A 107,047-nucleotide genomic window follows, 5' to 3' on the forward strand; every position below is an offset into this window, starting at 1 on the left:
CGGCGCTTCCCCAGCGCAGCTGGAGCCCGGGAGGGGAAGCGCCCAGCCTGGGGCGCAGGGTCTGGAGGCTGCCCGGCAAACCTGTGAAGCCAGTAGCGCTCGGGCTTTGGGCAGCCCCTATGCCTCCGGACCCTGCGCCCCCGGCCGGGCACTTTCCCTCCCGGGCTCCAGCTGCTCTGCTCCTCCCCTGACTCTTCGGCTCTGTTTAAGAGCCAAGCTGCCCGAGCCAGCGCTACCGGCTTTGGGCAGCCCCCTTGCCTCCAGACCCTGCGCCGCTGGAGCAGAGCAGCTGGAGCCCGGGAAGGGAAGTGCCCGGCCGGCGGCTCGGGGTCCGGAGGCACGGGGGCTGCCCGAAGCCGGTAGCGCTGGCTCGGGCAGCTTGGCTCTTAAACAGAGCCGAACAGTCAGGGGAGGATCAGAGCAGCTGGAGCCCGGGAGGGGAAGTGCCCGGCCGGGGGCGCAGGGTCTGGAGGCTGCCCGGCAAACCATGAAGCCGGTAGCGCTCGGGCTTCGGGCAGCCCCTATGCCTCCGGACCCTGCGCCCCCGGCCGGGCACTTCCCCTCCCAGGCTCCAGCTGCTGTGCTCCTCCCCTGACTCTTCGGCTCTGTTTAAGAGCCGAGCTGTCCGAGCGCTCCGACTTCGGCAGCCCCCATGCCTCCGGACCCCAGCCGCCGGCCGGGCACTTCTCCTCCCCAGCTCCAGCTGCTCTGCTCCTCCCCTGACTCAGACTTCGACTCTGTTTAAGAGCCAAGCTGCCCGAGCCAGCGCTACCGGCTTCGGGCAGCCCCCATGCCTCCGGACCCCAGCCGCCGGAGCACGGGGGCTGCCCGAAGCCGGTAGCGCTGGCTCGGGCAGCTTGGCTCTTAAACAGAGCCGAAGAGTCAGGGGAGGAGCAGAGCAGCTGGAGCCGGGGAGGAGAAGTGCCTGGCTGGCGGCTGGGGTCCGGAGGCAAGGGGGCTGCCCGAAGCCGGTAGCGCTGGCTTGGGCAGCTTGGCTCTTAAACACAGCCGAAGTCTGAGTCAGGGGAGGAGCAGAGCAGCCGCGGGAGAGGAAGTGCCCGTCCGGTATTTTTCCCGGACATGTTCGGCTTTTTGGCAATTCCCCCCGGACGGGGGTTTGATTGCGGAAAAGCCGGACATGTCCGGGAAAAACTGGACATATGGTAACCCTACGTGACTGGTGCCCGGGGCCGGGGGCGCAGCTCCAGCCCCAGGGGGACGCAAATCCGGACAGTGACGGCTCCCCGCAACGCGCTGGCGTCCACAACCCCCCCGAGGGCGCCCCCCAGCCCTGCGATGGCTGCCGAGCGGCGCCCAGAGACACCCCCCACCCAAAGGACAGGGGCCCGCGCCCCCCCTTCCCCGACGGCTTGCTGCCTCACAGGGGCAGGTTGGTCGCGTCGCAGGGGCCGCTGGGAGTTGTAGTTCTCGGCCGCTCCCCTCTCCCGGCTCTCCCTGGAGCATGAGGCCCGGCCAGACTACAGCCCCCAGCATGCCCTGGGCAGGAGCCGAGTGTCGCACCGAGATGATGTCACAGCGGGCGACCCACACACACAAATTCGGAGATCCTAGCTTCCCTATTTCCCCGGACATGTCCGGCTTTTTGGCAATTCCCCCCGGACGGGGATTTGGGGACCAAAAAGCCGGACATGTCCGGGGAAATCCGGACGTATGGTAACCCTATGGTAGAATGTCAACTTTAAGGAAAGCTGTTTTTTCAGGGGGCTGTAACTAGGGAATTCCTTGATCACATGACCCCAAATTTAGATAACTAACCATACTGTGCACTTCTATGCTGCACATTTCAAAGCAATTCAAGTAACTGTGAAGATTTTAGATCACTTAGAAACTGGTTTTATCTTATCTATACCAGACCTAGCAGTCTGACATAATATATTTTTTTAATTAAGAGGAAGGATAGGTGGGGCAGCTAACAAATTTCAAAGACATTTTAATGCTTAGCATAAAGCAGTTTCCTGGTAGATAGCCTAGATATAAGGTCCTAAACCTGATGTATGCATCAGTCACAAGCTGTGTCTCCCTTACTTTGCCCCATCTCAGGCCAGTCCAATACAATCAGGGTAGTACCACTTATTTGCTTTCACAGGCAATTCAGTTCATTTTTCACTACCCTACAAATGTGTAATGTGCTTCAGATTTTACTACTGAAAACGCATGGCTGCATTGTAGAAATTGTTGGGGGAAATGGGAGGTCTTTCTCTGCTGGGGAGGAGACCACTCTGGTTTTTAGGACCCAGGAGAAAAAGAGGAGTTTGTTTTGTTTTTGGCAACTTAAGCTTTTAATCAACAGAGGTTTTCCTTCCACTTTTTGGGCAATCAGAGATGAGTTTAAATTTCAAGGACAGGGATTTGAACATCTCATTTCCCACTGAACCAAAACTCAAAGGCAACTACCTGTCCCACTGCACTTCTTAATTATTACTATTATATCTATCCAAAAAAGAGAAGCTCATTAGATGGATGTTCCTGCTAAATGATAACAGGACCCTCAGTATTTCCCCTGTATTGTAACAAATGCCCTTGTTTGACTCTTACCATCCTCCTGCATTACAATGAGATAATGTCATCTTTGTAAATAGGTACATAAAAATATAACAACATTTTAACATTATCCACCACACTGCAATTAATATCCATGTTGGACCCTTATATCTCCATGTCTTTCAGTCACTTACATAAGCACTTAGCAATGTTGAGATTTAAAATATTATCATTAGGCTCCAATGTTAACGCCCCATTGAGATGAATGGCTTATATAGACAGATGTCATTGCACACAAGTCAGGTTTTGAGGGTTTAATTTGCAATCATGAGAATTAGACTGGGGGTGTGAGGATGGGAGGAAGAGTTAAAAGATTCTCAGATATCTAGAGCATTGTTATTCAGCATATTCCAACACAAAGACAATTATGTGGTAATTTATGCACCTACACAGTTGCACTATACACTGGGCACTGCCCATCCATCATCATGAACACATAGAACTTACCCTGTGATGTCATGATATTCTGTCACCTTGGATACACACAACTTTCAAGAGAGTCCAATCACACCAGTGTGTTCAACTGTTCACTGTGTGGCAAAGTCCACACAGCTGTTAACAGCCTTTAGGGGCCAGCTGTCAGAAGTTACTATCCTACTAGTTCCTGGGAGTTCAGTGACAGAGAAACTACCTGAAGGTTTATTAAGAGCTCAGGAGTGGGAGAGAAGGTAGGACAATTGAGGTCAGAGATTTTCAGACATATGCTTCAGACCTTTGGGGGCTCCCTTGGAACTCTGGATCCTGGGGCCTTACTTCCTTCACATGCCTGGAAGCATTCTAGTTCTCAGTGACTCCCTTCCTTTCCACACACAGGGAATTTGACCCTTACAGTCTTTCATCTATCCTCCCACACTCACACAGTTCTGCCAAAGTCCCTCAGTCCCAGCCTACAGGACCCCCTGCTGTTCCAGCCCTGGGTTCCCTATCATGCTGCTCAGTCTATGCCCCTCTGTTATTCCAGTCACACTCTCCCCAAGTCACATCTCTCCTGATATCTCTCAGTACTGCTATTCTAGTCCTGGCTAAACACTCCCTGCCCCTCCCCCAGCCCCTCCGCCCCAAATTCATCCTGAATAAGAGACCAAGCATGAAAAATTCCAGGCCAACATTTCAATCAATTAAAAACAGGAGGTTTATGACTAGAAGGGTTAGCCAACCTTAAAATATGTGTTCGTAGTTCTTCATCTACAATATATAACCTCCCATGCTGTTGTATTTTGCTAGTACCCCTGGCATCCCAGCATTGAACATGGCATCCAAAAAAAAGAAGCCAGAACAAACAGCTAAAGATTTTGGAAAAAGTAAGCAAGGAACAAACAGAAAGGAAGGTGATATATGCAAGGCAAGGAGCAGCACAGAACCATTTGTCAAAGAGAGGGAGCAGTATCTGCAGAAGGAATATAAGATCCTGACTGAGCATATGAACATGTACATGAAGCGAGTAGAGCACTTCCTGTGGGAGAATGAGTTCCTAGATAAGGAGGCCCAGAAGATTCGGGAGGACAGCAAAGCCTACATGACCTATATAAGTAAACACACTCAGAAATGCCAAAATACTATAATTACACTAAACGACCAGAACCACTTCGACCTGGCACAGGTCCGAAAGCAGAAGGAAGAGTTGAGCTCACAGTACACAGCTAAAGAGAAGGAGGTGAGGAACCAATTGATGGAGATGGAGACAAAGTATTCTCTTATGAACAAGGAGGTTGAAGACTTGCAGCCCTTCAAGGACCTGCAGTTGGAACAGCTGAGCAGAATCAAGGAGCTGGAGAAAGAACTGCTGGTCACAAAAATCCGGCACTCAGAGCAAATGCACAAGGTCAAGAGCAGATTTCTGCAAGCAAAAGCTGAATATGAGCTGGACTCTCGTCAGAAGGTTCAGTCTCTGGCCAAGAGAGCTGAAGAGGAAGCTGTACGCAGTCTAATCCAGCACACCAAGCAGGTGAAAGCAGAGAATTGGCGACTGCGCCATGAACTGCTCAGCCTCATCCAACGCTCACACATCCTCAAAACCTTCAAGCTTCAACTGAGGGAGCAGCAACAGCAACTCCTTCGGGAGCACCATTATAGCCAAGACCTCATGCGCATGCGCCATTGGCTAAAGGAGCATGGGGCACAGGGCTCAAAAAAGGAAGTCAACAGCTTTGGCAGCTCCCTCAAAAGCATCACATCAGCCAAGATAAGACACATCCCTACTTCCCTCACTAGTGCCAAATCATAAAGTGAAGGTTAAATTTAACTTTCATAGTTAAGTGACATTAGAAAGTGCAATCCCTTTTCTCCACAAAGTAAGTAACTAAAATTTCCCTCTCTGGAGACAGACTAAGATGATTAATAACTTGATGCTTTCGCACCAGCAGATAATATTCTTGGATTAAAAAAAGACAGGGGAGGGAATGGAGAGAAGAACAATTAAAAAATAAGCAAAAAAGGCAAGAAGTTCTTGAGTGCAGATACTTGTTTCTGAGAGTATAATTGATCTCATGATCAGCTAATATTATGGGCCAGGTCCTCAGCCCCACTCTAATTCCTCTGCATTGCTTTGGTGGTATAAAGAGGTTGTAAAGATGGACTCTCTGGCCAGATGAGGAATCCTTAAATAGAACAGAGCAGACATATCTGAAAGGATATTTTATGGCTATTGCTGGGACATGTAGGCATCCCATGCTGTGTTTGTACACACTGCAGACTTGAACTATTGAAAGTCTGCTATCCCCATCTACGCCAGTTTTCCAAACCCAAGTCACTGAGGTAGAAATCCAGACAGAAACCTTAAATTGTGTAATCCCAAAACCAGTGTTCAAAAGAGGGAACACAAATAAATAAACAAATGAGCAGCATGTAGGTGCACTTATGGCAGACAAATCCCTTTCACATCACACAATGTAAGCAAAATCAGGCTATTCAGCCTTTGGCCATAAGCTACAAATACCAATAAAAGACAATATTAATTGATTTCCCCATTTGACTGTTCCTGTTAATTGTTATCTTCCCTGATCATCTCATCTCCAAAATTGCTGGCAATCAGTCTATTTCTGATGCTTAAAGACACCTCCTCTTCCAGGTACATCAATACTTACTGATCCTGAGCTTCCTCAGCAGCCCCATTAGCAGGGGCTATGACTGCCATTACGTCTGCATTCTCACAACAAGGGTATTCTATATCTTACGGCTATTTTGTGGTGCATACAACACATCAGGCGTATCCTGCTAACGTTTTCCATGATGGATAGTAACATGTCACTAGTGTGCTGCGGATATACAAAGAAAAAACAAGAATTGGCTGGGCTCAGCTGATCCACAAGGTCTGATCTATTCCCTAGCCTGTATGCAGTCCCTTGGGAGTGACCCCTTTAGTGTGCCGGGCCCCAAAGACCAGGACCGGCCTACAACATTTTGGCACCTGAGGCGGGGAGCTCAAATGACGCCCCCATACCCAGGGCCGGTTCTAACTTTTTTGCCACCCCAGGCAAAAAAAAAGAGTGCCGCCCACCGTAACACCCCCACCCGAGCGCCGGGCCGGGCCGCCCAAACCCCCGCTCCCCCCGAGCGCCACGCCGCCCAACCCCCCCCCCCCAGCACCACGCCGGGCCGCCCAAACCCCCGCCCCTCCCCGAGCGCCACACCGCCGAAGCCCCCGCCCCCCCGAGCACTGTGCCGGGCCGCCCAAATCCCCGCCCCCTGCCGAGCCGGGCCGGGCCGCCCCCCGAGCGCTGTGCCGGGCCGCCGAAGCCCCCGCCCCCCCAGCGCCGTGCCAGCTCCTGCCCCCCCAGGGCTCACGCTGCTGAAACAAAAACAAACAAACAAAAAACCTCGAGCGCCACCCCACCGAACCAAAAAAACAAAAAACCCCGAGCGCCCCCCACCACCCCAAGATTGGCCGCCCCTTCCAAGGTGCCACCCCAAGCACGTGCTTGGTCGGCTGGTGCCTGGAGCCGGCCCTGCCAATACCCCCTCACTTGGGCCAAAACTTTGAAAAGTCTCAATTCTGCCTTCTTCCTGTTCTACTCCTCTCATGGTACTGCTCTGCTGCCTACCCCAATAAAGGAGAACTAACAACTTAAAATGCCTTGTTCAAAAATTTTAACTAACACAACTTTCAAACGCCTGAACAGCAGATGTAACTTTTCTTGTCTGCATAGTAAACACTGGCATTTTTATCTGTTTGAATAATCAAAGTGGTGCTTTCCGTGCCTTCTTGGTTGCAAAGATTTGAACTGCTTCCTGAAGGTCCACAGTCTAGGCCAGCTCATGCTCTATTGAGATGGTTGCAAGGCCGACCAGCCTCTCCTGTGTCACTGTGGAGCGTAGATGTGTTCTTATTAACATCAGCTTGGAGAAGCTGCGTTCTCCACTGGCAACTGTTACAGGAAGTGTTAGAAGTATGCACAGAGCAACAAAAGCATTTGGAAAGCGGATGGTCATCTTATTTGTGCACATATATTCTAGAACAGCCTTTGGAGTTGATCCTGCTGCAATGTATCTTGAAAGGGCTTTCAGTTCATCATCTAAATCACTCACATCAATATCGCGCATGTCATCATGTGTCAACACTGTCTCTAGTGCCCTGCATTGCTGGTGTAGGTCTTCTTCAGGTATAGTGAGGAGTTTTGGAATATCATACAACATCCCAAATATACTGCTGTGTTTGTTCCTTGAGCTGCATGAAACGTTCTTCAACTGACTGTATTGCACAATCTAGCACCTGGTTAAAGAATTCAACTTTGAATTGTTGTTTGGGGTCTCTTATGGGATTATCCCGTGCCTCGTAATCAAAATGTCTTCTTCTTCGGTGACTCTTGTATTCTTGAATGGGTGGGAAAATAGCTTCAGTGTGAAGTTCCTCTTCCAACTTCTGTGCACTCTTCAGAATGTTTTGAAATCCCTCATCTGACCGGTAAGACTGTAGGTATGACTTTGCTTTGTCCAGTTGTTCTATTGCTCCAGATATATCAAGGTCAACACCTTGGAGTCTCTTGCTTACAACATTTATTTCAAACAGTATGTCATGCCACAACACTAAACCACACAGAAATTTGAAGTTATGTATGTTTCTGGTGATTCCATTTCCCTCTGCCACTGTTCTCCCACAAACAGTTCCTGTCATAGCATTATCCTCCTTAATGGCAACTATGGCATCATCTATCTTCCCAATTTGGTGTTTGATAGGCTTTATCGCCTCTGCTTGACTTTCCCCTCGTGTGGCACTCCGTGGATTCAGTGTCAGAGATGTTCCCAGATGTTGCTTCAAAATTTGCCATCAATGAGTTGATGCAGAGAAAAATACATAGATGCTTTGAATTACATTAAAAAATTCAGCAGCCTCACTAGAAGCTGATGCTGCATCACTGACCACCAAGTTCAATGAATGAGAACTGCATGGGACAAAAAAAGCTTGAGGGTTTAGCACTCGGATCCGTGTCTGCACGCCTCTGTTCTTTCCTCTCATGTTGGCACCCTTATCATAGCCCTGACCTCTCATGTCAGCTATCACAATTCCCGTATCTTCCAGCTTTTTAAGAAGCACATTTGTCCTACCAGCTCCTGTAGTATCATCAATGTCAATAAATTCTAGAAAATGCTCTCTGACAGTCACCATTGCAGGGACATTTTCACTAGGTTTATAGATTCATAGATTCTAGGACTGGAAGGGACCTCGAGAGGTCATCGAGTCCAGTCCCCTGCCCGTATGGCAGGACCAAATACTGTCTAGACCATCCCTGATAGACACTTATCTAACCTACTCTTAAATATCTCCAGAGATGGAGATTCCACAACCTCCCTAGGCAATCTATTCCAGTGTTTAACCACCCTGACAGTTAGGAACTTTTTCCTAATGTCCAACCTAGACCTCCCTTGCTGCAGTTTAAACCCATTGTTTCTTGTTCTATCCTTAGAGACTAAGGTGAACAAGTTTTCTCCCTCCTCCTTATGACACCCTTTTAAATACCTAAAAACTGCTATCATGTCCCCTCTCAGTCTTCTCTTTTCCAAACTAAACAAACCCAATTCTTTCAGCCTTCCTTCATAGGTCATGTTCTCAAGACCTTTAATCATTCTTGTTGCTCTTCTCTGGACCCTTTCCAATTTCTCCACATCTTTTTTGAAATGCGGTGCCCAGAACTGGACACAATACTCCAGCTGAGGCCTAACCAGAGCAGAGTAGAGCGGAAGAATGACTTCTCGTGTCTTGCTCACAACACACCTGTTAATACATCCCAGAATCATGTTTGCTTTTTTTGCAACAGCATCACACTGTTGACTCATATTTAGCTTGTGGTCCACTATAACCCCTAGATCCCTTTCTGCCGTACTCCTTCCTAGACAGTCTCTTCCCATTCTGTATGTGTGAAACTGATTTTTTCTTCCTAAGTGGAGCACTTTGCATTTGTCTTTGTTCTGTTGTTACAAAACACACCATTAAAGTCATTTGTTCCCTATGGCTGATGTCAGGTGTGCAGTCCAGAATAACAGAGTGATATCTTGCTGACTTCAGATCTGCCACAATCTTCTGTTTGACTTTTGTTGCCAGTAACTCTATGATCTCATTTTGAATTGTTTTTCCAAGGTAGTGGTGTGTGGACATTTCTTGGGTGATGACTCTTCTTAGATGCATCCAACTCAGCCATCAGCTCCACAGTTTTAAGGAAGTTTCCATTGTTTGGCACATACAGTTGATCTGAAGTGCCACGCAGTGCTAGGTTTTGGGTAGCAAGCATTCTCACAATGGCAATGAGCCTTTTCAGAACATTTTGCCAGTAAAGAGTCTCTGATGCAATCTTCTCTTGATGCTGATCATCTATGATGGCCTTTAACCTTAGTCTCATCTCAAGCTCTTTCCACCTATGGAATGCTCTCTGGTGATCTGCTGCCTTCTCATGGCATGCCAGATTTCTAGCCAGATTTTTCCAGTCCTTTGTTCCTGTAGAACCCAATGTGGCTGGAACATTAGACTGGAAGAATTTGCAACAAAAACAGTATGCAACATTCTGGGTTTTTGAGTACATAAGCCATGGCCTCTCCATTTTGTCACCATTGGGGATTTCACGCCAGTAATGTGTTGGATGGAAACTTTTATTTTCATTATCTTTGGGAAACATGAAGTTTTTCACTTGCTGTGGGCAATGCAGTACAAGGAAGTCCCTCAGGCTACTGCTCAAGTGGGTCCGCAGTCCTAGATCATCTAGACTTAAGGAACTAAACTCAGCATCCGCTGTTTCTTCCACCTCCACCACACTCTTCTCTGATCTACACTTTTCTTCAGGAATGTGCATGGTTACATCCATTTGAGATGGAGATACGGATGCTGCAGTAGCTGCCAGGTCACCTGCACTCTGACTAACTGGAAGATCAGGCATCTCCTCACCACTCACATCCTCACTCAGGGCCGCCGAGAGGGGGGGGCAGGTGGGGCAATTTGCCCCAGGCCCCGGGCCCCGCAGGGGCCCCGTGAGCCCTGGCCCGGCAGCGGTCCGGGTCTTCGGCAGCATTTCGGTGGCGGGTCCTTCAGTGCTGCCGAAGATGCGGAGCAACTGAAGGGCCCCCCGCCACCGAAATGCTGCCGAAGACCCGGACCACCGCCGGGTGAGTACAAGCGCCGCAGCTCCCCCGCTTTGCCCCAGACCCCCTGAATCCTCTGGGAGGCCCTGTCCTCTCTAGGGCTGGAAGGCTCGCTGTGAACATTCATGTCTATGTATCTCAGGAGAGCTCCTTCCTGCTTAGCTAGAAAAACTTCCTTTGCTTTCTTTTTTTTCTGAATGCTGCCCCAGAGGGGCGTTTTCTTCTTTCACTCAGGACTGCTGTTCTGTGCCAGCTATAGTGGCTCTCAACACTCAGTTGAAGGGGACAAATAAGCAGGCTGGTAGCAGGGCCTGAGTGAGGGAAGATATCAGCGTCTTAAGGGCCAAACTGGCTCCTACTACTTCAGCTGACTGCCTGTTCTCCTCAAGTGGGTTCAGGGAAGCAGCAGGAAACAGGAAGCTCCCTGAGGAGCTGGTGTTAATCAGTCCAGGCTCCTGGGGGTGCTAGACAGGTACATAAGAGGCTTCTCCTCCTCTCTCCCCGTGCAGCGCCTGCTGCTTTCTGTTATTCCCTCTCACCTTTTCTCCTGCCTGCCTGTTATGTCTCTTGTGCCCTCCTTCCTCTAGCACAGCACTCCACCATCTCTGTGCATCTTGGGCAGAGAGAATACATATGCACCAGAAGCAGACACAATTTTCTACACTCTGGGTCCTAGTGGCACCCTCCTCACAGTCTGACACCTGAGGCGGCCGCCTCAGTTCGCCTCATGATAAGGCCAGTCCTGCCAAAGACCCATATAGGTCCACAGGGGCAGGCCCATGGCCTCCAAGACTGGACCTTCAGGCACCAGAGAGCCCTGTCTCTCACCATGGCTCCCTGCAGCTAATCCAGCTAAGCCAGACTCTTGTGGGAGATTTGTATTGTACCCCTTCAGGGCGCAATGCTCCCAGTGAGTATTTTCAGTGACAGCAGGCAGCCTTTTCAAAACAAGGTAATTTATTAATCACCTGGCATACAGAATCTGAAAGTCCTTAGTTAGCAAAAAGAAATAAAGGTTAAGATACAGTCCATCTGACCAAGCCAATGCAATCAGACAGCCACGTTGCTATGGCCTCCCTTCCAGGCTCTGTCTCCCCTGTCTCTTTGTAACATCCAGGTGAGAGCAGTTGAGCCTCTCTCACTCAAAAAAACATTCTTGTCCCCTTCCTGTCACCTCTCAGTCATTTGTTTTCAGGCAGAACCACACTGAGGGCATGTCTATGCTACAAATTTAAGTCAACATGTAGCTGCTGCAGTAATTAAGTCAGCTGTGATGTCCACACCACACTCCTTGTGTCAGTGGAGTGCGTACTCACTAGCAGCACTTGCATCGATGCAGAGAGTAGTGCACTGTGGGTAGCTATCCTACAGTGCAACTCGCCACAGGGGGTTTTGGGAAGGGCTTGCAATGTCTCATGGGACCAAAACATTCTCGCAAGGGTGACTGGGAGCATGGCTTCAATGTTCCATGATGCAGTTTTCTCCCTCCCCTGATTTCATCTGCAGCACATAATACTTTGCACCTTTTTTCAAAGGCTGGCATAGCCGTGCATATGCCATCACTACAGAAGCATGTACACCACTCAGCTTTGCACTATTGTGGAAAAGCAAACATCACGCTTCTTATTCTGCAGCATTTCCAGAGCTGCAAGAGAAACCGCCATGCAGAACATAGAATCATAAAATCATAGAACTGGAAGGGCCCTCAAGTGGTCATCTAGTCCAGTCCCCTGCACTCGTGGCAGGACTATTATCTAGACCATTCCTGACAGGTGTTTGTCTAACCTGCTCTTAAAAATCTCCAATGATGGAGATTCCACAACCTCCCTAGGAAATTTATTCCAGTGCTTAACCACCCTGACAGTTAGGAAGATTTTCCTAATATCCAGCCTAAACCCCTCTTACTGCAATTTAAGCCCATTGCTTCTTGTCCTATCCTCAGAGGTTAAGAAAAACAATTTTTCTTCCTCCTTGTAACAACCTTTTATGTACTTGAAAACTGTTATCATGTCCCCTCTCAATCTTCTCTTTTCCAGACTAAACAAACCCAATTTTTTTCAATCTTCCCTTATAGGTCATGTTTTCTAGACCTTTAATCATTTTTGTTGCTCTTCTCTGGACTCTCTCCAATTTGTCCACATCCTTCCACATCCGGCTCCAGGCACCAGCGGAGGAAGCATGTGCCTGGGGCGGCATTCCATCCATTCTTGGGGCGGCACAGTCTGGGCAGCTTTTTTTTTTTTTTTTTTTTGCTTGGCAGTCCTAGCGACTTTTTTTTTTTTTTTTTTTTGGCTTGGGATGGCAAAAATGGTAGAACTGGCCCTGGACACAATACACCAGTTGAGGCCTAAACAGAGCGGAGTAGAGCAGAAGAATTACTTCTTGTGTCTTGCTTACAACACTCCGCTCCTGCCCTGCAGGGCTTGAAAGCAGCCCTGGAGACGGCTGCAGCTCTGAAACCTGGGCTGATTGGAGAAGTAGCCACAGCTGGGCCACGCCCCAATCAGGCCGCAGCTGGCCCTTATAAGAGGGCAGTGGACCGGGAGCAGACAGACTCTCTCTGCCTTCAGAGAGAGAGAGAGAAAGCGAGAGCGAGCGGGCGGGCGGGCCTGCCTGGCTGCTGGGAAACTCAGGGTGCCTAGAGTGAGGCAGGGCTGGGGAAAAGCCAGAGGGGCTAGGGAGCTCCAGGCTGGCACCTCCCCAGGCTGCAGGGCCTTGTCCAAGGCCCCATAGAGGCACTGGGTTCCAGAGAGAGGCAGCAGGTAGGGTTACCATATTTCAGCAAGCAAAAAAGAGGATGGGAGGAGCCCCGCCCTAGCCCTGCCCCATCCTGCCCTAGCCCCGCCCCTGCCCCTCCCACTTCCCCCCCTCAGAACCCCCAACCCTCCCCCTGCTCCTTGTCCCCTGACTGCCCCCTCCTGGGACCCCTGCCCCTAACTGCCCCCCAGGACTCCGCCCCCTACCTAAGCCTCCCTGCCTTTTGTCTCCCTGCCTGAGACCCTCCCCCCATCCTAACTGGCCCCCTAGGACCCTACCCCCTACCTGTACCCTGACTTCCCCAACCCTTATCCACACCCCCACCCCCAGACAGACCCCTGGGACTCCCACGCCCCATCCAACCACTCTCCACCCCCTGACAGCCCCCCCCAGAACTCCCGACCCATCTAAACCCCTCTGCTCCCTGTCCCCTGACTGCTCCGATCCCTCTCCCCACCCCTGCCACCTGACAGCCCCCCCTGCCCCCAGAACTCCCAAACACCCCCCCCGGCTCCTTGTCCCCTAACTGCCCCCTCCTAAGACCCCCCCAACTGTCCCCCAGGACCCTACCCCTTACCTGTACCCTGACTGCCCAAAATCTTATCCACGCTTCCCCCAGAAAGCCCCCCCCCCTGAACTCCCGCCCCGCCCCCCCGTCTCTTGACTGCCCCCTCCAAAACCTCCCTGGCCCCCTTGTTGGCTTTCGCCTAATGTCTCTGTGAACTTGCTCAGGAACAGCCTGAGCCGCTCGTCCCGGCACGCTGGGCAGCGGGGGAGGAGCTCCAGACTGCCGGAGGCGATCTGCGAATGCAGGGAGGGAGGGAGTGATCTCTGCTGCAGGGGAGAGGAGGAGGGGCTCTCTCTGGCTGTCGGAGCCCCATGTAAGTGGCACCATCCGGCTGGCTGCCCTGTTAGCCGCGCGTGCTCTGCATGGGGGGGGGGGGGGGGGGGGAAGTCCGGACATTTACAAATTCCCCCCGGACGCTATTTTTAGCTCAAAAAGCCGGACATGTCCGGGGGAATCCGGACAAATGGTAACCCTAGCAGCAGGTCCAGACCCAACCTTGCCTATGATGAGTGGCTTACACTGCAGTCTGCCCCAGGACGTGGGAGCTAGTTGGTGACTGGCAGAAGCCTACGACTGAGGTGAGGTCGGGATGGGGGTAGGGGTTCCCTGGGGAGGGGAGACCCTGAGACTGAGGGGTGTACTGCCAGGGGGCAGCATCCCAGATAATGGGGCACCGGGGTCCTGGGAGGGACACGGGGGCCAGCGGTAAGGTGGATCACCGGCCTGCAGAGGGTGCTCCGGAAGCTGGATGAGCTAATTCCCAACAGAGACCAGCAGGAGGTGCCACAGGGGTGAGTCCCACATCGCTACAACATCCCAGAATGATGTTGGCTTTTTTTGCAACAGCGTTACACTGTTGACTCATATTTAGCTTGTGGTCCACTATGACACCCAAATCCCTTTCTGCAGTACTCTTTCCTAGGCAGTCATTTCCCATTTTGTATGTGTGCAACTGATTGTTCCTTCCTAAATGGAGGCAGCGTGTCTGGCTCTGCGCGGAGCCTCATGGTAAGGGGGCTGGGGCTGGGGGGGTTGGATAAGGGGTGGGGGCAGTCAGGGGATAGGGAGCAGGGTGGGATGGATGGGGGTGGGATCCTGGGGGGGGGTGGTTAGGGGTGGGGGGTCTCTGGAGGGGGCAGTCAGGGAGCAGGGGGGGTTGGATGGGGCATGGGAGTCCCGGGGTCTGTCAGGGGGTGGATAGGGGTCAGGGCAGTCAGGGGACACGGAGCAAGGAGGGTCCTGGGGGGGCAGTTAGGGTGGGGGATCTCTGGAGGGGGTGGTCAGGGGACAAGGAGCAGGGGGGGTTGGATGAGTTGGGAGTTCTGGGGGGGGGCTGTCAGGAGGCAGGGGTGTGGAGAGGGGTTGGGGCAGGCAAGGAGCAGGGGGGGTTGTATGGGTCGGGAGTTCTGGGGGGTCCTGTCAGGGGGCAGGAAGCGGTTGGATAGGCGTGGGAGTCCCGGGGGCCTGTCTGGGGGCAGGGGTGTGGATAAGGGTCGGGGCAGTCAGGGGACAGGTAGGGGGTAGGGTCCTAGGGGGGCAGTCAGGGGCAGGGGTCCCAGGAGGGGGTAGTCAGGGGACAAGGAGCGGGGGGAGGGTTGGGGGTTCTGAGGGGGGGAAGTGGGAGGGGCAGGGGCGGGGCTAGGGCAGGATGGGGCAGGGCTAGGGCGGGGCTCCTCCCATCCTCTTTTTTGCTTGCTGAAATATGGTAACCCTACCTGCTGCCTCTCTCTGGAACCCAGTGCCTCTATGGGGCCTTGGACAAGGCCCTGCAGCCTGGGGAGGTGCCAGCCTGGAGCTCCCTAGCCCCTCTGGCTTTTCCCCAGCCCTGCCTCACTCTAGGCACCCTGAGTTTCCCAGCAGCCAGGCAGGCAGGCAGGCCCGCCTCACTAGGATTTGACTTCCACTTTTTAAAGGAAGTCTTTTTATCTCTCACTGCTTCTTTTACATGGTTGTTAAGCCACGGTGGCTCTTTTTTAGTTCTTTTACTGTTTTTCTTAATTTGGGGTATACATTGAAGTTGAGCCTCTATTATGGTGTCTTTAAAAAGGGCCCACGCAACTTGCAGGGATTTCACTTTAGTCACTGTACCTTTTAACTTTTGTCTAATTAACCCCCTCATTTTTGTATAGTTCCCCCTTTTGAAATTAAAGGCCACAGTGTTGGGCAGTTGAGGTGTTCTTCCCACCACAGGGATGTTGAATGCTATTGTATTATGGTCACTATTTCCAAGCGGTCCCGCTATAGTTACCTCTTGGACCAGCTCCTGCGCTCCACTCAGGATTAAATCTAGAGTCGCCTCTCCCCTTGTGGGTTCCCGTACCAGCTGCTCCATGAAGCAGTCATTTAAAGTATCGAGAAATTTTATCTCTGCATTTCGTCCTGAAGTGAAATGTTCCCAGTCAATATGGGGATAATTGAAATCCCCCACTATTATTGGGTTCTTAATTTTGATAGCCTCTCTAATTTCCCTTAGCATTTCATCATCACTATTACTGTCCTGGTCAGGTGGTCAATAATAGATCCCTAATGTTATATTTTTACTAGAGCATGAAATTTCTATCCATAGAGACTCTATGGAACCTGTGGATTCGCTTAAGATTTTTACTTCATTTGAATCTACACTTTCTTTAACATATAGTGCCACTCCTCCCCCTGCACGGCCTGTTCTGTCCTTCCGATATATTTTGTACCCCGGAATGATTGTGTCCCATTGATTGCTCTCAGTCCACCAGGTTTCTGTGATGCCTATTATATCTATATCCTCCTTTATCACAAGGCACTCTAGTTCACCCATCTTATTATTTAGACTTCTGGCATTTGTGTACAAGCACTTTAAAAACTTGTCCCTGTTTATTAGCCTGCCTTTTTCTGATGTGCCAGATTCTTTTTTATGTGACTGTTTATCATCTGATCCGGCCCTTGCATTATACTTTTCAGTCCTCTGCTCCTGACTATAACCTGGAGATTCTCTATCATCAGACTCTCCCCTAAGAGAAGTCTGTGTCCGATCCACACGCTCCTCTGCAGCAGTCGGCTTTCCCCCATCTCCTAGTTTAAAAACTGCTCTACAACCTTTTTAATGTTTAGTGCCAGCAGTCTGGTTCCACTTTGGTTTAGGTGGAGCCCATCTCTCCTGTATAGGCTCCTCCCATCCCAGAAGTTTCCCCAGTTCCTAATGAACGTGAACCCCTCCTCTCTACACCATCGTCTCATCCACGCATTGAGACTCTGAAGCTCTGCCTGCCTACCTGGCCCTGCGCGTGGAACTGGGAGCATTTCTGAAAATGCCACCATAGAGGTCCTGGATTTCAGTCTCTTCCCTAGCAGCCTAAATTTGGCTTCCAGGACATCTCTCCTACCCTTCCCTATGTCATTGATACCTACATGTACCATGACCACCGGCTCCTCCCCAGCACTACACATAAGTCTATCTAGATGCCTCGAGAGATCCGCAACCTTCGCACCAGGCAGGCAAGTCACCATACGGTTCTCCCGGTCATCACAGACCCAGCTATCTACATTTCTAATAATCGAATCTCCCATTACTAACACCTGCCTTTTCCTAGAAACTGGAGTTCCCTCCCCCGGAGAGGCAACCTCAGTGCGAGAGGCAACCCCAGAACCATCTGGAAGGAGGGTCCCAACTACGGGAAAGTTTCCCTCTGCTCCCATTGACTGCTCTACTTCCCTGGGCCCTTCTTCCTCCTTAACAGCACAGGTGCTGTCTAAGCGGAGGTGGGACAATTCTACAGTGTCCCGGAAAGCCTCATCAACATACCTCTCTGCCTCTCTCAGCTCCTCCAGTTCCGCCACCCTGGCCTCCAAAGTCCGTACATGGTCTCTGAGGGCCAGGAGCTCCTTGCACCGACTGCACACATACGCCACCCGCCCACAGGGCAGGTAATCATACATGCAACAGTCGGTGCAATAAACTGGAAAGCCCCCACTCTGCTGCTGGGCTTCTGCCTGCATTGTATCCTAGTTAGTGAAAGGGTGGTTTACAGAAGGGAGTTTTGGAATGTGGTTTGGTTTATAGGTTTTAGGGGGGGGCCACGGGGATGGGGTTACGGCTGGCGAGGGACTCCCACTCCTTCCCACTCCCCTTCTAAACTCCCTTGCGAAACTCCCTGTTAGCAGCCCCTGGTCGCAAAGCTCCCTGGTCGCTTGTGCGCGGCTTTATAAAGCCCTGGCCTGAGTGAATGCCCCGCCCACTGATTAAGACTCAGCCAATTACCAGAGGCTTCGAGCTTTCAAATCTGCCTCCAACTGCCAGCCAGAGCACACGGTCCCTCAAACAACCAAACAAACACAAGCTCAGCACACAGCAAGTAACCCCCAAACACAAACAAACACACACTACAGACAGTCACTTACCCCACAGATGCTGTATTAGCTCCTCCTTCACCTGGAGAACTCCCTTGCGAAACTCCCTGTTAGGTAGTTGAAGGCAGCTATCAAATGCCCCCTCATTCTTCTCTTCTGCAGACTAAACAATCCCAGTTCCCTCAGCCTCTCCTCATAAGTCGTGTGCTCCAGCCCCCTAATTATTTTTGTTGCCCTCCGCTGGACTCTTTCCAATTTTTCCACATCCTTCTTGTAGTGTGGGGCCCAAAACTGGACACAGTACTCCAGATGAGGCCTCACCAATGCTGAATAGAAGGGAATGATCACCTCCCTCGATCTGCTGGCAATGCCCCTACTTATACAGCCCAAAATGCCATTAGCCTTCTTAGCAACAAGGGCACACTGTTGACTCATATCCAGCTTCTCGTCCACTGTTACCCCTAGATCCTTTTCTGCAGAACTGTTTCCTAGCCATTCGGTCCCTAGTCTGTAACAGTGAATGGGATTCTTCTGTCCTAAGTGCAGGACTCTGCACTTGTCCTTGTTGAACCTCATCAGGTTTCTTTTGGCCCAATCCTCTAATTTGTCTAGGTCCCTCTGTATCCTATTCCTACCCTCCAGCGTATCTACCACTCCTCCCAGTTTAGTGTCATCTGCAAACTTGCTGAGAGTGCAGTCCATGCCATCCTCCAGATCATTAATGAAGATATTGAACAAAACCAGCCCCAGGACTGACCCTTGGGGCACTCCGCTTGATACTGGCTGCCAACTAGACATGGAGCCATTGATCACTACCCGTTGAGCCCGACGATCTAGCCAGCTTTTTATCCACCTTATAGTCCGTTCATCCAGCCCATACTTCTTTAACTTGCCGGCAAGAATACTGTGGGAGACCGTATCCATAGCTTTGCTAAAGTCAAGGAATAACACATCCACTGCTTTCCCCTCATCCACAGACCCAGTTATCTCCTCATAGAAGGCAATTAGGTTAGTCAGGCATGACTTGCCCTTGGTGAATCCATGCTGACTGTTCCTGATCTCTTTCCTCTCCTCTAAGTGCTTCAGAATTGATTCCTTGAGGAACTGTTCCATGATTTTTCCAGGGACTGAGGTGAGGCTGACTGGCCTGTAGTTCCCCGGATCCTCCTTCTTCCCTTTTTAAAAGATGGGGACTACATTAGCCTTTTTCCAGTCATCCGGGACCTCCCCCGATCACCATGAGTTTTCAAAGTTCATGGCCAATGGCTCCGCAATCACATCCGCCAACTCTTTTAGCACCCTCGGATGCAGCGCAGCATATGAGTTTTCCTCATACGGAACCTGTTCCACACCCTTAATAATTTTTGTTGCCCTTCTCAATACCTTTTCCAATTCTAATATATCTTCTTTGAGATAGTGTGACCAAAACCGTATGCAACATTCAAGGTGTGGGCATACCATGGATTTATATAGTGGCATTATGATATTTTCTGTTTTATTATCTATTCCCTTCCTAATGGTTCCTAACATTCTGTTACCTTTTTTGACTGCTGCTGTACATTGAGTGCTGGGGGGGCTACCCCTGGGGCCCAATCCGGAGCGATGGCAGAAGGAGGAGGGGTGACTATGGGAGCTGGGCCACCAGGGTTACCGATGGCAGGGCCGGCACTCTCCCGGATCTCGTGGGGTCCCTGGTGCCCCTCTATGCTGGACCAGGGGGCAGTCCCTCCAGACCTGCCCCATCACCTGGCAAAGGTAACACCAGACCTCCCCCGAGGAGTAGTGCACCCGGTAGTTGGTCCCCTGGTAGGGCACCAGACAGGACCCCTCGAGCACCACCCCGCCACGCACCGCCGGCAGCAGTTGGTTGGACCTGCTGGCGGAAGGACAGGATGTGACGGAGGGCGGGGTCCTTGCAGCCCAGTGGTAGAGGGCTGATAATAGAAATGGGCTTCCCCAGGGTGGAGAGAAGGGTAAAAGGGCAGCGCTGGGCAGGGCAGTGCATGGAGCCCCTGTGGCCACCTCCACACCTAGGAGCCAGAGGCAAATGCCGACTGCTTCCCGGGGGCAGCCAACAGGACTTTTAACGACCTGATCAGCAGTGGTGGCCGGAGCCGCCAGGGTCCCTTTTTGCCTGGGTGTTCTGGTCAAAAAACGGATGCCTCACAACCCTAGTGAAGTCTTTCTAAACAATTGCTCTAGCTCAAACATGGGTTTGGGGCTTAATACTAGGCAATATTCTATAGCCTGTGTTATGCACCAGATCAGACTAGCTGACCCTAATACTCTTTTCTGGCCCTCCAATATTAGGGTTGCCAACCTTCCCAGACTGGCCAGGAGTCTCCTGAAATTGGCCTTGATCTCCCAGTGGCTATTGAAAGCCATCCGGGAGATTTTAATAGGCCAAAAGTCCAGTGGGTGGCGAAGCAGGGCTAAGGCAGGCTCCCTACCTGCCTTGGCTCCGCGCGGCTCCTGGAAGTTACCGGCATGTCCCTCTGGCTCCTAGGCGTAGGGGCGGTGAGGGGGTCTCTGCTCCGGGAACCGCAGCCAATGGGAGCTGTGAGGGCGGGGGCAGCGCACTGCAGAGCCACCTGGCCACCCTGAGCCTAAGAGCCGGACATGCCAGTCACTTCCGGGAGCTGCCTGAGATAAGCGCTGCCCAGCTGGAGCCTGTATCCCAAACCCCCTCCCACACTCCAACCCCCTGCCCCAGTCCTGAGCCCCCTCCCACACCCAAACTCCCTCCCAGAGCCCACACCCCAAACCCTCTCCTGCACCCCAACCTCTTGGCCCCAGCCCAGAGCCCCCTCCTGCACCCAAACTCCCTCCCAGAGCCCACACCTAGGGTTGCCAACTTTTTATTGCAACAAAACTGAACACCCTAGCCCCTCCCTTCCCCAGAGGTCCCTCCCCAGAGGCCCCGCCCACTACATTCCCCCTTCCTCACTGGCTCGCTCTCTCCCATTCTCACTCACTTTCACTGGGCTGGGGCAGGGGGTTGGGGTGCGGGAGAGGGTGAGGGCTCTTAATGGGGGTGCAGCCAGAAATGAGGGGTTCAGGGTGCGGGAGGGGGCTCTGGGCTGGGGCAGGGAGGTGGAGTGTGGGAAGGGGTGAGGGTTAGGGTTAGGGTGCTGGCTCTGTGGTGGGGCTGGGGATGAGGGGTTTGGGGTGCAGGAGGGGGTTCGAGGCTGGGGGGTGGGGCCAAGGGATTTGGAATGTGGGAGGGGGCTGAGGGTTGAGGCAGGGGGTTGGGGTGTGGAAGGGGTGAGGGCTCTAGGCTGGGGGTGCTGGCTCTGGGGTGGGGCTGGGGATGAGGGGTTTCGGGTGGAGGAGGGGGCTCTGGGTTGGGGGGCTCAGGGCTGGGGTAGGGGGTTGGGGTTTGGGGTTGGGGCATGGGCTTACCTTGGGCGGCTCCCGGTCAGTGTTGCAGTGGGGGTGCTAAGACAGGCTTCCTGCCTGTCCCGGGGCACTGTGCTTGCGCCCCAGAAGTGGCCAGCAGGTCCGGCTCCTAGGCGGGGGGGCGGGGGCAGTAGGCTCCATGGTGCGTACTGCTCTCTCCCGCAAGCACTGCTCCCCCAGCTCGGCCAATGGGAGTACAGAGTCGGTGCTCGGGGTGGGGGCAGCACACGCCATGGAGCCTCCTGCCTCCCGCCCCACCTAGGAGTGGGATGTGCTGGCTGCTTCCGATGCACAGCGTGGTGCCCCAGGACAGGTAGGGACTAACCTGACTTGGCTCCGCAGCACCGCCGACCCGACTTTTACCGGCCCAGTCGGCGGTGCTGACCGAAGCCACCAGGGTCCCTTTTCAACCGTGTGTTCAGGTTGAAAACCAGACACCTGGTCACCCTGGTACACTCCCTCCCACACCCCCAACCCCTCCACCCCAGCCCGGAGCCCCCTCCTGCACCCAAACTCCCTTCCAGAGCCCACACCCCCTTCCGCACCCCAACCCTCCGCCCCATCCTGATGAAAGTGAGTGAGGGTGGGGGAGAGCGAGTGACTGAGGGAGGGAGCATGGAGTGAGCAGGGGGCGAGGCCTTGGAGAAGGGGCATGGCAGGGGCATGGCCTAGGGAAGGGGCAGGGAAGGGGGCGGGGCAAAGGTGTTTGGGTTTGATTAAAAACAACGAGGAGTCCTTGTGGCACTTTAGAGACTAACAAATTTATTTTGGGAATAAACTTTCATGGGCTAGAACCCACTTCATCAGATGCATGGAGTGGAAAATACAGGAGCAGATATAAATACATGAAAAGATGGGAGTTGCCTTACCAAGTGTGAGGTCAGTCTAACGAGACAATTCAATTAAGGGAGGAAACATAACTTTTGTAGTGGTAATGAGAGTGGCCCATTTCAAACAGTTGACAAGAAGGTGTGAGTAACAGTAGGGGGAAATTAGTATGGGGGAAATTAGGTTTAGGTTTTGTAATGACCCAAAAACGACCAGTCTTTATTCAGGCCTAATTTGATGGTGTCCAGTTTGCAAATTAATTCCAGTTCTGCAGTTTCCCGTTGGAGTCTGTTTTTGAAGGTTTTTTGTTGAAGGATTGCCACTTTTAGGTCTGTTATTGAGTGACCAGGGAGATTGAAGTGTTCTCCTACTGGTTTTTGAATGTTATAATTCCTGATGTCAGATTTGTGTCCATTTATTCTTTTGTGTAGAGACTGTCCGGTTTGGCCAATGTACATGGCAGAGGGGCATTGCTGGCACATGATGGCATATATCACGTTGATTAGACAGTTGGTAATCGTGAGCTGCACTATGGAGTCACAGGCGTCCCCCTGTGGTTTCCCCGGAAACAGGGGCAGCTCCAGGCACCAGCGCAGCAAGCGTGTGCCTGGGGTGGCAAGCCGCGGGAGCTGCGTGCCGGTTGCCGTGAGGGCGGCAGTCAGGCGGCATTCGGCGGCGTGCCTGCGGGAGGTCCGCTGGTCCCGCGGTTTCGGCGGCAATTCGGCGGCGGGTACGCCGAAGCGTGGGACCGGCAGATCACCCGCAGAAACGCCACCGAATCCGTGTGACCGCGGACCGCCCGCAGGCGTGCCGCTGAAGGCCGCCTGACTGCCGTGCTTGGGGTGGCAAAAACCATAGAGCCGCCCCTGCCCGGAAGCTGAGCGGAGGCCTAATGACAATGGGGGAGCTCTCACGGTGATAGTTGTGGGTTTAACTTTTTACAATAGCTGACTTGGCAAACGCCAGCTGTGTAGACGCTGCCCCTGCCCCAAGGCACGGGTCAGGGGAGCGCGAGGAGCGGCTCGCGAAGCAGAGAGAGGGCGCCCCCTGGCTTTGGTTCGGTGACACAACGGCCCGCAGTACTTCCCACACAGAGGGCGAGTGAGACGCTCTGCGCATGCGCGCAAGGCACACCTCCCGCTATTTCTATGGCAACAGTAATCAACAGGCCTACTTGCGGTTTGGGTCCCGGCGTGCACCTCGGCGGCGGGGTCTCGCGCTGATTCCCCACTTTCAGTCGTGTCTTCAGCGAGGGGAGCCCGCCGGGAGACTGGGGGCGCCTCAGGCGTCAGCATTAGCCGCGTCTCCGCTCCGGGCCCTCGGCTGTGAGCGACCCCGGGGCTTGAGAGGGGCCCCCCGGCTAGGACTGAGGCAGCATGAGCGTGGCGGAGGTGGAGGAGCTCGTCTCCCAGAAATACGAGATCAAGAAGCGCCTGGGCAAGGGGGTGAGCGCGGCCGATGCCCCCCGGGGTAGGACCTCCTGCGCCTTCTGAGCGCGAGCGGCTGGCCCCTGCCTGAGCCTCGGGAAGCCGGAGGGTGGGATTGAACCCAGGCTGCCTCCTGGTGTGCGGCGTTCGCAGGCTGCCCCCGCCCGGTAACCAGGGGCTGTGGGGGCAGAAACGCCCCTTCCCCCAGTGGTAGCTGGGCTCCTGCTGCCCGGGAGACGGGCTGCGCTGCACGCCGCGGCCGAAGCCCCACGGCTCTGGAAAATGCCAGGGTGGCGACAGGTTAATCCTGAGGCGGGGAGAATGGGAAACACAAGCAAGTGAAGTGGGAAGCTTGGAATGGCTCCGCCTTCAACTTTGTAAGTGATGTTTAATGTTAGAGCAGCCCAGTCGGAAACAATGACCATGTCAGTCCTTTGTCTGAGCAGGCCTGACTGCAAATCCATGTTCGTGCTGTGCTTTCTAAATGCTGACTCTTAATATTAGGCAAGCAAACAACAGGAAAAAGCAGGATTTTCCTGCTGATCTAGCCTGAGGGATGCAGGACTTGCTGGGGTGTTTTACAGTTCAATGCTTTTTAAAGGGTAAACCCAACCAGTTCAGACCTCCCAATTAATTTTCTTAATTAAAATAAAGTTTTAAATGACCCAAGTTGCTGATAAAGTGGAGGAATAGAGGGTTTAAGGAAAAGAGGTATTTTTAATCCCCTCATCCTTCTACAATGCACGGTTTACCTTTTAAGTAGTGCTTTATGACTCTTCATTCATATTTTCTATTAAAATTAAACTGGGAGCTATTTTTTCATTTTTTTTTTCAATAGAAAGCTGGTTGAAAACATTCCTGAAAGGGCAACTAGACTTATTAGGGGGAATGTGGTCTGACAAGGCCAAGAATTTATATAAGAGAAAAGTGAAATACTTCTTAAAATGCATGCAAAACCCTGTAGGCACCTAAACTCACTCGGTGCCTAAGTTTTTCAAGGTAAAAATTCCCTACATGCCTACATTTATGCCTCTGGGTATGCTCACTGCTGTCTCACTCTAAGCATCTGGCTGTCTATCTACCACTTAAGCCCCAGAGCATTTCTCAAACCAGGGGAAGATAGGCATTCAGCCGCCTAACTTCATGCAGGGCTCAAATTGGTAGGCATGCTTAGAGGTGCCTGTTGGATTGGGTCCCATTCAGAATCGAAGAGGAGGAGCTGCTGCTAACCTTATAACTTGTAGCCCAGTGGTTAGGTCACTCATTTGGGATATGGGAGATCCAGATACAATTCCTGCATCTGCCAGAGATGGGATTAAGATTTGGCCAGGGGTCTTCCACCTCTCAGATGAGTGCTCTGACCACTGTGCTATGGGATATTCTGATTTGGAGCTCCCTCAATCTGTCCTGTTGAAGCTATTCCACTGTGGATAGATACTAAAATAGTCACTGGGTGAGAGAGAATGAGTGTGCGTGGGAATGACTCTGTAATGCAATTATTGGGATTTTGGGGAGGTGGGAAAGCCCAGGTCTGGTCCTCCTGCTTAAGCCATTCTTTCATTATTGATCCACAATGAGACTGCTTCAACAGGAGAGACTTGGGGAACTCCACATCAGAATATCTCATAGCTCAGTGGTTTGTGAATGCTCTTGAGATGTGGGAAGACCCCTGTTCAAATCCTTTCTCCTCCCCCTCTGACAGCCAGGGGGAATTGAACTTGAGTCTTCCACATCCCAGTTAAGTGCTCTAACTAGTGGGCTACAAGTTATAACGTAGGTACCTCTACCACCTCCTCTGGCCATTTTGTGTGGCACGAGGCAGGCATCTAATTCATTCTCATAAGAAATTCCTTAGGCACTTAAGCCAGGTGGAAGGCACTTGTTCATGTATTGCTAAGAAGAGCTAGGCACCTCCCTACAGCCCAGGCTTTTAAGTCACCCGTCTCCAAAAGAGGGATGGGGCTTAGCACACCCACCTCTTGTTGGCATTTCCCATGAGCTAGCTTAGACAGTTCTCTGCCTAGTGCCTGGCTTTTGAGGATTGCAATCTAAGGCTTGGTCTACACTCACCCCCCCAAATCGAACTAAGGTACGCAACTTCAGCTACGTGAATAACGTAGCTGAAGTTCGAAGTACCTTAGTTCGATCTTACCTCGGTCCACACGCGGCAGGCAGTCTCCCCCGTCTACTCCGCGGTACTCCTCTCGTCTAGCTGGAGTACCACAGTCGACGGCGAGCACTTCCTGGTTCGACTTATCGCGTCCAGATAAGACGCGACAAGTCGAACCCAGAACTTCGATTGCCAGCCGCTGAACTAGCGGCTGGGTGTAGACATACCCTTAGAGTATGTCTACACTGCAATAAAACACCCATCACTGGCCCATGTCAGCTGACTTGGGCTCCTGGTGCTCAGGCAGTGGGGCTGTAAATTTGAAATGTAGATGTTTGGGCTTGGAGCCTGGGCTCTGGGACCTCGTGAGGGTGGAGGGTCCCAGAGCCAGGTTCCTAGCCCAAGCCCAGATGGCTGCACTGCAAGTCAGCTAACACAGGCCAGCCATGGGTGTTTTATTGCAGTGTAGACATACCCTGAGATGCCTATCTCTCCCCATTCATTATATACAGAAACAATAACAAAATGTGGAAATTGCAGAGGTGCTTAATGACTTCTTTATTTTAGTTTTCACCAAGAAGCTTGGTGGTGATTGGATGTCTAACACAGTGAATGCCAGTGAAAATGAGGTAGGATCAGAGGCTAAAATAGGGAAAGAACAAGTTAAAATTACTTAGACAACTTAGATGTCTTCAAGGAGCTGACTGAGGAGCTATCTGAGCCATTGGCAATTCTTTGGAAAGTCATGGAAGACAGGAGAGATTCTGGAAGACTGGAAAAGGGCAAATATAGTGTCAATCTATAAAAAGGGAAATAAAGACAATCCAGGAAATTACAGACCAGTCAGCTTAACTTCTGTGCCTTGAAAGATAATGGAGCAAATAATTAAGCAATCAATTTGCAAACATCTAGAGGATCTAGTGATAAGTAATGATCAGCATGGATTTGTGTCAAACCAACCTGATAGTTTTCTTCGAAAGGGTAACAAATTTTGTGGATGGGGGAAGTGGTAGATGTGGTATATCTTAACTTTAGTAAGGCTTTTGATACTGTCTCGCATGACCGTCTCATAAACAAACTAGGGAAATACAACCTAGATGGAGCTACTATAAGATGGGTGCATAACTAGTTGGAAAACCGTTCCCAGAGAATAGTTCTCAATGGTTCACAGTCATGCTGGAAGGGCATAACGCATGGGGTCCTGCAGGGATCAGTTCTGGGTCCAATTCTGTTCAATAGCTTCATCAATGATTTAGATAATGGCATAGAAAGTACACTTTTATAAAGTTTGCGGACGATACCAAACTGGGAGGGGTTGCAAGTTATTTTATTTTATATTATTTGGGGGGGGGAAGAGAGAGGGATAGCTCAGTGGTTTAAGCATTAGCCTGCTAACCCCAGGGTTGTGAGTTCAATCCTTGGGGGGGCCACTTAGGGATCTGGGGCAAAATCAGTACTTGGTCCTGCTAGTGAAGGCAGGGGGCTAGACTCGATGACCTTTCAAGGTCCCTTCCAGTTCTAGGAGACAGGATATTGCCATTTATTTATTTATTTAAGTGCTTTGGAGGAGAGCATTATAATTCAAAATGATCTGGACAAACTGGAGAAATGGTCTGAAGTAAATAGGATGAAATTCAGTAAGGACAAATGCAAAGTACTTCATTTAGGAAGGAACAATCATTTCACATTTTGTATGCGTGCAACTGACTGCCTAGGAAGAATACTGCGGAAAGGGATCTGGGTGTCATAGTGGACCACAAGCTAAATATGAGGCAACAGTGTAGCAAAAAAAGCGAACATCATTCTGGGATGTATTAGCAGAAGTGTTTGTAAGCAAGACACGAGAAGTAATTCTTCTGCTCTACTCTGTGCTGATTAGGCCTCAACTGGAGTATCGTGTCCAGTTCTGGGTGTCACATTTTAGGAAAAGTGGACAAATTGGAAAAAGTCCAGAGAAGAGCAACAAAAATGATTAAAGGTCTAGAAAACATGACCTATGAGATTTGGAAAAAAAAATGGGTTTGTTTAGTCTGGAAAAGAGAAGACTGAGAGGGGACATAATAGTTTTCAAGTACATAAAAGGATGTTACAAGGAGGTGGAAGAAAAATTGTTCTTCTTAACCTCTGAGGATAGGACAAGAAGCAATGGGCTTAAATTGCAGCAAGGGAGATTTAGGTTGGATGTTAGGAAAAACTTCCTAACTGTCAGGGTGGTTAAGCACTGGAATAAATTGCCTAGGGAGGTTGTGGAATCTCCATCATTGGAGATTTTTAAGAGCAAGTTAGACAAACACCTGTCAAGGACGGTCTAGATCAGGGGTCTCAAACACGCGGCCCGCGGGGCTCTTGTGTGTGGCCCGCCAAGCTCCCTGCGCCGCTCCCCGCACACCCCCCGCTCCTTTGCCTACCCGTGGGATTGCCTCCTGACACTGCGAGCCTCACGCTGCTCTCTGAAGCAGCCGGCAGCATGCCCCTTTGGGCCGGGGGGGAGGGGGAAGGAGGCAGAGGGCTCCGGCATTGCCTACTTCCAGGCACCGCCCCCCCGCAGCTCCCATTGGCCGGGAACAGAGAACCGCGGCCACTGGGAGCTTCGTGGGAGGTACCTGGAGGAGCGGCAAGAGCAGCACAAGCAGGGAACCCTGAGCCCCTCCCCCAGGGGCTGCAGGGACACGGTTCCAGCTGCTTCCTGGAACGGAGCAGCGCAGAGCCGGGGGCCAAGGCAGGCAGGGAGTGAGTGCCGTTGCCACCCCGGAGCCGCTCTAGGTAAGCGGCACCAGGCTGGAGCTCACACCCTGAACCCCTCCTGCACCCCCAACTCCCTGCCCTGAGCCCCCTGCCACATCCCACACCCCAACTCCCTGCCCTGAGCCCCCTGCTGCACCCCTCTTGTACCTGTCAAAGTTAGAATCAGGACTCACAATTTTGTCAAGACCACTCTGTTTATTAGCACAGCGCTCTGCTAATACATTCAGATAATGTGAGCCTCCATGCAAGATTCAAACAGTCTTATTTATACAGATAAAAGGGTGCGAACTAAACAAAGGGACAGAGAGAGCAAAATAGTAAGATATGCATGGAGCACAATATGCATATCTTGCTTCCTTATTAACTCTTATCGATCTAAGACTAATGCTTCACCAATTGCCCTTAAGTGGGGCAATTCATTAAGCAGTTAATTAATGTCTGCTTTCCTGCCCCCCTGGCTTGCAGCATTTCTCATTTCTACTTAAAGGTACATACAGCATTCTTTAATTCATTCTATTTCTTTAATATAATTCATTTCACTTTCACAATCCCTCCTTTTGGTCAAGCTTACGCAAAGACCAACAATTACTGGGTTCCACATATTAATAGTTCTTTATCTCTTCGTTCATCAGTGATATTTAACATCATCATATTAGCACTCTGTTTTGGGGCAGTCACCTGGGTGGCATACCTTACACAATTCTGGATACAACAGGAGATTAACTGAAAACATACAAAAATCATTAGGATTCCACACAGGATAGTCAGGGCTCCCTGAAACAACCAGTTTCCTATGCCAGAGAAATTGAATAGGTTACTTAGCCACTTCCATAAAGAACTTGGCTCTTCATGGGGAAGATATGCAATTTGTTCTAAGTGACTAGCGCGATCTATTACCTCATTGGTGTCGTCAGGTATGAACACACAACATTCTTTTCCAATGAGAGCACAGGTCCCTCCTTTGGCCGCCAGCATTATGTCCAATGCCTGACGGTTTTGGAGGGCCATCTGTCGGATCGCCCCTGTTTCTTTGGCCAGGGTCTTTAAACTCTCTCCGGTTTCATTTGCCATTATTTCAACTACTGCTTGTAACCTTAGGAGCCTTTTTGCATGGTGTATTACTCCCCCAAGTGGGATAAGGGAACCACCAATGGCCTCTTCCCAGGTCAAGGGGCTTATGTTATTTACATACCATTGGGCATCTGATAAGTCCCTTCTTCTTCGCTTGAAATTACGAAGGCGTTCTCGTGGGAAGGACCCTAGCACTCGGAATTGTGGGAAGAGTCGGGCGGGATAACAGATACCTGACCAGTTAGCTGGTAACACAGTATAAGCTTTGGTCCCACAAACCCAATGATGGCCTATTAAGGCTGGGAAGGGTCGGTTGCACCCATTTGTCACATAGGTGTCTACAAAGGAGGAGTAATATCCTCCGAAGGGCACAGGGTAATTCTCCTTACGAGGAGTGGTGTTATTTGCATGGCATTGAAAGATTGTATTGTTTTCACTAAGATTACTGTAGGGGGAACATGAGATTGATTTTTCTGTTTGATCCCAGGTCGAGAAAAAATTCATATCCCCATACCCGGCCCGCCACTCTTTAGTTTTGTTCGAATAATCCCATACACCATTGGCCACAATATGCTGAAGGCAATGACTTTTTCCCAGATCCAGCCCTGTCCCATTACACACCCAACACCAAAGACCTTTTCCCTCCACCACACTTATCCATTTAGATACATTTATTCCCACTGCTTCCCAAGTGTCATTATTGTTCCATGTTTTGCTAAACGGACGAAGTCCTCCAGTGAGGTCTGGGGAATTGAGTGGGATTGCCAGGACAGGAACACCAGCTTGAGAGTGAGCTGGGATGTGGCTGCAGACCCAGCAATTAGAAATATTAAGAGTCTGAGCTATCCACACTTGCTGCTGAATAAAAGAATTGTCATTGTGGACTCCCCAGACCTTAAGACACCAGCAGCCGAGGAACAGGCGCCACCAGAGGCTCATGTTGGAGGCAAGGCCCTTCTGGTTCTGACAACCTCAACTGAGGGAACCGCAGTTACGGTTTTACGTCCACCAGGCAGCAGGCGCTAGGCTCACTACTGCTCCTTCTCGGGCCTTGCTTTAGGTCGTCGTCTGCTTCTGGCAACCCTTACGAGAGTGTAGATGGTAAGGTATTGCAGGCTGTTCCTCTACGTCTTCTTCTGGAGTCAAAATTGACTCTGCGTGGTCTTGAGGTGATTGGTTTGCTGGGGGGTGCCTTCTTACACTGCGAAGCATGTATGCACGCTGTGATGCCAGACAGTTTAACAGCCATCTGGATAGTAAGCAGTACCTGATGATTCTTTGATGTCCTTTAAGTCTCTTTACTTCTTCTTCCTTGACTCTGGCTATAACAATGGCCTTCACACCTTATCTTTTCCTGATGCATACATTTCTTATTTCCACAGATTGAGAATACAAACAGTAGTATTTTATATCGAGCAAAAAGGCATTGCAAATTAAACCTTGCTAAGTTTTACAATCAATAACCAAGACAATTTACATTGAGACCCAGGCCTTCAATGTTCCTCTAATCTACTTAACATAGACACAATAGAGAATCCTGTTTCTTACTTACTAAACCTTAAAACAAAGAAATGTATATTTAACTAGAGGCCTACTTTGTAATACATATAGGAAACCATAGTAGACATTATAACTTATTCTAAAACAAAAGGGTGACCATAATCAGTCATAAGGATTGTTCTGGTCTGTCATTCCTTTCTGCTATTCAAAAAGGGTGGCTGACAGGATGAAATCAAATCATACATTAATTCTTATGGGACATTATAAAATCCTGCTTCTACATATCCCCCTTTTGACACTAAGATTATTAATCGCCAGTGTCACTTCTTATTTAGTCCACGTAATAGAAAATACTGGGAGGTGATTTGGGCCTGTGGCTCTAGCTTTGCATACATTTGTTTTATCCAACAGCACATTTCAAACGTTACAATTAAACACATACAATTTAAAATCAAAAACAATTAGGGTTAGTAACATTAGTATGCCAGTAGTTGTGGGAGACCATTCAGAAAATATATTATACCAATGGTAAGCTGTTATGTCTTTCTGCAGTGGCAATTCTTAACATGTTGCCATTTGCATGTATAATATGAATGGTTCGGTTTCCCACATTGCCTTTTTGTTTGTTTTAGGAACTATGTTACCTTTTTGCCTTTTGTAAACACATTACTTACATTACATTTACCTTTGTCTATTGGAAGGTTGCTAACACTTCCATTCTTTTAAAACACTTTTCCCCCCAAGAATTAACACATACACGTAGCCCATTATACAATACTTTGGTCTCATTATTTATTTTATCCCACATACAGGATCCTAGTGAGATGTCTTTACTACAGGGCTTTGGAGCAACAGGCATGGATAAGCATACCCACTTTTATTTGTTTCTTATTAGGTTGTCCTGTAGCTGATATTAGCTTTTTCTGAAAGACAAAAATAACATTTTTCTACCCCTTTTGGGGTGGCATTCATTATTGCTTAAAATATTCCTTTCTTTTACAAATACCCTTGCTGATTGCAGGCAAAACAAGAGGAATTACCTCCATATTTTCCTGTGTTTTTGTTCTATAGGCAGGCCAGGTTTCAATGGCTTCTATCTTTTAAGAGTTATGGGGAAATTATCCCACTGTTCAGTCATTAAATCCATGAGGTGGTGTACCTCAGTTTTCCCTTTACAGCAGACCAAGGTTACAATGTCTTTCCTGCTGTATTAAGCTTTAAGTTTGTTCACAGGTAACAGCTGAAAAGCATCATTACCGTAAAGGATTTTTTTCAAAAATCATACACACTATACATTGTTACAGGGGTACTTATTAACATTAAATTTATTTTAATTAAAGGTATCTTGTTATACCGTGCCTTTTATTTAGACAATTTGTTTGCTGACCAGGTATGTTCTTTATCTGCAACTTCTTTGTGCTGGCAGTTCTCTCACTTCCTTTATCAGTTAGATAATTTGCATCAACACAGGCTTGGCTTTTGGATTCAAAACCATTAGCAGAGCTCAGAGACTCTGTCTTAAAAGGAACACAATTAACTTTTACCAGAGTTTTGATTACTTTTAACTCTTGCTTCCAAAACACACAGAGAGCTGAAAAAGAAAACACAGTCTATTGTGGCTCCTTTGGAGCCCTAATAGGATTTTAATTAAGTAGCATGTTTCGTTTGCATTTCTTTTACCCCCTCTATAATATACACTGCACACGTCTGCACATTCCTTCTATACTTTAACTTTTAAAACATTAGCCATATTAATTTTTACATAAGGTGTAACTGTTTCTTTTGTTTTTACAGAGTTTTATGTACCCGTATCAAAGTGACAGTCTGATTACACAGAGCCATTGTAAGGCTCAGTGTTTCTAACATTGCTTCTTTTTGTTTTGTGCACCTCACCCCTGCTGTTGCTTCAGAGGGCCACTGTCTTTATTCTTTTCCTACAGCTTTCATTTGCTATTTTGTTACAAAAACAAACAAACAGAATCCAGAATCTCTCCCTATTCTTCTGATTTTGACTGCCCTGCTGCAGTCATGACTTGGTCTTTATTTGAAAACATTTAAATTTTGTAAAGAATCAAGTTACCCCTTAAGGGTTAAATACCAAATCTCAAAGTCAACCAACACTGATTACCTGTGTCTGGCAAAAAGGTCTGTCAGTTTTGCAACTTTGAATTAAAGAGTCAAATGGATTTTTAGTGGCATTATAAACAAAACAAAACCAATTTATCTTAAACTTACAAAACAGGAGTTTTACAAACCTCACATATTCCCACAGACAGACAGATACATACACATTTTCTCTCCCTTAACATCCCTCTTACACTGCTTTGTTTTTACATAGCTGTACATAGATTACATTACCTTTATACATTTGGGGCAGTTAAGTTCCAATAGAACCCCCCCCTATGTTCTTTTAGCAAATTTGACTCAATTGTCCATAGAGTCAAATGATTTTAATTAGATAGTCTCTTTACCTGGATTATTTACAGACATTCCTCTGGAAAAGGGCCCATTTTCCCTTTAGAATGGCTGCAAAGAAACCAAGAATTCTTTTAACAAGATCCTTTTTAACATTTTCACAAAGTTTAACTGTTTAATTTTCTCCAGCCTCTGTAGAGTTAACTTTTCACTCTCTTTCCTTAAATCACTTGTTTATTTCCCAAAATGACACCTTTATCAACTCAGATTTCACCATTTTAAGTATTGTTCCAGGGGTTCATACTTGCACTTACTCCTGACACTATGCCCTTAGGGCTTCCAACCTGTTTTTTTAGTTTATCTGTTGCTTGCCTGCTTGTCTGGGCCCAATCCTGCTTTTTCCAATGAACCATTTTTGTGAGTGATATTGTGGTCATTTCACAATTTTGAAAGAAATGCTTAAGGAAAGGGACCAGGAAGGGTGGGGGCTAGTTGAGGAGCCCACCCTCCTTGCTGAATTAGTAATGGAACACTAAAGAATCAGTTTCTGAGGCAGACAACGAAGGGGAACAGAACAAGGGGCATTTTATCCTTTTTACAATGAGAGGGGAGTATGAAGGGAGTTGGGATCGATCCGGGGTTGTTGTTTTTTGTCAGAGAACAGGGTGAAGGGGAGCGCTCAGTCTGGTGGTGGGAGAGGAGGCTTTTAATAAAGCTTTTAACTTATTATTTGAATATTTGAGAGAGGCGAGTTTTGATTTTGTCCACCTACGATTTGCCTCTTCCCACCACTGCATGAAACAATTAACCTCTCCTTTAGCCAATTTAGTTTTAGGCTGGCCGAGTTTGTTTTTTTAAGATGTCCACTCGGTCCTTGTTCCAAGGTTTTAACAGTGGCCACTGAGTTTTGGGATCTCCCTGAGTTAGCCTAGACCATTTTTCCAGAAATTTACAGGAGTCCGGACCCTTCCTAAAACTGAGCCGGCGTTCCTTTAGGGAACTGTCCCGACTTAGACGTCTGGTTACCAATACAGGAGGACTTTACACACACCAATCACACAAGAAGGAAATTCGGGTTCGTCAGAGCGATGCCCGGTGCAACACACAAAAGGAGCCCACAGGCTACTGCCTCAATCGCCCTTGCTTTCACACCAAGGGTTTTACCCAAGGTGCGGTGCGGCTGCGATTGTGCAGATTTCACTCACTCAGACCGCGGGGACGGGAACCCCTTGGTCGGCCGATCCCCGGACGGAGACAGCACCCAGACTCAAACACTCCACAGGAGGACGGATAGACACAGAGACAGGACAGTCCTCAGTCCGGACAAAACACAGAAATAATTACCTGACCAGATCCTGATGTCAGATCCTGGGATCCCTACCAGAACAGAGTGGGAACCAACAGGTTCAATGGCGTAGACCTCACTGTGGTTGTGCGCCCTTCCATTCAGGAGGAGGACCGCTCGGGCCAAATGCCCAGGTGCCGGCTACCACGGTCGTCCTACAAAAATGGTCAGAAATCACACAGCCCCAGTGAAGACGGTTGCCATCTCGGTAGAACCTCCAAATTGTCAAAGTTAGAATCAGGACTCACAATTTTGTCAAGACCACTCTGTTTATTAGCACAGCGCTCTGCTAATACATTCAGATAATGTGAGCCTCCATGCAAGATTCAAACAGTCTTATTTATACAGATAAAAGGGTGCGAACTAAACAAAGGGACAGAGAGAGCAAAATAGTAAGATATGCATGGAGCACAATATGCATATCTTGCTTCCTTATTAACTCTTATCGATCTAAGACTAATGCTTCACCAATTGCCCTTAAGTGGGGCAATTCATTAAGCAGTTAATTAATGTCTGCTTTCCTGCCCCCCTGGCTTGCAGCATTTCTCATTTCTACTTAAAGGTACATACAGCATTCTTTAATTCATTCTATTTCTTTAATATAATTCATTTCACTTTCACATACCCCACACACCAACTCCCTGCTCTGAGCACCCTGCACACCTCCTGCACCTCAACTCCCTGCCCTCAGCCCCTGCTGCACCCTGCACCCTTTCTGCACCCCCTGGGGGCAGCGTTGGGGTGGGGACTTCAGGGAAGGGATTGGAATGGGGCAGGGAAGGAGTGGGAAGAGGTGAGGCAGGGGCGGGGCCTAATTGGAAGGGGTGGAGTGGGGGCGGGGCCAGAGGCAGTGGGGGGTGGGTGTCAGTGATGCGGCCCTCGGGCCAATGCACTAGTCCTCATGCGGCCCTCGGGGTCATCTGAGTTTGAGACCCCTGGTCTAGATCACGGGTGGGCAAACTTTTTGGCCTGAGGGCCACATCGGGGAACAGAAATTGTATGGTGGGCGGTGTGGGCTCTGGGGTGGGGTTGGGGATGAGAGGTTTGGGGTGCAGGAGGGTGCTCCGGGCTGGGATCGAGGGGTTTGGAGAGTGGGAAGGGGCTAAGGGCTGGGGAAGGGGGTTGGGGTGTGGGGAGAGGCTCAGGGGGTGCAGGCTCTGAGCGGCGCTTATCTCAAGTGGCTCCCGGAAGCAGTGGCATGTTCCTTCTCTGGCTCCTATGTGGAGGCGCGGCCAGGAAGCTCTGCACGTTGCCCCATCCACAGGCACCACCGCTGCAGCTCCCATTGGCGCGTGTAGCAGCCGGAGCGGGGCCATGCCACAGCTTCCAGGAGCCGCGTGGTGTGGTCCCCGACCCTGCGCCCCGGCTGGAGCGGGGCTGGGCCATGTGGCACTGCTCGTGGGCCGGCTTAAAACGGCTTGTGTACCGGATCCTGCCTGTGGGCCATAGTTTGCCCACCCCTGGTCTAGATAATACTCACTCCTGTCATGAGTGCAGGGGACTGGACTAGATGACCTCTTGAGGTCCCTTCCACTCCTATGAGTCTATGACTGTATAGAGCGCCTAGGCACCTAACTCGGCTTTGTGGATCTCAGTGGTGTTTTTGGATTTTCTAGGCACCTAAAAGTTAGGCACCTTGACACTCAGCGTTGCATTACTTGCGTCCCTTTGTGCATTCCATCCCTTATGCCTACTGCAGTTCAGTATTTTGCCCGTATCAGTACCCTTTGTTTAAACTCTTAGCTAGTTTTCAATCCATATGACAGTGTCATATTTAAGATAATTTGAATTCCTTTTTCTGTTAAGATTTTTGTGAGAAACTGTATTACATGCTTTACTAAAATCAAGATATAGAACATCTTCTGCAGGCTCATCATCAGCTAATAATGTAATTCTATCAAACATATTGATAGGACAAATTCACAGTGCATAACTTTATTCACGCTAATCTCTCTAGGTTCTTATGGTCCTAAGAATCCCTCAAAAACATTTAATATATAATAGTCATATAATATAATTAAGATCAAGTGCTTAATAGGATTTTAAAAATGACTGAATGTTTAGGGGAAGGATTGTCTTGTGGCTAAGGTACTGAAATGAGGTTTAGGAGATATGAGTGCAATTCCCAGCTCTATCACAACTTCCTGTGTTAGCTTGCTGAGCAAATCATTTAATATTTTTGTGCCTCAGTTCATAATATGTAAAATGGGGATAATACTTCCATTCTCCTACTTTTGTCGTGTGTGTGTGTGTATATTGTAAGCTCTTTGAGACAGAGACTGTCTGATAGTATGTAAACACATAGGCCCAGATCCACAGATATTTAGGCTTCTTAGGAGCCTAAATACCTTTGTGGATTTGGGCCATACATAGCATATAGTACAATTGCATCCCATTCTCAGTTGGTGTCACTAGGTGCTAATGTAATAAAAATAACTATATGGGTAATGAGATAGAATAACTTTTTTTTATACTTTTATATTAATAAAAAAAAAAAAGTATAATGCTTCAGTGTCTAAGCTGATCTCTGACAGGGGTTAGGAAGAAACTTCTCTTATGGACAAGATTTTCCTTAACTGTCTATTGTAGGGTTTCTTGCACCTTCTTCTTAAGCATCTGATGCTGGCTACAGTCAAAGACATGATACTGTACTAGAAGGACCCCACTAGTTTGATCCAGTGTGACAGTTCTTATGTGACAAAAGTATTGCCCTTTTTTATAAATAAATCTAGCAAGATTTATTCTTTACAGCCCTCAATCCTAACAGTGCTTTTTATTGATCCTGGTCTCTTTACCCTTTAGATGTTTAGTGATTTTTTTCCCCCTGTTAATACCTTCTAAGAACATTTCCCCCCCCCCACCACCACCACCACCTGGTCCTAACTGAATCTAGGGACTGAAAGGAAGTTGGTGTGGGTGATATAACTGGTGGATCCATCTATCCTTTTTACCTAGGCCTACGGAATTGTGTGGAAAGCAATTGATCGCAGGACAGGAGAAATAGTTGCTGTCAAGAAGATCTTTGATGCTTTTAGGAACAGAACAGATGCTCAGGTAAAGAACTGTTTTACCAATGTATTCTGAAAGACATGCATGGTGAGTACAGGGGTACTTCAGAGTCACACATTGACCTAGATGGGTAGATCTCTGGAACTTGTTGCCACAAGATATTAAGGATAAGAGCATAGTAAGTGATTTATATGGGTAATAAGAATTTCACCCTGTATAGCTTACGCTAGTTAGGATAAAAATGTATAAGAGGTAGCCAAACCTCATGTGTCATGATGTAACTAACCACTGACTGGCTGATTTTAAGAAGAAACTTCCTCTATAGCCATGTAAATATTTTCATGTTACCAAGCAATTAGATTTTTCCTAGTCTGACCCCCACACATGACACTCCACTCCTTAATAAACGGAGTTTAACCATCGTACTGGGCAGTCACTTCCTCTTCCATCTATGATCTTATTGCTATGACAGTAAATATTTTTGTTTATTTCTAGAGAACATTCCGGGAAATTATGTTCCTGCAGGTAAGTAACATGTCTTCTCCCCTCTGATGTATCCTTTAGCTCTCCTTTGTATCTCTTCCAGCCAGCATCTGCTTCTTTCCTTCTCATCCTTTGGTTATAGTGCAGTGGCTACTGCCACCACCTCTTGTCATGTCTCAATCATTCTTTTCTGTGTTGTCTGTCTCAGCAGTAGCAAGCAGTCTTTCCATGACTAGTGTGTGTGTGTGGGGGAAAAAAAAAAATAAAATACGGTGGTGTTCCTCCCAGAATGTCTGTCTGACTTTTGTCTGTGGCTTCACTACTTTTATATTCTTAACTATGCTCCTGTCATTGTTTCTGATCTATAATCAGTCTCACTCCACCTGCCTCCTTTCTTCCCTTTTTGAAATGATATATCCTGCACATGGCCAATCCTTGGTTTTAGCTCTTGTGCATTTCATTAGATGCTCTGGTAGGAAGGTCATGCTGTCAGGTTTGGAAGTCCTTCTCTGGGGAAGGAAGGCATGTGGTGCTCAAGACTAGAGGCCCTGGTTTGGTAGGGAAGAAGGTGAAAGATGTTCCTTACCTCAACTGTGAGGGAGAAAGCTTGATCACTTGAAATAACCAAAACTTGACAGAATCCTGTAAAATGTATTGTAAGGAGCAGTTCTATACATAGATTTGAAGGTCAGAAGGGACCATTGTGATAATCTATTCTCACCTCCTGTATTATACAGACCACAGAACCTCCCCAAAATAATTCCTAGAACATATCTTTTAGTAAAACATTTCAACTTGATTTAAAAATGGTCAGTGATGGACCCTCCACCACAACCCGTGGTAAATTGTTCCAATGGTTAATTACCCTGACTGTCAAAAATTTATGCCTTTATTTCCAGTCTGAATTTGTCTACTTTCAACTTCCAGTCACTGGATCATGTTATATCTTTTTCTGCCAGATTGAAGAGACCACTATTAAATATTTTGTTCCCCCTGAAGGGGCTTACAGACTGTAATCAAGTCACCCCTTATCCTTCTCTTTGTTAGACTCAGAGCTCAGTCAATTTAGCTTACCCCACTATAGGGCATGTTTTCTAATCCTTTCATCATTCTCGTGACACACTAGCATAATAAATCATACAATAAATACAATTAAATTGTATTAAAATCAATTCCACAAGAACTCAGCCAGCCACCTAGCTACTGCCTTCATCATTTATGAAGCATACCTTCTCCAGAGATACTATCAAGCAGAACTGATATTATTTGGCAGATGATTTTATCTTTGTATATGGCATTGCTGCGACTGATACTGCAATACTGTATCCAGTTCTGGTATCCACATTTGAAAAAGGATATGTAAAAATTTGAGAGGGAGCAGAGAAGAGCCAAAAAATTACTTGCAGTGTGAGAGTTAGGAAGCTCCATCTGTTTAGTTTATAAAAAGGCAACTTGATTACAGTGTACAAGTACCTTCACTGGGAGAAAATACTAGGAATTAAGAGGTTCCTTAATCTAGCAGAGAAAGACCTAACTTCCAGCCATTGGCTCTTGTTAAGCCAGACAAATCCAAATTAGAAATGAGGCACACACATTTAATAGTGAGAGTGATTAACCATTGGAAGAAACTCCCAAAGGAAGTGGTGTATTCTCCATCTCGTGAAGTCCAAATCAATTCTAGATACCTTTCTGAAAGATATACTTTAGTCAAACACAAGGTTTGGGACTCAATACAGGAGTAACTTGATGAGATTCTATGGCCTATGTTATACAGGCAGTCAGACTAGATCAGGGGTAGGCAACCTATGGCACGCGTGCTGAAGGCAGCACGCGAGCTGATTTTCAGTGGCACTCGCTGCCTGGGTCCTGGCCACTGGTCCGGGGGGCTCTGCATTTTAATGTAATTTTAAATGAAGCTTCTTAAACAGTTTAAAAACCTTATTTACTTCACATACAACAATAGTTTAGTTATATATTATAGACTTATAGAAAGAGACCTTCTAAAAACGTTAACATGTATTACTGGCATGCGAAACCTTAAATTAGAGTGAATAAAATGAAGACTCGGCACACCACTTCTGAAAGGTTGCTGACCCCTGGACTAGATAGTGTAATGATTCCTTCTGGCCTTACAAATCTATGAACCTGTAAAACTAATTATAGATGTAAGTAGTGACCCCCTATATTAAAGTTGCTTAATTCTTCCTTTGATAACCCCTTATTTGCAGTTGCTTATATCTTTGCTAAATTTAAACTATTTGGGTTGCAGTTTTCCATGCTTGGGCTCTGCCTCAGGTTGGATTTTTTTTTTTTTTAATTTTTTAGTACAAATGATGCAGCCATTTTTAAGACTAAGATGGTGGGGGGGAATAGGAAGATTTTTTTTTTCCAGCATAAGCCACTTTCTCTGACCAGTTTTTGGTGGTGCTAATGTTACAGAATTTGGAAGATGTATAATGAATGAGTCAGAGGACTGTTGGAAGAGAAAGGATGGTCTTGTAGTTAAGGAAGGCAGTTGATTGTGCCTCATGAAAACTGAATTCTGCCCTGGTTCTGCCTCAGACTTCCTATGTGATAGTGGGCAAGTCCATTTAAACCCAAACTTTCACTACCACTGCTATTCTGGGTGGTCAGTTTGAAACACCTATGGCCTAATTTTCACAAGTGCAGCACACTTTTTGAGAATGCAGTTAAAGGCAATGGGTACTGCAATGGCTCAGCACCTCTGAAAAATCAGGCCCTAGTTGTCATCAGTAAGGCATCCAGTCATTGAGGAACCCAAAATTAGTGGTTACCTCTGAAAATGTTGGCCTTAACCTCGGTATGCCTCAGTTCAATATCAGTAAAACAGGAATAATAGTATCACTCACTTCATAGGGATGTTGTGCAGATAAATTCACTGATGTTTCTGAGGTACTCGTACTATAATGAGGAGCACTATAGAAAAGGAAATTAGTAGTTCTGTCTTCATTGCAGAGTTTGGGTTGTGAGCAGTAAATAAAGAATGGGGCCATATATTGAATAATCAGGACAAACGAGACTAATGCAAACCCTTAACAGTGACATCAGTAATGTTATGGCAAATTAACTTCACAAATTCATGGAAAGTATGACAGTGAGCCATGCTGATGTGTTTATATAGTTGATAACTCTTTCCATTAGAGTGTGAGTTTAATGAAGTTGGAGTGTGACTTGCTTTTGGGTATCTTGTGGAACTGAAAGCCTTGTGGAGCATTGTACTATATTATCCACAGTGTTGTAGGCAGTATGAAGATGGAAAGGAATGCACAAGTCATTCCATTTAACCTTAAATGCATGGAAATAAGTTTTGGGTGGATGGGGTGTGTCCTGCTTCAACTTTAACTGTCACTAAACATAGTTTTTGTGTGCTAATAATGATGATGGTAATGCTTAACATTTATATATGTTTCACCATTATTATCACACTTCTATGATCATAATAGTTCTTTGCTTTAAGTACTAAGTGTGTGGATTAATGTGGATATTCAGGTTTTGCAGTTATTTTGGTAATGCTTTTTGGCACTAAAGTGTGGGGAGGAGTAACCTGAGAGCCAAGGGGGAGGGTTTGTCGCTTTAGTGGCAGCTCATACTACAGAGCAAATTGGGCTTATTATTTATTCTCTAAGAAAAGTCTGTATTTTAGTAGAGGCACAATGAAGGGAATAACCTCCTGGTCTTTATTTTGGAGTGTAATCTTACGTATAACAGGTTATTACTCCCACCACTGGATTTGTAAGTGAAGTCACTTGACTCAGACAAGTGGGTCTTATTTCCCTGCAGGAATTTGGAGAACATCCGAATATCATCAAGCTGCTTAATGTCATCCGAGCTCAGAATGACAGGGATATTTACCTGGTTTTCGAATCTATGGGTGAGACCCACCACTGCTTCAGCTATTTACATTCTTTTTCTCTAAAGAGTGAATTTCATTCACTGCCTTGAAAGTAGCAAAATAGAAAGATTCATGTAACGAGAAAAATGTGAATGTTGGTGTAGGTAGATGGAAGAGTGAACCAGTGAATGTGGTGAAATTAGTGGGGAAGCAATTGCATAGGAATTGATTTGGAAGTGGGGCAATGGGAGGCAGATTGGGAGGGATGAAGTGATATAGAAAGGAAGTGAATGGGTGTCTAGGTGCAATTTTGGGGTAATGAGGAGATAGTGGGACAGTAAAACAATTTAACAAGAGAAATGAATGGGTGACTATAGATCAAAGGAGGAAACGTTGAATGGGTGGATGTAATGTAGGATGTGAGTGGAACAATAAGTTCCACTGTAATTTTTCAGTTACTGTCTAGTCTTTGCTTTCAGTAAAGTATTTTTCCCTGCCCTAAATGAAGTTCAGGAAATAGGGCTAGAGCAGATACAACTTTTTCAACTGCTGTCTTGCTGAGCTTCTGTTTTTAAAAATGAGCTAGAGAGCTTGCGTCTGAAGTGTGCATTCACCCACGAAAGCTTATGCTCCAATACTTCTGTTAGTCTTAAAGGTGCCACAGGACCCTCTGTTGCTTTTTACAGATTCAGACTAACACGGCTACCCCTCTGTTACTAGAGAGCTTAGAGTTCGGAGAATAGACTTGATGCCCTAGCTTTGGGTTCCTTTCACTCCCAAACAGTAATTCTCTAATGTTCTATGTTACAGAGACAGATTTACATGCTGTGATCAAGAAAGGGAATTTGCTGAAAGATATCCACAAGTGTTACATCCTCTACCAACTCCTGAAGGCCACCAAATTTATCCACTCAGGGAATGTCATTCACCGGGACCAGAAGGTACATTTGCACTCACTAGTCCTTACCTAAATGGAAAGATTTGTTCTCCGTTCAAGACTGGAGTGAAATGATATTGGGGGGGGGGGGGGCGCGTGAAGGGAGTGAAGAGAAAAGATTCTATGGTCATTATCACATGACCTCTAGTAGGTCATGTATACCTTGTGTGTCAGTTTCCTCCTAAAAGCACTCAGTCCCTGGCAGGGGGAAGTGCAGCCTGATATGGGTTTTTTATTTCCTCCCTCTCTGCCCTATACAGAGAATAAAGACATTTTTATAAATATGTTTGTGTTCAACTACAGCCCTCAAATATCCTGCTGGATGCAGACTGCTTTGTTAAGCTTTGCGATTTTGGACTGGCTCGCTCCCTGTGTCAGATCCATGAGGACCAAGGCAGCCCTGCACTGACAGAGTATGTGGCAACACGCTGGTACCGAGCCCCTGAGATCCTGCTTTCCTCTCATAGGTAATTGAAAGAATGGGAAACAATCTGCCCAATGTCTCTGAGATGGGCTATTTTGAGATGGTTTGGGAACCCAATTTTGGTTTTATTATACACCCTTGAAACACTGTCAAGAAAACTTAACAGTTGAGGTAAAAATCTTATAGTCCACACTTGCCTCAAACGCCAACACATGCAATCTCCTGTCCCCAGTTTTCTTCACACATACTGTACAACCATACACACCTGAACTCCTCTCTCTACACTGGTCTCTTGCACACCAGACAGCCCTGCATTCACCTGCATTCACCTGCTACTCAGCCCCCACGCTTGACTTTCACCCAGTTCTTCCTCACATATACAAATTAATCTCTTCTCTTCCTACCTTTACAAAATTTTGGGAAATGCCTCAGCCCTTCTTTTCAAGTCTGGCCTTAAGTGTTCCTCAATGGCAAGCTTTTCTCCTTATCTCCTGGCTACTCCATTTGAAAATCTGCTTCCCTAGTCCCTGTGGAGGGGCTCTGGGGGGCTTTGCTCTGTCAGTTCTCTTGGTCAAGGAGAAGCCACTGGAGCTGATAAGACTTTTTTTTTTTTTTTATCCCACCCAGGATGTCATCTGTTCGCTTCACTAGGCCTAGGATTGCTGGAGCTGAGTGAAAGCTTATTTTCACCACTAGACACTGGCTGTATGGCAGGAGACCTTTGAGCCTATGCTCAGCCAATTTTAAGTGAGGAGGAAACAAACCTAGCCCAAAGAGGGGGAGCCTAGAGGAGCTGCTGATCTTCACGCCCATTCATGCGCCATAACAATTTAACTAGGGCTGTTTATAGTTACTCTTCCACTTGCTTTGCTGCTGAAGGAAGGCAGAGTAATTGGAGTTCCTGTTGCATGAGGTGATGCTTTTGCACACACAGTCGAACATTATAGCAACCTTTCTTTGCAAACGCATGTCTAATACGCTGCTCAATTTAAGTATCACACCGCATGGTGATGGTCTCAGTACAAAAACCTAGATAGATGAGATTTCACTCTTCAGGCTCTCAATTAGCTATTTTTGCTTCCAGGGTTTCTCCTTTCCACTAAGGTTCAGTGTGTTAGATTTTCTCACAATGTGTATTAGCTGCATTTTGTCCATATTCATAGATTCTAGGACTGGAAGGAACCTCGAGAGGTCATCGAGTCCAGTCCCCTGCCCTCATGGCAGGACCAAATACTGTCTAGACCATCCCTGACAGATATTTATCTAACCTACTCTTAGATATCTCCAGAGATGGAGATTCCACGACCTTCCTAGGCAATTTTATTCCAGTGTTTAACCACCCTGACAGGAACTTTTTCCTAATGTCCAACCTAAACCTCCCTTGCTGCAGTTTAAGCCCATTGCTTCTTGTTCTGTCCTTAGAGGCTAAGGTGAACAAGCTTTCTCTCTCCTCCTTATGACACCCTTTTAGATACCTGAAAACTGCTATCATGTCCCCTCTCAGTTTTCTCTTTTCCAAACTAAACAAACCCAATTCTTTCAGCCTTCCTTCATAGGTCATGTTCTCAAGACCTTTAATCATTCTTGTTGCTCTTCTCTGGACCCTCTCCAATTTCTCCACATCTTTCTTGAAATGCAGTGCCCAGAACTGGACACAATACTCCAGTTGAGGCCTAACTAGCGCAGAGTAGAGCGGAAGAATGACTTCTCGTGTCTTGCGCACAACACACTGGTTAATGCATCCCAGAATCATGTTTGTTTTTTGCAACAGCATCCCACTGACTCATATTTAGCTTGTGGTCCACTAGAACCCCTAGATCCCATTCTGACATGCTCCTTCCTAGACAGTCTCTTCCCATTCTGTATGTGTGAAACTGATTGTTCCTTCCTAAGTGGAGCACTTTGCATTTTGTCTTTGTTAAACTTCATCCTGTTTACCTCAGACCATTTCTCCAATTTGTCCAGATCACTTTGAATTATTACCTATCCTCCAAAGCAGTTGCCAATCCCTCCCAGTTTGGTATCATCTGCAAACTTAATAAGCATACTTTCTGTGCCAATATCTAAGTCGTTGATGAAGATATTGAACAGAGCCGGTCCCAAAACAGACCCCTGCGGAACCCCACTTGTTATACCTTTCCAGCAGGATTGGGAACCATTAATAACTACTCTCGGAGTACGGTTATCCAGCCAATTATGCACCCACCTTATAGTAACCCCATCTAAGTTGTATTTGCCTAGTTTGTCGATAAGAATATCATGCGAGACCGTATCAAATGCCTTACTAAAGTCTAGGTATACCACATCCACCGCTTCTCCCTTATCCACAAGACTCATTATCCTATCAAAGACAGCTATCAGATTGGTTTGACATGATTTGTTCTTTACAAATCCATGCTGGCTATTCCCTATCACCTTACTACCTTCCAAATGTTTGCAGATGATTTCCTTAATTACTTGCTCCATTATCTTCCCTGGCACAGAATTTAAACTAACTGGTCTGTAGTTTCCTGGGTTGTTTTTATTTCCCTTTTTATAGATGGGCACTATGGGCTGGTCTACACTAACCCCCCAATTCGAACTAAGATACGCAACTTCAGTTACGTGAATAACGTAGCTGAAGTCGACGTACCTTAGTTCGAACTTACCACGGTCCAGACGCAGCAGGCAGGCTCCCCCGTCGACTCCGCGTACTCCTCTCGCCGAGCAGGAGTACCGGAGTCGACGGCGAGCACTTCTGGGTTCGATTTATCATGTCCAGACAAGACGTGATAAATCGAACCCAGAAGTTCGATTGCTTGCCGCCGAACCAGCGGGTAAGTATAGACGTACCCTAAATTTGCCCTTTTCCAGTCTTCTGGAATCTCTCCTGTCTCCCATGATTTTCCAAAGATAATAGCTAGAAGCTCAGATACCTCCTCTACTAGCTCCTTGAGTATTCTAGGATGCATTTCATCAGGCCCTGGTGACTTGCAGGCATCTAACTTTTCTAAGTGATTTTTAACTTGTTCGTTTTTTTTTTATTTTATCTTCTAAACCTACCCCCTTCCCATTAGCATTCACTATGTTAGGCATTCCTTCAGACTTCTTTGTTTTGGTCTTCACCAAGAAGTCATTAAGCATCTCTGCCATTTCCAAGTTTCCTGTTACTGTTTCTCCCTCCTCACTGAGCAGTGAGCCTACCCTGTCCTTGGTCTTCCTCTTGTTTCTAATGTATTGATAAAAAGTCATCTTGTTGCCCTTTATTCCTGTAGCTAGTTTGAGCTCATTTTTTGCCTTTGCCTTTCTAATCTTGCCCCTGCATTCCTATGTTGTTTGCCTATATTCATCCTTTGTAATCTGTCCTAGTTTCCATTTTTTATGACTCCTTTTTATTTTTTAGATCATGCAAGATCTCGTGATTAAGCCAAGTTGGTCTTTTGCCACATTTTCTATCTTTCCTACCCAGCGGAATAGCTTGCTTTTGGGCCCTTAATAGTGTCCCTTTGAAAAACTGCCAACTCTCCTCAGTTGTTTTTCCCCTCAGTCTTGATTCCCATGGGACCTTACCTATCAGCTCTCTGAGTTTACCAAAATCCACCTTCCTGAAATCCATTGTCTCTATTTTGCTGTACTCTCTTCTACCCTTCCTTAGAATTGCAAACTCTATGATTTCATGATCACTTTCACCCAAGCTGCCTTCTACTTTAAAATTCTCAACAAGTTCCTCCCTATTTGTTCAAATCAAATCCAGAACAGCTTCCCCCCTCGTAGCTTTTTCAACCTTCTGAAATAAAAAGTTGTCTGCAATGCAGTCCAAGAACTTATTGGATAGTCTGTGCCGCGCTGTGTTATTTTCCCAACATATATCTGAATAGTTGAAGTCCCCCCATCACCACCAAATCTTGGGCTTTGGATGATTTTGTTAGTTGTTTAAAAAAAGCCTCATCCACCTCGGCCACCTGGTTAGGTGGCCTGTAGTAGACTCCTAGCATGACATCACCCTTGATTTTTACCCCCTTTTAGCTTAACCCAGAGAGACTCAACACTTCCGTCTCCTATATCCATCTCCACCTCAGTCCAAGTGTGTACATTTTTAATATATAAGGCAACACCTCCTCCCTTTTTCCCCGTCTATCCTTCCTGAGCAAGCTGTACCCATTCACACCAACATTCCAATCATGTGTATTATCCCACCATTGTTGGCATCACCGAAACTTGGTTGGATAATACACATGATTGGAATGTTGGTGTGGATGGGTACAGCTTGCTCAGGAAGGATAGACAGGGGGAAAAGGGAGGAGGTGTTGCCTTATATATTAAAAATTATTAAATCTCATTTTGCTGTTTTCTGCACATATTTCTTTCCACTGGTGTTTATTGCTCCTCCTAGTTTAGTATACTCTGTAAATTTTAATAACCTGTTGTGTAAACACACTCTTCCATGGGATTAATTCATAGTCATAGATTCCAATGTCAGAAGGGATGACGTGGATCATCTAGTCTGACTTCCTGTATAACACCAACAAAAGAACTTCCTAAAATATGCTCTAGCTCAAACAGGAGTTACCTTTGAAAAAAATAAAAATAAAATAAAATTAAAATCCAACCATGATGTAAAAAGCACTAGTGATGGAGAATTCACCACAACCTTTGGTAAATTTTCCAATTGTTGATTACCCTCACTGTTAAAAATTGACACCTTATTTCCAGTCTACATTTTTTTTTACCTTCAACTTCCTACCATTGGATCTTGTTGCACCTTTGTTTGCTAGATTCAGTAGTACCATTATCAAATATTTGTTCCCCGTGTAGGTATTTACAGACTGTGATCAACTCACACCTTAACTTCCTCTTAGTTAAACTAAATAGATTGAACTCCTTGAGTCTATTGCTATAAGGCATGTTTTCCAACCCTTTAATCGATATTGTGGCTCTCCTCTGAACCTCTCCAAATTATCATCATCCTTCTTTAATTTTGGACACCAGAACTGGACCCAGTATTCCAGCAGTGGTTGTACCAGTGCCAAATACATAGGAGAAATAACCCTTCTACTCCTACTCAAGAGTCCCCTGTTCACATTGGGGGCTTATGTTCAGTTAATTATCCACTATGACACTCAAGGCCTTTTCAGAGTCTGCTTCCCATGATAGAGTCCCTCATCTTGTACATTCTTGTTCCTAGATGTATACATTTACACTTGGCCATATTAAAATGCAAATGGTTTGCTGCACTCTGCTTGCAAAGCGAACTGGATCAATTGGTGTCAGTGACCTATGTATGTAATTTTAAAATTGCACTAAACATACCACCAACCCATGTGGGTCCCCAAAACTTGATATGCTGTCATTCATAATAATACTTCTGCTTTGGTGCTGCAAGCTATCTTTTAATCTGTGTGGAGGCATGATATCCCTGCCAATTTGAATTAATTATTGCAGTTAAATGTAGTAAGAGGAGGCCCTGAGATATAAACCTTGGTATCAGAGGCCTGGTATGAGGCCTAAGGCCTGAACTAAAGTAATGGTCAAGACTTTGCTAACATAAAGCAAAGTTAAGCTGTGAGCAGGGCCTGCCTCTGGCTCAAAGATATCCACTCAGGGATGCATTCTTATACACAGATACAAACAAGTTACACATCACTCCTGACGTATTGAGGTGCAACCCCTCTACGCAGCAAGGTACAACCCCTCTACGTAGTAAGGTGCCACCTCTCACCTTGTACATGTTGGTTCGAACAAAACAACTCTATCTATCATTTTACCCTTTTGCCCCTGTCATTGGGATGGGTCGGCCTGTTCCTTGTTTTGTGTGGAATGTACAAGTATGCGAATGTTCTGATATCTGGTGTCCAGTACCTTTTAGGTATGTCTCTTTTTGCAGCATCAGCCCTTTCCTTGCCAGCTTCTGTGAGCAGGGCCTGCCTCTGGCTCACAGCTTAACTTTGCTTTATGTTAGCAAAGTCTTGACCATTACTTTAGTTCAGGCCTTAGGCCTCATACCAGGCCTCTGATACCAAGGTTTATATCTCAGGGCCTCCTCTTACTACATTAAATTTCATGAGACATAGTTTTAGATTTTAATACAATATTTGATACTATCACATCCACTGCATTCCCTTTATCTGCTAGTTTTTTTTAATTATAGCAACAACCTAAAAAGGCTATTGTATTTGTCTAGAAAGATTTGTTTAGCCACTCTTCAAGTGGTTCTCTTTTAATATTTGGTTTATTTTTTATTAAGGATAGAAGTTAAATGTTAGCCTTGCTCTTCTGTTGTCTTCACTATGCAAAAGTTAGTAGTTTAAATAATTAAACATGTATATTGGGTTAAGGAGTGTGAATGTTGACAAACTCTTTTATATCATTCTCCCCATTGTTTCCCATTCACTCTGCTTAAGAAATTTTAACTGATTTCTGGATATTTAAGATTCCAAGAGGTTTTGTCATTGACCCCTCCATGTCAGTTCCCAGAAATCAGCTTGTGTCTTGATTTTTAGTTATACGAGTACCCCAGATTTTTATTATCTAATTACTATCTTCACCTTTTAATTGTGTAATGAACTTCCTCTGACTGCTTATTTCAAATAGGCCTTCACAAGAAATCCCTCGGTTGATTGTTACGTCCATATTTTCTTTGGCTTCCTTATAGCAACAACCCATCAGCACAGCATCTCCTGTGGGGCAATTAGACACGTTTGACCATCCTGCAAGGAAAACAGAAATAGAAGGGGGTCTCAGGGTTACAGAAGCATATTGTCAGTGTTACAAAAGCATATTGGCGTGTCCTGATAAGTCTCTTCTTTCTTGCAGCTACACAAAGGGAGTGGACATGTGGAGTATTGGCTGTATTCTCGGGGAGATGCTGCTTGGAAAACCTCTTTTTCCTGGAACATCCACAGTGAATCAGATAGAGCAGATCTTGAGTGTCATTCCTGCCCCATCCCAGGAAGGTGAGACTTTTCCATGAAGGGAAGTATTAGCAGCCCAATTGCATAAGAGAATGCCAATTTATGAGTGATTCTTGCTCTCTCCCAGGAACTTAGAAGACTGAGTGGTGGAATGTTGGGGACAGTGTGGAAAATAAAACCTTAGGTGATGTGATACATCAGGGCCAGGGAGCAGTGGGAGAGGGGAGATGTATATAAGCCTTAGGCTAATTAAGGCATGGTTCCTGTAAACTAGGAAGGTTAATTGGAGTACCTGTAGTAAAGTAAGGTCCTGTCAGGAACCTAATAATAATAGTAAAATAATAAAAAACCAACCAAACAAACAAAACCCTGCTTCAGGCAGACAGGGTGATGTGAGGAAGGAGAGAGGACTGGAGTTTGGAGATGTGTTGCTGAGAATTGAAAGACCAGAGAACTGGAGGAAGGGAGAGACTCCCTCCCCCAGCATCCAGGACCAAGGGTAACTCTACCCAAGGGGGAAGAAGGTAAGAAACTCGCAGGGGTTGAGAGGGGCTGGGGCTCAGAGTGAGGAGCAAACCCAGACCCTTCCCCGCTTCCCTCCTCTACCACCTTCCTGGGCCAATAGCAGAGCCCTCGGCGCCCCAGGGGCAAGGGGTAGCATCCTAGGCGCCCCCCCTGCTAAGAAAAGCACAGGACCCACCATACCAACTGGCCATTTTGCCACAGTGATCAGATAATAGAGATAACATGCTGCTTCTAGCATGCATGGAGGGGGTTGATGACAGTTACATATATTAAGATGATTAATGTAATAAGTCAGTCAGGCTTCCTGGCCTGGTCACCTGAACACAGAACTGGGAGCATGAAATTCATAGGTCCTTTTTTTTTTTTTTTTTTTTTTTTTTTAAAGGACAGAATGGATTATTATGATCATCTAGGCCAGTGGTTCTCAATCTATTACCATTGTGGGCTGCATATGCAGCTCTGTGTTATGTGGGCTGCATCCAGGCGCGCGTGCACTCGCTCTTTTATTTTTATATAAAAATAAATAAATAAGAAATATAATGTATGGCCCTGAGGATCATCGAATATCAGGGTTGGAAGGGACCTCAGGAGGTCATCTAGTCCAACCCCCTGCTCAAAGCAGGACCAATCCCCAACTAAATCATCCCAGCCAGGGCTTTGTCAAGTCTACCTTAAAAACATCTAAGGAAGAAGATTTCACCATCTCCCTAGGTAACCCATTCCAGTGCTTCACCACCCTCCTAGTGGAAAGTTGTTGGTTCCCCCCCCCCCCCCCCCAACAATATCCAGTCTAAACCTCCCCCACTGCAACTTGAGACCATTGCTCCTTGTTCTGTTCTCTGGTACCACTGAACAGTCTAGATCCATCCTCTTTTTAGAACCCCCTTTCGGGTAGTTGAAAGTAGCTATCAAATCCCCCCCTTATTCTTCTCTTCTGCAGACTAAACAATCCCAGTTCCCTCAGCCTCTCCTCATAAGTCGTGTGCTCCAGCCCCCTAATCATTTTGTTGCCCTCCGCTGGACTCTTTCCAATTTTTCCACATCCTTCTTGTAGTGTGGGGCCCAAAACTGGACACAGTACTCTAGATGAGGCCTCACCAATGTTGAATAGAGGGGAATGATCATGTCCCTCAATCTGCTGGCAATGCCCATACTTATACAGCCCAAAATGCCATTAGCCTTCTTGTCAACAGTGTGCCCTTGTTGCCTCATATCCAGCTTCTGCTGCCTAGCCACCTGGTCCCTAGTCTGTAGCAGTGCATGGGATTCTTCCGTACTAAGTGCAGGACACTGCACTTGTCCTTGTTGAACCTCATCAGATTTCTTTTGGCCCAATCCTCTAATTTGTCTAGGTCCCTCTGTATCCTATCCCTACCCTCCAGTGTATCTACCACTCCTCCCAGTTTAGTATCATTTGCAAACTTGCTCGGGGTGCAGTCCACGCCATCCTCCAGATCATTAATTAAGGTACTGAACAAAACCGGCCCCAGGACTGACCCTTGGGGCACTCCGCTTGATACCGGCTGCCAACTAGACATGGAGCCATTGATCACTACCCGTTGAGCCTGATGATCTAGCCAGCTTTCTATTCACCTTTATAGTCCATTAATCCAGTCCATATTTCTTTAACTGCTGGCAAGAATACTGTGGGAGACAATATCAAAAGCTTTCCTAAAGTCAAGGAATAACACGTCCACTGCTTTCCCCTCATCCACAGAGCCGGTTATCTCCTCATAGATGGCAATTAGGCCCTTGGTGAATCGATGCTGACTGTTGCTGATCACTTTCCTCTTCTTGAAGTGCTTCAAAATTGATTCCTTGAGGACCTGCTCCATGACTTTTTCCAGGGACTGTGGTGAGGCTGACTGGCCTGTAGTTCCCTGGATCCTCCTCCTTCCCTTTTTTAACCATGGGCACTACATTAGCCTTTTTCCAGTCATCCGGGACCTCCCCTGATCACCATGAGTTTTCAAAGATAATGAAATGCAAATAATGCATTATTTGCAATAATGCAATCACATCCGCCAACTGCTTTAGCACCCTCGGATGCAGTGCATCCGGCCCCATGGACTTGTGCTCGTCCAGCTTTTCTAAATAGTTCTGAACCACTTCTTTCTCCACAGAGGGCTGGTCACCTCCTCCCCATACTGTGCTGCCCAGTGCAGTAGTCTGGGAGCTGACCTTGTTCATGAAAACAGAGGCAAAAAAAGCATTGAGTACATTAGCTTTTTCCACATCCTCTGTCACTAGGTTGCCTCCCCCATTCAGTAAGGGTCCCACACTTTCCTTGACCACCTTCTTGTCACATGGGCCACAGCTGTGTGCTGATTGGGCCGCAAGCGGTCCACAGGTGAGAACCACTGGTCTAGGCTGACTGTTTGCATAACACAGGCTATAGAATTTCACCCAAGAATTCTTGCATCAAGCCCATATGTTGTGGTTGAGCTAGAGCACGGTTTTCTAGAGAGAGAGCCAGTCTTGATTTAAAGATTTCCAAGTGATGAAGCCAAAAGATGTAGTCAGGTCAAATTGTTCCAGTGGTTAATTACACTCACTGGGGCTTGTCTATATGAACAGTTAGTAAATTTACAGCACAATAGTGTGCCATGCATTAACTGGCTGTGTGGATCCTGCTACAACACATTTAGTTCCATGGTGCACTTTGATTTATTTCACTTTGAAATGGGAGTAGATCAAAGTGGACTATGGAACTTTTAGTGCACAGCAGTTGGGTCCATATAGCAAGTTAGCACACTAGCCTGCCGGGCACTATAGACTTACACCCCAGCTTGCCATGCACTAACTGTTCATATAGACAAGCCCACTATTAAAAATCAGCACCTTATTTCTAGTCTGAATTAATCTAGCTTCAGTTTGCAATCTTATTGTGTCTTTAATCTAGCAGACAAACAGTCCTCTACTATCAGAAATATTCTCCTCCATGCAGAAATTCCAGGATTATAAACCCTGCTCTTTCACTTACTATCTCTAGAGCACCTGCTATGATGTACAGGAATCACACTCTCTCTCTTTTTCAATTTGCCATCTGTTAAATGGGACTCTTACTTATAATACCTCATAAGGTGCTGTGAGGCTACATCCATTAATGTACGTAAAGCAATTGAGATTCTCTCTTGGAAAGCATTAGAGATGGGTAAAATATTATTGAATCTTCTCTACCAAAATTAACTCCTTAGGTTCGAATTCAAGATTTCGAGTCACAAACTGCATGGCTCTGGGAATCCTGCCCAGGGTGTTCACTAAATCTGTTTTCTGTTGCAGATATTTTAGCTATCCATTCAGACTACAGAGCCTCTGTTATTAACCGCATAAGCTCCAGGTAAGCCTTTACCATTGTGTCACTAGCAGAAACCAACAGACGTTGATATAATGTGGGGGAAAGCTCAGCAACCAGCTGGGCAGGGATCTCTCTACAAACTCACTTATTCATCCTCAAGGCAGTGACATTAGATAGAAACAATAACTGAAATAAAAACTAGTGACCGATCATCATTCAGGACTAATATTAAAGTTGACCCGACAAGCTTTTTACTTGCCATGGCCCAAATTCCAGGCTTTTATGTTGTGATGTTGTCAAAAGTAGAACATTCCCTTGTATTCTTTGTGCTGGTTATGCTCTTGAGATTATGAAGTTGAGGATAGCTGGTTCTCTCTAATATGTTTTTAATTTCAAATTTATGAAAAGTTTCTTTATGTATTTTTATTAGAAGGCTGATTTTTTTGTTAGAGAGAGCCCACATTAAAAAGAATTCTGTATAGCTTAAGACCGGATTCAGGACTCCACCCTTGTAGTAAGCAAAATTCCACTTTTATTACTACTTACTAAATACAAGCAATAAAAATGCAGGTCACATTACAACACCACCATGCACTTCTTTAGCTCACACATTGCACTGTAAAACCAACTAAAGTGCACATTATGGGGAGTTTTACCTTTATTCAGTTTTCTGCATTCTTTATTTTAGTTACAGGAACAGATTTAACTTAGGCAAAAGTTTATTATTGTATTTGTTTTAAGAAAGATGTTAAAACTTGCGTTGTTTACTAGAAATTCTTTTCAAACTGCAGGAGTTTTCAGATGATAACTTTGTATATGTTACATCAGGGGTAGGCAACCTATGGCACGCATGCCGATTTTCAGTGGCACTCACACTGCCTGGGTCCTGGCCACTGGTCCAGGGGGCTCTGTATTGTAATTTAATTTTAAATGAAGCTTCTTAAACATTTTAAAAACCTTATTTACTTTACATACAACAATAGTTTAGTTATATATTATAGACTTATAGAAAGAGACCTTCTAAAAAACTTAAAATGTATTACTGGCATGTGAAACCTTTAAATTAGAGTGAATAAATGAAGACTCGGCACACCACTTCTGAAATGTTGCCAACCCCTGTGTTACATGATTTTTAGCCAGTTTTAAGGTGGACTATCTTAGGGTACGTCTATACTACCCGCCGGCTCGGGCAAATAGCGTAGCTGAAGTTGCGTATCTTAGTTCGAACCACCCCGCTAGTGTACTCAGGCCTTAGATGTTGTTCCAATTAAGCTTTTAATACTAGTGTGGAGTAATGCTTAATTTCTGTCTGGGTGTAGATCCAGGTACAAGGTGAGATGGGATGTTACAATTCCTTAGTTTGGCTTGACACAGTTCGTCTCCCATGGACTAGTTTTGGGTACTAGGTGCATGGCTAGTCTCCTTTGGATTCAGTTCTCTGCAGGAACTGGTGGACATCTTTTTATGTCCTAAACAATCCTCTTTTAGGTAGAGATGTTCTTTGACCTGGGGGTAATTCTGCCTCTCACTAAAATATTGAGTTGTCAGACCTCAGCTTCTGCTGAACAATGTCTCAGAAGAACTTTTAACTTCCATCCTGGCACTTTCCCTGAATATTCTTTGTAACTACATACTGGCTAGTCCAGTAGCTAGCTTTAAACCTTTTAATCTTAACCTCACGTTTACATTCCGCTTTCCTTCTGTTTCTCCTTTTTGTAAGAAAGGTGCAAATGGCTTCCTCTTATTTAAGACTATTTTGGTTATTATACCTTTTTATAGGATGAGTTGATACACTATTTTTGTTAGAATTAATATGACACTGTTTAGTTTTATCTGACAAAGTTAAATTATACTTTTTTAACTTTGTTTCTACACTTTTTTTCCCCCTCAACCTATCATATGCTAATTGTAGTCACTTGTTTTAGATTAAGTATCACCTCCTTGGTCTTTAGGCTTTTCCCCTTCTGTTCACATCCCTTTGTGACACCTTAATGGGAGAGGACATCTCTGTCCTTGCCCTTCATGACTGATTCTTTGGGTTGGGGTTGAAGCTTCAGAAACTCCTTAACATGACAAGTGCTGATGAATAATAAGGGGGTGTGACGGGTTATTACCCTTGGGGTGTAGTCTGGGAGCTGTGGGCACCACTGGGCCCCTCTAACCACTCAGTTGGGTTGGCCCTGCTCACCCTGGTTGGGGACACAACCAGCCTAACCCAGGCCCTGTTATCACCCAACATGACAGCAGATGCTGCCACATACCCAAATTGAACTACCTGAGAGAGCAGCTTCACCAAAGCCACTCAAATACATGCAGCAGACAGCAGCCAATTTCCTAGCTTTCCAGACTCTTTTCTTCCCTCCCCCCGTCACTCACACACACACACACACACACACACACTGAAGCATAAACCCAAAATTATACCATCTTGTGCTGCACAGGGAACTGTACAGTGTAAGCTCATAAAATTTGCCCCTTCCCCTAATGTGGAGAAGAATATGCAACAGCCTTTGAACTAAGATTCCCATACGCTTTACTCCAACTCACTGGCTTAGATAAAGCAAAAACAAGTTTATTAACTACACAAGATAGATTATAAGTGATAGCAAACAGATCAAAGCAGATTACTTAGCAAATAAACAAAAACACAAACTAAGCTTAATATACTAAATAGAATGGATATGAATAGCAGATTGTCACCCTAAGAGCTGATACAAGCAGGCTCCAGATTCTTAAGGGGAAGCTGCACTTGCTCTACAGCTTGGAATCCCCAGGTGTCTCATTCATAGGCTAGAAATCTCTTTAGCCTGGGTCCAGCACTTCCTCCAGTTCAATCTTTGTTCCTCAGGTGTTTCCAGGAGTCTTCTTGTGTGGGGAGTGAAGAACACCAGATGATGTCACTGTGATGAGTTCAGTCACAAACACCCCTTTGGGGCTGTTAACTTGATGTGCTGAAATTACCACTGAGCCCATTTTCCACTGCCAGCTTGGGACTCCAGAACCCTGCCTTGTTGAGCCAGACACACTAGTTTGCTGTAACACAGACCCAGGTCTGGTCCACACCCCTAGAGCTGCAGACTTTAACCAAAACTGCTCAGCAAGTCACTTATCTCCAGCACACAGACACCCAGCTCCCAATGGGATCCAAACCACAAATAAATCCGTTTTACTCTGTATAAAGCTTGCACAGGGTAAACTCCTAAATTGTATGCCCTCTAGAACACTGATGGAGAGAGATGCACAGCTGTTTGCTCCCCCAGGTATTAATCATTTATCCTGGGTTAATTAATAAACAAAAGTGATTTTATTAAGAATAAAAAGTAGGATTTAAGTGGTTTCAAGTAATAACAGACAGAACAAAGTAAGTTACCAAGCAAAATAAAACAAAACATGCAAGTCTAAGCCTAATATATTTAAGAAACTGAATACAGGTAAATCTCACCCTCAGAGATGTTCCAATAAGCTTCTTTCACAGACTAGACTTCTTCCTAGTCTGGGCCTAATCCTTTCCCCTGGTACAGTTCTTGTTAGTTCCAGCTCAGGTGGCAACTTGGGGATTTCTCATGACTGGCAGCCCCCTTTGTTTTATTCCGTCCCCTTTTATATCTTTGGCACAAGGCAGGAATCCTGTCTGTCTCTCTCGGTTCCCACCCTTCCTTCTAAATGGAAAAGCACCAAGTTTAAGAGGGATTCCAGTATCATGTGACATGATACTTCATTACTCACTGGCTGGCACCCATGTATACAGGAAGACTTACAAGTAAGCAGAGCCATTTACAACCAATTGTCCTAGTTAATGGGAGCCATCAAGCTTCCAAGCCACCATTAATGGCCTACACTTTGCCTATCTTAGTTACAATAGGACTTCAGAGTAATACGTTATATTTCTAGCTTCAGCTACAAGCATGATACATTCATACAAATAGGAAGAACACACTCAGTAGATTATAAGCTTTGTAATGATATCTTTTGCATAAAGCATATTCCAGTTGCATTATATTTATGCTCATAAGCATATTTCTATAAACATATGGAGTGCAACGTCATAGTCACTCCCTGCTTTATATAGCTTTTGCATATGGTGGGAACCCTTTGTTTCAAAGCTTGGTTCCCGGACCAGTCTGTGGAAAAATACTGACATCCCAAGATGGAGTCCAGCATCATGTGGTCTGCCCACGTGTCCTTGTAGAGTCATAGCAGCCCTTACTCACAGGCTGTTTGGAGTGTTCTCAAGAAGGTTCATCACCAGATGGGAGATAAGCTTCTCCTAAGGCCTATTGGTTTTTTTAATGGCCCATTGCCCTGAATAGGCCCTTCCCCACACACTATCTAGACTGAAAGCATCTTGTCTAGTGGGCGTTACCCAGGTGTAACTACATTTGAAATATAGATACATAGTCAATATTCATAACTTCAGATAAAAAATGATTTATGCATATAAATAGGATAATCATATTCAGCAAATCATAACTTTTCCAATGACACCTCACATGACTTACCTTGCATAAAATACATCATAATTATGTCATTATAATATCACTATGAAGAATATGGGATGCACTGCCACAGGGGGTATTTAGGGCCCAACAAGGGCTGAGCTGTTAATAAAATCCTTGCTTAGTGATGCAACATTAAACATGTTTTGCAGTTTGTGTCAAGTTATTGCTGGTTTACTCCAGTTGTAACAGCCACCATTGAAAACATTTAAACGTCTTGTTAAACTTTCCCCCCCTCTCTTTTCCTGTGTGTTTTAAGCATTTAAAACTTAAAGAATTAAGTAAGGCTTTTATTTAAAGAATTTTCCTTATTCCCTTTCCCTTTTGCTCTATATGGGATGGGTTTGATCACAGAAACCTCCTTGGGACTGTCCCCTGATGTACTGAGACTACCTCTGAGCCTATTTTCTCTGCCAGTGTGGGCCTCCAGAACCCTGCCTTGTTGAGCCAGACACGCCAGTCGACTCCAACACAGACCCAGGGTCTGAACCACACGCCCGAAAGCTGCAGACTTAACTGAAAACCGCTTAAGAAGTGCTCATCTCTAGCACCCAGAGACCCAGCTCCAAATGGGATCTAAACCCCAAATAAATCAGTTTTTCTCTGTATAAAGCTTATACAGGGTAATAAATTGTCCGCCCTCTATAACACTGATCGAGAAAGAGATGCACAGCTGTATGCTCCACCAGATATTAATTTGGGTCAATTAATAAGCAAAAGTGATTATATTAAATTAGGATTTAAGTGGTTCCAAGCAATAACAGACAGAGCAAAGTAAGTTACCAATCAAAATAAAACAAAACATGCAAGTCTAAGCCTAACACATTAAGAAACTGATTACAGATGAAATCTCACTCCCCGAGATGTTCTAATAAGCTTCTTTCACAGACTAGACTCCTTCCTAGTTTGGGGCCAGCAATCATTCACACCCCCGTAGTTACTGTCCTTTGTTCCAGTTTCTTTCAGGCATCTCTTGGTGGAAAGGCCATCTCTTGAGCCAGCTGAAGACAAAATGGAGAGGCTTCCAGTCCTTTTATATTCTCTCGCTTGTGGGCAGAAACCCCTTTGTTCTTCTGTGCAAAGTCACAGCAACAAGATGGAGTTTGTAGCCACCTGGGCAAGTCACATGTCCATGATGATTCAGCTTTTTGCAGGCTGACGCCATTGTTTACATGTTAGTTTGAATGTTCCCAGGAAAGCTCAGATGTGGATTGGCATCTCCCAAAGTCCATTGTCAGTTAAGTGTTTCTTGATAGGACTATTCTCAGTAAGTGCCCATTCTCAAGAAGCTGACCAAATTCTTCACTGAGGCGACTTGGATTCAGATGCATTGAGATACAAGTACATAGCCAATATTCATAACTTCAAATGCAAAAATGATACACACATACAGCAGCATAATCATAACCAGCAAAGTACAACCTTTCCATAGACATCCCACTTGACCTCCTCTGTACAAGACCTGGTGCAACCATAGGATCCTGGTTACAACAATGATCTATACGGTCACAGTTCATGTCAATAACATCGCAGTATAGTCTTTTATAGCAGAAGATCTCTGCTTGAAAGTCTTAGATCATATTAAAGATGGTATTAAGTCTCCCTTTTGGGGGAAAGAGAGAGCGTTAAGATGGTCTGGGTAGTTGTTGTTGAAGTCCAATCATCTTTTCTTTAAGACAAAGCCAGACAACTTGCTGAAATATGGAGAGAAAAGATCAGCAAAGATAGAAAATGCAGCTTCTGTCTCTAACGCTTTCTTTCCCTTGCCGTCCAGTTGCTGGGAAATGATAGGCCCAGCACATGGTCTTATCAGCCACTCTTAAGAGTTGGCAAACTTTTACCAGCATTGGGCTATTTAGGACATTACTTTTGCTGTGACCAGGGAAGCCGCTAATATTGCAAACGGTGGAGCTTTCTTGGAGGCTAAATCAGACTCTTATCAGACAAAAAGAAGATAGGAAAGAGGAGAAAAAGGGTGGGGAAAGAAAATGGCACTCCAGGGAGGGGGAGTGGAACCCAGAGTGCAGATTCTAGGTGGTGGTCAAGATTTAGGTGAAGCTGGTGGATGGGGTGATGTCTCTGGCTTGATCTGGTCAGGACACCTTTCAAGATCAGGACGATAAAGTCTCAGTGGTGTCTTAGTGGATCCCAAGACACTGGGAGACTGGTAGCAGCCATGATGGTGAAACTTCCTCCTCCTAATTCACTGTCCTGTTGTCATGGGTTGCCACTGTGACAGACACTTCCAGGAACTTGAGGACATCTTGTTCAACTTCTTTAACTTAAGAAATCCAGTGTGTCTCCAAATTTTGCTTGCTTTCATAAACAATTTTGTATAATGCACTGAATTGGCTTCAGTTCCTCCTCCTCCTAATTTGATATTGCTAACTAGTCACCTTGAGTGGGATCCACACATACAAGGACTCAAAGAGGAAGAACAGTTACTTACAGTGGTTCTTAGAGATATTTTGTTCATTTGTTCCTACGATCCACCTCCCCCCCCCCCCCCCCCAATCCCTATTTCTGAGTCTTATCCTAATAGGGTTTCTGAATTGAAAGGCAGTTGGAGAGGCACAAAGATATGTAGGGTGCAGGCATGCCCCGATAGACGCTGCTGGTCAAAAATTCTGATCTCTCATGAGGTGCATGTGTACCTTGGGAGGGATCCACACAGATAAATCATCTCCAAACTGCAGTTATTGTAAGGTAAGTAGCTGTTCTTTTCATGTACAACTTTAACTCTGACCACTATATGTGTGTATCAACAGACAACATCAAAGTATCACATTCCTTATCATGTATAATATGAATCATTATATTCAAAGAACACCATAACCACTAACCATCCCTTCCCCACAACAAAAACCGATAAATACAAATAAACAAAAGGACGCGTGACAAATGGAGAGATGATACTGTTGAGTATCCAGTCTAGAGGTTGACAGATTCTTCCTAGAAAGGGGGGGGAGGGAGGTGAGGCACAAGGCCCCTCCCCCTCCATGGCTCCGCCCTTGCCCCCCTCTTTCCCACAAGGCTTTGCCCCCCAGCCAAGCTGGAGCTGGGCCAGGGAGCCTGGGTCCCTCCACCTGCTTGGGTGGGGGCAGCTGAGAGCAGCCGCCTGTGCCCCCCACCCAGGGCAGGTGGAGGGTCCGTGGCTCCCCACAGGTGCCCGTGTGACTCTTACCCCAACCTAGCTCCGGCTTCCAGGCTGGCCTGGGGGCGGGGCCTAGGGCCAAAGAGCAGTAGCCAGGCCATGGTAAGAGCTGCCTGGGGAGCTGCAGACCCACCATCTGCCCTGGGCAGGGGGCTCAAGGTGTAGGGACATGGGTCGGGGGCTGCTCTTGGGCCCCGCTACACTGGGCTGGTGGAGGGTCTGCGGCTCCCCACAGCTGCCCAGGCTCCCTGGGCTGGGCTCCAGCTTCCGGCCTGGCCGGGGGGTGGGCCCATGGGGGGAAGAAGAGGGGCAGGGGGCTGGGCCTGGCCAGTGGCGAAAAGCAGACTGGCCAGACCTGTCCACTTTCAAAAGTGGGAGGGCCAACATGGCCCCTTCGCCTCCCCTATTCTGGTGCCCCCAATCCAGTCACCCAAAAGGTCATTACCATGACATTGCAACGTAGTTAAAAATAGTGATTTTATTTTTGTAATGAAGGTTTTTTAATTTGAACTGACTTTTAAAAAAAATTTAAATTCGTTTTTATGTATGTGTTCTTAGAAGTAAATCGCTATCATAAATTCCTAACAAAGATATTTTGCTCTTGTTTCTTTGCTTAGTTCTGTAATTGTTAGTAAGAAGGAAAAATGTTTCCATGTCATTAACTAGCTAGGTTGGAGACCTCACAATAATCTAGTTATTTGAGCATGACGGGGTGTGGCTGGGTCATGACAAATGCTAAGATTAGGTCGCAGAAGTCACGGAATCTGACTTTCAGCCACCTCTGTGACATTGAGGAACCCCCAGCTGCCCGGCCTCTGTGGGCGGTGGGACCCTCCGCAGCTCACAACCGGCGGTGGCAGAGGGACCCTGGAGCTGTTCAGTAGCCACGAGTGGAGGGCCCCTCCCCCCCCGCAACTCCCCAGCCGCCACTGCTGGTAGTGGCCCCCTGCAGCTCCCCAGACTCTGTTGCTGGCAGGGCCCCCCCTGCAGCTTTCCTGCCTCTGTGGGCGGTGGGGGACCCCCCTCCTGCAGCTCCCAGCCCCACAGGGCAGCGGGGGGGGGAATCCTCCCAGCCACTGGGCAATCAGATCCCTGCAGCTCCCAGCCGCTGTGGCAGGGAGTGGGAGGGGCAGGGTGCTGTACCCTCCTCCCTCTGCATTTTGTCAGGGATGTTTTTAGTAAAAGTCAGGGACAGGTCATGGCTTCTGTGATTTTTTGTTTATTGCCTGTGACCTGTCCCTGACTTTTACTAAAAACGTCCCTGACAAAACCGTAGTATTAGTCCTGAACCGCTCCTTGGGAGTGAAATCTGGGGTTAGGAGTTACCTCCATGAGATTCCCAGGGTTGAGATACAGGGTTTTGCAGTGAAATTGGGCACTGGGAGTTACAACTTTGATTCTTGCCTTTCAGACGACGAGTGACAATTGAGGAAATTTTACCCTCCTCTACCCCCCCTTATGCCTTGGACCTTCTAAAGAGGCTTTTAGTATTTAACCCTGATAAACGGCTGACTGCAGAAAAGGCCCTGCAACATCCCTATGTGAAAAGGTGAGGGCAATGCCAGTGTGAAATTTCCCAACCCCCTCCTCCTCCCCCCCCCAAGCCTCTTGTGTGGCTACTACCAGCACAAATTTCCCTTCTACCATGTGAAATGGTGAAGGTAATGGTAGTTTTCAATCTGCTTTCTACTCCTCTTCATGTGAGAAGGTGAGGGTGCCTTAGTATGTGATATTTCAGATATATCTCTCTCTGTTGTAGCTCTCAGTGGTTTCTGATGTGTCACTCTTTCATGTATAATGGGAGTATAATTAACACCAGTCAACCTGGCTTTATGGAAAATAGATCTTGTCAAACTTGATCTAATTTTTTTATGAGATTACAAGTTTGGTTGATAAAGATAATTGTGCAGATGAAAGATACTTAGGCCTGAATGCACAAAAGGAGTTAGGTGCCTAAGTCCTGGTTTTGGCAGCATTGTTATGCACCCTTGCCCCCCACCAAACCCTGCAGGTGCCTAAATTCACTCAGCACCTAAATTTTTTGAGTAAAAGTTCCCTTGGTGCATGTGTTTCTGCCTTTGCGCATGTGCACTGCTGCCTCCCTCCAGGCATCTAGATGCCTGTTTCTTAGCTGAGCCACAGAGCAATTCACAGACCAGGGGAAGATAGACGTTTGGCTGTTTAAGTTCTGTGCAGGGCCTGATTGGGTAGGTATAATCAGAGGCTGCCTACCAGATCAGGGCTCTCAGGTGAGTTCACACAAACTATTTGGGGAGGAAGAGGAAGAAGACTTCCCTCATAAATTCAGTGGTTAGGGTACTCACCTAGGATGTGGGAGACTCCAGGTTCAAGTACCCCCCTCCACCTATAGGGGAGAAGAGATTTGAACTAGGATCAATGATATTCAATATTTTTATCAAAGATAAGGAAGTAAATATAAAATTGCTGATAAAATTTGCAGCTGATATAAAGGTTGACAATGTGATAAATAATGATGATAGATAAATAATGATGAGGACAGGGTAGGTAGAGCTTTGAAATCTGGACCCATTTAAATAAAATGTTTTAATAAAGCCAAATGCAAGATTATATATCTAGAAACAAAGAATGCAGGCCATACTTACAGAATGCAGGGCTGTATCCTGGACAGCAATGCTTCTGAAAAGTATTTAGGGGTAATAGTGAACAAGCAACTCAACATAAGCTTCCAGTGAAATGCTGTGGCAAAAAGGGCTAATGCGATCCTTGGATGCATAAACGGGAGCAGGAGTAAGGAGGTGATTTTTACCTTTGTATACAGTGTTGGTGAGATTGATATTGGAAAACTGTCCAGTTCTGGAGTCCTTTTTTAAAAAGGGATGTCAAAATATTGGAGAGGGTGCAGAGAGGAGATAAAACATTATTTGAGGGTTGGAAAAATGTCTTTCAGTGAGAGACATTGCCCTGGTCTACACTATGAGTTTAGGTCGAATTTAGCAGCGTTAGATCGATTTAACCCTGCACCCGTCCACACGATGAAGCCATTTTTGTCGACTTTAAGGGCTCTTAAAATCAATTTCTGTACTCCTCCCCGATGAGGGGATTAGCGCTGAAATCAACATTGCCGGGTTGAATTTGGGGTAGTGTGGACCCAATTCGACGGTATTGGCCTCCGGGAGCTATCCCAGAGTGCTCCATTGTGACCGCTCTGGACAGCACTTTCAACTCGGATGCACTAGCCATGTACACAGCAAAAGCCCCAGGAACTTTTGAATTTCATTTCCTATTTGGCCAGTGTGGCGAGCTCATCAGCACAGGTGACCATGCAGTCCCAGAATCGCAAAAGAGCTCCAGCATGGACCGAACGGGAGGTACTGGATATGATCGCTGTTTGGGGAGACGAATCCGTGCTATCAGAACTCTGTTCCAAAAGACAAAATGCCAAAATATTTGAAAAAATCTCCAAGGACATGATGGACAGAGGCTACAACAGGGACCCACAGCAGTGCTGCATGAAAATTAAGGAGCTCAGGCAAGCCTACCAAAAAACGAAAGAGGCAAACGGCCACTCCGGGTCAGACCCCCAGACATGCCGCTTCTATAATGAGCCGCATTCAATTCTAGGGGGGGCCCCCTACCACTACCCCACCCCTGTCCGTGGCCACCTGCAAGTGGGGAGTCTCATGCACAGGGATGAGGATTTTGGGGACGAGGAGGTGGAGGAGGAGGAGGATAGCGCACAGCACGCAAGCAGAGAAATCATTCTCCCCAACAGCCAGGAACTGTTTATCACCCTGGAGCCAATACCCTCCCAAGGCGGGCTCACGGACCATGAAGCCGGAGAAGGCACTTCTGGTGAGTGTACCTTTGTAAATATAATGCATGGTTTAAAAGCAAGCCTGTTTAATGATTAATTTGCCCTGAAGGCTTGGGATGCATTTGCGGCCAGTACAGCCCCTCCTTTTAAATGGCCAATCCAATGGGTGCTTGGTATGGGAAAGGAGGGTGCTGCTGTTTGAAACCATCCCCACATGTTATGAAGGTTGAAGAAGCCGAAAGACTGTGGCTTACCATGGCTGCCTGCAAGCCAAATTCTGTTTCCCGGCCCTGCGTGTGTGATCTCTCACACCAAACTGACAAGCCCTCAATATAAGAGGCAAAATGCGACCTTGTACCAAAAGCACATGTGCTATGTAATGTTAACAGCTTGGTTCACCGTGAAAGAGTCTACCCATTGTTCTCTAAAATGTCTTTTTAAATACTACTCTGCCTTTTTTTCCTCCCGCAGCTGCAAATGTTTCAACGCTCCCCCTATCATCTCCGTCCCAGCGGCTAGCTCAGATAAGAAGGCGAAAAAAACGCACTCGCGATGAAATGTTCTGAGCTCATGCAGTCCTACTGCACTGAAAGAGCTCAGCAGAATGCATGGAGGCAAACAATGTCAGAGTCCAGGAAAGCAGAAAATGAACACGAGGACAGGAGGGACGAGCGAGATGAGAGGTGGCGGGAGCGAGATGAGAGGTGTTGGCAGCGCGATGAGAGGAGGCAGGATGCAATGCTGAGGCTACTGGGGGATCAAACTGATATGCTCCGGCGTCTGGTGGAGCTGCAGGAAAGGCAGCAGGAGCACAGACCGCCACTGCCACCCCTGTGTAACCGCCCGCCCTCCTCCCCAAGTTCTATAGTCTCCTCACCCAGACGCCCAAGAACGCGGGGGCGGCTCTGGGCACCCAACCACTCCACCCCAGAGGACTGCCCAAGCAACAGAAGGCTGGCATTCAATAAGTTTTGAAGTGCAGTGTGACCTTGTCCTTCCCTCATCCACCACCCCACCCAGTGCTTCCCTCCTCCCCTACCCCTCCCGGGCTACCTTGGCAGTTATCCCCCTATTTGTGTGACGAAATAATAAAGAATGCATGATTTTGAAACAATAATGACTTTATTGCCTCTGCAAGCTGTGATCAAAGGGGGGAGGGCGGTTGGCTTACAGGGAAGTAGAGTGAACCAAGGGGGCGGGTTTTCATCAAGGAGAAACAAACAGAACTGTCACACCGTAGCCTGGCCAGTCATGAAACTGGTTTTCAAAGCTTCTCTGATGCGCAGCGCACCCTGCTGTGCTCTTCTAATTGCCCTGATGTCTGGCTGCGCGTAATCAGCGGCCAGGCGATTTGCCTCAACCTCCCACCCCGCCATAAACGTCTTCCCCCTTACTCTCAGAGATATTGTGGAGCACACAGCAAGTGGCAATAACAATTGGAATATTGGTTTCGCTGAGGTCTAACCGAGTCAGTAAACTGCGCCAGCACGCTTTTAAACGTCCAAATGCGCATCTACCACCATTCTGCACTTGCTCAGCCTATAGTTGAACAGTTCCTTACTACTGTCCAGGGTGCCTGTGTATGGCTTCATGAGCCATGGCATTAAGGGGTAGGCTGGGTCCCCGAGGATAACTATAGGCATTTCAACGTCCCCAACAGTTATTTTCTGGTCTGGGAAGTAAATCCCTTCCTGCAGCTGTTCAAACAGACCAGAGTTCCTGAAGATGCGAGCATCATGTACCTTTCCCGGCCATCCCACGTTGATGTTGGTGAAATGTCCCTTGTGATCCTCCAGTGCTTGCAGTACCTTTGAAAAGTACCCCCTGCGGTTTATGTACTGGCTGCCAAGGTGGTCCGGTCCCAAGATAGGGATATGCGTTCCGTCTATCGCCCCACCACAGTTAGGGAATCCCATTGCAGCAAAGCCATCCACTATGACCTGCACATTTCCCAGAGTCACTACCCTTGATAGCAGCTCAGTGATTGCATTGGCTACTTGGATCACAGCAGCCCCCACAGTAGATTTACCCACTCTAAATTGATTCCCGACTGACACCGGTAGCTGTCTGGCGTTGCAAGCTTCCAGAGGGGTCTCGCCACTCGCTTGTGAACTGTGAGGGCTGCTCTCATCTTGGTATTCTTGCGCTTCAGAGCAGGGGAAAGCAAGTCACAAAGTTCCATGAAAGTGCCTTTACGCATGCGAAAGTTTCGCAGCCACTGGGAATCATCCCAGACCTGCAACACTATGCGGTCCCACCAGTCTGTGCTTGTTTCCCGGGCCCAGAATCGGCGTTCCACGGCATGAACCTGCCCCATTACCACCATGATGTCCAAATTGCCAGGGCCCGTGCTTTGAGAGAAGTCTGAGTCCATGTCCTCATCACTATTGTGATCGCGCTGTCATTGCCTCCTTGCCTGCTTTTGCAGGTTCTAGTTCTGCACATACTGCAGGATAATGCATGAGGTGTTTACAATGCTCACAACAGCAACGGTGAGCTGAGCGGGCTCCATGCTTGCCATGGTGTGGTGTCTGCAGGAGAGCAGAGTTGCAGTGGAAGCGGTGGATGACGACGGATGCCATGAGAATAGATATTTATACCTAACGACGAGAGGACCTGCAAGGTGGATTCATGGCACCAGGAGAGCAGAGTTGCAGCGGAAGCGGTGGTTGGATGACAACGGTTAGCAGCCCTACTGCACCATCTGCTGAAAGCAGTATGGCGTCTGCACGGAAAAAAGGCGCGAAACAATTGTCTGCCGTTGCTTTCACGGAGGGAGGGGCGACTGACGACATGTACCCCAAACCACCTGCGACAATGTTTTTGCCCCATCAGGCATTGGAAGCTCAACCCAGAATTCCAGTGCACAGTGGAGACTGCGGGAACTGTGGGATAGCTACCCACAGTGCAACGCTCTGAAAGTCAATGCTAGCCACAATACTGTGGACGCACTCTGCCGACTTAATGCGCTTAGTGGTGACACACACAATCGACTGTATAAAGTCGCTTCCTAAAAATCAACTTCTATAAATTCAACCTAATTTCGTAGTGTAGACATGCCCTTAGAGAGCTCAATCCATTTAATTTATCAAAAAGATTAAGAACTGACTTGATTATGGTGTATAAGTACTTTTTGGAGGAGAAAATATTGGGTTCTAAAGAGTTCTTTAATATGGCGAAGAAAGGCATAACAACCACCAGTGGCTGAAAGCTGAAGCCAGACAAATTCAAATAAAAAATTACGCACAGATTTTTAACAGTGAGGGTCATTAACTATTGGAATAAACTCCCAAGGGAAGTGGTGGGTTTTCTATCTCTTGAAGTCTTCAGAACAAGATTATATGCCTATCTAGAAGATATTCTTTGGTCAAACAATTTATTGGGCACAATACAGGGGTAACTGAGTGAAATCCTATAGGCTGTGTTATACAGGAGGCCAGACTAGCAGGGCCGGCTCCAGGCACCAGCCTAGCAAGCAGGTGCCTGGGACGGCCAATGAAGAGGGGGCGGCACGTCCGGCCCTTTCGGCGGCAATTCGGCGGCGGGGCCGTCACTCCCTCTGGGAGCAAAGGACCTGCCGCCGAATTGCCGCCGTAGAATGAAGCGGCAGTAGAGCTGCCGCCGCGATCACAGATTTTTTTTTTTTTTTTTTTTTTTTTTTTTTGCGCTGCTTGGGGCGGCAAAAATGCTAGAGCCGGCCCTGCAGACTAGATCTAATGCTCCATTCTAGCCTTAAAATCTATTAATATCTAGTGCCTCTCCTGTTATTTTGTGTGTGTGTGCGTGCATGTGCATTGTTCACTCTCAGATTTCATCACATATTTGTTATCTTCTTGGTAGGTTCCACTGCCCTGCCAAGGAGCCCTCTCTGGACTACGATGTGATTCTTCCTTTAGATGACGATATCCAGCTGTCTGTGGCAGAATATCGGAATAAACTGTATGAGGTAGCTCCTCTTATTCTGCTTCCTATAACACTACTTGTCCAGATTACCTGCCACCCTTTCCATAAACATTCAATCCTGCCTATCTCCTCCTCCCATTTACCTTTCACCCATCCCTAGTCCTGCACTTATACCTGACCTTGCTCATCACACTGTCCCATGCTGCTACACTTTGGGGGGGGAGAATAACTTGAAACCCACATTCTCAGTTGGAGAGAGAGATATGTGGAGAAGGAATGTCTGAGAGAGACTGAGGTTTGATGGTGGAAAGTAAATTAGACTTGAATTTGCAGTTCAATAGGATAGTAAAAATGCCAATGAAATTCTTGGCTGCATACAAAGAAATATGTCACAAAGCAATGAGATAAAGGGAAAGGAGGATCAGTGGTGGGATTCAGAGAGGGGCTGATAAGATCAGAATAGTGTCCAAAGAAGATGATCTTAGCAGAATTATATTGTATGGCCTAGAATGGGGTGATGTGGATGTTGGGAAGAGCAGAGAGAAGGATGACACCATAATCAAGACAAGAACATAAGAACAGCCATACTGGGTCAGACCAGTGGTCCATCTAGCCCAGTATCCTGTTTTGTGACAATGGCCAATACCAGGTGCTTCAGAGGGAATCAAAGAACAGGGCAATCATTAAGTGATCCATCCCATCACCTATTCCCAACTTCTGGCAAACGGAGGCTAGGGGCACTTCAGAGCATGGTTTTGCATCCCTGCCCATCCTGGCTAATAGCCATTGATGGACCTATCCTCCATGAACTTATCTAGTTCTTTTCTGAACCCTGTTATAGTCTTGGCCTTCACAACATCCTCTGGCAAAGAGTTCCGCAGGTTGACTGTGCATTGTGTGAAGAAATACTTCCTTTCATTTGTTTTAAACCTGCTGCCTATTAATTTCATTGGTGACCCCTAGTTCTTGTGTTATGAGAGAGGCTAAATCAGTGGTTCTCAACCAGGGGTACATGTACCCCTGTGGGTATGCAGAAGTCTTCCAGGGGGTACATCAACTCATCTAGATATTTGCCTAGTTTTACAACAGGTTACATTAAAAGCACTAGTGAAGTCAGTACAAACTAAAATTTCATACAGATAATTACTTGTTTATACTGCTCTATACACTTAAGTGCAAGTACAATATTTATATTCCAATTGATTTATTTTATAATTACATGGTAAAAATGAGAAAGTAAGAAATTTTTCAGTAATAGTGTGCTGTGACACTTTTTTGTATTTTTGTCTGATTTTGTAAGCAAGTAGTTTTTAAGTGAGGTGAAACTGGGGGTACACAAGACAAATCAGACTCTGGAAAGGGGTACAGTAGTCTGGAAAAGTTGAGAACGACTGGGCAAAATAACACTTCCTTGTTTACTTTCTTCACACCAGTCATGATTTTATACATCTCTATCATATCCCTCCTTAGTCATCTCTTTTTCCAAGCAGAAAAGTCCCAGTCTTGTTAATCTGTCCTCATATGGAAACTGTTCCATACCCCTAATAATTTTTGGTGCCCTTTCTGTACCTTTTGCAATTCCAATATATCTTTTTGAGATGTGGCGACCAGCTCTGCACACAGTATTCAAGATTAAATAACTATCTTGAGTAGTTTTGTATCCTCGACAAAGTTAGCCATCTCACTGTTTACCCCTTTTTCCAGATCATTTATGTATCAAGAAATTATGAGAGCCTGAATGAGACCTTTAGTTGCACAGATAAAAGAAAAATATTGACTTTAGACACCATTTGGATGATCAGGGTAAGGGAAGCATTTAAGAAAAACCTGCGTTACAACCTTGAGTGATAGGGAAGATAGTGGTTTTGTCAATGGTGATGGAGAATGGGAAAAATTAAGACGGCTTTGAAGGGAAAATAAGGAATCTGACTTTGGCCATGTTAAGTTTAAGTTCATAGTGAGACAGGCACAAAGAGACATTCAAAACAGGCTGAGGTCCAGGATAGGGTGGAAGAAGACTAGTCAGGAGTGTAGAGAAAGATTTATGAGTAATCAGTGCAGAGATGATGTTTTGAAATAGTGTGAGTGAATTAAATTATCCAAAGGCAGAGTCTATAATGTTAAAGAGGAGGGAGGGTCCTGAGAAACTCTCATGGGTAGTGGGAGAAGAAGCAAACAAAAGAGACGTTGAAGTAGTGGTCAGAGAAGTAGGAGAAGAACCAGGGTAGGAAGGTCAGTAAGGGTACAGTGTAAAAAAAGGAGAGTATGACAGTCAGCATTGAATACAGCAGAGAGGTCTAGGAGGATGAGTACGTGCCTTGAGTCTTGGCTGGGAAGAGGTCATTAGAGATGTTAATGAGAGGAGTTTCAGTGGAGCAGAGAGGTCAGTAGCTGGATTGGAGGGGATCTGGGATGGGCAGGAGAAGACGAATGTGTGAGGTAGCGGTTGTAGGTTGGACATTCATTGAGTTTAGAAGTGAGAGGGAGATGAGGGCAGTAGCTAGAGAGGCAAGGAGGGGGTGAGGATTTTTAAAATTATTATTATTATTTTTTAAAGAATGGAGATGATAAATCTTAAATTGTAAGGCAAAGGATTAGGCAGATGGTGAGAAGTAATGGAGGAGAGTAGGCAGGGAGTGTAAGGGCGATGGAGGTTAGGGGATGGGTTCACAGGAATGGCTGGAGGGGTTAGAGGTGAACAGGCAAGTGACCTAAAAAGTGGTTATATGGGAGAAGGGGATCATGACAAAGTTTGTTGATTTCCCTCTTCATCTCTCCCCCTGCCCATTGGAAAGATTCTGCATGAACAAGAGGAAGAATGGAAGGAGGGTTTGGCGTTAAGGAGAGAGTCAGACGTTGGAAGGAGTGGATTGTTACCCACACAATTTAGGGCTCTCCCCCTTCCCCCTCCCCCCCACTCTCTCTCTTGGGCACTCAGGAAGTAAGGGACCCAACTTTACATCCCTTCCCAGTGGACTCAGGGCTTTACATGTCTGCGGGACTTTTGCCTAATGAAAGATCCTTACACAGTAATATCCTTCTTTTGTTAATTTACCACTTTTCTCAAAATTGCTTTCCAGGCAGTTGCAAAGTATCAGTAGCTAAGTTACAAAATCAGTCAAGCTGTTTCCCAACATAATTTTTAACCCTTCTCCCTTTCCAGGTGTTTCCTTTCCTTTGGACATATTATCCGTAAATTAACTTGCGAACTACGACACAGGCACTTGTAGGGAGGTACCCCACCACACTGTCTTTTACCTCCTATTGCAATAGATAAACTGTTTGTACCATTCGTCTCCTTCCTCTCCACCAATCCTGGCTGGGGCCTCCAATTCTGTTACTGTGGTTCTAAAAACCCAAAGATCTTGGTAACTATTACTCTTGGTGAGGCAGTGGCAGGAAATAAATCAATGGAAACACGGCCATCCGAGCAATAGGTGTCTGGCACAAACAGTACAATACAAGAGTGCTTTCACTTAAAGCTGCACTCTATTTTAGTCTTAAGCACTTACATATGTCTGCAACAGGTTAGTAAAACACCCCAAAAATCAGTAATTACCGAAGTCTGGAGTGGTCTTTGAGTGGTACAACCACAGCCGTCCAATTGGCCCATCTTTGAGCTGCCACTGGGGATCCTAAGCTGTGTCCATGAAGTTTCCATGAAGAGTCTAACTACCTCATACTTCCTCCCCTTATTTATTTGGGTTAGTGTAACAATAACATGTAAAAAAACATGTTAAGCAAACAATTTCAAAGGTTAAGCAAGGAGTTTTCCTTAAACCATCTATTAGGTGTTGTTTTTTTTCAGAGTCCGCATATTTTGAGGACCCTGGCAAACACATCCCAAAGGGCAAATCTAGGTAAGCATCCTGTTTTTTCTAAAACACATACCTCAGCAGTTTCAACAGAGATCTTATCAGGAAGGACACAGGGTCAGTTTCCTCCTCAATTTCCCCCCCCCCCCCTCCCCGGCTGCTTGCTTAGTTATAGTAAAGCCATTGCAGAGGCCTGCTAAGACCTACTGATTTAGCTGCTTTTGGCAATGAGCATGATAATCAATATTCCAATTATCAGTAGTGGTCCAGGCATTTTGCTGGTCTGCCAAGAACTCTCCATATGCGATGATTTGGTAAAGTGGGGTGAAGATTGAGACCAGGGTGGTGTGGCTGAGAAATCATGGATGATGACCAATTAGAGGTCACAGATGGCCCAGGGGACAAATGGGTGACGTTGAATAAAATGACAGTTGGCAGAGAGGAAACTCTGGTATTGAAAGAGCAATGATTGGTGAAGATATGGTCAAATGAGGGGCCAATTTTGTGAGTGGGAGAGCTGGTCTCTTGTTGGAAATAAAATGAGGAGTTAGGCCTCTAAGGGATTGGATGGAACATCAGCATGGAAATTAGTCACCATGTATGAGGGTAGGGAAGATTTTGATGAAAAGAAAGGGAGAGCCAGGTATCAAAATCAGAAAAGGGAGGTGGTTAGCAAGGAGTTGAGGTTGCAGATGACAATTGCATGGACTAGGAGAGGAGAGGAGTGTCTGGAGTGCTGCTCGAAAGAGTGGAGAGGAAGTGGAAGATGCATCACTTTGGCCATTTAAAATTAGACTGGACAAATCCCTGGAGAATGACTAAGAAACAACTTTGTGGTAGCCTTTCAGAGGATGGAGAAGATAACTAACAGTGGAGCCCTGTGAATTTGCAAATGCGAAATAACACAGAGTAAAACAAACTCACTCGGGAATGACAGCTCCTGTAGATCCTGTCCTGCAGGGTTGGGGCTGGCTCCCCAATCATGCCCAGCTGCATGGGTTCACAGTTCCCCATAGGTTTGGCCCAGCTTCCACTCTCCCACCATCATCAATGCCAGGCAGGCTCGCTCTGCAAACCCCCTACCTCCCCAGGGGAAGGACCTGACCTGATGGGGTAGGGAAGGGATAAAACAAAATAAGAAATTCCTGAAAAATAAAATGCAAAATTATAAAAAATAAAAAGAATTTCAGAGGTTTTACTAATAGTTCTTTCCATCTCTAATTTCAGATTTATACAGCCTTCTCCTTTGCATGCTGAGTGAAACTGCCTAGTCTCTCCTGTTTGCCCAGAACCCGCTCTTCCTTATTTCTTTGGTTGTTCCAGGGGCATGTGCAGGAATTTAAACTTGAAAGTTTTTGGAGGGAGATGTTAAACACACACAAAAGGAAGGTTCACATGATGTGCGTCCCCTCCCCCCTCAGTTCTTGGGATGCCTTTGGTGGGGACTCCCAGTAGTGAGGGGGCAGCAGCTCCCCTTGGCAGTGGCACACTCTGTGTCCCTGCAGCCTGGGGAAGAAGAAAGCAGCAGGGCAGCTGGCTGCCGGCAGAGCTCCTCCTCCCCCCACCTCCAAGCTGCTGCTTCTACTTCCCTGCTGCTGGAGTCCCAGTGCTGTTGCCTGCTTTACAGACAGCCCGCTGAGGTGAGTCAGGGTGGAGGCAGAAGCAACACGTGGGACTCCAGCAGCCAACCACCCTGCTGCTTCCTCCCTCTCTGGGCTGCAGGGACACAGAGATTTTGCAGGGGAACCTGCCCCTGCTTGCTCCCCCTTGTGCAACCTCTTACTAAACACTAAGGAAGAAGAAGAGCTCTTTAAGGGGGGGAGGGATAGCTCAGTGGTTTGAGCATTGGCCTGCTAAACCCAGGGTTGTGAGTTCAATCCTTGGGGGGGCCACTTAGGGATCTGGGACAAAATCAGTACTTGGTCCTGCTAGTGAAGTGGACTCAATGACCTTTCAGGGTCCCTTCCAGTTCTATGAGATAGGTATATCTCCATATATTTATTTATTTATATTAAGCTCAACAACAATGTTGGCCCAAAACCAAAGGGGTGTAAATTGGCTAGCTATTAAAACATTTTTAAGCTGGAAATTAGAAGACGGTTTCTAACAGTCAGTGGAGTGAGGTTCTGGAACAGCCTTCCAATAGAAGTACTGGGGGCAAATAACCTAATGAGTTGGAGTTTGATAAATTTTAGGGCTATCTATTAATCACAGTAAACTCACATGATTAACTCAAAATAATTAATCGTGATTAAAAAAATTAATCATGATTAATTGCAGTTTTAATTGCACTGTTAAACAATAGAAATTTATTAAATATTTTGAATGTTTTTCTACATTTTCATATATATTGTATTGTGTTGTAATTGAAATCAAAGTGTATATTATTTTTGATTAAAATATTTGCACTGTAAAATGATAAGAGTGTTTTTTCAATTCACCTCATACAAGTACTGTAGTACAATCTCTTTGTTGTAAAAGTGCAATTTATAAATGTAGATTTTTGTTTGTTTGTTACATAACTGCACTCAAAAACAAAACAATGTAAAACTTCAGCGCCTACAAGTCCACTCAATCCTACTTCTTGTTCAGCCAGTCGCTAAGACAAACAAGTTTGTTTACATTTACGGGAGATAATGCTGCCTGCGCTTATTTATAGTGTCACCAGAAAGTGAGAACAGGCATTTGCATGGCACTTTTGTAGCCGGCATTGCAAGGAATTTACGTGCCAGATAAGCTAAACATTCATATGCCCCTTCATGCTTCGGCCACCATTCCAGAGGACATGCTTCCATGCTGATGATGCTCGTTAAAAAAATAATGCGTTAATTAAATTTGTGACTGAACTACTTGGGGGAGAATTATATGTCCCCTTCTCTGTTTTACCCTCATTCTGCCATATAGTTGATGTTATAGCAGTCTCAGCACATGTTCATTTTAAGAACACTTTCACTGCAGATTTGACAAAACACAAAGAAGGTACCAATGTGAAATTTCTAAAGATAGCTACAGCACTCGACCCAAGATTTTAGAATCTGAAGTGCCTTACAAAATCCGAGAGGGATGAGGTGTGGAGCATGCTTTCAGAAATCTTAAAAGAGCAACACGCCGATGCAGAAACTACAGAACCCGAACCACCAAAAAAGAAAATCAACCTGCTCCTGGTGGCATCTGACTCAGATGATGAAAATGAACATGCATTGGTCTGTACTGCTTTGGATTGTCATCGAGCAGAACCTGTCATCAGCATGGACACATGTCCCCTGGAATGGTGGTTGAAGCATGAAGGGACATATGAATCTTTAGCGCATCTGGTACTTAAATATCTTGCAATGCCAGCTACAACAGTGGCATGAGAAGACCTGTTCTCACTTTCAGGTCACATTGTAAACCAGAAGTGGGCAGCATTATCTCCTGCAAATGTAAACAAACTTGTTTGTCTGAGCGATTGGCTGAACAAGAAGTAGGACTGAGTAGACTTGCAGCCTTTAAAATTTGACATTGTTTTATTTTTGAATACAGGTTTTTTTTATACATACTTTCATGATAAAAAGATTGCACTATAATACTTGCATTAGGTGAATTGAAAAATACTATTTCTTTTGGGTTTTTTTTACAGTGCACAGTATAAAGTGAGAACTGCATACTTTATTTTGTGCTGTAATTAAAATCAATATATTTGAAAATGTAGAATGCATCCAAAATATTTAAATAAATGGTATTCTATTATTGTTTAACAATGCAATTAATCACAATTTTTTAATCCCATTATTAATTGATTAATTTGTTAAATTGCTGAACAGCTCTAATACATTTATGAATGGGATTATATGACATGGTTGCCTGTAATAGCAGGGGACTCAACTCAGTTACCTAGTAAGTCCCTTCCAGTACTGTGTTCTGTGTTCCTGTTATTAAGTTCTAACAGTTCCCCATCCTAAAGTACTTTTTCATTTGAATAATTTCTTGTCCGTTAAAATTTGTATCAGCTGCAAGTATTTTTTCCTTGTGCTTTTATATATCTGCCTAGTTCCTCTGCTCTGTAGGGTGAGTAAAGCAGCAATCCTAAGTGACTACATGTGACCCTTGGGGTGAATGTATCTGTTTGTGTGCATGCGTGCGTGCTTGTTTGCTGTGTGCCTGTTTGATTGAAGTTTATAGTGTAGTCTATTTGGCGAGCTGTGCACTGAGCCTAGCGGCCTGCTATATAAGGCTGAGAGCTTTCTAACAAGGGTCTAGCCTGTCATCCTTTGGTTTCCCTAATCCCTTTAGGATCTCTTGCCAAGATGGGGTTAACTCAGGGAGAACAGGGGTTTAAAAAGCGAGCTTGTATGCAACCAGAGGAGCTAGCGAGCAGGAGCAGAAAACAGAGTTTTGCAAGGGCGTTTAGAGTGGGAGCATGAAAGCCAGCTATCTCTCATAAACATAGCCCAATAACCACCCCTCCCCTCCCCAACACACATAAACAAACAAACAAACAAAACCTTTGCAAGAGTAAAAATAATGCAGGCAGAAGTCCAGCAGTAGAGTGAGGACTATCCAGTTTATTGCACTGAATGTAGCATGTAAGATTACTTGCCATGTGAGCAGGTTCCATGTGTGTGCATTTGGGGCAAGCAGCTCATGGCCCTCGCTGACTGAGTGTGGACTCTTGAGTGGGTGAACTGGAGGAAATAAGGAAAGAGAGAGGTACATAGGTGGGACTTTCTGGGACCCAGTAGAGTGGTCCCACCCCCAGTCTGACATCCTCTGTGCTATTGAGGAGGAGGAAAGTCTTAGGGAAGGAGACCATCAAGCTGGAGCAGAGGGAAACAATTCCATAGTTGGGACACTCCTTCCACATGATGTCATGGTATCCTCTCTGACTGAGGATACATCTCCATGGGAGGGGACCCTTGTTATTAGGAGGAGCCGGATAATAGTAATGGGGGATTTGATTATTAGAAATATAGATAGTTGGGTTAGTGATGACTAGAAGAACAGCAAGGTGAATTGCCAGCTGGGTGAGAAGGTTGTGGAACTATCATGATGTCTGGACAGACTTGTGTACAGGTCTGGGAAGGAGCCAGTGGTCTTGGTACATGTAGGTACCAATGACCTAGGAAAAGGTAGGAGAGAGGTCCTAGAAGCCAAATTTAGGCTGCTAGGTAAGAAATTAAAATCCACAACCTACATGGTAGCATTCTCTAAAATGCTTTCAATTCCATGCACAGGGCCAGTTAAACAGGCAGAACTGCAGGGTCCCAATCCTAGCTGAGAGGATGGTGTTCAGAGGAGAGATTTAGGTTTATTAGGAACTGTGGAACCTTTTGGGAAAGGAGGCGCCATTAAAAAGGTTGTAGAGGAATTTTTAAACTAAGGGGTGGGGGAAAGCTAACAGGTGTGGAGGAGCACATGATTTGGACAGACACATCCCTTAGGGGAGGGTTTATTATAAGAGAGAACCTATATCCTAGTAAAGAAGAGAGGATAGAAGTTGATAAAGTACAGGTATGAAGTGTACAATATGATGGGGGCTAATTTAGCTACAACTAATCAGGAAAAAGAACTTGGAGTCATCGTGGATAGTTCTCTGATGACCTCCATGCAGTGTGCAGCGGCAGTCAAAAAAGCAAACAGGATGTTAGGAATCATTCAAAAAGGGATAGAGAATAAGATGGTGAATATTTTATTGCCCTTATATAAATCTGTGGTACGCCTACATCTTGAATATTGCATACAGATGTGGTCTCATCTCAAAAAAGATATTACTGGCATTAGAAAAAGTTCAGGAAAGGGCAACTAAAATGATTAGGGGTTTGGAACGGGTCCCATATAAGGAGAGATTAAAGAGGCTAGGACTTTTCAGCTTGGAAACGATGAGACTAAGGGGGGATATGATTGTATACAAATGCAAAAGGTCTAAATACTAAGATGGCTGAACTTGAGTGTCTGGCATTAAATGAGGATATTGATATAATAGGCAATACAGAATACTAAGTGTACAGTGCTCACTTTATATAATTTTTTATTACAAATATTTGCACTGTAAAAAAGGCTAAACAAGAAATATTTTTCAATTCACCTCATATAAGTGCAATCTCTCATGAAAGTGCAACTTACAAATGTTGATTTTTTTTTTACATAACTGTACTCAAAAACAAAACAATGTAAAACTTTAGAGCCTACAAGTCCGCTCAGTCTTACTTCTTGTTCAGCCAATCGCTAAGACAAACAAGTTTGTTTACATATACGGGAGATAATGCTGCCCGCTACTTATTTACAATGTCACCTAAAAGTGAGAACAGGCATTCACATGGCACTGTTGTAATCGGTGTTGCAAGGTATTTACATGCCAGATACACTAAACATTCATATGCCCTTTCATGCATCAACTTGTAAATTGTTTATCTTTTTTTACAGTGCAAATATTTGTAATAAAAATATATATAGTGAGCATTCCACACTTTGTATTCTGTTGTAATTGAAATCAATATATTTGAAAAATGTAGAAAAACATCCAAAAATATTTATAATAATTTGAAATGGGTATTGTTGTTGTTTAACAGTGCGATTAAAACAGCAATTAATCATAATTAATTTTTTTAATCTCATGATTAATCATGGTTTTTTTAATCGTTTGACCTCCCCAGTAAAAATCTTAAATAAATAAAACAGGTACCATAGAATCTCTCTGGATAGAAATTCCATGCTTGAATAATAACAATATAGCAGTAAGAATATACTACAGATCACCTGACCAGGATGGTGATGGTGATTGTGAAATGCTTTAGGGAGATCAAGAGGCTACAAAAACAGAAAATCCAATAATAATGGTGGATTTCAACTATCCCGGTATTGACTGGGAACATGTCACCTCAGGATGGAACGCAGAGGTAAAAATTTCTAGACACCAGTAATGACAACTTCTTGGACCAGCTAGTCTTGAAACCCAGAAGGGGAGAGGCAAGTCTTGATTTAGTTCTAAGGGGCTCACACAATCTGGTCCAAGTGGTGAATACAGCTGAACCACTAGATAATAGCCACCATAAAGTAATTAAATGTAACAACATCCTTGGAGGAGGGAAAATACCAGTGAAATGCACCACAATAGTATTTAACTTAAAAAGGGAAGCTACACAAAAATGAGGAGGCTAGTTAAATGGAGAAATGCCTGCAAGATGCATGGAAACTTTTAAAATTCCTCATAATAGAGGCTCAAACTCAAGTACATCAGAAGCATGAAGCCTGCCAAAATAGTCAGTGGGGCCAATAGGAGAATCAAAGTCCTAAAGAAAAACTCAAAGGAGACAAGGCCCGTGCGGAGAAGCTAAATGAATTCTTTGCAGCAGTCTTCGCTGCAGAGGGTGTGAGGGAGATTCCTAAACCTCAACCATTTTTTTTAGGTGACAAATCTGAGGAACTGTTGTACGATGAGGTGTCTGTGTGACGGGTTGGATCACAGAAACCCACCCGATGTGCCAAGACTACTTCTGCCCCCTGCTTTCCCTGCTAGCTCGGGACCCCAACACCCCGTCTGCTCCAGCACAGACCCAGGGTCTGAATTACTTGCCCCAAAGCTGCAGGTTTACCTGAAAGCAGCTAACAGAAGTGTTCCTGTCTTTAACACTCAAATGCCCAACTCCCAGTGACAGGTTTCAGAGTAGCAGCCGTGTTAGTCTGTATCCGCAAAAAGAACAGGAGTACTTGTGGCACCTTAGAGACTAACAAATTTATTAGAGCATAAGCTTTCGTGGGCTACAACCCACTTCTTCGGATGCATCTAAACCCAAATAAATCCGTTTTACCCTGTATAAAGCTTATACAGGGTAAACTCATAAATTGTTCACCCTCTGTAACACTGATAGAGAGATATGCACAGTTGTTTGCGCCCCCAGGTATTAATACATACTCTGAGTTAATTAATAAGTAAAAAGTGATTTTATTAAATACAGAAAGTAGGATTTGAGTGGTTCCAAATAGTAACAGACAGAACAAAGTAAGTCACCAAGCAAAATAAAATAAAATGTGCAAATCTATGTTTAATCAAACTGAATACAGATAAGATCCTCACCAGTTCCAGAATGCTCCCTTTTACAGACTAATCTCCTTTTAGCCTGGGTCCAGCAATCACTCACACCCCCTGTTGTTACTGTCCTTTGTTCCAGTTTCTTTCAAGTATCCTGGGGGGGTGGAGAGGCTCCCTCTTTAGCCAGCTGAAGACCCTATGGAGGGGTCTCCCAGGGGTTTAAATAGACTTTCTCTTGTGGGTGGAGACTCCCTCCTATGCAAAATCCAGCTCCAAGATGGAGTTTTGGAGCAAGTCACATGTCCATGCATGACTCACAGTCTTTACAGGCAGAAGCCATTGTCCACATGGTATCTTGTATGACTCCAGGAAGACTTCTTATGTGGATTGGAGCATTCCAAGATGCATTGTTCCCCAAGTGCTTCCTGATCGGGTACTTAACCTTGCGAATTCCTTCCTAAAGAAGCTGACCAAATGCCTTACAAAGCTTACTTAGAAATCAAGCAAGTATACAGCCAATATTCTTAACCTCAAGTACAAAATGATATATGTGTACAAATAGGATGAATAGATATAGTAGACCATAACCTTTACAGAGATGTTACATGGCACAGGCAGCAAAAAACATATTCCAGTTATGTCATATTCCCATAAAGCCTTATGGGAGGTACCGTCACAGTCTGTAGAGGAGGTTTTGGAACATGTTGATAAAATAAACAGTAATAAATGACTGGGACCAGATGGTATGCACCCAAGAGTTCTGAAGAAACTCAAATATGAAACTGCAGAACTACTAACTGTGGTGTGTAACCTATGGCTTAAATCAGCATCTATAGCAGATGATTGGTGGATAATTAATGTAATGCCAATTTTTTAAAAAGGCACCAGAGGCCATCTGGGCAACTATAGGTTAGTAAGCCTAACTTTTGTATCAGGCAAATTGGTTGAAACTGTAGTAAAGAACAGAATTATCAGACACATGGATGAACAGAGTATGTTGGGGAAGAGTTAACACGGCTTTTGTAAAGAGAAATCATGCTTCATCAATCTATAAGAATCCTTTGAGGGGGTCAAGAAACGTGGACATGGTTGATCCAGTGGATATAGTGTACTTGGACTTTCAGAAAGCCTTTGACAAGGTTCCTCACCAAAGGCTCTTAAGAAAAGTAAGGAGTTACAGGAAAGAGGGAAGGTCCTCTCATGGACAGTAAACGGTGAAAAGATAGGAATCAAAGGGTAGGAATAAATGGTCAGTTTTCATGGTGGAGAGGTAAATAGTGGGGTCGCAAAGGATCTGTACTGGGATGGATGCTGTTCAACATATTTGTAAATGATCTGGAAAAAGGGGTAAACAGTGAGGGGCCAAGTTTGCAGATGATATTAAATTACTCAAGATAGTTAAGTCCAAAGCTGATTGTGAAGAATTACAAAGGGATCTCACAATACTGTGTGACTGGGCAACACAGTGACAGATGAAATTTAGTGTTGATAAATGCAAAGTAATGCACATTGGAAAACATAATCCCAGCTATATATACAAAATGAGGCGGTCTAAATTACCTGTTACCACTCAGGAAAGAGATCTTGGAATCATTATGGATACTTCTCGAAAAAATCTGCTCAATATGCAGAGACAGCCAAAAAGTTCATGCATGTAACATGATCAACAAGAATTTTTGCTATAAGCTGGGGACTTATCAGTTGGAAGTGACAGAGGAGGAGAAATACCTGGGTATATTGGTTGATCACAAGATGATTATGAGCTGCCAATGTCATGCGACTATGAAAAAGGCTAATGCAGACCTAGAATGCATCAGGCGAGGTATTTTGAGTAGAGACAGGGAAGTGTTAGTACTGTTATATAAGGCACTGGTGAGACCTTATCTGGAATACAGTGTGCAATTCTGGTCTCCCATGTTTAAGAAAGATAAATTCAAACTGGAACAGCTGCAGAGAAGGGCTACTAGGTGTTTCAGGCCCTCTTCTTACTACACTAGGATGATAAGAGGAATGGAAAAACCATGACTTATGAGAGGAGACTCAAAGAGCTTGGCTTGTTTAACCTAACCAAAAGAAGGCTGAGGGGAGATATGATTGCTCTCTATAAATACATCAGAAGGATAAAGACCAGGGAGGGAGAGGAGTTATTTAAGTTGGAAGGTGGTAAGGTGATAGGGAACAGCCAGCATGGATTTGTAAAGAACAAATCATGTCAAACCAATCTGATAGCTTTCTTTGATAGGATAACGAGTCTTGTGGATAAGGGAGAAGCTGTGGATGTGGTATACCTAGACTTTAGTAAGGCATTTGATACGGTCTCGCATGATATTCTTATCGACAAACTAGGCAAATACAATTTAGATGGGGCTACTATAAGGTGGGTGCATAACTGGCTGGATAACCGTACTCAGAGAGTTGTTATTAATGGTTCCCAATCCTGCTGGAAAGGCATAACGAGTGGGGTTCCGCAGGGGTCTGTTTTGGGACCGGCTCTGTTCAATATCTTCATTAACGACTTAGATATTGGCATAGAAAGTACGCTTATTAAGTTTGCGGATGATACCAAACTGGGAGGGATTGCAACTGCTTTGGAGGACAGGGTCATAATTCAAAATGATCTGGACAAATTGGAGAAATGGTCTGAGTTAAACAGGATGAACTTTAACAAAGACAAATGCAAAGTGCTCCACTTAGGAAGAAAAAATCAGTTTCACACATACAGAATGGGAAGAGACTGTCTAGGAAGGAGTACGGCAGAAAGGGATCTAGGGGTTATAGTGGACCACAAGCTAAATATGAGTCAACAGTGTGATGCTGTTGCAAAAAAAGCAAACATGATTCTGGGATGTATTAACAGGTGTGTTGTGAGCAAGACACGAGAAGTCATTCTTCCGCTCTACTCTGCTCTGGTTAGGCCTCAGCTGGAGTATTGTGTCCAGTTCTGGGCACCGCATTTCAAGAAAGATGTGGAGAAATTGGAAAGGGTCCAGAGAAGAGCAACAAGAATGATTAAAGGTCTTGAGAACATGACCTATGAAGGAAGGCTGAAAGAATTGGGTTTGTTTAGTTTGGAAAAGAGAAGACTGAGAGGGGACAGGATAGCAGTTTTCAGGTATCTAAAAGGGTGTCATAAGGAGGAGGGAGAAAACTTGTTCACCTTAGCCTCTGAGGATAGAACAAGAAGCAATGGGCTTAAACTGCAGCAAGGGAGGTCTAGGTTGGACATTAGGAAAAAGTTCCTAACTGTCAGGGTGGTTAAACACTGGAATAAATTGCCTAGGGAGGTTGTGGAATCTCCATCTCTGGAGATATTTAAGAGTAGGTTAGATAAATGTCTATCAGGGATGGTCTAGACAGTATTTGGTCCTGCCATGCGGGCAGGGGACTGGACTCGATGACCTCTCGAGGTCCCTTCCAGTCCTAGAATCTATGAATCTATAAGTTAAGCACCAACATGGGCACAAGAATAAATGGATATAAACTGGCCATCAACAAGTTTAGGCTTGAAATTAGATGAAAGTTTTTAGCCATCAGAGGAGTGAAGTTCTGGAACAGCCTTCCAAGGAGAGATATGGGGGCAAAAACCTAACTGGCTTCAAGACAGCTTGATAAGATTATGGAGGGGATAGTATGATGAGCCTGCCTACAATGGTATGTAGCTGATCTGCAACTACTTGCAGCAAGTATCTCCAACAGCCGGAGCCCCCTCCTGCACCAAACTCCCTCCCAGAGCTCACACCCCTGACCCTCTCCTGCACCCCAATCCCCTGCACCAGCCAGAGCCCCCTCCTGCACCAAACTCCCTCCCAGAGCCTACACCCCTCACCTGTACCCTAACACTCTGCCCCAGGCTCAACCAATGCACACCCCACAGTTGAGAATGTTAGACTGATTTGTGACAATCCCTAAAGGATTTTGGATATATAAACCAAAAATGACACTAATAAAAGGTAAAATTCTTGAACTGTCCAGTGGATTCTATGAGATTAGGTGCAGTGTGACCATATGACCCCCTGCACCGAAACTCCCTCCCAGAGCTTGCACCCCTCACTCCTGCACCCCAACCCCCTGCTCTAGGCTCAGCCTGGATCCCCCTCCCATACTCTGAACCCCTTGGCCCCAGCCCAGAGCCTGCACCCCCTCCTGCTCCCCAACCCCCTACCCCAGCCCGGTGAAAGTGAGTGAGGGTGGGAAGAGCAAGTGACCGAGAGGGGGGGAATGGAGTGAGCAGGGTGGGGCCTTGGGGAAGGGGCGGAGCCTCAGGGAAGGGGGAGGGTAGACCCTGGGTTGATCTTAAATTCAAAAAGTGATCTTGTGCGTAAAAAGGTTGGAGACCACTGTCATAACAAAAGAACTAGGGGTCACCAAATGAAATTAATGGGCAGCAGGTTTTAAACAGACAAAAGGAAGTATTTCTTCACACAACACACAGTCAACCTGTGGAACTCCTTGCCAGAGGATGTTGTGAAGGCCAAGACTATAACAGGGTTCAAAAAAGAACTAGATATGTTCATGGAGGATAGGTCCATCAATGGCTATTAGCCGGGATGGGTAGGGATGGTGTCCCTAGCCTCTGTTTGCCAGAAGCTGGGAATGAGCGACAGGGAATGGATCACTTGATGTTTACCTGTTCTGTTCATTCCCTCTGGGGCACCTGGCAATTGGCCACTGTCGGAAGACAGGACACTGGGCTAGATGGACCTTTGGTCTGCCCCAGTATGGCTGTTCTTATGACTGGGACTGTTCAGCTTAGAAAAGAGATAACTGGGGGGGGGGGGGGGGGTTATGATAGAGGTCTATAAAATCATGAATGGTGTGGAGAAAGTGAAAGTGTTATTTATCCCTTCAAATGAAACACAAACCAGGGGTCACCAAATGAAATTAATAGGCAGCAGGTTTAAAAGAAGCATAAGGAAATACTGCTTTATACAATGCACAGTCAACCTATGGAATTCTGTGCCAGAGGATGTTGTGAAGGTCAAGACTATAACAGGGTTCAAAAAAGAACTAGATTAGTTCATGGAGGATAGGTCCATGAATTGCTATTAACCATGATGATCAGGGATGGAACCTCATGTTCTGGGTGTCCCTAAACCTCTGACTTCCAGAAGCGGGAACTGAATGACGGGATGGATCACTCAATAAAGTGCCCTGTTCTGTTCAGTCCCTCTGAAGTATGTGGCACCGGCCACTTTGGAAGACAAGCTACTGGGGTAGATAGACCATTCGTCTGACCGAATGTGGCCATCTTTATGTTCTTAATCATGTTTATAGGTTTTAAATCTAACCAGCGTCTTGTTCCTGCAGATGATTCTGGAAAGAAAGGCAAATAACCGTCAACAGAAACAAATCCAGAGAGAGAATCTTCAACCAAGTCCATCTCAGTTCAAACCATCTCTTCCAAACACCAGCTCTGTGCCTTATTCTACCATCAGGGATCAGAAAGAGCCAAGACCCACTCTTATGAAAAGCTCACATGTGCCTGCAGGGCCTACAATACTTGGTGAAGTTTCCAGCCAGAGAGAGGGTTTAGCAGGAACTCTCTGCCAGAGACCTAAAATCAACATGCTTTACAACCCCATAACGCACACCACTGTTCAGAGTACGTACCAACCTCCTGAATTAGAATGTGTTGCACATAATAGCTAAGGACAGGGAGAGAAGAGTAGGTAGTGGATTAAGGATGGAGATAGAAACAAGTGAAATTTACAGGAGCAACATGAGATGGTGACTGTAAAGGGGGAAGGGAAGTTGCACCAAGAAGACAGTGCATAGAGAATATCAAGACAAATGAATTTCCAATCGGGGTGTGTGTGTGTGTGTGTTAATTTTCCCTTCTGGGAATGATTTATACTGACACTTTTGTGGAGAAGTGCTGGGTGTTGAAATTCCATACTCAAATATTTAGAACACCAAATACTCATTCAAGAATCACAGACTTATCAGTAAAGACTCAGATGATAATTCTGTTGGCTGTTAAACAATTTCTTTCCTCCCCAAAATCCTTTTTTTCTACTATTTCCATTCTCAAATCACATACCAGTAGAATGGCCTGGTTGCAGTCAAAGCCCCATCAGTATAAGAGAAGGAACAGCTGGAAGGGCATTCTTTTTAGGGTTCCTAGGTCTTTGGAACTCCTTCCTTTGGGCTGTAACAGCCCATCTTTGTTAGCTTTCAGGGTATGACGCAAGGCCTGCCTTTTTACCATTGCTCATGAGGAGCTGGGTGTTGGGTAGACCTGGTAGTCGTGATAGAGGACTCTGGGGAGGATTGTGAACAGACCAATTAATTTTTGTCGCTGGGTTATTTGATTTGATCTGGGATAACTAATCGGTCTGTTAATATATTTTTTAAAGACTGGCAAGGGCACCTGGAACATTGAATGGGCACTCTTTTATTATAGTTTAGTAAAAGGTTAGTTACTGATTTTTTATTAAGGATATACAGAATTTTTCAGTACAAATTATCTTCTTACAAAAGAATTAAAAGAGGGTGACAAATACAAAATAAAAGGGAATACAGCAGAGTTAATTGAAGGCATTTCAAGCTAATGTTACATACATATTTAATAGATCTAAGCTATCATCACCAAACCAGAGCACAGTAATGATAGCCAGTGATTCCCGTAAGCCTGATTTATCTATTTGGGCTGGTCTACACGAACGCTGTAAGTCTAAGTTATGCTAGTTCAGTTACATAAGTTACGTCGACTTCAGTTACTTAACTTAGGTTGACTTACAGCAGTGTCTACACCCCACTATGTTGATGGGAGACACTCTCCTATCGACATAGCTTCCGCCTGTCGGGGAGGTGGAATACAGACAGACATTGACGGGAGAGTGCTCTGCCATCGACTTAGTGTATCTTCACCAGATCCGCTAAATCGACACCGCTGCACTGATCGCAGCAGTGCCAGTTTATCCAGTAGTGTAGACATGGCCTCAGACCCAACCTGCCAAAGCCTGTTACAGAAGAACAAACTATCTTCAGCCTAGCATGGAGGCCATATCTTATTAAAAACTTTAAAACAAAGAATCCCACCCTTCTTCTTCACGGAATGTCCCTGTGGGTGCTCCACTTTAGGTGAGTCTGCGCCCCAGCGCTTGTAGTTGGAGATTTTAAGTAGCAGTGCCTGGTTGGGTTGCACATACGCTGCCCCCATCTTGTGCTGCCTCTGGCGGTTAATAGCACTGTGCAACCAACCCCCCTCAGTTCCTTCTCTACCGCCCTCTGCTGGAGCTGAAGCACTTAGCAATGCCTCTGTTCTTTATCTTTCTCTAGTTTTAACTTTAGAATACTAGTTAGTTAACCAATAGTTAGTTAATAGTTTAGTTTACTTCCCCTCTTCCCTGTTTATTTTTTTCCTAATGTTTTTTTCTTATCTTAGGAATTTAATTTTCAGTTATTAGGATACCCTCCCTCATAGGAGAAATTCTACTTTGAGGGGCATGACCAGCTCTCTGGGTTTTAAATGTTGCCTCGCTTGCCGATCCTCAATCCTGGTGTCTGACAGGCACTTACAGGGTGTCCGCTGCCTTGGCGAGACACATATTCCTCAGAAGTGCTCCCACTGCCACAATTTGAAAGCCCATGCCAGGAAGGTGAGAGACATACAGATAAAACTTCTCATGATGGAGAAGTCCTTGTGCCCCACGTCCTATATAGGATCACAGACCCCTCCTGGACAACTGTCTCCCATGGCAGCATCTGACAGAGGTTTCCCTCCACCCTCTCAGGGGAAGGAGTCCTGTGCCAAAAAGGCAATGAAGAAGTGGGCTCTGACCTCCCCTCCTTGGGAATCCACCAAAAAGCAGCGTTCCCCGACTCGTCAGACCCCATCAGTGCCGACCGCACCAAGACCATCCAACTCTGAGGTAACAGGACCATCTGGTACCGTGCGTACCATGTGAGCCAAAGACCCTAAGTGGGCTGGCTTGGAAAGAGGCACTAAATGGAAACTTACAGTCCCTGCCTCAGTACCGCCGGTGCCACTCAAACATGCGGCATCGAGCAGCTCGGCAGTGCTACAGTCTATGGCATCACCTTCTGCCTCTACAGCGCATCGCGCATGACCCTCTGCACCAACAACTGCAGTAAAGGCATCAGTACTGCTGACAACACCTTCCTCAGTACCGATGCTCTTGGTACCACAGCAATTTCTCCACCACAAGGATCTTCTGATTGCCTCAGCACTGGAATCTCCACTCCTTGGTACTGACCTCACTCCAGCACACTCGGTACTGAATCAACTTACCACACCAGCCAGATCAGCTTCTTCTTTATCCAGTGGCGAGGATGATGATGATGAAGGGGAAATCCACTCCTCCCATCACTCCTCACCTGTCCACACAGCTACCAGACCAGGTCCACCAGAGCACTATGGGTACCACACAAGACTCAAGGCTGGTATAGACACCCATGCCATTTTCACTACAGTGGTCTTACTGGGACCCATGGACAGCATAATGCCAACACTACCCTAAGGTTCCCAGTCCACCTAGGACAAGGGCAAGGCATTCTGCTTCACCCTCTGTACCTGGATCCTCTGAACCTCCAGAAGAGGCAGTGAAGGAATTAGAGGACACTTGAGATCAGGAAGTTGCACCAACTGCCAATTTTTCATCCTCTTCCTCAGATGAAGCTATCATGCCTCCACCACCCTAATAGAGGATGACTTGAAATAGTTCCAGAAAATGTTTAAGAGGATTGCAGATTCAGAGGAGATACCGATGGAAGAAGTGGCGGAGTCCTAACATAAGTTGCTGGACATCCTTCAGACTTCAACCTCCTCCAAGATTGTCCTCCCAATAAATGAGGCTGTCATGGACCCAGTCAAGACCATCTGGCAAACCCCAGCAACAATTCCGCACACCTGCAAAAGGAGCGGATAAAAAATATTATGTCCCTTCCAACAGGATGGAATTCCTATTGTCACACCCCACATCAAACTCTGTAGTGGTCGAGGCCGAGAACAAGCGGGGCAGACAACACCATTCCAGATCCACCCCATATGACAGAGACTGGAAGAGGTTGGATCTTTTTGGGCGCAAAGCCTACTCTTCAGCGATTCTACAGTTTAGGATCGCAAACTATGAAGCAGTAATGGCCAAATACAACCACTCAAATTATTCAAATCTGTCTGACTTTTTTGTCCTCAGGCATTTGTTCAATAAAGAACAATTTAAAGCTTTTATATCTGAGGGTCAGCTCCTAGCTCACACAGCTTTACAAGCTTCACTGGACTGTGCAAACACGGTGGCACGTTTAATCACCATGGCTCCACTTCTCTGTTTTTCCCAAAGAGGTACAATCAACTGTCGAGGATCTCCCATTCGAAAGTCCTAAACTGTTTGCAGTCAAAACAGGTGAGTTCCTTCACACTTTGAAGGACTCTAGAGCAACTCTGAGATCCTTGGGCATATGCACACCTACACATACAAGAAAAAACAGGGGAAGTATTATTCGATGCAGAGATATAGATCTGTGCCTTATACACACTCTCAGAGGCAATATGACCTGCAAAGGCAGAGGCCTGCAAGACACAGACCACTCCCTTCCCAGCCTTCTGCGTTTCAACAACCTCCCTCAGGGGCCCAAGATAACTCCCACACTTACAAGTGCTGGAAGCATCCACAACCATCCATCCATCCGGAGACCATCTGACCCCATTCCTCCCAGCATGGCAGACCATCATGTCAGACAATTGAGTATTAGAGATCGAGACTGGCTATTCCATCCAATTTACCTTCATCCCCCCTACCCACCCTCCCTCCCTGTCCCTGTTAAGGGACCCTTCTCGCAAACATCTTATACACTGAGGCACAGTAGAACCAATATCAACAGAACACAGAGAGGATTTCTACTCCCACTATTTTTTAACCAAGAAAAAAAGTGGAGGATGGAGGCTCATTCTCAATTTAAGAAGACTCAAAAAATTTGTGAGAACCCAACGATTCAGGATGGTCACGTTAGCAATGATAATTCCAGCACTAGAAAGCGGAAAGTGGTTCTCAGCTCTCAACCTCCAGGATGCATATTTCCACATAACGATACATCCCTCACACAGGAGGTTTGTTCTGGGAATAGCTCATTTCCAGTACAAAGTACTCCCTTTCGGATTATCCACTGCCCCACGGTTATTCTCAAAAGTTGTGGCAGTGGTCCACCTCCACAGACAAGGGATCATAATATTCCCCTATCTGGACAATTGCTTACTCAAAGCATCAACTGGAGAAGAGGCACTGGAAGCTATCCAAAAGCTAGTAGCTCTCTTTACATATCTAGGTCTGCAAATAAATGAACAAAAATCACCACACACCTGTGTAGAGACTGGAGTTCATAGGGGCCTACCTCAAATCTCTAGAGGCTACAGCCTCACTGCCCCGACACAGTTTTATCACTCTACTCAATCTAATCACACAAAGCAAGCCAGCCCACAGACATTAGCCAGGACCTGCTTCCAACTGTTAGGCCACATGTCAGCGATGACATTTGTCATCAAATACATCAGACTGCACATGCGATGCCTGCAAGGCTGGCTCAGGACAGTGTATATTCCACACAGACATAGCATAAACAAATGTCTTACAATGCCAGCCAAAGTAAAATACTCTCTACATTAGTGAATTCAACCAATCGACATTTGCACAGGAGTCCCCTTCATACAGGCCCTTCCATCAATGATAATCACAACAGACGCTTCTCTGCTTGGTTGTGGGGCACACGTGCACAACCACATGATCCAAGGCCATTGGTCCCCATGAGAATCAACACTACACATAAACCTGCTAGAGCTGCAGGCAGTCCGCAGTGCATGCTCACACTTCCTACCCGCAATCAGGGACAAGGCCATAATGGTTCTGACAGACAACATCACTTGTATGTTTTATATAAACTGACAAGGAGGGGCACAGTCACACTCCCTCTGCACAAAAGCCAGGCTACTATGGACTTGATGCATCAGCCATGACATCAACATCTCAGCCTCCTACCTACCAGGATGCCAAAACACCACTGCAGATGCCCTGAGCAGAAAATTCTCCTAGGACCAAGAGTGGGAAATGAACACCAAAGTATTACAAAGCATATTCAGACATTATAGGCCTATTTGCGACAACCCAAAATGCCAAGTGCCCACACTTCTGCTTAAGAGCTGCTTTCCTCCTCCAATGGGATGCACCTCTAATGCCTTTCCCCCAACCCCTCTTCTATCCAGAGTCATACACAAGATCAGAACCAACAACTCCAGAGTCATCTTGATAGCTCTCATGTGGCCCAGGCAAACATGGTTTCCTTACCACACGAGGATGGCTGTGTGCCCACCACGCACTCTTCTCCTTCTACCACATCTCCTGTCTTAGGATGCAGGCTAGATCCATCACCCAAACCTGGCAAGACTCCACCTGAAGGCATGGCTACTCCACGGTTACGAGACAATGAAATGATCTGTTCTGAGGTGGTAAGGGACATTCTTTTAAACAGCAAAAGATGTACTACTCGAAATACCTACTTGCACAAATGGAAGACGTTCCATACATGGTGCCAGAATAGACAAATTATGGTGACTTCCTCTTCTTTACCAATAGTACTGGACTATATACTGGAACTTAAGAAATTAGGTCTCTCCATTAGCTTGATCAGAGTACATCTCACGTCAATCACAGCATTCCACCACAAAGTGGATGAGTTCTCAATCTTTGCTCACCCAATTACTAAACACTTTCTCAAGGGTTTTTGTTCCTTTCTCTTCCCATCCCTTTGCTTCTTCCACCTTTGCTCTTTCCTTCCCTGTAGGAGAGAAGGTATGAGATGCACCTCTTTCCCCTCCCTCCCCCGCTTACTATCTTCTCTTCTGTTTCTCTATGAGGTTCTTTTTTGTTGTCCATTTCATCCTTTCTAACCTGGCTCTAACTTTACCATCTGTGTTTCATCCTTCATTCTTCTCACTCTAATTCTCCCTCCTTTCTCTGTATCACGTTGTGACTGGTGTCCTAGTGGGGAGCTAGCTATGGTCACTCAATTAGGGTGCACTGCAAAAAAATGGGGCAGACAAACCCCAAAAAGCTGGTGGATATTCCAATACTTAGATTTACCAAGCCAGCATAAAACAGCTTCTTTATTACCTTACTGGTTACTCAGAAATCCAAACAACACAGTTCCCTTAAAGTGATCCAGCCTCAGGCCTCCATCCAGGTATCCACGTCAAATATGATGAAAATTTCTGTAAATCTTATTTCATCATATAAAAGAAAAGGTTCTACCAATCCCAAAGGATCAGACACATTACCTCCCAGATTATTGAATATTCCAGATCTTACCAAAATACATGCTACAGCCAATTTTTATTAACTAAACTAAAATGTATTAAAAAACAAGAGAATATGGTTAAAAGATCAATATACATACAGACATGAGTTCAATTCTTAAGATTCAGATTCATAGCAGAGATGGTGAGCTTTGTAGTTGAAAAGAGTTTTCAGAAATAGTTCCTAGGTTATAGTCCAATGTCCAAATCTCATATTCAGGGTGTACCAGCATAACTGGGACCTCAGTCTTGCAACTCAAATTTCCCCGATGAAGCCTAAGCAGATACGAGATGAACAGAATCAGGACCCAAGGATCTTTTATACAATTTCATGTCTTTTGACAAGTTGGCGTTCAGAAGGTAATTAGCATGACTTTGAAGGAGGTCCATCACTGGGTACTTAGCTATAGAATTAACATAAGGCAATTTGCATGTTCCGCCACCATTCACAGATTATTTGCTATACATTTCAAAGAGAGATGAATACAGAGCTATCCCATGTTTACAATTCATTTAAATGATAGGATATTCTTTTGACCTCTGAATTATCAGAATACAGCAGAGACAGGGACTGTTGATTACATGACCCTACTCATACATATGTAAAAACATAAACATTATCTCCCCACATGTCTTTTGAGGGTTATTTATTTTGCAGGATGTTTAACCCTTTCTAGCCATGCTTCACACACATGTTCTTTCTTCCTGCAGATAGTCTGGGTTCTGTTGTAATGGCCAGGAACCATTCAGCACCGCTCCCTCAGCATCAGAGAACTTCCTCCATCAATAGGAAACATGGGAGACAGATCACATGGATGAATATGAATGCTCAACCACCTGCAACGAGCATACAGAATCCCTATAATGTGAGTAGCATCACACAGGACCAGTCTTACTGTTCGCAGGGATCCAAGTTGCTGTGGGGGAAAATGAGTTTTTACTTGCCTTCCACTCTGGTGCAATTTCCAAGGGGAAGTCAGGTTGGACTGTGATTTGCTCAGTTAGAAGGGCTGAAAGCAGTCAGTGGGCTTCTTGTGACTGAGGTAAGTACTGCAATTCCATTGGACATATGGAGAGTCTGTGGGAACTGTTTCTCAGATGACAGTCTGCACAGTGTGGTGTGGCAAGGCACCTTCTCAGTCTCACCAGCCTCCGCTGCTTTTAGCCTTGATGAGACAGGCTTGGGTAAAACAGGCCCTCTTGGTTGCACAGGGGAAGTCCGTTCCTTCTCACCACCAGTCTTTTGGGCTTGTTTTTCTCCCTTATGGGAGGGAGTGCAGCCTCCCCTCCTGGTGAGGCTTGCTGCTCCTAACCTACTGGCAGCATGACTCCTTCTCTTTCTCCCCCTCTTCTCCCAACAGGGGAGGGTTTAAAAAGGTCTCAGGCAGCCCTTAGTTGGAATCAGCTGTTCCTAATTGACCTCAGGTAACTCCCTCTCAGCTGATCCTAATTGATTCTCTAGTAACCCCTTCTCAGTTGATAAGGAGGAGGGCCTTTTAACCTTCTGGGACTGTTTTCTACCCCCTGCTTGCAGCTGTCTGTCCTGAGTTTATCACAGTGGGTAATAATCCCACTGTGTCCACACAGAAGATTGATGTTTCCTTTATCAGGGACATTGAAGAGAAGGCTGGCTATAGAGTTTTTGCTAGCATAAGTAAGAACTGAATGCCCCACAAAGGATTTTCCATCCCTAAGATCCAGTGTTTTTACAGCAGGTTTTGAAGCAGTGACTAATAGTGACTTCACAAAGATTAGATGTGAAGTAACAGCTGTTCTTCTAGTGTCCATGAGCGTATTCCTCTTGAGAAGGAGGAGAATAGTGAATAGACACCTTTAGAAGGCAGCTTTGTGATTTTCCGTCCTTTTGTGCATGTAGAGTCCAGCTGGTGACTAAAATGATCTGCCACAAGTTAGGCAGAGGTGATGTTTCTTCTTCGAGTGCTGTCCCTGTGGGTGCTCCACTCCAGGTGATGTGCGTCCTGGTGCCGTTGATCGGAGATCTTCGGTAGCAGTGCATGGTCAGGATGCACGCACCCAGCTGTTGTCTCATGGCGTTGTTAGGGTCTGTCTGTGCACACACGTCCCACACCCCCTCCGTTCCTTCTCAACTGTCCTCGGCTGAAGATGGGACATGGGGCAGTGCTGAACCTCTTTCCCTGGTCACTGAAGGAAACAAGAAGAAATAGCTAGCTAGAAATATCCCAGTTCTTTCCCTTCCTTTAGACTAGTTATTCATTGTTCGTTAGTTTAAAAAACAAGCAAAAAAAAAAACGAAACTTTTTTTCTCTCAAGTTCGTCTCCCACTGAGACTTCCGCCCCAGGCAGTCATATGCTGGGGTCCCCTGGATTCAAACAAATGCGGCTCCTGCAATGAGTCTATGCCTCAGTCTGATGGACACTCACTGTCAGTGAAGTGTCTAGATGAGACACACGTCCCCGCAAAGTGCAATGGACTGAAAGCCAGGGCTCACTGTGACAGAGACCTGCGGCTGAAAATGCTTCTTATAGAGAAATCCCTGCAGCCACCAGTGGAGACGGGCCCAAGTAAACACTCGCCCTCACTCTCCCCTACCAGATTGGAACCGACCAGGAACGCAGCTTCACCCTCTCATTTGACTTAACCTCCCATATCCCAGAGGACAGAAGATCAGATTTTAAATCAGTCGTCGAAGGTCAACTGGTGTCTAGGATGACGCTACAAGCATCCCTGGACATGGCCGACACAGCAGCCCGTACTACCGCAAACGCAGTAGTGATGCACAGATCTTCCTGGCTGTCTTCATCTGGCATCCCTAAAGACCTGCAAACCAAAGTGGAGGACCTTCCCTTTGATAAGGATAAACTTTTTTCCAAAAAAACTGATGAAGTCCTTTACACCATGAAAGACCCCAGGGCCACTCCGTACACACTGGGATATACCCTTCCCTCCCCAGGAGGCAACGGTATCAATCTTATCAGATGCCCAGCGCTCAACAATATCACCGGCCCCAGTCGAGATCGTATGATAATGGGAGGAACCTCAACAGACCTCCCAGGCACAGACAAAACCAAGCGCAACTAACTACATCCCACACATCGGGAAACAAACAACAATTTTTAAGCCTTGGTCGGGGGTCTGTGCGACCATCCCTTGGCATCACCGCTTACTTGCCCATTTGGCCACTGCCTCCAGTTTTTCCACCATGTCTGGCAACTGGTAACACAGGACCACTAGATCCTGGAAATAGTACAATCGGGCTACTCCATCCCTTTCATTTCATGCCCACCCACCCTTCCCCGTCCCTCTTCAGGGACCCCTATCACGAGCAACTACGTCAAGCAGAGGTGACTCATCTTCTACAGCTAGGTGCAGTGGACCCTGTACTGGCACAACATTGGGGGAAAGGGTTTTACTCTCACTATTTCCTGACCCAGAAGAAAGGCAGAGGATGGTGACCTACGAGGACTGAACAAATTCGTACGCGTATAAAAATTCAAGATGGTCACATTGGGCACAATAATACCCGTGCTGGAACAAGGGGTTCTCAGCCCTCAACCTACAGGATGCCTATTTTCATATATCTATTCACCCAGCACACTGCGATTCACAGTAGGACATGACCACTTCCAATACAGAGTGCTACCGTTCGGACTCTCCACAGCACCGAGAGTGTTCTCTGGTGTGATAGAGAGAGAGAGAGACTCACAGTAGTGGTGGCCCACCTACACAAACACAGAATTATACTTTTCCCCTACCTAGACAACTGCCTCATCAAAGGCCGATCATACGAAAAGACATTAGAGGCCACTCATTTTACAATCTCCCTTTTCCACAGTCCAGGCCTGCAAATAAACTTCCAAAAATCCACCCTGATACCCACATAGCAAATTGAGTTCATCAGGGCGCATCTGGACTCAATTTTGACCAGAGCCTCACTTCCACACACCAGATTCCTCACTGTCACACACCTCATACACATGTTATCCATTTGCCCCAGAGTGGAGGCAAGAACATGCCTGCAGCTTCTTGGTCACACGGCAGCCACCACCTTCGTGGTCAAATATGCCAGACTACATATGAGGTGCCTTCAGGGTTAGCTCAGCTCCATATACAAACCCAGCAGGCACAGCCTCCACATGATGCTAACTCCTCCAGCAAAGGTATTAGTCTCCCTACAATAGTGGACAAAAACAGGAAACATGCACAGGTGTCCCCTTCCATCAAAATTCCCCTGTGCTCATGCTCACAACAGCTGCTTCCCTGATAGGCTGGGGAGCACACCTGGGAGATCACACATCACAAGGCAGATGGTCCCTGTCAGAGACGCATCTACACATAAACCTTCTAGAGCTCAGAGCAGTCAGATATGCTTGCCTCCACTTTCTCCCAATCATAAGGAACAAATCTATTTGAGTCTTGACAGACAATATAGCATGCGTGTTCTACATCAACAGACGGGGGAGGGGGGAGCGCAATCGCACTCCCTGTGCACAGAAGCCATCCAACTATGGAATTGGTGCATACAACATAGCATAGAGATCACTGCTTCCTACCTATCTGAGTGTCAGAACGCTACCACTGACATACTCAGCAGACACTTCTCACAAGAACACGAATGGGAATTACACCCCACGATACTGCGACAGCTCTTCTCCCACTGGGGCACCCCATCTTTAGATCTGTTTGCCACAACACAAAACTGCAAATTCCATCTATTCTGCTCCAGGGCGGGACTTGGGACCACGTCCCTCAAAGACGCGTCCCTTATTCCGTGGAACAAGACACTCGTACGCTTTCCCACCAGCCCCACTGATACACAGAGTCTTGCGCAAGATCAAAGAGGACAAGGCCAGGGTCATACTTATTGCCCCAGCCTGACAGACAAGGTATCCTTACCTGCTGCACATGTCCATCTGCCTTCCAAGAATTCTTCCCAACAGACCGGATCTGCTCTCCCAGGGCAACGGTCAGATTCTCCATCCACAACTGCAGAAGCTCCATCTGACGGCTTGGTTCCTTCATGGTTCCAAATCCACGAACTAGCTTGTTCGGAGCAGGTCCAACATGTCCTCCTGCACAGTAGATGAGACTCCACTCGTAAGAGTTACCTGCAAAAGTGGAAACGGTTCTCCATATGGTGCTCCAACAGAAACTTGCCACCCCAACAGTGCACCTCTCCCTGATATCTTGGACTACCTCTTACAACTAAAAAAAGACGGACTATCGCTCAGTTCTATCAGAGTACACCTCGCGGCAGTTAATACCTTCCATGACACGCTGGACGGGTTTTCAGTTTTCACCCACCCCACCATAAAATGCTTCCTCACAGGCCTTCAAAACCTTTACCCTGAGATTCACCTACCCACAGCTACCTGGAATCTGAACCTAGTTCTCCGAGGTCTCATGAAACCTCCCTTTGAACCACTGGCTACCTCCTCCATACTACATATGTCCATGAAAGTAGCTTTCTTAGTCTCCATAACGTCGGCAAGAAGGGTAGGGGAAATAAACGCGCTAATGGCCTACCCTCCCTACACAATTTTCTTTAAAGACAAGGTTACAATGCGACTCCATCCCAAATTTCTTCCCAAGGTGGCGTCCACCTTCCATCTCAATCAGCCAATACACCTACCTGCATTCTACCCCAAACCTCATAAGAACCCACAGGAAGTGGCATTACATACTCTTGATGTCTAGGGTGACCAGCTAGCAAGTGTGAAAAATCGGGACAGAGGTTGGGGGGTAATAGGCACCCATGTAAGAAAAGCCCCAAATATCGGGACTGTCCCTATAAAATCGGGACATCTGGTCACACTTTTGATGTCAGATGTGCAATTGCCTTTTATTTGGACAGAACTAAGGCATTCCGTAAATCTCCTAGACTATTCGTGTCCACTACCGAACGATTGAAGGGTGCTGCTATTTCCAAGCAATGAGTCTCCAAGTTGATATCTGAATGCATTTAGTCCTGCTATCAGACCCAGATTACTCAACCCCCCGAGGGCATCAAAACACACTCTACCAGAGCGATGTCAACATCCGTTGCATTCCTGCAAAATGTACCTATTACCGACATATGCAAGGCGGCCACATGGGCATCAGACCACATGTTTGCCAAACATTATGCTATCACACAGGACACTACAGCAGACACCATAGTAGGCCACACAGTACTGTCTACTGTTATCAGTGACGCAACTCCAAAGTCCCACCAACCATAGTGGGTACTGCTTCACATTCACCTGGAGTGCAACACCCATAGGGACAGCACTCGAAGAAGAAGAGAAGGTTACTCGCCTTGGAGTAACTGAGGTTCTTTGAGATGTGTGCCCCTGTGGGTTCTCCACTACCCACCCTCCTCCCTTCTACTTTGGCGTATGAATCAGACAACTCTACAGTAGAGATGGAACTGAGGGGGTGCAGGACACACGTGCACAGTCAGACCCTAACAATGCCCCGAGACAACAGCTGGGCGCGTGCGTCCCAACTAGGCACTGCTACCACAGATCTCCGATCAACGGCACCAGGGTGCACCATCACCTGGAGTAGAGCACCCACAGGGACACACATCTCGAAGAACCTCAGTTACTACAAGGTGAGTAACCTTCTCTTCTGCTGGTGAATTAGATACCAAGTGCTAGTTAACACAATGTGTGTTTGGTGCATATATATGTCCAACACCTCTGCATGTGCTCATTGTCAAAAGTAGAAGAGAGTTTGAACAGAAGCAACATAGTTTCTGAAGGGTTAACCCCTGCATATTCCCTTGCACTGGTACAGAAATGGTTAGCCGCCCTGAGAAAGAAATGTAAATGGAGGTGATCACCCCAGATGTGAAAACCACAGATGTACTCTCTTAAAAAATCCTGCCTGGCAAGAAATTCCACTTGTTTCGTGATGATAGCAAGAGAAGAGCTTCTTTTTCAGAATACTGATCCTCTTCTCCCAGTCCCAGGGGCTGCTAGACAGTGCTGCTCAGCCCTGTCACTGATATCTTTCTTCTCCAGGATCAGCAAGTGCCAAAAGATCCTGACTCTCAAGGTCAGTCCGTATCCAACCAGAGATCGTTTTCACTATCCAGTCAGGCACAGGAAGCTGCTATCCACAATCACCTGACCAGGAAGGACTCTCCCATGATGGTTGGGGTGACAGCAGCCAGTACCAGACTAGTGAGTATAGGCATTTGCCTTTCACCATTTCAAGTGGCTGATTGGTGCTGCACAATGTACCTATAGCTGTACGCCTTTCCCTTCAAACTCAGGCTCAATCCTGCTCTCAGTTTTGTGATCATAGTCTATGACTCTTCATATCTTGTTTGATCCCCACTGTCTTCTCCATGTTGTGAGCTCAGCCTGCACCCCTTCTCCTTTACAACCTTCTCTCCTTCACCTTCTGGACAGTTCTGCCCTATGCCCCTTCTCCTCCACACTCTGGGATTTGCCCTACTCGTTCTTTGCATAGCCAGAATCTGTCCCACTCCCCAGACCATTCCATTTCCCAAACCCCTTGTTTCTGAATGAAGAGTTGATTTAGGATGCCTGAGCTGTCTTCGCTCTTCTTTCTTACACAGAATCCAAGGAACCCACAGTTTCCCAGCAGGGATGCGCACCCTCTTCTGAAGTCCAGTAAAAAGATGTTTCAGGTCACAGCAAATATGGGAGCTGCTGGAGATCCCAAGGCATCGATGGGCAGTTACTCCCAGTCCTATGGGACCATCTGTAAATCTGCACTCCAGAATCTTCCAATATCAAATTCCTGCCAACAGGCACCAGCATTGAATACGCACCAGCACTGACCAAGTGGAGTACAGCCTAATCCACCCATCCACAGGCCCTGTAGGGAACAAACAGCTGGGATACAACCCCACTCCCAGGCATTTGGCAGGACCCCAAATGCTAGAGAAGTACTGTCTGCACTCACCATATGGGGCACAGTGCCACTTTCTCTGAGCAAGATAGCAAGAATGGTCTGGCATTCTGATCCATTTAACTTCTCAAGCCTGTGCAAAGACACAAGGTAGGCAGGGGACACAGCATCATTTGTTTCCATACAACGCTGTAGGCACAGTTTATCTTTACATACTATTCCTCATATTCAGTATCACGGATAGCTACAGAAAGCTGCTTTATTCTGCTACTGGCTTGTGTTGTTAGATATATCCAGGCTGATTTGTCCATCTCTATTGGCCTCAATCTGTTTGTGTTCACTGAATCCAAACTTTGGAGAGGAGCAGGTAACTAAGAATAGACCATTCTCTGAAGCTCAGGAAGACTAAATTTACCATGGATATCTTGAACTCCCTTCACTTTATGTTCCCAGTAATTCCCATACCCTTTTGGGGTACAAAAACGGTTACTAACGTTCTCTCACTCCAATAAAGTAGTTCCCTTTCTTTATGTATTTTTCTCTAGTGTATTTAATACTATAACTATCATGTGTGGATATACTCTTGTATGTATTGTAATAATAAACTGCTTATATTTCACTGAGGGAAGTACCTTCCTTTCACAGCATGTTGTCCGCTGTGTAGGAGTGAATGAGAGAGAATCACTGGGGAAGTGCTTCTTTGTCTAATGGCCTGATACTGATTATACATTCACTTGTCTCTCCCAGAATGCAGCAGTCCATGAGATGCCTTTGCTGAATCATCATAAAGTCGTTATGGAGCGACAGTAGCCCTATCATAGTTAAGGCTAAAGCTATGATAGGCTGACTGGCCTGTAGTTCCCCGGATCCTCCTCCTTCCCTTTTTTAAAGATGGGCACTACATTAGCCTTTTTCCAGTCATCCGGGACCTCCCCAGATCACCATGAGTTTTCAAAGATAATGGCCAGTGGCTCTGCAATCACATCCGCCAACTCCTTTAGCACCCTCGGATACAGCGCATCCAGCCCCATGGACTTGTGCTCGTCCAGTTTTTCTAAATAGTCCCGAACCACTTCTTTCTCCATAGAGGGCTGGTCACCTCCTCCCCATACTGTGCTGCCCAGTGCAGCAGTCTGGGAGCTGACCTTGTCTGTGAAGACAGAGGCAAAAAAAGTATTGAGTACATTAGCTTTTTCCACATCACCTGTCACTAGATTGCCTCCCCTATTCAGTAAGGGTCCCACACTTTCCCTGACCTATTTCTCATTGCTAACATACCTGAAGAAACCCTTCTTGTTACCCTTCACATCTCTTGCTAGCTGCAACTCCAATTGTGCTTTGGCCTTCCTGATTACACCCCTGCATGCCTGAGCAATATTTTTATACTCCTCCCTGGTCATTTGTCCAATCTTCCACTTCTTGTAAGCTTCTTTTTTGCGTTTAAGATCAGCAAGGATTTCACTGTTAAGCCAAGCTGGTCGCCTGCCATATTTACTATTCTTTCTACACATTGGGATGTTTTTTTCCTGCAACCTCAATAAGGATTCTTTAAAATACAGCCAGCTCTCCTGGACTCCTTTCCCCCTCATGTTATTCTCCCAGGGGATCCTGCCCATCAGTTCCCTGAGGGAGTCAAAGTCTGCTTTTCTGAAGACCAGGGTCCGTATTCTGCTGCTCTCCTCTCTTCCTTGTGTCAGGATCCTGAACTCAACCATCTCATGGTCACTGCCTCCCAGGTTCCCATCCACTTTTGCTTCCCCTACTAATTCTTCCCGGTTTGTGAGCAGCAGGTCTAGAAGAGCTCTACCCCTAGTTGGTTCCTCCAGCACTTGCACCAGGAAATTGTCGCCTACACTTTCCAAAAACTTCCTGGATTGTCTGTGCACCGCTGTATTGCTCTCCCAGCAGATATCAGGGTGATTAAAGTCTCCCATGAGAACCAGGGCCTGCGATCTAGTAACTTCTGCTAGTTGCCGGAAGAAAGCCTCGTCCACCTCATCCCCCTGGTCTGGTGGTCTATAGCAGACTCCCACCACGACATCACCCTTGTTGCTTAATCCAGAGACTCTCAGGTTTTTCTGCAGTTTCATACCGGAGCTCTGAGCAGTCATACTCCTCTCTTACATACAATGCAACTCCCCCACCTTTTCTGCCATGCCTGTCCTTCCTGAACAGTTTATATCCATCCATGACAGTACTCCAGTCATGTGAGTTATCCCACCAAGTCTCTGTTATTCCAATCACATCATAGTTCCTTGACTGTGCCAGGACTTCCAGTTCTCCCTGCTTGTTTCCCAGGCTTCTTGCATTTGTGTATAGGCACTTAAGATAACTCGCTGATCGTCCCGCTTTCTCAGTCTGAGACAGGAGTCCTCACCTCTTGCACTCTCCTGCTCGTGCTTCCTCCCGGTATCCCATTTCCCCACTTACCTCAGGGCTTTGGTCTCCTTCCCCCGGTGAACCTAGTTTAAAGCCCTCCTCACTAGGTTAGCCAGCCTGCTTGCGAAGATGCTCTTCCCTCTCTTCGTTAGGTGGAGCCCGTCTCTGCCTAGCACTCCTCCTTCTTGGAACACCATCCCATGGTCGAAAAATCCAAAGCCTTCTCTCCGACACCACCTGTGTAGCCATTCGTTGACTTCCACAATTCAACGGTCTCTACCCAGGCCTTTTCCCTGCACAGGGAGGATGGACGAGAATACCATTTGCGCCTCAAACTCCTTTATCCTTCTTCCCAGAGCCACGTAGTCTGCAGTGACCCGCTCAAGGTCATTCTTGGCAGTATCATTGGTGCCCACGTGGAGAAGCAGGAAGGGGTAGCGATCCGAGGGATTGATGAGTCTCGGCAGTCTCTCCATCACATCGTGAATCCTAGCTCCTGGCAAGCAGCAGACCTCTCAGTTTTCTCGGTTGGGGCGGCAGATAGATGACTCAGTCCCCCTGAGGAGGGAGTCCCCGACCACCACCACCTGCCTCCATATGAGAATATATGTGCATTTCGACAGGAAGTACCAAGAAGTAATAATAACAACAACAACAACAATAATAATACAAGTGTGTGTTGGGGGGGAGTGTGTGTATTAGGGGAGTGAGAGAGAGACAAAGTGTTTGCGTGTGTTCGAGAGAGAGACAGTGTGTTCGGGGAGTATGAGACTGTGTATATGTGTGCGAGACAAAGGGTGTGTGTTGGGGGAGTATGAAAGACAGCACGCTGTCACTTTAAGTACAGCACTCACTAGTCTGAAGGCTTGTTCAGACAGCAGCAGCAGCCAGCAACTCCCACTCCTAACCTAGAAGCAGCAGCAGCAGATTCCTGTTCCCCCACCCCGGTTCAGCAGAGACTGGGTACACAGGCAGGGGGACACCCTGACAGCCCCACCCCTCCCGTTCTGCACAGCGGACAGCAGGTTCCCGGGAGCAGCTTGGCCAGAGGCAACTCCAAAGCAGAGGGCAGACAGCTGCAGACAGCAGCAGAGCAGCAGGCAAAGAAGGAGTACTCTGCTTCAGAGGCATCCCCCACTTTGAACAGCACCCCTGGGAAGTCACTCAGCCTGCCCACCCCCTAAGGCTGGCCCTGTTTTCTTTCCTTTTAGATATTGGAATCTTTTACTGGGAATAAATTCCCTGCTTTTGATAGTACTTCCAGTAATGTTAAAATATGTTCAAATCTTTTTTTTGGTGGAAAAGAAAAATAGGTGTAGTTCAAAGGCCCTTTGAAAGAGAGAGAGAGCTAGCTTCTGTAATCATTTGGACTTCTTTGGGTGTCCCTGAGGACTGTAAACAGGATGCCGTTCTCATGGTAACAGCCATGGCCCTGGAATGGGCTGCTGTGTCAGAGGAGACATGGGCTGGTTGGAGTAACGTTCTGGCTACCAATTGTTCCTCTGAAATGACAGATTTTAAGTCAACTCTTATTTCCGGGGGGCGGGGAGGTGGGGGGGCTTTTCACTGAAGGGTGATACTACCTAACCTGTGGCAGAGTCATATTTAGCGAGAACATAAGAACAGCCATACTGGGTCAGACCAAAGGTCCATCTAGCCCAGTATCCTGTCTTCCAACAGTGGCCAATTGCCAGGTGCCCCAGAGGGAATGAGCAGAACACATAATCATCAAGCCATCCATCCCCTGTCACCTATTCCCAGCTTCTGGCAAACAGAGGCTAGGGACACCATCCCTGCCCATCCTGGCTAATAGCCATCGATGGACCTATCCTCCATGAACTTATCTAGTTCTTTTTTGAATCCTGTTATAGTCTTGGCCTTCACAACATCCGCTGGATGGATGTTCCGCAAGGAGATCCACAGTTTGACTGTGTGTTGTGTGAAAAAAATACTTCCTTTTGTTTGTTTTAAACCTGCTGCCTATTAATTTCATTTGGTGACCCCCTAGTTCTTGTGTTATGAGAAGGAGTAAATAACACTTCCTTATTTACTTTCTCCACACCAGTCCTGATTTTATAGCCCTCTATCATATTCCCCCCTTAGTCATCTCTTTTCCAAGCTGAAAAGGCCCAGTCTTACTAATCTTTCCTCATATGGCAGCCGTTCCATACCCCTAATCATTTTTGTTGCCCTTTTCTGAACCTTTTCCAATTCCAATATATGTTTTTTGAGATGTGGTGACCACATCTGCACACAGTATTCAAGATGTGGGCGTATCATGGATTTATATAGAGGCAATATATTTTCTGTCTTATTATCTATCCCTTTCTTAATGATTCCCAACATTCTGTTCACTTTTTTGACTGCCGCTGTACATTGAGTGGATGTTTTCAGAGAACTATCCCCAATGACTCCAAGATCTCTTTCTTGAGTGGTAACAGCTGATTTAGACCCCATCATTTTATATGTATAGTTGGGATTATGTTTTCCAATGTGCATTACTTTGCATTTATCAACATTGAATTTCATCTGCCATTTTGTTGCCCAGTCACACAGTTTTGAGAGAGACTTTTGTAGTTCTTCACGGTCTGGCTGGGACTTAACTATCTTGAGTAGTTTTGTATCATCTGCAAATTTTGCTACCTCACTGTTTATTCCTTTTTCCAGATCATTTATGAATATGTTGAATAGGACTGGTCCCAGTACAGACCCCTGGGGGACACCACTATTTACCACTCTCCATTCTGAAAACTGACCATTTATTCCTACCCCTTGTTTTTCCTATCTTTTAACCAGTTACCAATCCATGAGAGGACCTTCCCTCTTATCCCATGACAGCTTAAGAGCCTTTGGTAAGGGACCTTCTCAAAGGCTTTCTGAAAGTCTAAGTACACTATTTCCACTGGATCCCCCTTTTCCACATGCTTGTTGACTCCCCTCAAAGAATTCTAGTAGATTGGTGAGGCATGATTTCCCTTAACAAAAACCATGTTGACTTTTCCCCAACAAATTATGGGTCTGACAATTTTGTTCTTTACTATAGTTTCAACCAGTTTGCCCAGTACTGAAGTCAGGCTTACCAGCCTATAATTGTCAGGATCACCTCTGGAGCCTTTATTAAAAATTGGCATCACATTAGCTATCCTCCATTCATCTGGTACAGAAGCTGATTTAAATGATAGGTTACAGACTACAGTTAGTAGTTCTGCAATTTCACATTTGAGTTCCTTTAGAACTCTCGGGTGAATACTATCTGGTCCTGGTGACTTATTACTGTTTAGTTGATCAATTTGTTCCAAAAGCTCCTCTAATGA

The 107,047-nt window shown here is 46.0% G+C and overlaps 2 protein-coding genes across 2 annotated transcripts; both read left to right on the plus strand.

The window, feature by feature from the left end:
* Positions 1 to 3,811: 3,811 nt before the first annotated feature.
* Positions 3,812 to 4,786, plus strand: CCDC166 (coiled-coil domain containing 166). The gene has a single exon (XM_065397859.1). The coding sequence runs from the start codon at positions 3,812 to 3,814 to the stop codon at positions 4,784 to 4,786; it is 975 nt and encodes a 324-aa protein (XP_065253931.1).
* An 18,590-nt stretch (positions 4,787 to 23,376) lies between these two features.
* On the plus strand, positions 23,377 to 101,283 carry MAPK15 (mitogen-activated protein kinase 15). Its single transcript, XM_065399794.1, has 14 exons — positions 23,377 to 23,445; positions 37,569 to 37,667; positions 38,118 to 38,147; positions 41,907 to 41,997; positions 42,769 to 42,899; positions 43,199 to 43,362; positions 50,112 to 50,251; positions 54,017 to 54,074; positions 63,094 to 63,231; positions 69,319 to 69,424; positions 86,512 to 86,806; positions 94,220 to 94,374; positions 100,496 to 100,657; positions 101,059 to 101,283. Exons 1-14 carry the CDS (start codon positions 23,377 to 23,379, stop codon positions 101,281 to 101,283), a joined length of 1,863 nt encoding a protein of 620 aa, XP_065255866.1.
* Positions 101,284 to 107,047: the final 5,764 nt, after the last annotated feature.

The sequence above is a fragment of the Emys orbicularis genome, chromosome 2, assembly GCF_028017835.1.
Source record: "Emys orbicularis isolate rEmyOrb1 chromosome 2, rEmyOrb1.hap1, whole genome shotgun sequence".
Taxonomy (NCBI): Eukaryota; Metazoa; Chordata; order Testudines; family Emydidae; genus Emys; species Emys orbicularis.

Coding starts and splice junctions, on each gene's coding strand:
- CCDC166 (XM_065397859.1), top strand. CDS start 3,812: ATGGCATCCAAAAAAAAGAAGCCAGAACAAACAGCTAAAGATTTTGGA.
- MAPK15 (XM_065399794.1), top strand. CDS start 23,377: ATGAGCGTGGCGGAGGTGGAGGAGCTCGTCTCCCAGAAATACGAGATC. Junction 41,998..42,768: donor CCTGGTTTTCGAATCTATGG/GTGAGACCCACC, acceptor TCTATGTTACAG/AGACAGATTTACATGCTGTG. Junction 42,900..43,198: donor TCATTCACCGGGACCAGAAG/GTACATTTGCAC, acceptor GTTCAACTACAG/CCCTCAAATATCCTGCTGGA.